The following is a 144179-nucleotide window of genomic DNA, read 5'->3' on the forward strand; positions in this document are numbered from 1 at the left end:
TTTTGGTATTAATATTTGTAATACTTAGCTGTAGAAAGTTGGTAATATTGGATCCGCTGACGACATTGCAGCTGAAAGTGCAGCGGCTACACACGTGTCGCATGTTTCGGTAAAATTACCGCGTTTTTGAGAAACAAATCCTGCCTTGTGGTTTGTCAGATTGGAATCACAGTTTTCCCTTTCCAATATAACTTCGGATTTAACAAAATTTAATCATGTCATTGCTGCTGTAGGCTCTGATATACCTAAATTTGTTGGTGATATCATTTTAAACTTTCCGCTACTGAAAAATATGATGCTTTAAAACAAAGACTGTTTTCAGTACCTTCTGAGAATTAAGCATGAAAAATTCTTACTCTCTTGCAAGGTTTAGAGCTTGACGACCAATGATTTTTTCAGTTATTGACTCGTACGAGCGCTTTGGTAGGTGATACCGTAGGTGAACCTTTGCTAAGGTCCTTGTGGCTTGCAAGCCTTCCCAATAGTACACAGTCTATTTTAGCTGCTCTTGGTGAAGACGATCTGAGTAAATTGGCTATGGTTACTGATAAGATTACTGAGCTTGCATCTCATTCTTATGTGAATACGGCTATTGTGACCTCCGAGTCAAGCGAATCTGCTACTGCTCGTTTGAAACGTCAGGTAGCAAAGCTGACTAAACACGTTAGTGAGGTAGCCTCTAGCTTGGGACGTAATTCTCGTAGTGCTAAACGTAATTTTCGGCATTCTACCGGCGCACCGGATCACGCGAACTAACTATTCGTTACGAAGAGAAAACAAAGGAGATTTGCTTTTATCATGTACATTTTGGGGAATAGGCAAGGAAATGTCAGTTTTCGCGTTCCTTTCGCCAAATTAGGGAATTTCAGGTGAATCCTACCCCCTCTTCAAAAATAAAGTATTTAATTGATACTGGTGCGGATGTATCGATATTACCAAAAAGGTATGGTATGTTTTCTAAGCCTTCTTTGAATTTTGTTTTATTTGCCGCCAATGAAACTGAAATTCCCCCATTTGGAACTAAACACCTTACTTTTAATTTAAATTTACGTCGCAATTTTACTTCGTTATTTGTCATTGCAGATGTAAATCAGCCGATTATAGGTGTAGATTTCTTGAAGAAATATGGATTGCTTGTTGATATTGCTAATAATTACCTTATCGATTCCAAAACTAATTTTTCATCACATGGTAAATTGTTTGGGAAATCTTTTGATTCGGGTATATCTATACTTCTTGGTGATTTTAAATTTGATGGATTACTTGTTGAGTATGACGAACTCATTAATCCTTTTTAGGTAACCAACAACAATCAGAATTCGACAATTTTCCATTTTATTGAGACTAAATACCCTCCCGTGTTTTCTAAACCTCGTTGTTTGTCACCAGATTTATTCCAAGAGGCAAAGCAAGAGTTTGAATTCCTTATGTGACAAGGAATCATTCGGCCTTCCAAAAGCCCCTGGGCCAGCCTTCTTAACATAGTACGTAAAGCTAATAGTGATTGGCGCCCTTGCGGTGATTATCGCCGCCTGAATGCTGGGAGTATTCCTGATCGGTATCCTGTTCCGCATATTCAAGATGATACACAGATAATTTTTGGAAAAAATATTTTTTCAAGACTAGATTTGGCTAGGCCGTACAGTCAAATTCCTGTTAATCCAGAGGCCGGGCCTAAAACAGCTGTGACTAACCCATTTGGATTATTTGAGTTTCTTAAAATGCCGTTTAGTTTACGAAATTCAGGTCAAACATTCCAAAGATTTATTCGTGAAGTACTTTCTAGTATATTCCCCTGAACTGAACAAATAACCTAATATCTCTACAGTGGCGCCCGAACTAAAAGGGTGCTTGGATGAGGATTCTCGACACACAGGATTTGGCGATTGGGTCCCCTAAAAACCCCAGTCGCCCTTTAAAAAGGGGAGTATATAAGGTATTTCTCCCTCCTTCCTAGCGTGCCTTCGTGGTGTAGTGGTTTTGCACTCTGGGTCGGTATTCCAGAGGTCCGTGGTTCGATTCCCGGCGAAGGCGTTTGCTAATTTTTCATCTCTCCGGCTTCCAAAAAATCCCAATGGCTCTACAGTGGCACCCGAACTAAAAGGGTGTTTGGATGAGGATTCTCCACACCCAGGATTTGGCGATTGGGTCCCCTAAAAACCCCAGTCGCCCTTTAAAAGGGGGAGTATAGCTTGCCTTCGTGGTGTAGTAGTTCTGCACGCTGGGCCGGTATTCCAGAGGTCCGTGGTTCGATTTCCGGCGAAAGCGGTTTGCTAATTTTTCATTTCTCTGTCTTCGAAAAAAATCCTAATGTCTCTGCAAAGTTATCGGAGTTCCATATGACAATCGCCACGAAACTTTCATGCATGATCAAGTATGTATACAACACAACATCAGCTAAGTGTAGCACTTCGTAATCGCCATCATCCCTCAAACAGGAAATATAAAATGGTGCGCTCGCCCACAATATTTGCAGTCACATATTTCATACGCAATATATCTGTGAATTACAGCGTCTCTGTCTGAAAAGGCACATTTCTGGAAGACGGCATGCATGTTATAACATTTATAACTATTGCTTGAGTAGAGTGACTCAGAAAGTACGGGTATGTTTTATCGTTAATAAGTATTGTTTTAGAGAGATAATTGTATATCTTGTACAGTTAGTCAAACGGCTTGTAATTTTCATGTTGTGGTACAAATATTAGTGGCAGCACTGACGCAGAACAGATGACATATTTCCATTATATGACAGGCACATTGTAAGGGAATTATTTACCTTATCAGAGCAATAAAATTCCTTAGCAGCGTTTGCCCGGTATTAAAAGACAACGCTGAATAAATATTCAGTTTACCAAAAAATGAGTCTCAAAATTTTACATTCCAAACTTACTTTCCTTTTCAATAATGTTTATATATTTTTTAAGATTTCCACCTTATTCTTCCTAAATTATTGAACAAAATCTTAGAAGTTAAAAAAATATTTATTTCAGCTGTTATGTTTCATTTTAAAGGAAACATTAACAGCATAACTCAATATTTACGATCACCAGCCTTCAACTAAATTTCCCCTTCAATACCTACTCCGATATAGTTAAGGCTGAAGCCTTACATCCGCGAAATTCTTTGGGAATGTATGGCCTGTTAAAATTAGTGGAGGTATCACAATAAATTTTCTTATTGCTATCCGGAATAGGAATTTGTACCATTTTGAAACTGGAATTTGATTTAAGAATCCTGATGTCTTCATCCTCCTAGCAATCTGCTATAATTGTATAATCTATTGGAGTTGGGATAGCGATGGTATCGATTCTCGATAGCGTGGTCAGCTACAATATTTTCTTCTCCAGGAAAATGTTGCGCATGTGTGTAGTGAATTCGGCAGTGTAGTTCAACTGCCGTACTTGTCTTTGATATTGCTAATAATTACCTTATCGATTCCAAAACTAATTTTTCATCACATGGTAAATTGTTTGGGAAATCTTTTGATTCGGGTATATCTATACTTCTTGGTGATTTTAAATTTGATGGATTACTTGTTGAGTATGACGAACTCATTAATCCTTTTTAGGTAACCAACAACAATCAGAATTCGACAATTTTCCATTTTATTGAGACTAAATACCCTCCCGTGTTTTCTAAACCTCGTTGTTTGTCACCAGATTTATTCCAAGAGGCAAAGCAAGAGTTTGAATTCCTTATGTGACAAGGAATCATTCGGCCTTCCAAAAGCCCCTGGGCCAGCCTTCTTAACATAGTACGTAAAGCTAATAGTGATTGGCGCCCTTGCGGTGATTATCGCCGCCTGAATGCTGGGAGTATTCCTGATCGGTATCCTGTTCCGCATATTCAAGATGATACACAGATAATTTTTGGAAAAAATATTTTTTCAAGACTAGATTTGGCTAGGCCGTACAGTCAAATTCCTGTTAATCCAGAGGCCGGGCCTAAAACAGCTGTGACTAACCCATTTGGATTATTTGAGTTTCTTAAAATGCCGTTTAGTTTACGAAATTCAGGTCAAACATTCCAAAGATTTATTCGTGAAGTACTTTCTAGTATATTCCCCTGAACTGAACAAATAACCTAATATCTCTACAGTGGCGCCCGAACTAAAAGGGTGCTTGGATGAGGATTCTCGACACACAGGATTTGGCGATTGGGTCCCCTAAAAACCCCAGTCGCCCTTTAAAAAGGGGAGTATATAAGGTATTTCTCCCTCCTTCCTAGCGTGCCTTCGTGGTGTAGTGGTTTTGCACTCTGGGTCGGTATTCCAGAGGTCCGTGGTTCGATTCCCGGCGAAGGCGTTTGCTAATTTTTCATCTCTCCGGCTTCCAAAAAATCCCAATGGCTCTACAGTGGCACCCGAACTAAAAGGGTGTTTGGATGAGGATTCTCCACACCCAGGATTTGGCGATTGGGTCCCCTAAAAACCCCAGTCGCCCTTTAAAAGGGGGAGTATAGCTTGCCTTCGTGGTGTAGTAGTTCTGCACGCTGGGCCGGTATTCCAGAGGTCCGTGGTTCGATTTCCGGCGAAAGCGGTTTGCTAATTTTTCATTTCTCTGTCTTCGAAAAAAATCCTAATGTCTCTGCAAAGTTATCGGAGTTCCATATGACAATCGCCACGAAACTTTCATGCATGATCAAGTATGTATACAACACAACATCAGCTAAGTGTAGCACTTCGTAATCGCCATCATCCCTCAAACAGGAAATATAAAATGGTGCGCTCGCCCACAATATTTGCAGTCACATATTTCATACGCAATATATCTGTGAATTACAGCGTCTCTGTCTGAAAAGGCACATTTCTGGAAGACGGCATGCATGTTATAACATTTATAACTATTGCTTGAGTAGAGTGACTCAGAAAGTACGGGTATGTTTTATCGTTAATAAGTATTGTTTTAGAGAGATAATTGTATATCTTGTACAGTTAGTCAAACGGCTTGTAATTCTCATGTTGTGGTACAAATATTAGTGGCAGCACTGACGCAGAACAGATGACATATTTCCATTATATGACAGGCACATTGTAAGGGAATTATTTACCTTATCAGAGCAATAAAATTCCTTAGCAGCGTTTGCCCGGTATTAAAAGACAACGCTGAATAAATATTCAGTTTACCAAAAAATGAGTCTCAAAATTTTACATTCCAAACTTACTTTCCTTTTCAATAATGTTTATATATTTTTTAAGATTTCCACCTTATTCTTCCTAAATTATTGAACAAAATCTTAGAAGTTAAAAAAATATTTATTTCAGCTGTTATGTTTCATTTTAAAGGAAACATTAACAGCATAACTCAATATTTACGATCACCAGCCTTCAACTAAATTTCCCCTTCAATACCTACTCCGATATAGTTAAGGCTGAAGCCTTACATCCGCGAAATTCTTTGGGAATGTATGGCCTGTTAAAATTAGTGGAGGTATCACAATAAATTTTCTTATTGCTATCCGGAATAGGAATTTGTACCATTTTGAAACTGGAATTTGATTTAAGAATCCTGATGTCTTCATCCTCCTAGCAATCTGCTATAATTGTATAATCTATTGGAGTTGGGATAGCGATGGTATCGATTCTCGATAGCGTGGTCAGCTACAATATTTTCTTCTCCAGGAAAATGTTGCGCATGTGTGTAGTGAATTCGGCAGTGTAGTTCAACTGCCGTACTTGTCTTGGAGAGGCTTTATCTAAATTCTGGTGGAAGGCGAAAGTGATAGGTTTATGATCAATGAAGATAGTAAATGATCGTACTTCCAGAATGTGTTTAAAATGCTTCACCGCTAGGTAGATTGCAAGTAGTTCTCGATCGTATGCATTGTAATTTCTCTGTGTTGGTGATAGGGATCGGGAGAAAAGGCTTAGCGGTTGTTTTTCATTATTGGATAGTTGATGAATCACGGCACCCACGGCAGAATCAGATGCATCTGAAGTTTGGGTCTGCGCCGTTTGATTGGGGGTGAACTAACATTACAGAACTGCACAGTGCGCTTTTGATATCAGCGAAAGCCTTCTGCGCATCTCCGGTCCAAATTAAAGGATTTTGCTGTGTTTCTTCACTCCTTTAAGCAAGATTGTCAGGGTCTGTTGTAGTTTGGAATGAAACTATGTTAAAAGTTCGCCATGCCCAAAAATCTGCGTAAGCTTGAGAAGGATTCTGGTTTAGGATATTCTTTAATTGTATTGACTTTCGATGGAAGAGGCTTGATTCCTTCCATTGATATTTCGTATCCTAAAAGTTAAACTTTGCTCAAACCAAATTTGCATTTTACAATGTTTATGCACAGTCCAAAGTTATTGAGTCTTTGGAAGATTAATTCAAGATGTTTTTTGTGTGTTTCAATGTTTGGAGAGGCGATGAGAATGTCGTCAAGATAGCAAAATACAAAGTCTATGCCGCTAAGCACTGTGTTCATAAACCTTTGGAAGTGTTGCGTAAGCCAAATGTCACATAAGGAAATTCAAAAAGTCCGAAAGGTGTTATGATAGCGGTTTTCGGAATGTCATCTTCATGAACAGCAATCTGTTGGTAGGCTCTTATCAAATCTATGGTTGAAAAATCGCTTTTCCATGCAGAATATGCGTATAGTCTGTTAGAAATGGTAGTGAGTAACGGTCTGGTACAGTATTTGCATTAAGGCCACGGTAATCGTCACATGGTCTCCAGTCACCGGATGTTTTTTAAAGTGAGGACTTGACCAGCTGCTTTTGGATGGTCTGCAGAGATCTTCTTGCAGCATATAATCGAATTAATTTTTCGCGGAAATCAACTTTTCTTTTGAGAAAGTCTTTTTACTTTAAAGGATACAGTGTTACCTTTGGTTTCGATGTAATGTTGCACATCATGTTTTTTAATTTAATTTTTTTTTTATGTGGGGTTTAAGTAAGTTAGGAAATTTGTTTAGGATGGCTCTATATGGGTTTTGATAAGTATTAGCAATGAATTTAGGAGTGACGCTATTGTTACACAAATTACCTTTAGCCGTTAATGAGGTGATACCATCGATTAATTTTCTGTTTTTACTATCGACTAACAAATTAAAATGTGAAAGAAAGTCTATTCACACGATATGTTTATTAACATCCGCAATGATAAAATGCCAGTTGAAAGATCTGCGTAGCCCTAAATCTAGTTCTAATAATTTTTGACCATATGTTTATGGTCAAAAATTACTATAAACAATTATTTGAGTCATTGTTATTTTTGAAACGATTTCTAGAATTCGACCTGTATCGTCGTCTTTGTGGACTGGAATTTCTACGCCTATTCATTTCTGCTATCTGCAGAGTCAAGTTTGATATCTGTTTCTGTAAATTTTCGGCTATACTGTTATCGGATGGGGAAGAAACAATGCGAGCTACCTGGGATGGATTGGGGGTTTAATTCCCATATTTTGTCAGCCATTGTAGGCAATTTGGACAAATCATTACTCCTTACAGATAAAATGCTTCGCATATTAAGTGGTAGTCATTGCATCCACGTTTTCAAAAATTCATCTGGCACTTTCTCAGCTGCCAAGTTACGCATTTCGCAGAGAAGTTGGGATGGTTTCTTATCACTCAGTTCTAATTCGGTCAGAAGTTTCTGAGTTTCAGAGTCTGCACAAATTTCAATCACCCTCTTTTTAATGGCCGAATATTTGCCGTTGTCTGGTGAGAATATCAGAGACTTGTGACAATGTCCCTGTTTCAATAGAACTGATTACATAACCGTATTTTGTTTGATCAGCCATAATTCCAGCATTGCGGAATTGGGCTTCAATCTGAAGAAACCATATTTTGGGGTCAGGTTTCCAAACAGGAGGAATTTTTATGCTGACCTTGACGGCAGTCACAATTGTTGCATTAGTTTCGGTTTGTTTACTTTCATCTCCTTCAGCCATAGTAGAATTAGGCTTAACGGAAGTACAGCTACTTTTATCCAATTTTTTAGTAGCTTAAGCTTTTACGGCTAAAGTTTGCTTAGTAAAAACTAGTTCATTTATTCTTAACACATTTGATGCATTCTGAAAATTCTAACTGCATACATTACCTCTGAAGACATATTGCATTATAGAACAAAATTTAAATTTTTAAAGTTGACTTACCATTTCAGAACTATTTCAGTCCCACGTACGCTCGGAATTTATATTTTACAGACGCATAAAAACAATCGAACCATCAATTCTTGATGCAATCCATGCGCAAAAGAAGCACTTCGAAATCAAAACTATCAATCCACTGTCGAAACTCGGGGGGGGGGGAACTGCCGAACTTTAAAAATGGGTAAGTAGCTGCTTACGACGCTGTCCGTAACATATATTCGATAACAGGTGACTATTTATAAAGTTAGTATAATGTCGATGACATCTCGTTATATTACAGAAACATCGTACGTTCTTTTTCTATCTTACACTTCATAAGTTGAATTGGATCGCATCCGGGTAAACCACTATGGAAGTCTGGGATATGTGAAATGTTAAATACTGTTCTGACTCCACGAAGATTTATATTTATTTCATTTTTTGGATATAGAATAATACAGACAGAAAATCAGTCATTATACTTTTTCTTGTCGAAGGCTTACTGTTGCCACTCTGGCGAAAAGAAAATTGCATGCGAGAAGTTTCACAGATGGCGCTTCATTAACGCGAATTATGTCGCCACAGACACTAGTAGTCAGTTGTTGATTCAATATTCCTTCCATTTTTAACCTACAAAATGGACTACTTACATGCTGTTTCCTGCGAAAACGGAAGAATTATCGCCATGTAAATTTTAAAATAAATTGATTCATAAATCAAGATTTCTGCGGTTAACGAAAGTGTATTATAAGAACAAATGCCGGTATTCTTACAAGAAAAAATAAGTGTATTTCTTATACTTTGATTTCCAGTTAGTAAAATACAATAATGAAAGAGAAAAGTGCGTGAGAAATATGGCAGTTCATTTTCGTCGACTGTGTCACGATTATGGACAAGCCAGAAATCACTCTGAAGTCAAGTTAGTCACGCATCTATACATAAATATTCCTAAAATGCATGCAAGCCTAAAAAACCCGGCATAATTAAGAGGAGACAAAGGGGGTTGAACCTGAATAGTAATGAGTCCATATGTTCAGCAAATATATGATCATAGACCATTATATATCGTTATGATATATAGGTTTCTCTGGAGCACGATATTAAGTCTGACATGGATTTACTCAAACATCGAAAGTGGTCTTATAGAATTTGCTGTCAGATACTTCGTAACTACTCTGCAAATTCAACATGTTGTGAGATGACTGTAACCGGCTTCCTAACATGTACCAATTGGAGAAGAGTCTGATGATCTCGCAGACCAAGCGAAGTCATCACACAATGCAGAAATTCATTTTGTGAGCATGGCAGGCGCAACAACAATGGACAATACAGCAGGTCGCAGAATGTCGTCAAGCCATTAAAATGATGCGAAGGATCATTAATGGTGAGCGCAGTATCTGCTCCAAACAGCAATACTATGCGTGACAATGACTTAGCAGCACCAAGATAATGTATACTGGGCAGCGCTGACCAAGCTTCCTCCAAACACCAATTTTCCAGTTGTCCTCACCAAGCGAAAGACATAGTTTTAACACATCACGACTTCAGTCCGATACATTCCAAGCTCCGCTGCCACGACACTAAAATATGCATTGTTAAGGAATTCTGCATTTTTTTGTTCCTTAAAAAGAAATCTCACCTTAAAAGCCACTATTCCGAGGTAACTTAAAAAATGTAGGGAGAGAATTTTTACTATTTTAGCAGCTAACTTTGGCGAAGGCATCCAAAAGCTCTATAAATACACCATGAGAGATTAATAATATTAAAAGGATGCACATATTAGGCTGAAAATTATAGATTCCTTGCCTTCAAATGTAGTTTTTTTTTTTTTTTTTTTTTTTTATGAATTCAATCGTATTACTTTCTAAGCCCACTCTCTTCACTACTGCACAGCATGAAATTATAATTTCTGGAAAAGTTGTTATTTTTCAAGGTATGTATATGTAAACAATATAACAGCACAAATACTACAGTTTGTTCAATGTTTTATTAAACCAGCATCGATAAATAACTGGGGAGGGGGAAACTACTATTTTTTTTCAATTTTACCATACTTATTTTTTTTTAAGAACTGCCTTTTAAGAATTAAGGTTTTTCAATACATTTTGAGTTAATATCATGCATTTTACAGCATTAATTAATTTAGCTTAAAGAGTACCAATGACTAATGAATTTACACTGCATTTAATATTTTATAACATTTTATATTTTACTTTATGATATTTGGTACGAATATAATTAACCATAAGCACGATTTGATTACCCGTCTAGCCTTTCAAATTAAACAACTTATCTTTACCATTGAACATCATACATTCTTTGCTTCCAAACAAAGACATTACGAATTACTAATCAAACACTTGGAATCTTCAATTAAGAGCCCACACATATAGACACTATACTTCATTTTAATTTTTCATTCCCGAGTCAAGATTAATCAAGATACAAACTTAACAGAGTTAAAAACAGATAAACACACAGTCAATATAAACCTTAATACTGAGCACAGCAATTTAATTACACTACATTCTCGTTTATAAATTTATAAATACAAAATGATCAATTTGGTACTATTTTGAATAAATACCCATTTTATTTTCTAGCATGCTTTCAGAGGAAGAACGAGTACTTACCAAAGCTTAGAAAGAGTATAAAAAGGCATTAGAATAAGTATTTAAAAAAGACGTGCTGCATTTTAAAATATAAATTTCAATTTTTGTAATAAAGTAAAATACAAAATTTATTAATATCATTGTAGCAAGATTATAGTCAATCTTTACATATTTACAGATTCAAAAAAAATAAGACGGGACTATTTTATGTAAAATTCAGTCAGAAATGGTTTGCATCGCATATCATTAATCTGACTGTACCGTAACACACATATACGCAGATACAAATACATGCATATAAGAATATATATATATATATATATATAACTCAACAGTCGGAGATCTAAAAGAAAACATCAAGTAAAATTTCATATTTTGTAACGCGTACTTTACAATCAATAATACAAAGATATTTATGACAAAACAGAATATGACTTCGGTATCGGCCAAATCTTCAAACGATGTGAAACTTCTTTGAACAAGTGTATAATTCTTTTTTTTTTTTTTTTAATGTTTTCCTCCTGCTACAGAAAACAAAAAACAAACAAAAAAAAAAAAAAAAAACCTCATTTGCCAATAAGTTATAATGCAAAGAAAAATAAATCTGCCGCAACAATCCTACGGACGGTTTGCTGTTCTCTTTAGATCAAATACGCTAATAATTAATTTTTCTGCCTTTAATTCTTTTGCATATTTCATTAAAATTGTTTCTGAAAATATCATTAATTTATTGCAAACTACAAATATTAATTCGGCAATGTAATAGATCAGCTGCATAAAATTTTCGTGGATTTTTAATCGAAATCGAAAATGTAATAGACTAGTTGCATAAAACTTTCGTGGATTATTATTATTATTTTTGTCTTTAACATAAAAATAAGAGCCACATTCCCTTAGAAAAGAGGTATTGAATGGTTTATCATAATTAATGAATCATCTCCTCTTCAGAAATAAACAATGTAAAATCCTATAATATTTCCTACCTAATTAAGTAATAAAAGAATAAAATTTTTTAGAAACCGATTTCATAATATCAACAAAATTAATTTTCAAACAAAGAAAACATCTAGAATAACAACTAAGGAAAACTGAGTAAATAAATGCTTGCGAAATTCCCTTTTTCTCTAATTACTACAAGAGAAACGCATTTAAAAAACATTTGCCCCCCCCCTCTCCCTGTTTTGATTCTCTCTACGTAAACTGCAAAAATGATCTTTTTGTCTAGTTTTTGCCAGTTTATGATAAAATAGGAGAAGCATCATACACTACAAATTTCTTTAGTGACAGCAATGAAACGCACAGTTTGAAAGGAAGAGCCGTAAAGGGCACTAAATGTCTCAGAGTTATGAGAAAAAGATAAGTTAGAAAGTTAAAAAAAAAAAATAAATAAATAAAAAATGGCAGGGGGTTGAAGTAATTAAAAAATTATCAAAACTGCAAAGCATATAGGCAAATATTTTTCATATATAATTTCAATCAATAAATGAATATAGCAAAAATCTCTAATATTATTTCCTCGGAATTTTACGCTTAATTTATTAGAATTCAAAGTTTGCATCCGCTCAAAATGATTGTGGACGGCTATACTAAAGTGGTTGATTGGTTGTTTTCATACACAAAGCACACTATGGCTCTGCCTAAGAGATGAAACGTCTTCATGGAGATATTTGTAAGGAGAATGGCTCGTATTTATGTTACACATGCAGAAAACCTCGAAAACACACATGCAGGCAGCTTGTTCACCGGAATTCAAACACGGATTGAACTAACACTGTTCAGCGGTTTTAAATAAGCGACCACTGGTGGGTTAAAAGTGTTAACATGCATTCAAAAAGACCCACAAGTGACCGAGTGTTATGATCTCTGAACACTTTGTATTCGATTGTTCAGACCCAGGACCGGTTCTAGACTTTTGCCGAATAAGCGGTAAAATCCAACTTTTGTTTCCTATCAATAGCTAAATTTTAATGCATTTAGAAAGGCAAAATTAGTAATCTCCCAGCTTCAGAAGCAAATAATTCTATATATATGCCTTGGTTTAAATTATCCGAATATGCAGAAGCAGGCAAGAACCATCTACCTACGGGCAGAAATGCCTTCGAAGAGGCATTTTTGTTATATTTATGTTGTATTTGAGGTAAATCATAAAATCATCACGCAGCTTGCCCGTTCAGCTGGAAAGCGGCTTGGGAAATAACTAACGACAAATCCCTTGGGGATCCCACTTTAAATGCCACTGGCCCGCCACAGCATTTATTGAGCAATGCAAAAGCGAAAGGTAGAGAAAAATATGTTTAGGAAGCAAGATGTGTAAATATACGGATACTAATTAAAAACATAAACTAAAATTAGCAGATTCTGTTAAATGCGGAAGATTTTAAATACATTTAATTCCTTCTCTCTTTTCCTATTTTGCTCAATAATTCGTACTACACATCAGTGTAGCTAAATCGACAGAACCAAGGACCGAATTGCATGAGATTAATTAATTAAAGAAAAAGCATGCAAGGACCTTCTTTTAAGAAAATTGCTTCATATTTACATCCCATACAAGCAATGTAATGAAAGTTCATGTATGCAGTGGCCTAGGCCACTGTTGGCAAGACGGGATAGTGGTTAGCTATGCTAACTGCTGTACCGAAGGGTTGCCTTTCGAATTCCGGGAAAAGCATGGATATTTCTAAGCATACAGCGTCTATGCGGCAAGACAGCATTCAAAATAATTCGAAAGCCTCTCGAGAGGTTGGCGATAAGGAAAGAGGGACGTTCTCCCTCGGAATTATATCCGGGGCAGAAACTTTGCAGTTAGCAAGGCCAGGCGGTACCTAATATGATTCGGTACCGCCGCTGCTTCAACCAGTATCTGTATGCACGCCATTCAACTATCAAAACCAAATTTAGAGGGAAATTATCAGAGTTTAACAGCAAACAACTAAAGGTTTTTATTTTTACGTTTAATAATCAAACTGGACATGAGATTTTGCTACAAAATTATTTTTTGTCTGCATTTCCTAGATTTAAAATCTATTGGCAGAAAATTTTTATTCTCCTCAAAAAGATTTTATAAGCAAATAAGAGTTTGAAAATTTGCAACATTTTACTGAAAAGAAATTCCACAATAATAATAAAAACATTCAAAATTTAAAATTCAAGCTTTAATAAAATATGCATCTATCAACATTATTCAGCATCTTCAACGTAATATGACTTCTGCAATCAAAGATATAGCCTAAAATGATTTTAATTCTAGAATAATGATTTTAATTCATTGTCTATTTCCCTACCTTACTCACTAAATATTTCTAAAATAATTCATTAATATTAAGTGATTCTATACTTCTTCTATCAGCATCACATACATAATCAGCTGACTACAGCTTTACAGGAAATGGAAGCACAATTCTTATTAACAGATTTCAAAGACATTTACCCTGACATGCATAACAAGAAAACTTTCTGAATTTAAGTTCCTTTAGATAATTAAAAAAGTTGAACAACAGAATTGAAGAGTTTTTATGATCACAATTACAAAAATATTAGCTTCCAAACACAGCTGTACAGTAACAACAAACTGGTGCTTAACAGGTACTACCAAATCGTCTAAGAATTTATTAAGGCACTTTTCGATGGCTATGTCATACATGCATCATTAGAAAAATATGAAAAGCTGAAATATACATACAAAAATAATCTCTATATTAAAAAATTTCGCTATATAAAAGTGCTATGAAATAGAGGATTTAAGTACATTTTATTTCAATATAAACTGCACTCAAAATAGAACTATTTTCTAAAATATACACAGTTCAACAATAAAAACAAAAATCTACTTACAAAAGTTTTAAACTTGTTATATAAAATTCTGCAAATGGTGCTACACTGTTAATTTCACATTATATTTCAATATATGCACCTGCAAACTACAGCTTTTTTAAAGTGAAAGGAAAAAGGGACTTTTCTAAAAACTCATAAACATTCTGACCTCCCTTAAAACTTTGCATTTTGTGATATATTTAACTGAGAATTCTACTGAGAATGTAATGTGAGAAAAATGAAGAACTTTGTTACAACTTACAAAATATGCTAAAAATTAACTTTACCCCATTCATTGCTGAAATAAGAGATTCCCGTGAGGAGATATTCTGCACTAAATGAATTTTGCAGTGATTAATATAGCTTAATTTAGTGTAATTTTTATCTTAGATGATTGGGAAAAATCAAAAAATACCAAGATTCAAGTAAAAATTCCAAGTTGAATTCAAAACTCACAGCCTGAATCATCAAGGCTACCATGAAGGAAAATAAGGTGGTACACAAAAAAATAGTTTTTTCAAATCAGTGGAATTCCCGTAGTCACATTTTTGGCAAGGTACAACAATAACTCACACTGCTAAAGCTACATTTTTAGATGACATTCAAAAACAGAAGCCAGAGTAATAAATTCCATTCAGTTCCTAAGAGATGGCTGTACATGCTTACAAAGTGAGAGTATTCAAATTAATACAATAAACCCTCAAGATGACTACACAGCACAATTCAAAATAATTCTAGTTTTCAGTGGAAGTGGTCATCTTGCAGAAGCAAAACTAACTCCTAAAGCAAAAATTCATAACCTCACAGCCACATGGAACAGTAGATCCCATATTTACATACATATTTCCCCCTCTTATTTTATCAATTTGTACAAAAATTGAGAGGGGAAAATTACGGGAATAATTTAATTTCTGAAAGAAACAGTTACAGTAAGAACAGAACAAATTATAAACTATCATATTATTATTTATTTAAAAGAAACCTATATTCCAATAAAAATAAGTAGAACTGTGAATACTATAATATCTAATAAGATATCTTCATTTTTACTTCACTATATCTCGAATCTTGCTAACTTTTACTGTTGACCACTGCTACTCCCTAGGCCTCAAATCATTCAATGCTGCTGGAACTGCTGTCTGTTCCATCTGCTACAACTTGGAAATTGTGATCGTTGTGTTTATCACCGTTTAGTCTATCTTCCGATGTGCAATGATATTCAGAACCATTAAATACAAGGGCATTAGACAGCCTTTTTTTTTAAAGCTCTTCATCATTATTGCTTCATCTGTCACAGCCTAAGCAACCAAAATTCAATGACAAGCCTCTGTATTTCTCCAGTTCTAGTAAAATTTTGAAACCCTGCTGATATCAACTTTCGTAGACAGTTTTTGATCAACTTATTCATTGATATGTTCAGTGGTTGCATAAGTGATTTAATTGCTCTTAGAATAGTGGCAGGAACGATGTTTGTTCTGCTCATTTTTTTTTTTTTTTTAATCTTCTATGAGATGCCCGTGGAAGTTGCCTAATACTAGGCTGTGACTTTTTATGTACAAGAGAATCTGGCCGACAGGTCTATACGATTTCGAAGCACTCTTTCATCAAATCCCACCACAACTAGCCTTTCTCTTGTAGCTTAACTATGATACTAATTGGGAGTTTTTGTGTTTTCAAACGTCTTCAGTTTATAAACTGCTTCTGTAGTTCTTAGCTTCTTTTTTAATTTTAAGGGAGATAGCTTTCTGAATGCTCTGAGGAAGATAAAAATTAGAACCTTGTGCTTAAAAACTGAAGATTTAAATATGCGAGTAACTAAGTAATCATAATTTACTAACAACACTAAAAGGAAATGAACTGTTTATAAATATACGAATCGTTTAAAGAATGATGTGTACAAATAACCATACATAGTAAAAACCCTGTTTACATAAGAATAAAATTAACATTATATAAAAGTATAAATAAATTATATAAAGTCCATTTTCCATAACAATAGTACTTCTGTTATCTTGATTTGCACAATATCTGAAATGCTTCAGGTTAACAAAATTAAACATATAGTGGTCATCTTAATAAACCTACTTCAAGGTCTTGGTTGGGTTTGGTTGCTTCAGAGAATATGGCAATTAACAAATACCAATCTTTATTTGTTTTCTGAAATACTGGTCATTATCATACATGACCATCAACAAAGGATGCTTGGCATGGCTGAATTTACTATATTTTTAATAAGAAAATAATTATTGAACATATACTCTGCAGAACCCATAAATTTGTAGGTTCAGCATGGTAGGCATGCATTTTACAGAGTACATTATTACAGTTTCAACAATGAAAGGGTTACGATAAAGAAATGAGAATCATCTCCATAAATCAAGAGGCAGTACCGTAATCAATTTACAAAAGTTCTTAAACAATAAAACTACTCTAAAACTGAGTTTTACATTAAATCAAAAATTCCGCTGAAGCAAGTACGAAGTCAAAATAAACTTCGGAATACTTTACAAAGTTTCATATGACAATTTGGAATAAACGTATAAAATTAAGCTTTCTCTATTGAATACTGCCTTAAGATGATAGAATGACTTAAGCTAAATACCTCCATGAATGGAATTTTATTGCCATTCATCTAACCATTTCAAACAAAAGATGAGAAATCGGGGGAAAAAAAAAAAAAAAAACGACACATTTTGTTAAAATATGACTGCACAGTTTTCTTTCCTAAAGCTTAAATTTGAATATGATTCAGTAGAAACATCGAAAGTATTTTCATGACACAGTTATAACAAAATTTTATTGAATTGTAACAGTCATTATGTTGTCAAAATTATTTACAACTGTATGGATTATACAGCAAATGACAAATGTACAGCCCACTATTCAATGCTGACTTTACCTCATTTTAATGATGAATGAGAGACCAAATTGAAGGTTTCAAGGTAAGTTCCACCTTCCCCAAACACAATTGTCTCTAAAGTATTCTAAAATACTTTGAAACAGGGTAAAAACCTTCTTCCGTCAGGGGACAAAAAGGGGCCGCTTGTCTAATGGAATGTTTTAAAATCTTCTTTAATCTATATGTGCCAAATACTTTAGCTTTTGAAAAATTCTAAATTCAACTTTTCAACATTCCAAGGAACTTTGCTCCATTCTGAAGCCATGCTGTAAGACATTCTTTAAGTCTTGCACTTTTTTTTTAACACTGTTTAACAGACAAGTATGATATTTTATTTTATGCTGAACAGCATTTTCACAGCCTTTAAAAATACAATGCACTGCACATTTGGAGACTTTTTATTCCTGAAGATGTTCCTTGGTGATACTTCTAACCTCATTCAGCCTAAAATAATTCTCCTTTAGTTAAAGTCAGTGTTAAGTAGTGACAAGTACAATTTTGTTCGCAAACAATCTCATAAATTTTAAATAACTAGAAAGAATATATTTGGTAGCAAATAATGAACACTGAAATACTTCAAATTAATAATTTATCCTGATGTAGCTCAACAAAGTTCCATTGTTCTTGCATCCTAAGTATCTTCTACTTCCCATACTGAAATAAATTCAAACTTAAAAAAGAACAACGCACAACCAGATATCACAGAAATTACATCTCTTTCAGCTCTCATTTACCAGCAAAAACTGTCTAATGAAAAAGTCTGCAAAAATTGCATAAGTATTTTACTCAAAAGATTCTACTATTTTATGGCAATATTGTAGTAAATATATGAAACAATGACTTTTTGATACTCGGCATTTTTATAAGAAACACTGTGAATATTTCCTAGAATTTATTCTGACTACATACTTGCTTCATTAAAATGTTTAATTCAACATAAAACTTAATTTCAGGTTGGCTGTATCACTGTGATATACACAGTAGTTAAACAGAAATCAATAATTAAAATCATAAAAATTAAATCAAACAATCACATTTAAAATTTTTGAAAAGATTTAAAGAACTAAACATAATAGTTGAAACTCTTGTTATTCTTCAAAACCATGCATAAAGTCTCAATGTATGAGTTTTTATGTATAGTTTGATTTTTTAAAGTTTAAAAAAAAAAAAAAAGTTTATCAAGCTCTTTTTCTAACTGTAATAATAAAATTTATTTACACTTGGCAAAACTTCCCAAAATAAATTTAAACTTGTTTAACTTCTCAAACAACTTAAGAATTTTTGTCTATTAAAAATGTATGCAACGTGAATTAATGCATGCAAGGTCAAGAGGCAATTTCAATACTATCAGCATTTAGTATAGGGTATTTTTTAACCTTTAAGCATATACTTTTCCTCACACAAGAAGCATTTAGCAATAGTGAATCATCTACAAATTTTTCTTAGATGATCAACTGTCTGAATTGAATGATATATATAATAAATACAATTAAAAAAATTTTTTTGACAATAATCCCCTGTTGAAAATTCAAACACAGCTTTTTAAAACTTAAATTTTAGTCCTCAAAATGTTTATAAAAAGTAAAATATAAAACACAAACCTGATAAAGTCTGTGTAAACTAAGATATATTAAAAGTATTAATTTTTGTTGGAAATTAAACATATGATAATCTCTCTCTTACAGAATCATATTACATAATGCACACACACAAAGGAAAAAAAAAAAAGAAAACATTTTGTTATTACACTGTATCCATTTAACATCATAAAGCAAAGTGAATGCAGAATTATACAACTTAGCAAATTTGTTTATAAAGATCATTTAAATTTTAAAATACTAATTAGCTTTTGGGAACAGAAAATGTGCAAAATTTATAGAGCTAAATAAAAATTAATACAATTTCTAAAATAAATAATATGTAATAGTAACAAATTACGATTTCTAAAGCTAAATAAAAATTAATATGATTATTGTAGACCTTTAAAAATTTTCAGTAGTACAGGTTAAGTTACTTGAATATGGTAAACCATACAATGGCTATCTGCCTAAGTGCCTTTATAGAAGATTTTCTAGGAGGAACTGGCTTATGTTCATATAACACAGGGAGAAAAACTATAGAAAACAATCATGCAGCCAGTCTATTCGCCTATGTTAAAACCCAGGTCAAACTACCAGTACTCAGCAATCTTTACCCAAAGGCCACTTGTGGGGTCTTTCTATGGTACAGTAAATCTCATTAAGCACTACATTTCGAATTTGATGGTCATTAATTTAGCACCTGCCACCATAGTTGTGCAGTTAATTGCATCCAAGATTAAAAAATTTTTTTGGTTTACAGTCCTCTTAGTTTTCATATACAGCTGTATTAATGACTTAAAGAACGCCAATAAGAAGTACGTTAGATGACATTTACGAGTGCAAAACAATTGTACAATCATACTAAATTTTAAACTATATATGACTTAGATAGAAAAATAGAAAAGATTTTTAGGATTTTTAGCAAAAACTGAAAATCAGAAAAAGTTAATTTCAGTCCCTTATTTAGAAGTATTTGTTCTTATCTCAAATTGTTTCTCATTTTGATATCACAGCAATATGTAAATGAAATTAACTAGATAAACCTAGAAATTGAGTGTATGTTTACTAACACATATTCAGTTTTTTAAGCAATGATTTCTATTTTCTGTGGTTCAGCAGTGGTGAGGCTCTAACTTTGCCAGATTTAAGAGCTATAATCTGTATTTAGAAAAATTTGTAAGATAATGAAGTAGAACTGCTAATTACATGACAATATTAGTAATAACTGAGAAATTTACAAATAGTATGCAGAATAAAACAAAATATTGAAATAATTTTTAAATTTAGAAATTATTTTAGTGATTTATTACAATTCTATTTTCAATAAAATAACTCATTCCTACAAATTTTAGGAATTCTTTTGCATGGAACTACTATAAAGTCCCTACTATTTGATCCCTCTTATGTTTCCACAGCTACAGAATAGTGACAAAGTGAAATTATGACAAGAACAGATAATACTAAGCTTTACATAATTTACCCCTTTATACAGTATAAAGTCTGAAATCCGGACGTCCAATATCCGGAATGATCTAAAATCCGGACCTCAAAACCACAAATACTGTTTTTCTCATAGACATTACGCATGCACATTTTATTCCCCCCTCCGCATATAATAAAACATCTGGAGAGTCCTGATTCTTAATTTCACTTTGACATTAAATAAAATAACTTTGTTATTGAAGAAACAATCATTTTAGCATAAATTTGTACAATCAGTAATTTGGCTCCATTGCTGCATATCTGCTTGGTACGCATTATACTTTCCTTTCATCACCACATGTTTATTAAAATATGACAACTTAAGTAATTACTCATGTAGCGATGCCTAAACAATTTTTTTAATGTTAGTAATTGAATAATAAAGGAGTATAGTAACCTTTCGTGTTGACATTATGCTTGGCAATGATTACAGATTAAGTTAAATGTTGACGAGGAAAAATTAAAAAAAAATTTCTTTCCATATGTTAAAAATAGATTTTGTTGATGATACTTCTAGACCCCAAAGATTCCATTTACAGTTATTTGAATTAAGAATAACTGATTTGTTATTCACATAAACCCAGAACCAGCACCAGGGCTAGTAAGGCCACACCGAGTCACAGAATTTAGGACCTCATAGAGGTTAACCATCAGGCGTTAAAATATCTAGCACCAGCCCTCAATCAGGCTTAAGTATATGTGGGAATTTATTTATTCTCAGAACTCTGATAAGCCTTAAACATATGCAAGAAGTATAATAAATAACTAAACTAATAAAATTCAGGCTTAATTGTCTCAGTGCGTGATAAAAGCAAAATAAAATTTAACAGAACAACTTGTCGTTAGTCGCCAAACTCATGAAGCATAGCTAAATATGTATAGTGAAGAATAGCTACATTTGATGATGATAGCCGTTAATTTTAAAGGTTTCAGATATTGCAAAACAATGTTGAAATTTTCGAATTAACAGATTTTGTAAAGAAATGGGGAGAATCGGTAATAAATGAAGATGACATAAAAGAAGTTTTTCATTTCGATGACAATGCTTCTCAATCATCAATCAATTAATGAATGGCGAAATCTGTAGTATGGTTCTAAATCCAGAAAATACCACTACTGATAGTGAAGAAAGTGACAGAGAAGTTACTGAAAACGGAAAAAACTTTGATTGACAAGTTAGTCGGAATTCTCGACAGAGCAGTTACAGGACTTCAACAATGTAACTAAACAAGAGATTATGTCTATCTACAAAATTAAAGAGGAAGTATTAACACAAAAAACAAAGCAACTTAAACAACTTACATTGAAAGAAATGTTTAATAAGATAAAAAAATAAATATTAAGCTTTTTTTTTTTTGGTAAATGTTGATACTCTTTATATCATAAATACCATGGAGGTAGGAAGTAAGATGGAGTCGCCCTAAACAGGTTTCTCCCGTACCCTGCTCTGAAGCACCGGCGATCCCTACGTGATGACCAAAACATTGGGTCATTTACCATTGATTTCTATGGGATTTGACGCGTTCAGATGTAAATATTTTGTAATTACGTCGTAAATATACATATAAATGTATATATTTATTTTTTCTACAACACTTCAGAGTCCTAAGTATGTGAAAACAACATATTTTTAAACAACATTTCATTCTGAACGGAATTAAATGCTATACTTTTCACAGGATAGTTTTCTCAGAATGGTTTAATTTGAATGAAATACTTTCACAAAATTTTTCGTTAATTACATTAGAAAAAAAAAATTAAGATAATTCGATTTTATTCGGTTAAGGTACAAAAATTAAGATCAAAGTTTATTGTATTATTAATATTAAAATTATGCATTATTTCTTTTCTATTTATATAGCTTCTTCCTAAAATACTTTCTTAAATATGATATGATTTTTTGGCTTCTGAAGCATCTTTTAAATCGAAAAATGTAAGTCAATTTATAATTAATGCTCTATTCGGTTCATTTTAAATTAGAGAATTATTAGGAATTAGCGAAATACTTTAAATAAGTATTTCGCTAATTCCTAATAATTAAATAGTACTTGACTTTCTCTGAAAATTTCTGAAAGGGAATAAAATAAGTTTTTTTTTTAAGTATTATTTAAAACTTATAACTGAGTTACTATAAAATGTAAGGGGAATAATTCTTTTAATTATACTTATCAGATTTTTTTTTACCTTTCATTTCAACAATACATATTCCAAAACTCTTTATTACGTTCTTAAGTGCGCATCTCATAGCATTTGCTTTACAATACCTTTTAACAGATTGCTTTCCTATACAAACAATTCTTGCTTAAATAGTTTTATAACGTATTTGTCAACAGGATTTCAATTTATGTTTACAATTCAATATTAAGGTTATTATACATTTAGATAACATTTATAACTAACTCTATCAAGATAACTCTATCAAGGGTATCAAAAGACGTACACAATTTTAAATGTACCGTAAGGTATTTTTCAGTCTTTAAGCATAACATTTTTCTTAAAATCTATATTTTTGTAGTTCAAAAGCTTAGAATTTTATAAAACAAATTCATAATCAAAATCGCTGTTGTTAGTTATCGAAAAATAACCAAGATGTGATTTTTGCGTAAATGTCATTAAACTATACAAATTGCTATTATCCATCACACTATGAATGTTTCTTTCATGCAAAAGTGTCTCTTTTTCGATTTCTATGGAACTGTCGTGTGTCGAAATACTATCAGAATCTTGTCAAGCGAGCTTCTGAATGTAAACAAAGAACACCCCCATCTGGTGACCCAAGCTTCAAAGCAGTGCTTCACTTTTAGCACGGGTTGGCCCCCCTCCTCCCTTTCCTACCTCCATGATAAATACTTCATTATTTCATAAATCATGATTTCGTATTTTTAATTTTATAATTTCTACATTCTATCTTACTAGATTTAAACTGATGATCTAATATAAAAATCCCAAATCCGGAATTGTGAAAGTCCCGACGAGTCTGGATTTCAGACTCTGATTTAATCAAACTCTCATTTAACAAATTTTGATTTGAAAAGATAGTGGCATTTCAATCAATGCGATATGATTTGCTATATGATTGTTATGATACTAAGACTATCATTACCCCCTTGACGACAAAACATGGTTATTCTTTTAAGAGTAGATGGAAAAAAACAAATGCAACATGAAATTTTCTCCAATTCATAATAATCTTAAAGCTAACCTTCACTATGCTGTAATTTTATCTGTAAAAATTTAGAAGCTTACTGAGTAAATACTACAGTTAAGATAGGCTAAAACATATTTAAAAAACAAAAATATTCTCTAATTTCAATCCAGATGATAGGTTACAGATGATAGGTTTTTCAGTAACTTACTAACTCAATCAGATTAAAGTTATCTTACAAATGAATATACAGCACATTGAATAATACAAATTTATCATATGTTCTGTTAGATTCATATGATTTCATTTTACTATTTCATGTGAAAATAATAACTGCAGAATTAATACAGAGCATAAAAATTTTTAAAATGAAAAGTAAAAACTCACAGTACTAATTAGCTGACAAATTTTTAATATTTAAAACAAATACTTCAATGAACATTTGCTTTTCACAGCATTTCTTCTCTATGCTAAATATTAAAGTTTATATAATACCTCAATAGGTTCATTTTTTCCACTATTACTAATTCCAATAGTTTGCAACAATATGAAATTTAAGTGCAAGATGAGGAGAAAAGTTTAAACAACAACAACAACAACAAAAGTATACAGTTTTGTAATATGGTATAGAAATTAAAAATACTGCACTGAAGCCAAGTTAAAAATGTGTAAGCTTAAATACTATCAACATATTAAGCTTTTAACTTTTCATTATTTACTACGAAAAGGTTTGAAAAGAAAAAAATGTAAAATAGACATATTTAAACATGTTTTGCCAAGTGTTTAAAATTTAATATCAGGAAGAGCATTTAACCCAAAAAAACAAAAGATCATTTGAAGAAAATGTTTGCTCAAGACATTTTGAATTAAAAAAAATTTAGAACAGTGAGAGTTATTTACATAAACACATAGTTTGTAACCCACTTAATTACATCAAAAGCATATGGACACCAATGGATGTCAATTTAAAACAATATCTAATTTAAAAAGCATATATATACATTGTATAATAATAAATAAAAGATATATCATTTATAAAAAACCAGTTAATAAAATTCTAGATATTCTCTGTTATCATACCTTAAAAATAATTTATGCCTGTATTTCACAGAAAAGCAATTTCATTGCATATAGCCTTTTCAAAGCATAACAATAAAATTCAAATAATTTGCATTTACAAGACTACATGGATTTACTTGCTTCTTTCATGACAAAACAGTTAAAAAAACAACAATGAGAGGCAAATAATCATTAAAAATAAAAAAGCATAAGGAATATAAAAATATTTATATTAAAAGTTAGCAGCATTACTTTTTTTTAACAATTACAAAGCTTATACTGCCAAAAATCTTACATATAGTAATGTAGCAAGAAGCCACAATATATTTTTTATTAAGATAAAAAAAATTTTCAGAATTATTGAAAATTAATACAGTAGAGTAACTAAGGTTTTGGATTTTCTGAAGCTGACTTCTAACGCACAATTTTTCTTATTAAAAATTAATAATAATAACAATATTTTGCCATTAATAACTATATTAGTACGATATTAACTGTATTAATATCTCAAGTAACTATATTGTGCATAAAGAAAGTCTATGCAAGATTTCTGATATAGGTGGTGTAAATGCTATCAAATGAATGATTTTTTTAGATAGACACACCAGCCAGTGCTCTTGATGCTAAGATCACTAAAAAACATCACAGCAAAGAGAAGAACCACTTAAAAATAAATCTAAGGAACATTTCTGAGAAAGTTCAAAACAATAATCATAAATTTCTCTCTCACCTTTCCTCACTTTCTCTCTTACGTTTCTTCAAGTTATTCTCTAATAACAAAAATTTGCAAAATATTTATATCTATAATTTTGGACTGAACAGGCTATAGGTTACATTGGTCCACACAGCCTCAGATAACCATGGTTCTGCTGTATGTACAATTAGACATGACATAAATAAAACAGTCTTGTGTCAAGTTTGATAAATAAAATATTGATACAAAAATAAAAATTGTTTCTCATATCACTATATACATCAAAAATATATATTAAAGGGAAATGTTTATTCTGCTAGTTTAAAATGTTCCCATAATGCAGAGTATTCCGGATCTGTACAAAACAAATTATACAATTGTTTAAAAGTTGGCCGCTTTCCAGGATTGTACAACCAGCATTGCTGTATTATCCTTCTAATTTTCTCAGGGCAATCTTCAGGAATAGTTAAACGTTGATTGGCTTCAATTAACTGAATAACCTAAGAATTTTACATAACAGGTAAAATACAGAAATGATTTATTAGTATTAATTAATAATAAAAAAATCTTCACAAAGTAAATAAATATATTTACTTCAGTTCCAGTCATTTCACCATATGGTGGTTCACCATATGTAAATATTTCCCACAGTGTGATACCATAGCTCCAGACATCACTAGCATGTGAAAAATTGCCATAATTTATGGACTCTGGAGCATACCTATATTTTAAATAATGATAAAAATGAGAACTATATAATTACACATCAACAGCCACAAAAGAATGAACAACTTTAAAAAGATGACTAATTTTTTCTGTCAGTACCTAAAACTTAACATCCCCCATATATATACACATTCTCATAGCAATTTAGCATGTGAATATTTAACACTTATATTTATGCATTTAAAAAACTAACTTAAAAATACATACCATTTCACAGGCCACCTTCCTCCAGTGCTTGCTTTATAATATTCACTTTCAGTTCCCAATGCTCTGGATAAACCAAAATCACTTATTTTTGCCTAACAATACAGAAAATTATAAATAAAACATAAAATGTTTAACCTTAACTAACTAAAAAAAAAAAAAAGTGTTTAAAAGCAGTTCTAGCAGTGTTCTCTACTATAAATCAAAGGGTTATGACTATATGTGAACATAATGAAATACCTGTGTTTTAGAAGACAAAAGAATATTTCTTGCTGCTAGATCTCTATGAACAAATCTCTTGCTCTCCAAATATGTCATACCCCAAGCAATCTGAGCAGACCATAAAAGTAAATCTTGAACATTTATTTGAGTTGGGTAATCTAATAGATAATCCAATAATGATCCCATTGGTACCAATTCTTGTACCTACATTAATGAATATATATATATACATTAATATATTTGAATTTATATTAATATACATATTAATATAATGTATATATATTAATATATTTGTATGTAATCTTAAATAAGTAGTTCATAAAGCTGAGCTACACTATTATACACTGGATGAGATGGAATTATAAATAAATAGACTATTATGTTTATATAAATAGCTGTAAAAGGTTTACAAATGATAATGTTCTCTACCAAAATATTCCCAATATGACAAATGGATAGTTTACAAAATTTTGAGCTTATTTATTCCAAAACTAGCCCTGAAAATGATGCATTTACTATTTAGAAATAAACAATTTCTTACTAAAAACAGCATTTTTTAAGCAGGAGAAGCTCTGTTATCAATGCAAATGTGTTTATCACAGAGTAATTACAAATCTATTATGATTAGCTAATCAAGCAAACAATAAAGATAAAAACACAAGCACAACATACAATACAAATAAAAACAAAATAAACTAAGTTTTAATAACGGTCTTGGAAACTACATCTTTACATTTCCCAATCTAATTTGTGAGTGAGAGTATAAATATAGTCATGCAGTTTTAATTATATTTCACTCACATTTTACTGGCAACAGGTCCAACTCTTTTTCTGTTCATTCAAAAAATATAAGAATTATGTTTTCCATTAGAGTTGTGTGATTAATGTTTATTGAACACATTTTTACAGTTATTTCTGAGAGGCACCATAGAGAAAGTATACTAGAAAAATATTAGAGACTTGTTTATTGAATAATATGATTTTATAAAAGTTTTGAAAAATGTTATATATTTATCTGAGGTGATGTAAACAATTTTTGTTTGTTTGTTTAGATGTCTTTACACCACCACCAGACACAATTACATCATCCCACTGTGAAGGAAGATATTACTACTGGAATAAGATCGTCTTTGATGCTTCTGCCAAACTGAAGGGTCATTGAGCCTCAATGACAGTTTAGAGATGGAAGAAAATCTTATCAAGTTAATTCCAAACACTTTAATTTGTTTCCATACAAACGAAACAGGTGTTACTTCAGATATACAAAAGGGTTTCCACCAGATAAGTATCTTGCCTATTGACAGAAATTTTCCATGTTTTTTTATGACTTGACAGCAATTGCAAGTTTAAAAAGCCCCAACACTTGCGCTAAAAAGACGTGCCATGCACGTCAAGATGCTTTTGTCTCAAACTGCGAGCGACGTGAACACCACGTCGATAGGCATTTATCACAAAAATTAAAATAACGTGGTGCACACGTCGCCTAACAACAAGATTGTTTATTTCTCGAGTTACAGCTATGGATTGCACTTGCAGATGCAGAGCGGCATAAATGAGACACTTTACCGCTTGTTATATTGTAGCGCACGGCACCACAACCGTGAAGATTAGTCATAGCGCAAGTGGTTAATTGTATTTGCAGTGTCCTCAAGCACCTTTTAGGGTTCTGTGATACAGCAACATTTGCAAGCTTTCATAGAAGACATACACTCTGGAAACCCACTAGAAGTGATACAAAAGTTGAGCAGGAGTTCCTATGTTGACAACTGTATTTCCAATGTCAAAAATGAAGCAGATATTCACATATTTATCAAGATATCTACTGAAGTGATGGCGGAAAGAAAATTTGATCTTAGAGGGTGAGAGTACACTAACCCCAACACTGTAGAGCCTACGGATATCAAAGTATACTAGATTTAATACAGAATTAAAATCCTGGCATTTTAAGAATAAATATGATGTGCATAAGACAGCTATGTTTTAACAAAATTACTTAGAAGAGAATCCTCTCTGCTGCTCACAGAATATTTGATCCCATTGGAGTGAACACACCTGTACTTTTGAGCTTGATTTGGATGGGCTAGAAATATTATTTGCCTTGAAAACATTTTTTTAATGAGATATTTTAGAGCAGAAGAGGTTAAACATTGTTCAGTGTATTTCTTTCATGATGCAAGCTAACGTGAATATGCCATTGCAGCTTTTATACAAATAGAAACAACTAACTTTGTAAGTGCCTCAAATTCCCTTCAAACTTAAGATTGGAATCGTATAGTCAATGACAGTGCTATTAATCTTATTGAGTGTAAATTTAATTCACTTACTGCCTCAATGATAGATGACTATGGTGCTCTGTGATTTATGACTAATCACAGACTACAATAATGACTGCGGTGGTCTGTGACTGTGAATCAATTATCAATTCTTGTCCTATAATATAGGTTGCAGAACTTACTCCTTTGAGCCTGCAAATGTTTTCCTCAAGACACTAGTTTCCAGTGTTTTTAACTGTGATGCACTTAATAAGAGTCTTAACAAACGAATCAAGTACAGGCAGGAATTACAAAGTAACTTGCGGAAAAGTTTTGTTCTGAAGGTGCTCTTCTTCAAAAGCCAGAAAGCAAAAAGTGTTTCAAGGTTGCTCTTGGTGATGTTTTTATCAGCAGTAACAACACCAAACATTTACACTGGCCACTTGACAAAGTCATTGAGATACTTCCTGGCAACGGAGTGACAAGACTAGTAAACTTCAGACTGCAAATGGACAATTGCTTAGACCCATTCAGTGTTATATCCTTTGGAAGTGTCAACTGTAAGTCCACTCTTTATGCCTAAAATGTATGCAGATAGAACAGTCAATAGACACTGAATATGGTGACTCTAAAACTGGAAAAAAGTCCTGACATACCGCAAAAAACCTGATTTGGATGTGTTATTAAAATACCAAAAAGGTTAGATTAGTAAGTTTGATGTATTTACTAGCGTTTATATTAAACTAAAGTTAGTTTATTATAATATTAGAGTTGAATTTTGTTTGTCTTGTATAATATAATATATATGTTACGCTAGAGCGAGAATAGTTTTGTGTTTTACTTTATCATGAGTATTTCATTTTGTTAGTTTAGTGCGAATATTTATCTTAATTATTTTATTTTGTTATTTCTACTATTCAGTGATTCCTTATAAGCAGACTTAAATGTTCTAAGAAAGTCTTCAGTTAACTTTGGTGGGGGAGGGATGATGGATGGGTTATTCAATAGGTTATTGAATTATGGCAAAGCACACGAGGACTATCTGCCTAAAGGGAGGGATGCCTTTGTGGAGGACTTTCTAAGGGAAACTGGCTCGTATACACGTTACACATGAGGAAAACCACAAAAACGTCCATGCAGCCAGCCCGTTCGCGGGATTTGAACCTCGGACCAAACTACCAGTGTTCAGCGTCTTTACCACTCGGATGCTGGTGGGGGGGGATGATGGAAACTACATCTTTATATTTCCCCATCTAATATGTGTGTGAGAGAGTATACATATAAACATATAGTTTTAATGATATTTCACTTATGCTTTAGTAGCAACAGTTCCAATTTTTTTTTTTCCATTTGTTAAAAAACACAAGAATAATAATTTTCGCTTTTGATTAGAGTTGTGTGATGAAAGTTTTTTGAGAGCAAGAGTTATTTTTATAGAAATTTCTGAGAGGCACTATAGAGAAGGTATACTAAAAAAATATTAGAGACTTGTTCATTGAATAATATGATTTCATAAAAGTCTTGAAAAATGTTATACATTTGTCTGAGGAGATGTAAATGATTTCTGTGCATGATCATTTCCAAATAAACGTTCGCAAATTAAATGTTTCTTCTGATTTGATGTCTTTAAGATTAAGGACCAAACCCTGATCCATGAATAAAAACAACTGAAGACTTTTCATCTACTCAGCCAAATTAAGTTTAAGGGCAGTTTTCAGTTTGAATGAATTTCCTTCAATTCTTATAGGAACTGTAAACCAAACGAAACTAATAATAATTTCAAATATTACTTCATAACATACATAATAAAGGCAATAAGGTTTAAAAAATACTGTTTCTCTAAGCAAATGATAAAATCGTGAAAAAATTGTCTTTATATGAAAATACACAAAATGTTGGAAAAAATATGTCTCATGGGGCATTAGTAGACAAAAAAGGTTTATTTAATTGAACTTCATATAAAACTGGGCTTAACTAAATATGTTGTCAAACTTAAATATAAAAATTGTGAATTTTAAAAGAAACTTCATGGCACAAATATTTATGTTTCCTTAGTTCTCTTGAAATTGGTAGGTGACAGTGAAAATTAAAATATCATGTTTGGATCCATCAGCTTGAAATATATAAGAAACATCCTAAAAGTTGTGCAAAAGACAGAAAAAGTATTTTTAAAACCACAGTAATGTGATTAATAACTTTTAAATAAAGTCACTTACTTCTTCCATATTTTTTAAGAATGGCTGTTTTCTAATATTCAGCTTTAATGGTATCTACATTAGAGGATTTTCATATTACACTTTTGTGTCCGTGTCTAAAATACAAGCTGACTGACAAACCATATCTTTAAATTGGTAAAAATGTTGGGATTTGAATGATTAATCATTTTCCTGTTTTGCCTTGGGCATTTATTGATTTGTCTCTCATTTTCCTGTTGTTTCTACTGTTTTGTCCATATATTTTCTACAATGATTCTATTCCCCCACAGTACTGTCTTTTGTGGTGAAAAAGAATCATTATTTCATTTTCTCTTCAATCTCATGTTCTAAAAGAATTACATTTAACCCATTCAGGAAGGGACACACAAATGCACTTGTTTGTTCTTATGTATGGTGGTCAGACATGAACTCTGATAATGCAAATACAGATAAAAGTAAAATCTGCTAAAAACTGTACATAATCTATTTAGAACTGAAATTCATCATTGGAGCAAGTTCTCCATGCTCTCATTTACATATTAATTTTCCTGGACCATTTTATCATCAAAATTTCTCAATAATAATTGTTTATTCCTTTTCAAAATGGCTAAAATTAATAAATGCCATTGACATCATCTACAGCTCCAACTGAGGTATTACATGTGATATTCACTATTGATAGAATTTCTGATGTTATCACCTTAGATAACACAGCACAATTTTCTATCAAAAAATTCAATTTCTTTCTGAAAAGTAGTACCATTAGACAAGTTTTTACAGTTATCACCCAATTATACATTTTACATACCATCATTACATATCAAAACATTTTACATACCATCATTACATACCAAAACATTTTACATACCATCATCAAAGGTGGGCCTAAGCAAACTCCAAGTAGTTTAACAACACATCGATGATTTAACCCTACCATTACTTCAACTTCGCGAATGAATTCCTCTCTACAGCTTTGCATTTGTTCATCTCGCAGAGTTTTTACTGCAACGTCAATCTATACAATAATGTAGTATATAAAATACAATATATTTAACAGCTCATTCACTGTCACAGTTATAATATATATTTTACAATGATTACTTATCACATTAACATTTTAAATTATTATTTTTAAAACCTTTTTTTTTAAATTTTAATGAAACTGGATAAAATGAAAATACAAAGAAAAATATTTATTCCTTTATAAATTACAGCATTCATCTTTTTATATACAGAAATGTGCATAAAGTTAATATTGTATAAAATAAATATGGCATAAATAATGCTTACAGAATAAAAAAACTCAAGAAGTAAGTATAAAATTGTGAAAAAGTGAGTATCAATTTTATACATCAAAATACTGCTACTTTAAATAACTTTTAAACATACAGATACCTAAAGACAAATAAGAAATATATATAGCCAAAAATGTTTCTGTCACTGAGTGAAGGCAGAATATTTTTTGAGTCTCTAAGGATATATATTAGCAGCATTTTGCATGTTTTTCTGCTAACCTGAACTCAAATTTTATTTCCAAAGGAAGCTTCTAAAATTGTGTCGCCTTTACACACTTTATTTTTCTTCTTCTGTTCTCCAAAATAAATGCTACAGACAAAAATTTTCAACTGCATCTCAAAACAATGAAGTATTTCCTCCAGTTTAGGATCAAATTTACAACGTTAAACATCAAACTAATTTCAGCCTAGAGACATAGCTCAGAGAGTTAAATGCATGTTTCCAACATCAAAAAGCATAGAAGCCAATTATATTACTTTAAAGTGCCTACCTGTGAATGTTGAAATTTGTAGTGATATTTTACTGTCATTAGGATAGCTACTATATTGCTGTCATTAGGATAGCTACTGTACTTCATTAATTTTTTTAAGTAACATGTCCAATCTTATTATGGCACATCAGTTGAGAAGCACTACATCAAACCATTAAAGTCCAGATAATATTTTAGTCCTCTCTTCCCCAATGGCTAAGTTTATGCAGTGATCACACACTGTATTTTGGATCAGGTCATACAGTTAATATGGTGGGACTAACTGTATGATCTGTATCACCAATACTGAAATTCTGGGCGCACTTAACACAGAAACAGAATAGTGGTTAGTGACACTGACAGCCATATCAAGGGGCCCGGGTTCAAATTGCAGATAAAGCATGAATATTTGAATACATAGAGTGCTTGTGCGGCAAGGCATGCTGAAATCCCCTTGAGGTTGTTGGGAGGGAAAAAAGGATGGGGGATCCTCAAACAGCCAGCCCGGGTGTCCCTCAGAATTCCATCCGGGACAGAAGCTTAGCATTTAGCGATACCTGATGATACTTAATATGCCTAGCTAAATGCAGAGATCGAGCCTTGCTTCAACCTGTACCTATCCTGCACACTTCTACTGTACTTATATAAAGAGTTTATGCTTTTTCTTCCCATCTACATACACTATTTGATCAAACTTTACCAAACACCTTTAGTTCCAAATGGATTTCCTTATATGGTATGCATTCATAAGATTAATATTGTGGAAGCAAATTACTCTCTCATTTAATAAGCATAAAACACTCTCATCCATTTTAACACAGCATGATAGATGGAGCTAAAAAAATATGATAATTCAGTCATTTGATCAAAGAGATTTCTCAAATTTTAATCTGCTATAGTGATAGGAGTTTCTGTCACAGAATCCAAACGGTAAAGATGTACTAAACACAAAGAAAAAATGCAAATTAATAAAATCAGAATATTAATAACCAAGTTAATTTTTAAAACAGAAGACCAGGCACATAAACATTATTGCCGCTATGCATTGATGCAAATGCAATACTGATAATATTAAAGCCAAAAAAATCTCAAAAGTTTGAAAATGTATAACTTAAAATTCAGAAATTTTATAAGCTAAGCTAAATGTTTCCCAGGGGATGAAATTTATTAAAAATTAACTTCTCTCAGACGTTTTGATGAAACTACTCTTTATGTTTCTTTCTCAATAAGCCAAAATCAGATACTATTCTCGAATCGTGAAAGTTATGTATCAAGCCTCCTTCATAGAATCTTTATGTGCAGTAATTTGTATGCCTGTCGCTTTTTAGGTCAGTCATCTGCACAAGCAAATGTACTTTTACCGCTTGAATATTTAAAAACATACTTTACGGAAACTTAATTGTTTATAACCACATTCTATATTTTTACCTGGAACAAAACAAAACTGAACTGTTTGACATTCTATAATTTTATTACACAGTACTGAAGAAACCAAAAAAACACCATTCTTGTTTTACATTAATTTTTCATGGACTAGTTCAGTTGCAGAAAGAAAAAGTATTACCAAATGTTAAAATAATTTCTTACTGGATATATGCTATTAGTTCTCTTTTAGGAGTTTATGATAATGTCATTTAACATACCATTTTTCTAATTTAATAATACAATTAAAAAACTGAATTTCTTGACTTTAATTAATTTCCAACTTTTATTATGTATCAAAACAATATTCATCATAAATATGGCCAATGATTTCATTCAAGTTTATCAATACATTTATCACTGCTGTAGTGTGCCTGATATAGTGTACCTACAGCAAGCAAATACATGGAAAACATGTTTATTTCACTCTTAATAATAAAATAAGCAAATGAATGCATCACACATGCATGCAAGGCTTATCTGGGTCAAAATGAGATGAAATATTGGAATTCTTCCAACCTGTGAAATTTTTTAAGCAAAGCACTATCCACAGGACTGTTTCTCGTGTGCACATTCTGCCCAAAATGCAGATTTTTTTATCAAATTCAGTGAGAATGACAGATGACATCCAACCATGACGATGAAGCTTTTGCTCATGTTGCCCAAATAATAGTGCTCATCCATTTGTGATATACCTGGCGATTATGATGTAAGAAACAGAGAGATTGGAACTGGTGCACTCTTACATTCACTAGAGTTTAGCAATGAATGAATAATTTAATTGTTAAACCAGATATTCAATTTTTCTCCCCTCACAAAATTTAGAATACAAAACATAGGTGTTGGATACTGCCATATCCAAAATGATGAACAACTTTTCTGTACACATTTGAATGACTTGTAAAATGGCAAATGGTAAGAAAGTAGTTGATAAAATTTGTCACCACCACACACGTATTTTTTGCATTCCAATATGCAGTCTGGTTTGCCACGCAGTCTGGAGACACCCTATATTGTTTTTTTAAACTCTTAATCCTTATTTTACCAGAATGCTCATCTCTAGCATAAGGGAATCTGAGTTGTCTTTCCATTTTTGCATAACATTGTGCTGCTTTTTGTACATTAACACTTAACCTTGCTTCAGCTTTACAGTAGCAACTTCTTTTGAAAGACATTTCTAGTTGGAACATATTTCACATAAAGTTATTTTATTTTCAAGCAGTTTATTTGCCACAGGAATATAAATGCAGTAACTTTCTGTGTATAATACAAGCTCTCCATTTAGTAATGTATCCATCAGACATCATTACATTTTCTGCATAGTCTAATCCAGACATTGCAACCATCCAACAACAGTACAGAAGTATGTATGTTCCATATACAATATCTAGGTTTGCAAAGCATATACACTTTTACATTTTACTTGTGTCATATTCTCAGTATATATAGCTCAACTACAAGACATCCTTGCTAAAAACTACTGACTCATCTACAAGAGCTTTGGAAATTTTTCAGAAAAGTATTTTAAATATCTTGTAACTTTTGTGCAACCTATTTCCTTCATTAGCTTCTCTATTACTGTTACATTGTTAAAACTCCTGTAAGAGTTCTAATGAGGATCTTGCCACCATATAACTAAAAAATCATAGCAGCTATTACTGAATCATTGAATCAGCAGGTCCTCAAGAAGGCCTTTCTTCATAAGCCTCATTGCAAAAATAAGGCCAAAAATATCTCTATTTTTACAGGACCAACTGCTCTTCAAACAATAATCACTACTATTTGGTTCAACTACCGATTCAGAAATACACTGCTCACCTAACCTGTTGGTTTCTGATAAAATGTTTTATATGGTAACACATTTGTGAAAAAATTCTACTTGTCATGAGCAGTCCAGGAATCCTGTACCTCCAGAGGGGCCACTGTAATCATAAACTGATGCCCTGAAAAACTATATGTTTAGGTATTGCATAGGTTTCATCATGTTGCAGGAAGGTATACAGCTAACCCTGTTAGATAATAACAAGCAAATGGGATCTAAAATGCAATGAGTAATCGCCTTTCAGTCTTTAGAAAATTTAATATCAGGTTTCTCAAAATGGCTAAATAATGTAAAATGTCAACATGGAATATTTTCCTCAACCTTCTAAAGTTGAGGATTTGAGTCCTAAAAGATTGTTAAGAAAACCGGGGGTTTTGTACCTTAAGCTTTTTTAAGAAGATCCTTGCTGTTGTCAACTATAGCACTTTTAAGTAGTTTGATTCATCCTGAAAGGCTTTCCTTTACAAAAGGAAGAGAAAAGTAGGGACTCTTGTCTAAACTGTTTAGATAGTTTTCCTTATGAAGGGATAATTTAAAGGTGCATTTGATTCCAAATTAAACTACTCAGTGATACACAGAAGGCAATGTATAATTATATATATACATATAGAGAGAAAATGTGATTTTGTTTCTCCATATTTGTAGTATCTGGCGACTGTTTGGTGATCAACAGAGCGTGCTTGGCACGTGTAGCTCTTCTCCAAGAAGGGTTAATGTATTTTAAGAGAGTTGCATGTTAGCCTCAAAAGAGGAAGGTTGTAGATTTCGCTATGCTGTAGGATCGACGTACTGCTCCGAGTTTACTATTATACTCTGAACCATATTTTTAATACTGTTTCATCTTGTTAACCCTTTGCGACACGCATATTTAAAATATATTTTAATCTTTTAAAAAATGCCTTAGAATAAGTCAGACGGACTTACTTAAGTGCCTTTAAGGCTTGAAAAAAATTCTGCACTTTTATTTTTTACGGTGGAAGGTGGGATACCGTTTGTCCCACCATGCAACTAGCACATGTCTTATAGCATATTGGTGTATAGCAGGAAAAAAAAATCATATGTGGAATGAATAAACAAAATAAAGGGTGCATTCTAAAATATTCATAATAAACACACTAAAATGCATTTTGTACTTATTGCATATATGCATGACTTGTAAAATTTTGCATATGCATATTTTGCATTTAATATTTTCAAATTTTAGAAACAAAAGAAAATATTTTCTTGAATATTATTTTAAGATTAAAATTTGATACTCGTACATATGATACTAAATAAAATATTAAAATTGGCACTTGATTCAAAAACATTTATATATGATTAAAATTGAAAAAAAGTCATTTTTCATGAAACTTTGAAAAACACGTTGTTTCATTCTTTTGTAAGCATAGAGGCACTTCACATGTTTCACACATCCAAAATGTTCGTCGTTCTTCTTTCGATATGCTGCAATATGCACATCTTCTCCTGCTCGTTCTCTTTGGCATTTTACTTACATTTTTTAGTCTCTTTTCTGGTTGTACGAACGGGTTTTTATTATTTGAACTGGGGATTTCAGTTTTCTATTCAGCTCTTTCTTGCCTGCAAGTGCCATTAGACCTTCTATAACTGAGAGAAGAAAATCTTTCATTGTTTTTACATCATGATCAGGTTCGTGAACAAACTTGAATAAACGTGTTTACTATACTCACATCTAAAAAGTAAAAAAAAAAAAATCATGTGCCACCATTTCTTGCTTTTGCGGTCTATTTCATATAGTCCTTTCTGTTGATCAATCAGTCGACATATCCCATATTCTTATTGTATGAAATAATGCTGTTTGGGCACAGTACTTTTTTTTGTCTTTCCATCTCGTTCTTTTCTATTAATTTCTTTCATTTCAGTTGCCTTTTCCAAGCAAGACGGGATAGAAACGGATCTTTTATCCTTTCATTTTATGCAATAAATTGAATCATCGTTAACTGAAAAGTCTATATATTCTCTTGACATAAATTTGTCTTTTAAATTTTTGGGTAGATACTTCCGATCCATATTTACAGTGCCACATGCATAGATGGGTCTGTGTCTTTAAAAAGCAAAACAAATTATAACTACTTCCCTTTCTTCTTCAGCAATAACTTCAACCTCAGTTATTCTCTCCTGGATTTCAATTTCATCTGAATCAGAACTGACATCTGAAGCATTTGAGTCGCAATCGGATGGCAATTCAGCAAAAAGATCCAAAGCTTCCTGAGTTGTTAATTTTTTTCTAGACATTTTAGCACATCAGAGCATACAACGGATGTAAAAGTGCGCGCAATCACGAAAAAAATAGATGCAAAAAAGAAAAGAAAAAATAATCGCGGGTGCTGCCATCTATTGAGCGGAAATTCAAGTGTGTGGTGCGACAAATTTTAACCCACTTATTTCAACTGCAAAATTAATGTTATAAAATATTGAATCCAATTAAGATTTTTGAAAATAAAATACTTTTGAATATTAAAAAGAATCATACATATCATAAATTGTATACCAAATCTTTTAAAATATTGAAAAATGCGAGATACATGGATATCACTATTGTGATCCTATTTTGAATATTTTTTGCTCATAAACTTAAGCCCTAGTATAGTAGTAACATCTACTGAGAAAAATAATAACTAAAATAGATTATTTTTAAAAGATTAGAAAATTTCTAACGGAAATTGCTAACTGAGAAAATAAATATTAATTAGGTGGGACATATATTGACCCACCATGCCGCAAAGGGTTAAATGGTGCCTTATTGAACCACGAAGCCATTACAAAGTGCTCTCTGAGCGATCACCAGAGGTTAGAAGCTTAGAGCATTGAAAACGGAAAAGGAGTAAAGTTAAGCCTAAGTCATGAAAGAAGTTCACATTTGCAAAAGGGAGTAAAAACACGAGAATTATTTAATTGCGAGTTCAAAAAGCTTGATTCTAAAGGAAAATAAAAGAAAATGTTTAAAAACGCAAAGAAAGAGGATTTAGTAACAGTAAATTGGCACAGAAGCATCTCCAGATTTGAAGCTGGTAGAACTGAAACACAAACTCCAGAATAGCAAGGAATACATCGAAGATGCTGATTTCGTGAAAGAAATTCTGATTACTACAGTGGAGAATAGAAAGAGAAAAAAAGAAATGGAAAAAATACAAATGGAAGAAGAAAGGTTGAGAACGCGAAATAGAATTAGTGAAGATTCAAGCAACTCAAAATGAAGGAAGTAGAAGTCCGACACTTTTAATCCAAAACATAGGACGAGAAACCGAACCAGACTAAACCAGACAGCTCTTGCATGTTTTAGAGCCTATCTTAAGTTTATAAATTAACCTTATACAACAGAAAAGTCCAACTAATGCAATTTTCAGAAATTTCAAGCCACAATGCTAAATATCTTACACAACCTTCACGCAAAAAAAAAATATTTTTACTTCTGATACTGCTTATAATGGTAATTAAGCCATTAATGAAAAATAATATTTAAAAGTAATTTGCTAAAAATAAAAACGTAAAGCAAAAGTCAATAATCATTCTACATAAGCTGAATATTAATCTCCAATTTATTTTCTGCTCTTTCTAACATTTGTTTCATAATAAAACATACTTGGATTTAACTCAGCATAAATTTCTTGCACAAATGAAAGCAATCGCATAAACAAATTTATATCAAATGCATTTTTAAAGAATCCATAAAAAATCTTCAAATCGTGCCATTTGAATTAGAGAGAATACTTTAAAATTTTTAATTTAAGTTAATTTGCTTAGAGATCTGAAGTTCTGAATTCTAAAATCTAATATACACTAAAAGATCTATATACAAGATGTATGAAAGATGTATACTAGATATTGTTATGCATCTAGTACACATTACAATATCTAGTATATGTAAGATTTTTTAAAACAAAAAACAAAACAAACAAAACAAAAAAAAAACAAGCATTTCGTATTTTCTCTTGATGCACTCTCCAAAATGCTGCAGAATATGCTATTAAGAGAATGCTGTATTATGGTTAACTGCAATTTCTATACTGTAAATTGTAATTTTAAATCCCACAGAAAAAAAGAACTCAAATTTTAGAACTGATGTCAAAGGCCATTCACAGTTAACTACAATATGCTCTTTATAAGGCATTTTTAAAAAGTTTTTTCTGTAACTTTCTTAAACAATTTCGACACCATTTAAGTGTAGAAAGACAAATAAGCAACCACAAAAACCACAAAAAAATATTTCTGTTTCAATGGGAAAAAAATGTTTTCAAATACTACAGCAGGATACACTATAATGCATATATAATTATTTTCTTCTAGCTTATGGAATCATTTCACTATATGCAATTACTGTCTTGGCATAGTATTATGCTCATAAACTGCAAATAACTTTAAAATGGAATTAAAAAAGTTCCTCAGTTGTTGTTGAAGACAGAAAAAAAGGTTTTGGATCCCAATCTATTTTCACAGTGCAACTTTTACACTGGTTAGTTAAAACTACTCAATAATTTTATGTGAATAAAAGTTATGGAACAAAAATTGCTTATTTTTGCTATAAAAATATCATTATAGGACAGAGAAACCACTAAACAATCAATAAATGAAATTCAAAACTTTCTTTATAAATGAAGTTTATCATCCTATGAAGCTGTACACACAATAGGAAAGTAAAGGCTTAACATTATAAAACCTGGCTTAAAATCTCAAAATATAACCTTTAGTATGGAGTGATACAAAACGCTTTTTAACCCTCCTTTACTGTTCCCTAATGAGAAAAGTCATTAGGATTGTCATCTATCCCCTCAATAGATGCAGTAATTTACATGTTTGTTGGACACTGGATATAATTTTAGAATAGGTTACTATATATGTGACTTTTTCAAGGTTTATTTTGATTTCATTTAAACTAAACTATTTATTTAGAGCAAAATGTATACAATGTTTATACAACATTTACTATTCCTGATCAATCTTGGTAATAGCTTGTGAATTTTATGTTTTTGTTTCTACTAGAAATTAGGAAACGAGAACAGAACGTGACAAAATATAAAAAATATGAACTAGCTTTATGTGCCTGCAGGTCGGAATGCAATATTTGATAATCTGTTTTCAGTAATAAAATAATAGTAATGAATAATTAAATAATAATAAGGGATTCATAATAATATTCATTACTAATAGATGATTAGAATATGATGCATTACTATTAGATTTTGAGATGAACTTATAGAAAATAATAAAGCTTTAAATCTTTTTTTCATAATTTTGTCATTGTAATATAAAAAAAAAAAAAAAAGAAAACCATAGCTATATTAGTTGTGTTTGATTATTTAACTTTAACAAATATTACCTTGGACTGTCGAGCAAAGGAGGAGAGAATTTTCTGTAGAGAGAATTTTCCTTATAAAATTAGATTTTTGTTTACGTTAGCAGAGAAAAAATTCTTCGAATACCCATATATGTAATCCATTTTATACCTGCAGTGTGAAGTCTGATGAGATTATTTCTTAAATCTTTGCATTTTCATGGTGTCCATAGAGAAAAAGCACTTTTAGACTTATTTTAATATTTGCTGATGAGAATTTTTATGTCTGATTTAAAATTTTAGAAAATAAAAATTTATCAAAAATATTTTTCGGAACAGTTTTAAATGCTTATAAAGAATTCTACATCAATTTTCTTTCATAGGCAGATTTCATTCAAAACCATCGTTATATACAAAGTTTGATTTTAATTGGATTACATATGTTCTACATAATAAATTTTCTAATTTATTTTAAAAAGATTAATCTTTCTTACTTTGAAAAGAATAAAGGCATACAGGGTGTTGACATTTACAGTGTAGGAAATATGTTTTTTATATTTCTTTCAGTGATCAAAACAATTACCCAGGAATATTTTCAAAGCAAAATTAAGAAAATTGTTTATGACAAATTTTTACTAAAGTATCCTTATATGTGAAAAATTGGTGCGTCAGTTAATTCATCCGTGGACCAATAATCTGTCTTTTTCAATATGTCCCATGAGTAAGACTAATCCAAAAAAATTCTGAAGCTCATCAGATTTAACTGGCGTACAGACCCTTTCATGCTTTCTTTTTCCAATTATATTTGGTTACATCTCTAAGACTTGAGAAGTATATTGATTAGATTCTCTGGTTAAAATTTTAAACAATTCATCTGAAAATTTTTAAAAATCAAGAGCAAGATAAGTTTCCGAAAATTCCATCTATATATCAGGATTACCAGTAAAGGTCAATATGTTAGCTTTGTCATACTCATTTGGCTGTCTTCATTCAATTAAATTATTAGCATTGCTTTTTCATCGGCAACTTTATCTTCATTAAAGGATTGATTAAAACACATTTCTTCTGTATCTGAACAGTCCGAATCTGTATCAGCAAATGTTTCCTCTTCTAAATCTCTTAACAACTTATTAATTTAGTCCTGATTGAAACCTTTGAAAAGAGGTGCCGCTATAAGAACTGAATAAGAAAGCGAGGAAAAATTACATTGAAATCATGAGAAAAAGCTCTAATGTTTGGAAAGAGAGCATCTGCTTTATTTTCAAGTACATTGGCATGAGACAATACCAACAGTTTTCACCAAAACGTAGCCAACCAGATAAGAAACAGGAAACAATGCATAACCAGGAGCTGCTCTGAAAAGGAAACTGGACCACCTAGAGAATCTATAGATAAACGATTACTCTAAAAAGGGGACAAAAACGTTGGTACGACACTTGTACCATAGCTGGATTAAAAGCAAGTAAATTTCATGGTACAACAATTATACAGCTGGCTTTAGAAAGTTAACTATTTTGAAAGGAAATGGGCATAGCTAGAGGGTAAAAAGGGGAACGTCTGTCCCCAGCCGCAGCATCCAGGGGCACCGAACTGCTGTAAAGAATTTTTCGAATGAAATGTTTTCATTCTTGGTAAACAAGAGGGGCATGAGATCTTCAGTTGTCCTTGGAGACTGAAAAACCTTAGTTCGCATTCTGAAAGGAAAACGCCTTCATGATATTATTTCCCACAGATATAATGCAGCACAGGACTAAACTGCTAAGCTAAAAATATTCTAAAAACAGAGAATGTGATATTAGTCTACATGAACAATGAATGTACACATACAGCTAGCTCTCATTTTTCTGTTGAGTAAATTTTGCAAAATAAAAAATATATTGAAAAACTTACTTCAATATTTTTGGGGCTTAACCACTTTCCTCTTAAAACTGAACCAAATTCACCTTCTCCAACAGGTAGCCCTAAATAAATCAGAAAATATTTTGCTTTAGAATGGAAGGAACAATTTACATTTCTCAGAATGTTTAGTTAAAATACACATTATAAATAAAATTATACTTTACAAAACACACTACCACAAAATCTATTCAAATTCTAGCAATTAATAGCATATATATTGTATATTCCGGCGCGTTACGAACACTGGTATATAACGCACACCTATCATTTCAAACTATACTTTTTAATTTTTAGGTATATTCACTGTATAATGTGCAGCCTTTTCTTTAAGAAGAAGCCAGAAATATACATATGCGATTCTATTACCTTTTGAAGTCATTCAAAGTTTTTTTCACAGACCTTTCAAACAATGGTATAACTGAATTGACAAGCGATAAGAACAATATGTGTGCGGAGGAAATGCTTGAGGAAGCAAATAATTCTGCAAAGAGGATGGGATGTATTCACTGCATATGTGAACAAGAATGTTATTCTAGGATTCGGGAAAAGGTAGGATGTAATTAGGGGTAAGAATGCACTTCCCGAATGAATTCACGGAATTAGGAGTCAGGCATTTTCTCTGCTTGAATGAAAGACGATTCATATAATTTATGTACAGGAAACGATTCAATAATGAAAAATTATACGATTTTGCAAATTTTTAAGTTCCTAAGATGTGTCATTTCTTTTAAATAAACAGCATTTAGGTACGTACAGAAATCTAATTTATGTATGTTCTTCTGTTCTTTATTTTTAACGTATCATTTTTATATAACGTGCACCCATAAATTTTGATCTTATTTTTTGCATCAAAAATGTGCATTATATGCTGGAATATATGGTACACAGGGATGCAAATGAGTTTGGATTTACCAAATTAGGTGGCCAAGGCAGAAGCTTTTTAACTTATTCCTAAAATCCATCACAGACTATAACAAAGCATATTGCTTTGCACATAAATACATAGCCACTGCTTGGCCATAAAGTTGGCCACTGAGAATACTTTCGGGTAGAATTGCATTTGATCTGTGGGGGCTGAAAGATAATCAATTATATTCAAAGCTTTCAACACCTCAAAGGAAAACAATGCCCCAACCATAATGCTACTCCCACTAACTTGTCCATATCCTAGAGTTTTATATGGATACCTGTTTCTAGTTGTTTCTGGCTTAAAATGGCACTATTCATTTACTCCTCAGAGCAGAAATGATTCCTTGTAGATCACCTGGCCAAAATTTAGTTTTGATAGTTCTGTGTAAACTGAGCAATTGCTTTTGATGTGTAGATGTCAGCATAAGTTTTGTCACCAGCCATTTTCTGCACTGTGCAAGAAATTTTACTGGATTATATTCAAGAACTTTTTCAGGGGGGGGGCTCTTGGTCTATTTGAAAAAATAGCTAATGCATAGTAGCTTGCCGGCCAGTCTTACAAAGCAAGTTCAGCTGATATTCACATCTGGTTTATTGGCATATAATGCAATCAAAATAATTGCATTGTTCTAGGTTTGGTAGACTTTTATCATGCTGAGATAAACTTTGCGAAAATACTACAATTTACCTTTTTTGGAACAATGCCATTTTAAGCAGTTTACTGCTTGTGAAAACACTAAGGCCCATATCAGACATGCATTTGTTTCATACGAACAACTGTTTCAGATAATCTTTCCACCTGGTTTACTTTTGAATGAAAGACCTGTGATTTTTTTCCCTTCCTTTTCAAAAAATTGCAAGTTGTTCGTTTTCAACCTATCAGCTTGTTTGTAATGGAGAACCAATTTCTCCTTTACATGTTAACCCAGACTGATCTGTGAAGATTGGCTGTTGTGACAAAGGAGAAAAATTGTTCCAAACAGTTGTCCTTCCAAAACAAACAGATGTGTGATAGCAGCTTAACACACCTAATCAAATAGCTGATGACATGCCTTTTCCAGAGTTTAACACAACATAACATTGCACATAACAGCAGCGATGTCTACATCCATGCACAGCAAATATCCCATCTTAAATGTCAGCAATATGTAATAAACATATACACTGTTATCTTCACCATATTATGCGACAGCTGCTTTCAATGGCGATTAGTTATGTGACTCAAACCTGTATATATAAACATGCAAATTAAGCTAAATTAATCTTAAGACATGCAAATTAAAGCTAAATTAAACATGCAAATTAAGCTAATTAATTTTACCATGCAAATCAAGCTAAATATCCTCTACACTCCAAAAAGCAATCAGAACTGGGTAGCATCATCTAGTACCAAAACCAACAACATTTAGAGAATTTAAATAACTTCACTTTTATACAATTTTTAGTGTGAACGAATAAATATACAGGAAAAACTTATTTAACACCAATCTAACACCTGCAATGCTGGGTTGGTATTAAAAGTAGCAAGTCACTAAATGACAAGAGTGTTTATCAGTTACTGCCCCCCCTTTTTTTCAGTTATGCAAACTTACTTGCCACCAATCAGAAGCAAGCCAATAAGAAAGAGCTAACAAAAGATAGCTATCATAATGAAGAAATACTGTGTACTGTAGAAAATCAAAGATATCTAACTGGACTTTTTTTTAAAGAAACCCTGTTCATTAGTTTAGGACTAATTGCAAGACAAATATATTTGTAAGACATTTTAACTGCCCATCAGATTTTAATGCATGATAAAACCCTGCTTTCTTCAAAATATTTCATAACTTCAACAGTCACAATATTACAAAACATGGAGATATTTATATGTATTATCTAAACAAAAATACCTTTTTTTTTTAGAAAATGGATTCCCACTTATGCTGAAACTAGATCAGAGACTAAGAAGTTAATTGGAAACAAACTTGATCAGTTATTGTTCCCAATGAGCATATTAAGAAAATTTTGTTGGAAGTCAGGTCATATATGGTTCATTTTGAGTTTTCCCAAAATTTGCACCCAGCAATCTGCAACTATTGCTAATTGCAGGATAAAACGAAAACTTCAAACACCATTATTTTTTTTAAATATGTAACTTAATCAAACATTCTGACATTAAAAAAATTAAGCAATTTAACTTTAACGGCTTTATTCATTAATACAATGTATAAACTTTTCTCAAGCTTATACTCACAGATGGCTGTTTTTTACTGGTTCTAACTGCTTGTTATAGTCATTATAAAGTGAGTATAACAAACAGTTAGAAATATAAAACTTATTATAAATATTATAAAGTGACTATTAACTGACTACAACAAACATTTTCATTTAAAGCACATACCATATTTGACGGCATATAAGACACACTTTTTTTCCTAAATTTGGTCTCAAAAAAGTTACCTGCATCTTATACGTGAAGCACTGAGTCTTATAAGTGAAGGTAATTGCATTCAATAATTGTTTACTTGGCTTTTACGAAACGTGAGAATTAAAAGAAACCACGCTATTGAAACTTTTTTCCTTGTGTGTGGCCGTCTAAATAAGGGTGCGTCTTATATGCCGTCAAATACGGTAAGTTTATGGATTAATTAACCACATTATGCGAGGTTTTTTTATGTTATGATTACATGAGAACATGCTTCATATTTGGAGCAAATTAAATGCCAAAAAGGAGCAAGTTATAAATAAAATTCAAGTCACAGTACCTAATTTTAATGATTCTTTGCATATTAAATTCGGACGTGAGGAACTTTCTGTTTTATGTGTGTCAGTTAATGCTGATTCTCCATTAATACTGTCTTCTAAATTACTATAAACAACATTTTCTGTTAAATTCTGCAACAGGAAAACAAAAAGAAAGAAATTAGGATAATTAATGTGAATACAGGTGAAAAATACTATTTATTGTATTGAGAAAAGTTGATTTTGATTAAAAAATAAGTCTGCGTAAATAAGGTAATGCACCTGTTGTAAATAAAAAAAAAAAGGATATACATCACAGAATTCTAAACTGACAATACATACCAAATAAAGAAAAGCGCAAAAATTTTTACAAACTACATGGCCAAGTCTGAAAATTTCAACAATATAAAAATAATTGAGTAGTCTGGTTCATCTTCCTCCTCTGAAAGCTTAGTTATTCAAAAATTTTAGTAATTATTGCTGATGTTGATGTATTTGCTCTAATAATAGATTTTCATTCATAATACTCACAATCCACATGTTCCCAAACAGAGCAGATGATTCTGTTTCTCTGGAAATGCAAGTTTCTAAACATGGAAATATCTATAAAGATCAAGCTGTTACCTTCAAGGCAATTCAGAAATACCTGAAAAACTAGGGAAACGACTTCTGCGACTCAAATGAGCACTGAATGCATATTCAAAAAAATACACTCAGATTAATACAGTTGTAGTGAGATATATTGAATAACTAAGCTTGAGGGGGAATACCCAAATAACCCTTTTTTTGTGTGTGTGAAATTAAGATTTTTAATCTCTCTGCATCTATTCAAAGACTGCATAAGGAAAATTTAATAACTCAAATGTTTTATAAACTGTTCTTTACTGGACTTGTAAAAAGAATCACAGCTTTCCACTTTTTCATTTCTGAATTAGTTCATTAATTTTAAAACAGGCAATATAAATATAAGTAAAGCTCTAAAATACTTAATACAGCTGTTTTTACTATAATTTTCCTGTTTACAGGTATGTTTTATTATGTTGTATGTTTTATTTACCTGTTTATAGCAAAGTACGTGAGGACTATATGCCTAATAAAAGACATGCATTTATGGAGGGTTTTCTAAGAAACACAGACTCACATTCCACACAGGGAAAACCATGAAAGTACCTTTAACCAAGATATGAACTGAGATCGAACTACCAGTGTTCAGCAATTTTAACTACTCAGAAACTAATGGACCATCACTCTTCAATTTGATAATTTTGAGACCATATAGTAACAAGTTTTCATCATGGTTTTAATTTACAGTCTGAGCTTGCTATCAGCTGGCTAATACACTCACCTCATATTATAATAACTCTTTAGAGACAGACAAGAAATGATGCTACATAAAATGTCAACATGGTAAGTTTCTTATTATATCTTGATTTTGGGGCTTTTGTGACATATCCTGAAGTAGAGAAACACTGCTATAAATAATGATTCTGTCTGTATGTTTTCGAATATAAGATAATTTGGAGCTTAAGATCTGATGGGGACAGGCATAATAACAGTGAAATTTGCTATTTTATTGCTTACACAAAAATGAAATCAGCAATAACGAAATATTAAGTTGAGTACTGGGGCTAAAAAATTTAACGAAAAATGGTGATAAATCATTCAGAAATTTAAAAAAAATTTAACAATATTTTATTTTTTGAGAAATTAACTACATTTTAGAATAAGATTGATAATTTTCTGTATTCATGTGCTGAAGCACATCGTTCTAATATAATTATTGCTAATCAAATGGTCAGTGCACTTCATGAAAAATTAGACTAATAAAAAACACGAACATTAAATTGATGATAATATTACATACTGACTGCATTATGAGACGAAAATTTAACAATTTGTTACCTATATAACAAGGGTTTATTTTCTGAAATTTTCTAACACATATCAATGATCTGAAAATTTATCTTCAGTGCTAGTGGCTTTTTTTTTTTTTTTTCAGACACACTAAAATCTGCACAATAAACTATCCAGTGACGGGAAAAATTGGCTACAAACCAATATTATTTACAACAGTTAAAAGTAACTATTATGATAAGTAAGAAAAGACTATGAGTAACTGTAACATGCAAATGGGAACAAATTGATTTAGATGTGAGGGGGAAAAAATCAAAAAATCCTTTAATTCAGATGTCCAAAACATCCTACAGTCTATCATAAAAATAACATAAAAATTGTGAAAAGGCATAAGCTTTATAAGCACGAGCTGCATTTATTTCAATCATAAAAAGTTAAAATTTTTAGTCATCTTAATTATTGCACAGAACTTGTCAAAGATTTCTGTTATCAATTCATGCTTTCAGTGCAAAACATCTTCGGCTTTGTGTTATGCTCTGCATCTTTTCTTAAATACCCAGATTAAAGTAAAGTTAAAATATTTTATTTATAGAGTTAAATCTGTAATTTTATTACAGATGCAGATAAAAATCTAAAACGCTTTTGTTAATGTTTTGTACGCTATTGAAGTAGTAAATATAACTTGGGAAATACAACCAAGAACTGCAGTGCCAATGTAGAATCTTCTTCTACTATAAGATTGCAAAAGACATGCCTTTTAATCATGTCTGATTACTTAACAAATAACATAACAAATAAAAGCTAACTGCTACGGAAAGAATGCCTTCAATGTCAAAAATCATTTATATGACATATGGGAAAAACTATAAAAATAGTCATGCACCCAATAAAAAAGGAATCAGACTTCAGACTAAAAACACCAATGATTTGTGGTTTAGAAATTATCACTGGTAGGCCTTCAATCAGAACTGAGTTAAGAAGAACCAGAAGGACTTTACCAGAAGGAAAAATAAAATTAATTCAGAACTGACTAAAGTTCATTATAATCTCTCAACATCTGGACATAATTATATCTGATTAAACCGTTTCAATAAAGTTAATACTAGAAACTAAAAAGTAGGGAATCAACAATAACACAGAATGATAAATAAGGAGCACAATATTGAATACAGATTTAAGCAAGATTTCTGTTTTGTATTAATACAGAACTAAAATTTACTTGAGCTTTTTCTAACATTACAAATGACATTATTTCAAAGAAATGTCAATAGATAGCAGTGTAGAATAGACATTGTAGACAAACAAACAATGCACTGAATAATGTAACAAAGATATGATAACAAAATTTAATTACAATGATAGTAATCACATTATGAGGCTTTTTCATATATCAATAAAAATTTTATGACACTTAACATACGTTTCCTTTAAAAAGGAACTAGGAGCATTCCACTGAACTTTGAACTATAGTTACACAGCAGAAAGCGAAAAAATACCACATTTCCTTGTATATTTTCACCCTCTTTTATTAATTTTGTTGTCTGAAAATCTAAAGGGGAAAATTAAGTGAATAATTTCCGAAGGATGCAGTTACAATATAACATAACAAATGAAAAGTAGTCAAGGATAAACTACAGGTAACTACCACATTATTATTCTTTAAAGAAAACCTACATTTCAATAAGAATACACAGTAATGTTAACATTACAATATCTGATACGATATTTTCCTGACTATTTCCCAGTAACTTGAATCCTGCTCAATCTTGCTGTTGTTTCTGCTCCTCAAGCCCCAACTTGTCCATACCTAATTCGAAAAGATGAACATGCAGTTGACTTCAAAAAATCATACACTAAATGTCAGTTTGTGTTTGCTTTGCTGTGAATGATCAATTCTTGCATTAGGCTGGGATAACGTTTAACAGTTTGAAGGAAAAGGTTCAGCGTGACCTTCACAGGTAGATTGTGAAGGCTTGTCTTAATTAGTAAGATGGAAACAATCACTATATAAATGAATCCATTTTAAAATGTAGGGTAGCTCATCCTCCGAATGCATGGAGGAAAGGGAAATTATGACAAAATTTTAAAAATTTTCAGAAACTGGTGCTAAAAAGCTAGGAAGGACGATATGTGAGGAAATAAGGTATAATGCTTTCAGGTCTTATAAAGCAGAAACAAAATAAATGCATGCCAAATAAAAAGATATACACAACACTAATTTTCCAATATATGTCTACATTTAAATAATATTTGACAATTTATTTATGTAAAAAGCAAGCATATCACAATCAAAAAAATTTCAGACCTTTAAATAGCACATGCTTTGAAACAAAACTTCAGAATTTTCTGACCTGATTTATGTTAGTAATCTAGAAGTGTTTTTCTACAGCATACTAGAATTGCAGAAACCTATCGTATTTCAGTACAAAGTAAGAGATCCAGAATCATTCACATACAGGAAATTCTGGACTTTAGATCATTAGTCAACCAGTAACATAATATACAGAAACTCTAAAATTAAATATATTCCTTATTATTTCTTAAAAAAAAAAAAAAAAAAAAAAAAAGAGAGAGAGAGACATTTTACATACAGTGTTTTTTTTTTTTCCTTAATCTCCAACAAACGAATTGAAAAGTGACTTGAAGGGAAAATGGCAGTATTTTCTGGATTTAAAACCATACTTCAAAAACTTGCCATTCTGTTCATTGATTGATGAATGAGGCACTGACATCGCAATATTAGGCTTCAGTTATATCATCTTCAGACTCTTTGTATCATCTTATTCAATTAACAGGAAAATTTCACTTTTTGCTTGTGATATCTGAAAACTTCAGAATATATTCACCGCCTTCATCATCATTGTGAAATTTGGTAGCTGGCTATATATATATATATCTGCAGACATGTCCTCTCATGATCTTGCGATGCTTCACACACAAGATTTTATATTAAAAGTATTTCTAGAATTCATCCGTTTTTAAAAAGCTATTTTATATCTGAGTCAAAGCACATAAAAATCTGATATCCATTGGATGGAAGTCTGGAGTAGCAGAGAAATTATCAGTTATTAAAACTGTAATTTTGATAAGATCAGTAATAGATGAAATAAAATAATAAGCTGCTTCAAATCAGAAAGTAAAGGGAGAGTGAATCTGCCATATTAACAGAACTTAAGTTCCTCAGAATCTTTCTCCCTTTCCCACTATTATGCCGACAAAAGAATAGCAGTATAAGCCCATGCATGTATGTATGTACCATGCATATCCCACTCCAAATAAGTATGCCTTTAGGCTTCACTTACTGTTTAGTTCAGCTAGAAAAATGGTCCCCCCCCCTCTGAAGGGCCATAACTGAAGAAAAAATGGTCCCTCCCCCTCTCTGAAGGGCACAAACTGAGTCCATTGCTAATGTCAATACAAAGTAAATTGATGTATTTTCATTGCCTATGTTATCACCTAACAAGCAGGTGGTTGAAAGTGATATACAGGAATCTTAGTTATTCAAGAGAAGAATCTCTTTTACATTACATCTTCCTTTATCTTGAGCATTATATTCTCTATTCTTACATATTATAAATCTAATCTAATCTTTATCCAATTTATATTGGCAACCTATGATTTATGTTTTTAGACTTTATACATCAAATTTATCTGATTTATGATTTTAGACTTAATCTGAGCTTGATAAGAGAAAAATTTTTTTGCTGGTGGTGCTGAGGTCCAAATATTGGATGATCTAATTTCAGACTTTGTACGGTATATGCTTCAAAAAAGCTATGTGATTTAACACATACTTCACAAAAAGCATCTGCTTTGCTGTCTATATAATGCAAAAGATAGCTTCAAAATGTTCTCAGGCTTCATTTTATAAAAAGTTTTTAGCAAAACGATTACAATAGTATCTTACCAAAAAATACCTTAGTCAAGACTGGATTATTTAATTAAGTCATAGTATAAACAGTTGTCTGCCTATATAGTAGAAATGCTTTCATGGAGAAATTTTAGAGAGAAATTGGATCTGTTAACAAAACATGTTAAAAAAATACGAAAAACCTTTTTTTGCCAGCCAACCATCTGGAACGGGTGGGAAAAAAAAAATAATAAATAAAAATAAAAAAGCATGTAAACTCTCATAAGAAGTAACCCTGAAAATAATTCTTTGATAGTTCTTTAATAAGATTTATTGCAATGGGAGAAAATTTTCTTCTGCTGCTTTTAACTTAAATTTCAAAAAAGAATAAAAATGATAGGTGTGAGTCAGACTACATAGAAAGCAGAGCCATGCATACAAATTTTGACAGCAAGGGCAAATCTTGAAATTGCAGCATGTAAACTTTTCCACCAACAACTTTCAACATTTATATTTCATTTAGTATAACTGCAGTCAAAACACTAATTTTTGCCATTCCTCTTATTTTCTAACAGACACATGCAGTTGTGCTCCTTTCTTTGTGGTTCTGGCAGGATGTTAAAGCAAAGTTAAACTCCAATTTTCAAAATACTGTTTAACCAATGGAGTAATATGTCAGAACATTGTCCTAAAGAAGAAAGCAGTGTGTTCTTAATTTTTGTGGGCATTTCCTCACTACATAATCTATTAAATGATGGAACATATTAATACAGATTTCCTTAACAGTAGCTTCAATTGTTCAGAATAAATTCTTGATGATTTGATACTTAGATATCCTGTATCAAATCATCAAGAATTTATTCATACTCACTACATCATCTATTAAATGATGGAGCATATTAATATAGATTTCCTTAACAGTAACAATTGTTCAGAATAAATTCTTGATGATTTGATACTTAGATATCCTGGGGGGGGATTTGCATATAACTCTTTTCCCCTGCTGCTGTTAAGCTGAAAAGCTGATTCCCATTAAGATGACTGATGCTGATTTCGTGACACATAAGAAATACATTTTTCCCCCATGAATATGTCTAGATAATGTCTATCTGTAGTCAGCTGTAGTGATTAATATGCTTTTCTTTTCGTGTTCTGTAGATTAGGTACCTGAAATATCAGCAAACTACTGTAACAGGGCTATTTATAATCCTCTGAAGTTACACATCATAGAAACAAACTACTATTCTAGCCACTGTAAAGGACCCTCAAATCACTTTTTGTATGACACCAGGAATGCTTTATCAACATCCAAATTACTTTCACTGTTGTCCATTTCCAAGACCTTTATGAAGCTACCTTGCATCATCCATTGATCACTGGTGTGAAATGACAGATTTTAGATGCTAAATTAATCGATGTTGTACATAATTCCAAAAAAATATTACCTCCAGTGTTAAATATGATTATACCTCAGAAACAATGTCAACAAATCTACAGAAATATAAATGTAAAAGAAAATGAAAAAAAAAAAAAAGGGGGGGGGAACAAGACCATGCACAAAGAAATTTATACGTATTTATTCTTACATCAATTGCAGTATTCCTAGAAGTGGGAGCACTACAGACTTCTGTAAAATAAATAATAATCAAACTGTTACATATTTTATAAATGCAATTTCTAATTTTTAAAAATTTATTACTTTCTTTAATAGTGCACAACATTTAGTTACTGTTCTATGTAAAAAAAAAAAAAAGCTAAATATATCATAATACCTGGGGCAACTGCATACATTAAATTTGTAGGAAGACCATCTGCCATTCTACTATAATGTTCTATAATATGTTCTAAAGAATCTAAGTAAGGCCCATCATCAATGAAATAAAATTTATCCTGAAATAAACATTAGGTATTTTCATTAAAATGCTAATCAACTGTTAAAAGCAAGATAAATGTTACATTGAGAATGATTTCATTTAATAAACAGGACATGCTTGACACCTTATAATAGTAAACATGTTTAATACAACTGGTTAAATGAAGGCTTATTTAATGCATAATTATGCAATTCACACAAATATTCAGCAATTTTAACATTATGTTTCCACAGTACTTTCAAAATTAAATTTATTTAATTGAATATGGCAAAGCTCATGACTGCTGTCTTAGGAAATGCATGCTTTTATGAAGAATTTTAATGGAACCAGGATGGCATTTATGTTACACATGAAGAAAGGCATGAAGAAAGGCATGAAAACAACCATGTAGCTGGCCTAATCACTGGAATTTGATCTTTTTTCAGTGCCATTATCGACTGATGCACTGGAGAATTTCAAAATTAAAAGTAATGTACTTAAGATTATCACTTGCATCTAACTGATAATTTTCAATGAATATATAAAGAATTTTATACAATACTGTTAATTAAAGTATAGCTAAACTACTAGAAACATTTTCACATCAGGTGATGATGAATGCTATGTGAGTATTCGAGATGCCAATGGAATTTTTGTCAGCACCTTGCTGGTTTATAGTTCAGTCAGTCTGACTGCTTTTCATACTGGTGTAGTATGTCTACACTTAATTTAATTGGAACTTTGATGCTCGTAATTGTTTTAAAGCAACTGATGGCTACAGTGCTATTTTTGTGTAACATTAATAAGATGTTTCAATTGTACAAGTTTTAATTTGAAATAAAATATTTTTATAGTTATTGACCGATTTGTTTTTTTAAGGTCTAACAGTATTTTTGGTCCATACAACTGAAAAGTGAAAATTCAGTGCCTCCTGGATTTAAGAGGAATTCAGTTTTATTGTTAAAAAGGTTATTGCAACTGAATTTAACTTTCTTGTATTTAGCTTAAGTGCTGAAGACTCAGTGGAAGACATGGGGGTTTTGAATTGGAGGTGAGGAGCTGTCAAGTCAAAAATTACCAGATTTGTAAATGACCTTAATGATGACAATATAAAAAAGGATGACATAATAATCAGAAATGCTAAGATTGATATGTTAGAGTCATTAAAAATCATATGGAGTATGTCAAGCTCAATATTATGAAATTTTGTCAGAAAAGGACCTGCTGGATACAGGTTAAATGTTAGATGAAATGGTATAGAATTTAAAAATTCAGAGGCAAAATAACGTGTTCAATAGGCAATAATATCTTAATTTTTTACCTTCTTGCTTTCTTTTTCTATATTTTTTAGAGAAGCCTACTGCACATTGACAAGTCCGTTTGTCTTCCTTTTGGTATGAGGAATAAGTTTCATGAAATGGTGATCTGTAAATTGCACTGGATTGCAAAGGGAATCTGTAAATTGCAAAGGATTACACTTGAGAGGTCCTAAATGACCTTTCAAGTGTAGGCTTTTTATACTCTGCTGCAGTAAGATCATCATGAAACAGTTATGAAGAATTGTATAATAGCCCTATTTTCTCTTCAACATCTGTGTAAATGGATGAAAAACCAAAGAATGGGAATTGCAGTGGGGCCAGTGGATAACACATCAATCTCACAAAATGTTTGAACACCTTTGAAGTCATTATACGAATTTTATCATCTAAATATCTGTAAAAAACCAAAGAGCTTCCAGATTCAGTAACTTTTCATAGCCATTAATGCTTGAGACTTTACAATCATTGCCTTTCAGTTTCTGAACCAACCACTTTAATTTTTTTTTTTTTTTTTTTTATTTAGCACCCAAAATTATAATATTCAAAGTGAAACAATAAAAAGAATACAATTAAAAGCTATTAAATGCTTTCAATGAGATTATAAAAGAATAAGTTTTCAGTAAAATTTTACTCAGCAGAATATTTAGCATATAAAACACAACATATTTCAAACAAGGCATTTTACCATGAGTTCAAAAGGAAAAAGGGAAAATAAATTACAAAAACCTATTCTTATGGTCAGGCAATGCCATCTATAAACAGAGGGGGAAACTGAATAAATAAAACATGAGAGTAAAAAACCATAAGTCTGGAAATGAGATGACCATATCATATGCAGATGAATAACATAGTGAAAAAAATTCCCCATATGTTAAACATCAAATATTCATCACTTTCTTCTATTTCTTTAATCAATTTGCATATAGGTGTGGAAAGTAATAAATAAAAACTAAATGGGCAAGAGGGAGAAAAGGCAGCAGTTTTTTCTTTTATTATTCAGGCAAAGTTTTTTTATTATGCATAATTTTACATATTCTCTAGGTTTCAATAAATTTAATGTTCCATACATAAAGACAGACATTCATACACAAATTATACGCTCAAAGAAATACATACAGTGAAAATCGTTTAGCACGAAACTGAGGGGACTAAGATATTTTTTTGTATTAAAAGAATTTCATGTTAAAGGATATTGCAAAAGAAAACATAGATTTAACAAAATTAAGTTTATTAGAGTGCATTTTATTTACATATATATATATATATATATCCATAAGCATGTATTTAATAAAAATCAATGAAACAAAAGCATCCACAAGAACTTAATTTAATACAAAATTTTCAAGTTTTTTGAAAAACCAAACTTTTATTGAGCTTTTGGAAAATAATCTGATATTTTTCTTTGCATTGTGTTTTTTAGTATCAGATTTTTGGATGTCATCCATTTTATTATTTATTTCACCATTGGAATGTGCATCTAAAAATAACTGTGCATACTTTTCACGATGTTCCTCATTTCGGGAACAGGAGCTGCATTATTCTTTTCATTTTTGTATAGACGGAATATGTATCAATGATACTTTTTGAGCTTTGAACAAACTCCAAACTTACTTTATCTGCCATAATTGGAGCAGTACACACATTATAATCATCTACTGCAACGAATTCTTCCGATGATACAGTAGCAAAGTCCAATAATACACAAACTTTCTCAAACATTTCATTAAGTGTCAGCTCAGTTTCAATATCCTTCTTTTTCATTTTGTTTGGCACGAACCAAACTCACTGATTTTTACACACATTGCAATATACTCGTCACCGAATTCCAAAGTCGACTGATGAGAGATGAGATATTTTTGTGAGGCGTTTGTAGGGGTGGAGGGTGAAAGTAGCTTAGATAAACAAAATTGGCTCATATTATAGGCTACTCCGAGGGTATTTCAAAGCCAAGCTAGCTCCCTTTCTACGAAACATGCAAAACTACCTCTCTTCCATTTCACACCCCTCTTAACTATTTGAAGGGCGGTGGTTACCTATAGTAATCACCTTTCCTACTGAACGTCTTACTCACTCGTGTGAGTGGTTTTCAAGACTGACTGTTTCTGAAGTTTCTGAAGTACCCCATTAGATGGCAATCAAGAAACATAAGCCAAAGCATCAGCCATCAAAGACAACAATACGATGATGTGCACTCTGCAGCACCAAGAAAAAGCTTGTAAAAACTGTAGAAATGCAGCACATGCAAAGTTGCACTCTGCTTGAGAAAGAAAAACTGTTTCCATGAGTACCATAGACTGATTTGTAGGGATGTGTTCTGTGGGCGGTGGTCACTGACACTAACCACCAGAAATGGTCATTTTTTTCATGTGTCTTGAACAAAATATGTGTAATGGTCGCAAATAATTTCATTGTAACACCTCATATAGTAAATAAAACAAGAGTTTTGCTGAAAAAGTTATCAATTGCCTTTTCCTGCCCCTCAAAGAGTTAAATCTCGTCTGCATGGCTAGTGTTTTCCGTATTTTGTTCATTCCCAGAAGGGAAATCTTCTCGTGTTAAGCAATTTTCGTTTAGTGTTAAAAGAAAAAAAATGCATGAAAATATATAGTAGTTTGTCAGGACCATTGTATTATTTCGTGTTAACCAATATTTCATCTTAAGCGTTTTTGCATTACATGTATTTCACTGTACATGATAATTGCTGCCTTCCCATTCAATCTAAGATATTAAGCTAACGAGTTTCATTCTCAGAAATTTGCAATTACTTCTCTTTTTATTTTAAACTTTTCAATTTATTCCCACAAATTTTATATGACGTATAACAAATAAATGCTTTATACCTTGCGCTGAATTTCATAATTGAATGTATGGGAATTATGCACCACAGAAAGAACATAAATATCCCTTCTCCTTGTACTTCGACGCACCAGAAACATTCCATCTTGTAATTCCTTGGATTCAAAAAGCTGTAATGTTCCCTAAAGCAGTGAAAAAAAAGTACAATGTCTAAAATAAACACTATAAAAATCAGTAAGCGATGAAAAATAAATATATACAGATTTTTTATCTGAATACAAATAGCTTCCCAGAAGATGTTAAGTGCTCAATCAGCTTTATAAAAATGAATAAACATAAGACTTTTACAATTAACAGTAAAAATTATTTCCCAATTAACTTACTTCACGGTCTAAGTTATCATGAAACCAATACTTTCTGGTGGAACTAGGCTGAGGAGGAACATAATTTTCTATAAGGGATAACAGACAGTTAAAGTAATATTACAAATTTTTAAATCTCTTTTAACTTCAAAAACTTATTTAAAATACCTCTGAATCAGAACAAAATATGATTAATTAATGCATACACATTTTCAGACACTTTAAAATAGTTTCATTTAAATAGCTTTTGAGCAATAAATGATACAGAATACAAACTGAAATTGCAGTATTATAATACACTATAATGGTAGAAGCTAATTGCATAAGGTTAAGCGGCAGTTTGAAACAAAGTAAGTTTAGTAAATATGCAGCACTAAAACTTAACATCAAAGAATTACAAATTGATGTCTAATATGATTTCAATGATATGTAAAATGGCATTAAATTTGGATAATATAACATACATCTATTAAGAATTTAATTAATGAAAAATGTTCAAATCAGAAACAATAACAAAATTTTTAAAGAAATTATTTTATAAATCACCTATAAATGTTATACATGGTTTCCAACAAACACCAAAAGTAGACTTAAGATAAATATGTATAGAAAATGATAATATTAATGCACAACAGTTTTCAGAAAGTTGATAAATAAATATTTGTTATTTAGTAGATGTAAACATACATAACTAAAAAATAACATCTATTGCTTAAGAAATTAAATAATTTTTAGTTCTTCTGAAACTCAAAGCAAAGCACATATGGCGGTATTTCTGAAACTGTAATGCATGAATAGTTAGCAGGAATACAAAATGTAATTTTTGCCTTATATTATACTTAAAATGTTCCAAGCTGTCAAAAAATGATTAAATAGTTTAAATTTAAGAACTTAAAAGTTTTAAACTTTTGGAAATACTTTTATCCTTGGTGTTTGTGAATAAGAAAGATCAAGGCATCCCCCCCCGAAAAAAAAACAAAAATAAGCAGACTATAGTAAATATAGACAAGGCTGGATTCAAAAGTACATCATACCTCATTCAAATTTGTGGCTCGGTCCAAATCAGGCCCCCGAGCTGTCTACTTTCGGCCCACCAAGACATGTTCAAAATTTTGTTGTTATTTCATATATCAGTTGTCTCTAGAAGGAGTTGGAAGCAGAAAAAATTTCACAGCTTCCACCTTCGTTACACCTTCTACTCTCTGCTCTTAAAGTGAGATTTGGCACAGAGCCAAGTTCCTCACATAAACCAAGAAAGGTTTCACCACCTGAGCACAAAAACTGCTCCTACCCTGTATGGCACACAGATTGAGGAAGGATCTATGGTATGACATAGCATGAGTGTGTTTACATGTATGTGCTAGTAAAAAGGAAGAGATAAATATTTGTTCATAGCCGCCCAGTCGGTATACTGGTCAGGGTAGCTGACTTCAATGCTGAAAGGCCTGTGTTGGAATCCTCGAGAAGGCACAGTTGTAACTGTCCGTCCCTTCATAGGAAAGATGATGGTGGCCCACCTATTAGGTGCCTCCATAATAAAGAGACCACCACATCCGGCCTTGTATAGATTAATGGACTGGGTTACATTTTGTAATTGTTCACAATCTGCCATTTAAAAAAAAATATTTGTTCATATCATAAGCGCAGCATTCATTTACTTTGTTGCACTTTTAGCTTCGTGACTATACATTGTTTTATCACTTGTGTGTTTTTCTTTTCGAGACCATTAAGAAATTTCTTGTTTTGAATATTTCATTTTTTTAAATATTATTTTGAAAGAGAAATCAATGTAGAATTTTTGCCATTTTTGATATAAGTGGTTTTGATAGTTACTTGTCATAATGAACAGTTCAAAAATGAAAAGATATGCAGAGGATAATAATAGGACATTTTCAGAGGCCTGGACTTTGAAATACTTTTTTGTGGAGCAAGAAATCAGAATTAAATACTTGATATGTAAACTGATGATTAGTGTTTGCAAGGAGTATTATATTAGGTGACACTAAAACACAAAACACTTTCAAAGTTTGAGGGAGAGGATCGAAATCATAAAATCGAATCTCTTTGCCATTCGTGGTTTATGTATTACAGCAAAGCCTCGAGGGTTATCTGCTTAAGGGGAGGGATGCCTTCATGGAAGACTTTCTAAGGGAAACTGGCTCATATACACGTTATACATGGGAAAAACTAAAAAAACACCCATGCAGCCAGACTGTTCATGAGAGTCGAACCTTGGGCCGAACTACCAGTGTTCAGCGACTTTAACGCTCAGCCTCTCGTGGGCCACTTTTTCATCGACGTTCTCTTGTTGCACAAATGAATGTATTCACAAATGCATCTTCATAATTAGATAACTGTGAAGTTAGTTTAGAAATCACAGCATTAACTGCTAAAAGTGGCCGCCATGGTGATTTTGCAAAGGAGTGTAGTTGGCGTCCGAGAAAGTATGCCCTGAAGCTATGAAGAAATTTTAAAATGAGAGTCTCAGCAAAATAATTCAAAGAAGAGAATTGAAAATTTATCTGATGATGTTAGTGAACAATCACAGATTACTGCTGCCAAATTTAAGCACTTTTCTCTAGCAGCTGATGCGTAAACAAACATTACTTCAGCAGCTCAGTTGCTTTTGTTCGTTAAGAGGAATATCTGAAAATTTTGAAGTAACCAAAGGGGTTTTGGGAATGAGTTAAAGGAAGGGATGAACAACTGGAGCTGATATTTTATCCTTCATTTTAAATTTGTGTTCTGCACATAATTTTGATAGTATCACTACTGATGGAGATCCAGCCATGACTGCAATTTAGAATGGTATGGTGAGTCTACCAGGTTTGCCCCTCACACAGGAGAATGAAATTCCTTAGCTTTCCCAGGTGTGTTTTAAGAAAATTCCAGTCTATCCATGTAATACACGCTGGCTGTGCTGAGAGGTAAATTAACTATGGTACCACTTCAAAAGGCAAAATTTTTTTAATTACCTATGACTTATATATATAATCACCAAAGCATTACTATTATAACCATAACAGGAGTTATTTCCTCCACTGAAAATTGAGATTAGAATCTGCCCAACTGGATTAAAAAATGTCTTTAATTTTGGCAGACATTTAGTAGCTAAACAAACACAAAAACAAAAAAAAAAAAAAACTATTTAATGATATTTTAAAATAAATTCAGATATTTTATATTTATTTAGCAGCATACATAAGCAAAAATTATGTACGTAAAATTTTGTGATGGCCATACTGCTAGAATTAGTTTCAGGAGTTATGCCAGAGAAAATTGCCTGAAATTTGAAAGTAATCTTAACTAATAATAAATAAATTTAGAAGGAAGAAGCCACATTAAATGATACAATTAACATTCAAGTTAATTACTTAAAGACTAAAAACTGAATTACAATAATCAACAATATTTTGGTGAATATAGTTATATTAAATAGTTAGCTTAGATGACTGATTACTATTATTTTATTTTACTGCAAAATGAATAATAGGGTAATTATTAAAAAGAAAAATAAACGTTTAAAAAGATTTTGTGGTAAAATCCTAGTATACGGTACAGCCTTGGTACGATTTTGAAAACTGTCATCAATAGCAAAATGATCCGTTTACTGCTCATCATCAATGTCTGGTTTACTGCCCATCATAATGTTGCCAAATCCCGTGTGCACCATATACTATGATCAAACCAATTTTGTTTTATACTAGAATGGGAAAGTGTTTTCTTTCATTCAACATGCACTGCACATGCCTATGCGAATCTCTCGATTCTCAAGATTACTGGAAACCAAAGTTGTTGGAACCTTGCTTTGCCTTTCTAAAAGGCAAATCTGATTGGAGCAGTGAAAACTGGCTCTACATCAGCTGCTTGAATGATGCTTATGCGATACATAATTTGCCAAGAAAGTGATCACTTCCCACATTGGTGTAAAAAACACTTTATTAGGGATCGCCATATGAAGTTCCCTGACTTTTCCATATTTTAACTAAAATATTTAAATTCCCTGACTTTTTTAGTCAATTTTAGACGTTTACCGGTTTTCCAGGTAGTGTGGCAACCCTGGTCTACTGAGAAACCATTTGGACGAGTGAGGCAAGGATTTGCTTAGGTATCACTTTATCATATACTAAGAACAGCTGTCTGCAAAAGAACTAAAATTTGACCGCCTAATGAAGGTTGTGAGTGATATAATCAATTTTATTTGCTCACATGGTTTAAACCACAGGTGATTTAAGGAAATCCACACAGATGCACCACATAGTGATCTCATATATTGCTCTGAAGTATGGTAGTTGAGCTATGTAGAGGCTTTAACGAGGCTTTCTAATTTGATTATGAAATAATACCATTCCCTGAAGAAAACTAGGATGTTATAGAAACTATCTTTCAAGTAAGTAAGACTTAGCATTTTTAGTTGATGTGACAGCCCATCTGAATGACCCATACAAAAAAAAAAAAAACAAAAAAAAAAAAAAAAAATTGATAGGAAAAAACAATTCATCAGTCAACTGGCGAATGCAGCACCTACTTTAACTCAAACACCAGCTGTTCTCCAAGCAGCCTGTCTGTCAAAATTTTGCCAATTTTCCTCACCTGAAGAAAAATTTTATTGATAAAAAAAAAAAAAAAAAAAGATGTTGTTTACTTCATTTGAAAAGTGAGTTACAAATTTTTAATTGCATAAGGTTAAATTTAAACTATTTGAGGAACCATTTTCTGTTATAGTCCAAGAAGCACCAGAAGGTGTTCAAATGGAACTTCTTGATTTACAAACTTCTGACTTATGCAAATCCAGATTCTGTGATTTAGACATTCTTGGCTTTTAAAAAACTCTACCTACCAAATTTTTGCCCTTAAAAAATAATGCAAGCAGATGTGCTACCATGTTTGGTAGTACATATATGTGAACAAACATTTTCTATTATGAATCTAAATAAGTCAAAATTAAGAAATAAAATGACAGATACACACTTGCAATCTCTCTTAAGAATATCAACAACTAGCTTTCAACCAAGTATATCAAAAATTGTTAATAAAATTCAGTCTCAACAATCACACCAATGTATTTAACTATGGCTAACTTATATACATTTTTATTAAAATATGTATACATTAAATAATCATGCACAAACATAAACTGTAATTTTTTTTAAAGCTGAACTGGGTGTGTTGGCCCTAGTACCACATGCAAGAGGAAAGGGAAATCCCCTCGTTGTTTACATACATATGTAATGATCCCCAAATCAGTTTAAATTTGATATGGTACATATCTGAATTGCAAATTAAGCAACTTATTGCATTGGCCTCCCCCCAGCCAAATTTTTTACAAACACTATTGGCCCTTGGCAACTAAGTCATTTCTCTGAGTGGCCCTTCTGCTAAAAAGGTTGTGCACCCTTACTGTTTGGCACTTATATTTTTCAATTTTCATTCTTCTACTTACACAGATAGAAAGAAGATATACTATTGGCTATTCTTGTAACAAACTTTAGTAGACTGTTAATTTAAAATAACTTGAAAAACAAGAAATAGATTAATACTTTTAACAACAAAAGAATCAGTATATTATCATTAAGTACCATACTCTTTAAATAACACTTTTTAAATATTTACTTAACCCTCTCCCAAAGAAAGGAAACACTACAGCATGAATAATAATAGACACGACAATATCTGGAGCAGGAGAAGTTTTATGTTCTCGGATGTGTCAAGCTGTCATTTATAAAGAGTGAGAAGAATAATGAAAGGAAAAGAACACTCCACTTCATGGGCTTTCTACATTACACATTATCGAAGTGATTGCCTCTTTTCTTAAATGTCAACAGCATCTTTTTATTGTTCTTTTCAGTCCTACAAAGAGAATCTTGAAGCACCGTCGAGCTCATACCACTTATGTTTCAACAAATACCATGCATATTTCAACCAGTGTATGTGTTGGGAGTTTTTTAGTAAATAATGGTGCAAAAATACTTCAATTCATGGGCAACAAATTAAAATTTTTAAAAGTCAAATAAATTTCAATAAAACAAATAAAATATCATTTAATTCTACTCTAATTCATATGTAAACATAGCAATTTGACAGTACCTTCCATATTATTTTATTCTTATCAAAATACAACATTATAAGAAAAACTGCAAATATGATCAATGGAGGAAAGAGAATGCAATATCTAGTGCAGAAAAAATGTCCAATTAATTTTTTAAATAAAGCACTGGAACTTTTGAATAAATGACCTCAAATGAGAATACTAAGTTGCCCTCATCTAAGAAAATATAACATTCAAGCTCAATAGAGAAACTACATAAATGTGTTAGTATCCAAATATTTATAGTACAAAATTAGAATAATTATATATTACTTAAAGAACAGTAACCACATATGCTAAAACATACTTAAATATTAACACTGGGGAGCAAAATTAAAGGAACTATAAAGGGGTCTTTATGTTAATTCTATTAAGAGAAGCCCAGATGAAAGGTGATTGGTATTTAAAGGTCAATGTTATCATATAATCCAATGGGATTCACCTTTGTTACAGAGAAATTTTGCAAACTTGTATGCCCATTCTCTTAGCAAGTGTGGAAAAGAGTACAAAAGGGTGCTTTAAATTCTAATTTCAAAGATTTTTTAAGTGGCTGGATAAAATTTTCACATGTAGAAGTTGGAACATGTCATTGAGATGGCATTTGATGGATTGTGAGAAATTATGTATAACTGGGAGCAAGGAAGACACTGACACACGTCTGTAAAGAACTAACAGTAGCAAAAGAGCATCATGTCAAGAATCTGAAATAGTTTAAAGATGATGATGTATACAACAATCAAACCAAGATCAAAAACATGCCACAATAGGCTCTCAGGAGTGTTATTTGGCAGCAACTGCTAAAAGAAATAGACAACTGACATCAGCCCAGATTACAAAGATATTCACTGTACTCTACAAGTACTCGATTATCTAGATATGATGATTGACATGCTGCATAAAAGTAAGCTATATGTAAGAAAACCCACAATTTGCTTACAGTCAAAAGTCGTTAATCCGGACTCGTCAGGACTTTGATTCCGGATTATCGATTTTTCCGTATTATAGATCATCAGTTTAAATCTGGTAAGATGGCATGCAGAAATTATAAAATTAAAAATATGAAACAATAATTTATGAAATAAAGAACACTTATGATCTAAAGAGTCTCAAAATTTACAAAAAAGAAAAAGCTTAATATTTGTTTACTTTATTAAACATTTCTTTCAATGTAAGTTGTTTAAGTTGCTTCGTTTTTTATGTGATAATACATTCTCTTTAATTCTATAAACAGACATAATTTCTTGTTCATTTACAAAGTTCCAATGTTCAAGTCCTATAATTGCTGTGTCGAGAATACCGACTAATTTGTCAATCGAAATTTTTTCGTTTTCAATAACCTCTGTCACTTTCTTTGCTATCGGAAGTGAATTATAATGACGAGGAATTTGATTTCAATTATATCAAAGACGGAGTACATCGAGATGAAATACTACATTTAGTAAGGAATTACAAGCCAAATAAAATAAAAACATCTGCCCTGAAGATAAGGATAGTGCTGACAGATCAACTTCCAATTCATTGAGCGCCGCGGCGTTAAAGATAAACAAAGGATATGCCTTTATCCATTTTTTGCAGCAATTCCACTTTTTGTTTAATGGACTTCGAAACATACTTTTGCTTTGTAGATCCTTTACATATTAGTAAATATATATCAGAAATTCTATTTGACATAATCGAAAGTTCAAGTTTACTTTTATAAAATTGCTCTAACAGTCTGCAAAAAATAATAAGCCAAATCCAATTCGAAGATTAAGGAACAACGCAATCTGCAACATTAACTGAATTAGATAATTTTAGCTTAGCTTATACCATCCGTTATACATTAAGCACGCACACACATATTCGCAGCTGTAAAGGTCTTACGCGCATGCGTCAACGCGACGCATGTGCAGGAAGTTTGTAGCTTTGAGGTCCGGATTATGGGTGTCCGAATAAACGACTTTTGACTCTATTAGCTTGGGCTACGAAATACACTTCATTCCAAAGGTGCAGAGATAATTGTGACTAATGTAATATGAACTATCTTTACTAATAAACAAACCTGGATTTCAATGACCTATGAATTTTTTTGCAGTTGACTATTTTCTTCAACTCCTAAAACTCATTTTTACTAGGCAGACATATCATATCCATAGAAAACTAAGTATGGAACCTATTAATCCTATCTATTATGACAGACTTTTTCCACAAGGTATGAGTGTCACTTCTAAGAGTTTTCCATACCAGCATGTCTCAGCTCTTTAAGAAGTTTTGTGCATATTCAGTTCTAAAGGATTATATGCAGAGGAAAAAAAATGTATTCCGCAGAAATATTCTTGGAATTACACACTCACAGCTGTGCACATTATGTTTTTCTACCTTGATAAAATCCCCTTTATTTTCTTGTTTTGCTTAATTAATATAGTTCTGTTTCAATTCAAGTTGCACAGAATGTTTTGTCCACAGACAAAATTGAAGAAAATATTGCATACATCATATCCACTTTAAAGATATTAATTTCAACTATTAAATTATAAAAAAAAGCAAAATATGCAACCAGCTGATGCAATAAATTAAATTGATAAAATAAGCAAAATTTAAAAAAAGATCAAAAGCAAAATTTAATACACTGCATTTGCTAAATTCACCACTGTTGACTAAAAATTGTGGCTTCCAAACTATATGGAAAATATCCTTCATCCTGACAGAAGTAGACTCTTTTGTAATTGAAGAAGAGTTAATGATAATTGATGGAGTTCTTTTTCAAGTATGCTCCAATAACTGCAGAAGATGTTGAGAGAAGTTTCTCATGATATAAAAGCTTACATACTAACAACAAATTTTTCATGTTTGAAAATATAAAGAAGCATTTAATGATTAAATGCAATTGTAATACATTTGCATAAGGCTGAAAATTCAGAAGAAAAAGTAAAATTCAAGTGATGTGCATGCAATTTTTTGAGTTTTAATCCATTTGTTAATGTTTATGAACTGTAGCATTTTTCATATTATTATTGTTTTTTATTTTGGGGTACCTTTGTTTTAAAATTCTTTCTAGGGCATTTTCAGTAAACTTTTTTGGGTTATCAAAATCTGGACCCTGATAATGAGTCTTATTCTTGCTTGAAGAGTGAGTTTAAATGTGTTACAATGCACAAGGAGCAAAACATATAACAAGCCTTAAAATGTCTTCTGTACAATGGTGTTTGAATGGGCATTATTTTGAATGGCTGTACTGACCTATACATTTTTAGCAGTGCAAATATGATTGTTAAAATACACAGAAATCCTTATGTCATGTTATTTAGGGGTCACTTGGTAAAAACATCCTTCTAATGGACAACAGTGATAGACAGTGTGGAGGCAGATCTTAAAACTTTAAAAATCAATTGTTGGCGGACGTATCGACTAACTGGATCCATTGCAGAAAGTTTATTGAGACAGCCTTGGCCTATGATAAAACAGTAGTGCAAATGAAGAAGAATGGGCAACAATACACATTCCCATTGCACTGCACTAGTGACTGATTGTCTTGAGAGTGAAGGAATATAGCAGATGGAGTGGCCCACATAGCCTATACATTTAAACCTGACAGAATATAGTATGTAAGACACACTAGGATGCTGACTTGCAACATCCCAGCCTTCATCTACCTCTTTCAAGGAGCTTCAAGGCACTATTCATCACAAATATGCTTTGTTCATGCAGATATGCCTGGAAATCTAATACAGAGCATGCAAAATTACTGTAAAGTTTGTATTTTGGCTAGGAGTGACCACATGCATTATTTCTCTTTTCTAGGTTCTAAAAAGTTGTAACACCAACTTTTCCCTGCCCCACTTTACATCACATTTCCTGTGTTCTTATTTAATTTGTTTTTTGCAGGACTAGCAAATGCTGTGTTTTGAAGACATCTTGGGCATAACAAAATAAAGATCTTGAGCAAATACTATATTCTTCGCTGCAACATCACTCAGGACAGGAGTTTTGAATAGTTGTTCTTTTAATTTTTCTCACCAGTGTAAAACATCTAATAGAAAATAAATGTTAAGGCACATTACTTAACAAGGATATGCATTCCTGATGATTATTCTTTGTAGCTAGATCCAAAGGTGTTTCATTATAATTTGACCGTGGATGGCATGGAGTATTCAGGGATAGTAAATCCTTAAATAATAAAATGGATTGCTTAAGTTACACTAAAAGAATTATTAAATAAATAATATTTACCAAATTGACAAAAAAAAAAAAAAAAAAAAAACATATTTTCAAGTCCTAGTTTTTACCAGATAAAATATAAAAAATTATCTATACATAAAGATTCTTCCATTAGACTTAAATTTTTATGTTGCAAGCTGAATCACAGTCAAATCAAACTCAAAGATTCCATTCAGATAACACTGCCATATCTGACTTTTCAGGTAATGGCAAAATTTGTTGTTGGATTTATTAGGGGATTTGACTGCTAAGAAACAATTTCCTAATCAGGAATTATGACCCAATAAGGCTGCACATGCAATCCTTGCTTGTGACTTAAGCTTTGCATATTCTCACTAGGATGCACTTGAACTGGAAGACAACACGCCAATGGAAAATTTAAATTATGCAAAAATGTAATTTTAGGTGACCTAAAATTTAAATAAAACTTCATGAAATTCAGCAGTGAATTTTAAGGGAGAAAATATTTTGCTTCAAAAAAGATCTATGTTTGAACATCCTTGAATAGGCATACATAATTTTTCTTTATCTTTTGGACAGCATATATGATGTACTGATCAGTTCCCCCCTTTTCCCCCCAAAAAAGTGAATTCTTTCTCCTCCTTTTTCAACCTACAGTTATAATAGCTCCAAGTATAACTACCCCCCCCCAAGAAAATAGACAGAACTAGCATCTAAAGGCAGCATTACTTTAATAGTTTCATATTTACAGTATTTTTTCTCCTACAGATTGTTTTTATTCTGAACCATTACAGAATACTGCAGAAATAAAAATAGTGGTGACAGTATAATAAATGTCTCTCTTCAAATTTGGCCAGCATACTTCAGTCACAAAAACCAAATATTATTTATACATAAATTATAGTATAAAATTATAGAAAAAAATTTAAATGAATTTTTAAATTCTTTTGTAATCATTTTCTCTTGCCCAAATGAGAAACTGAAGAATGTTCTTTTCATATTAATTTGTCCTCCAATATGCTTAAGTGCCTTCATAAAATTTTACATCATTATGCTTGAGAAATATACACACTAACAACAATGCAAAATAATTGCTAAACATGTTACTTAAAACAATAACAGCTTAAACAGACTGAAATTTTTCTTTTCCTATAAATATTATAAATCATAAACATAAAATGCTTATTAATTACAGTGCAATATATTTATTATTAGAACACACACTGATCAACTAAAACATTATGATCACAACTTTTATTATCAGAATGCACTTGTTGAAATAATGCAGATGGCACATAATAAAACGGAACGTTATTTAATGATTTCCTTGTAGAGTGAGGTATAAGTTTATTGACAATGTATGCATATACATGAAATGCTATTCAATTTTGAAAAAGGCCAGATTGTGATAGCCTGGCTTTGCTCATACCTAATCAGTGAACACAATAACAAAGGACTGTCCTTAATGACGGCATCCAGTTAGCTCCCTATGCTCATCTAACAGTTCAACACAATGTAGGTCTACATACTAATCATCGGATTTTACTCCACAGCAGATGTCTCTTTCATATGCTTTTATCAACCCAACAATCATCAGAGTTTACGACTACAGTGGGCCCATGAACATCATGATTGGATCATGCTACAATAGAAAAGAGTTATCCAGTCAGATGAATCATGATTTTATGTACTGCAGCATCTAAACAGGCCAATGGCAGAGGTATTGTGCTTTAGAAGACATCCTTATGAATGTACTTGGGGCCACAGTTACTCTGACACATATCAAGGACTTTAAGAATCAGTACCACAATAGATTGCAGCTGTTCTGCATGCCATATGTGGAGCAGTTCATTATTACAGGATAATGGTCATCATGATTTGGTTGATCACTGTATGTGGGCAAATGTCTGCATGCATATATATAATAGTATAAGCTAGAATATATTATCAATAAATGGTTTTAAAATTTCCCAGTTTTATCAGATTTCCTATATAAGAATCGAAATAGCATGCCAAGATTAAACTTTATCTTCTGAAGAACAGTTCAACCAATGACATACTTCACATATTTTTTAAAGCATAATACCAGGTTTAGAAAATAACAAATCTGTATAAATAATAGATACAGGTAGATTTGAGGCAGTTTGGATTTTAGGGAGACATGGAAAACTGGGCAATCAGGCTGTTTTTTATAACAGCCGGAAGGGGTTGAACTAATAACGGCGATCATTATCAGAAACAAATTTTATTTTCTTGCATCTGGCCATACTGCCTATAAAGGCACATGTAAAATCATAAACTGACCTCTAACAAGTTTATTTTATTGCAGCTGGCAGCACTACCTATGAAAGCACATGCCAAATCATGGATTCGCATGTACCTTTAAGAAGTTTCATAACATACTGTACCGTGTGTTCAAACAATTTGTATTGTGTTATCCATGTAAAGTGCGGGTCTAATCATGAAATCAAGAAAAAGAAGGAAACATGAAGCAAGCTTCAAGTTAAAAAGCCATGAAACAGGCTAAAGAATCGAACAACTGTCTTGCAGCAAAAGCTTTTGATGTAACACAGAAGATAGTAAGAGACTGCAGAAAGAATGAAGATGGTATTAAAAATGTACATATGAAGAAAATGTTTCATGAGAACAGAAACAGCTTGTTGCCCAGATTTAGAAAATGGCATTGCAGAATGAGTACAAGAACACAGGAAGAATTGTTATGTTGTTAGAAGATGTATGATTAGGGCCTATGCACTGAAAGGGTCACAGGCAAATCCAGAACAAGGCAGAGAATTTAAAGCAACATTAGGCTGTTATAATTGTGTAATGAACAGAAAAAAGTCAGTAATATGACAGAAAAAAAATTGCGCAGAAATTACCAAAAGTTTTTTTATTATCAACTTCCAACTTTCCATTATCTTATAAGGTATTTCTTCCACTTTCCTAGCGTCCTTTGTGGTGTAGTTGTTCTGCACACTGAGCCGGTATTTCGGAGGTCAGTGGTTCGATTCCCGGCGAAGGCATTTGCTAATTATTCATCACTCCTGCTTAAAAAAAATACCTAATGTCTCTACAATCTAAAATTGGAAATATGGATGGAACACCCACAAATTTTAACTTGATAAGCAAATGAACTCTGGAAATAAAAAGCGTAAAAAATGTTCATGTCAAAATGTACCGGACATGAAAAAGCCAGGTTTACAGAAGTATACAGATGCATGGCAGATGGACAAAGTTAAAACCCACGGTCATATTCAAGATGGAAACTACTCCTAAAATAAGCTTCCCACCAGGCATTTTCGTACATTTTCATGAAAAGGAATTTACGGACAAGAATGATGTAAAATTGTGGATGGATAATATACAACACAGGCAACCACATGCTCTATGAAATCAACATAGTTCAATTGGTGTGGGATATGTTCCATAGTCGCATAACTAAGGTAAAAAAAAAATCGCTTAGCCCAGCGCAATACTAAGATTTCAGCTGTACCAGGTGGTTTAAATTCAATGCTACAACCTTTAGACATCTCTCTGAATAAACCATTGAAAGATCCCATGCGTGAAGAACAGAATAATTGGATGATGAGTGGTGAAAAGTCGTATACAAAAGATGGAGCTATGCAGACAGTGTTACTTGATGTGCTTCGTGATTTCATGATCAAATCACAGAGGAAAACGAATGTGGAAACAGATCAAATTCTTCAGAAAATGTGGGATTTCTAATTATTTATGAGATGATGAAGCAAAAATAGACTCACCAGGTACAGAATGGGATCCATATGCTGATTTTCTCAACAATGAAAGTGAGAATGTACTTGAGAAACTATTTGGCTTAGATGATGAATGTGAGGATTTTGTAGGATTTTAAATACATTGATTAGTGATTTCTAATGGCTTTAATTTACATAAATTTCAAACTAATTTCTTTTTATCTGTCCTATAAGACTACCACGGATTTTCGGGGCTTCCTTTTATGATTCAATTATCTGCGGAAATATACGGTACTTCTCTTGATATACCAACTTCCTGACAACGATGCGCCAAGAGATGTTAATTCTTTTTACTTCCATTTTTCATTATTATTTGCACTACTTTATTTTGTTTACATTGCTTTTGCACTTTTTATGCATTTGTTCCCTATTGATCTCATTGCTTATCTAGTTTATTTTTTCACAGCGTTTATTGTTTATTTGAATATATAGATAGGTACATATGATGCCTCACAAACAACTAACCGCATATTTTTGTTTTCTAAAGCATTGAATATTTTCAAAATTTACTCTAACAGTTTGAAAACAAAAGGTTTTTTGTCTGTACACAGTTGCATGACAAATTTCTGTAAACAAAACAACTACCTATGAACAAATCATATGAATTATACAGAGTGTAATTTCTTTTTCAATGCAACATACTTTTACAGTATCAGAACATCCATGGTTTGCAGCATAATGCAAAGGTACCCATCCAGATTCAGTAGCACGAAGCTGAGGATTTGCTCCCCATTTCAAGAGAACAGTAACTGTTGAAGACTGATTTTTTTGACAAGCGTACTAAGGAAGAAAAAAAAAATACACGCAGTTAAATAGCTTAAAAATCTTCTATCAAATCTAATTGATCTTATCTTAAAAATTCTACTTGATCATCATCTATATAAAATAATTTTGAATAGACTAGAACAGAATTTTGAATATTCCAAACAGCATAGTTTGCACTTGAACAGAAAACAGAATGTATACAAAATACAACAGGAACTACTTATGAATAAATACATTCTTAAGAACACTTACTAGCCTGTTAGCTCTCATCAGTAAATATAATGCTTAAAGGAATGCCCTCTGAATAGTGCCCATCATAAATGTAACATTACCTATATGCATGTTCTCCATGATAGAAACCTTTACAAGGATGTAATGGCACAAAGGTACCCACACCTTATGAAGATAAGTTTTGAACTTAAAGAAAGCACTTTCGTATGGGTGAGGACACTTTTTATAGCAAAGTAATATTGCAAACTTTTTTTTGGTGCTTTATTAATAAAAATAGAAAAATAAAAACTTATTTCCATGAAAGTATCTTGGCAAAAAGATGCATACAAAGATTGCTTTTTTTTTTTTTTTTTTTTTTAGTTTAGTTACAAAGATGATCTACATAAGGATTGCCTTTTTTTTTCTTTTTTTAAAGTTACGAAGATGATCTTCATGAAAGTGTGAGCATTTTTATGCCAGGATACACTTTGAACATCTTGGCTAGCAGTCACCAATTTGCATAAAATTGCCAGCACCTTTATTGCACAGCATTGTTACTTATATACCTTGTCTTACATAAATATATATATATATATATAGACAAGGGAAAAGAGTAAGTACAGTGTATATGAAAAACAATGCAAAAATTTTATAAAATATTATACTACAGACATCTTCCAAGCTATAATACTCTTACAAAGATATGGGTAGTAACTGAAATGGACAAAGGAATATTTCAACTATGTGAAGTCTTTACAGCTCATTTCCTATGCCTTGTGCAATCAATCGATTAAATTGACAAAAAACTTAACAATCATTCAAAAATAAGTAAGCAGACAAATTGAAACAAATTTTAAATAACATGTATCTTATAAAGATAGAAAATCTTATGCTCTGCATTAAATATTGAGATTCCGTTTTTATTAAGTGTATGGTCACATTACAATACATCAATCTGAGATGTATTTCCTAATTCTGCATAATTTTAGTGATTCAAAGACAGCAATTAAAAAATTAAAAAAGATATTTTGGGCATTTCCTTTAAAAGAAAAAGTTAAAATAAATATTAAAATATTTTTAGGATTTGTATTTCAAAGATAATCCTTCAGAATACACTACCGCAAATTCTAACAACAGCACAGATTTTAGGTGCTTGGAATCTGTTCATAAATATTCTCTGCATTTTCTCATCACTACACTCCCCTACAAACAACCACAAGACAAACTATTTTATGAGTGTTTGCAAGATCTGGTGAAGCTATGTGGTAATCTAGAGAATGGTATAATTTCTTACATGCTGCAAAGTGGACTAAAATTTGTTTTCTTTTTGTATTTAACAAGAATTGATACGTAGATTTCAGATACTTACTCAATCACAAGACATGCTACATATACTTCTTTTTTAAAAATCCTATTAATTTTTACCATAGCAATACCCGAATAAAATTTGACCATATGCTGTTTGACTGCAATACATAATTTACTATAAAATCTCTTTACCCCTTGAGGACTAGCGTGCGGAGAACGAAGCGCAGTCACAGGACCGAATCCTCTGAAATGGAATGCCACCACTGGCACACGGATTTTCAGCAATTAAGCCTACTTTTACAAAAAAATGCATATAAAATCAGCATTTTAACATAATTACCCCAATTTTTGAAGTTAGGTACATAATATATTAGTTATTAATATGTATTAATACAAAGAATATCACATTAGTAGAAATAAATGAAATTCTAAAAACATATTAAAACAAAATTACAAATATGAAATGTAAATGAAAATTAAGCAATAATTATCTGTAGGTAATTAAATTCCAATTTAATAATTCAGCTGTGTATGAAATAATTCAAAACAAGAATTGACACACAGGACATTAGCGGCTTTTTTTGCCGAGCAAAGTAAGATGCATCATGCATCGGGAAAGCTGATATCTTTCCCCTTCTGTAATAATGCTGCAAAGTTACTTTTTAATTAACCAACAAAGTCTATGTTAAGTTTTAAAATAAATATAAAAAAGGACAACTGGTATGAGTTTTTCCATCACAGAAGTTCAGCCACGTTACACCTGCCATAATGAGATAGATGCGTTTTCCCGCATTCTCCTAACAAAAAGAAAAAGAGGTGGAAAAGAAAACACTGAGCTGGATGCATTTCCCCACATTCTAATAACTAAAATTGCAAAGAATAAAAATGAAAACAACAACTAAAAAAATCCCATCAAAATAAACAAACACGCCGGTATCCCTCTAACTTAAAGAGCTATAATTCCTAGTTTGTTTACACCAATAAATCTATCAAAACCATAAGCACTAAACAGAAACAGATATTCATACATGAAGGCTAAAAAACACATGACTTAACCAATGTGAAAACCATTACCATTTAGCACCATTTACTGGCATTTAAAAATTCAAATAAATTGCTCCGTTTTCAGGTTACATATACGCAACACTGAGCTGTAGAAATGGATTGGAGCTCTTCACGTATACATCACGCTGGACTGGTAAGAGTAGAATCGCTGCGTCGTATATATGTGACGCTGGTCCTGAACGGATTAACAGTGTTAACATGATTTAACAATGCAACAAATTTGAAATTTTTGACATTTCACTAAGGCCTTAGATATAAAACTACTGAGATTCTATTTTGCTTATAACCAAGTAACAGCATGCATAATTGCTGAAAATTCATTATTCCAGTATGTTTTGGATATGTAAAACCTATGCGAGGGATATAAATTTGGCTAAATATCAAAAACAGCTGCTGCTATGATGTAATATTATATATCAGTTTTCAAAATCATGAATTTTGTGCATATATTATATATATACAATATGAAAAATTATCATTATAGCATATTCTGCTACACTATATACCACACACATTCTCCGCCCCTTAAGGATGTGTAACATACATAACTTTCAAATGGAGTGCAGACTAGTGAAAATATCCAGGTAGGTTTTTCATTTTAATCATACAAGAGAATGTTTCTTGTGCTATATTTCATATGCCCCCCTGAAAAAATATTACAGCATAGTCTGTTATATTATTTGCTGCTACAGTTAGCTTTACAGCAGCCCATACATTTCAGTTACAATGAAACATAAAACTGTTCCTTTTACTACCAACATTTCACCTGCTTATTAAATTAAAATTTAACTACAAAAGTAATTAGTAAAACTTCAATTTTTCCCTTCACAAAGAAAACCTTGCAGGTCGCTGTTTTTATTTTTACTTGCTATCTCGACAATTGTGAGAAGCGCCTTAAGTGTCAAAATATTAAAATTACATGTATTAGGACATAAATAAAGGCACTTTTTTTCACAACTGGTATCATGACCAGTACCAGATATTACAGTCAAGAGAAATATACATTGTTTTTAAAATGCTTAAAAAGTTCTTTCACAGAGTGATAGAAAATTGTTCCTTACTTTTTCCTTTTAATCCTCTGCATGCAGGTATAATTGGGAAATGTTTATCAAAATTTAGGATATTTTCTAAACCTACATTTATTACAGGCAACTGCATTTACCATTTAATTTAACATTTAAGAATTCAAAAACAAATAAGATGAAATGTTACAAAATAATTTATGATGCATTTTTAAAACTAATATAAAATTAAATGTAGTTTCATTAGGTGATGTTAAACAAAAAAAAAAAAAAAAAAAAATGAACCAGAGGAAATTATGGGACTTACATGTATAGGATCAAAGCAACATTCATGGGGATTGCTCCTTTCAAAATGATAGACGTATTAGATTACCCCTCTTTTGTTAAAGTAAGATATATGTTACTATTAGTACTTTTTCTTAAACTTTTAAAAATAAGTTTCAGCATCACTGTAAAACAGTGGCACCTAAACTGCTTACTGCACCTCTTATAAAACAATGAACCCTTCAATTTTTAAAATTAATTAATTAAAATTACAAGCAGTGAGACATCGCACATAAGAAAAAGCAATCAATTCAATCTATTAACCCCTTCGAGCCGGGTAGCGAAAACGCGCGCTTATCACGGAGGCCAGCAGTGTCTTCCGCGAGCGTCTCTCCAGGGTCGGGGGCTTTTTTGCTACTAAGCCTAAATCCATGAAATTTCCGAAGTATCAACACATTGTTTAATAATGCTCTATAGAGTATTTAAACGACTTATGCTTTATAGATATTTATATATATATACTTTAATTACCTTATTTCTTGTTTAAATGCATATTTTACACATTTTATTTTAATTACTCACATTTTATGACTTTTAACATTATAATCTGAAAACTAAATATATTACTTAAAATTCTCCTTTCGTATGAAAAATTTTAAAACAGGGATCTACACACAGTTCTACGTTACATTCCTTGAACTCGTAATAACTCATTTGCCGTTTTGGAGGATTTTTCCGGGAATGTGAACAAACGAAGCATCGTCGTCTCATTTTCTTATCAATCTCTTCTGAGTTTTGGAAAATTTCTTTCAGTTAATCTTTCAGAATCAATATCAGAATATCAGAATTTCAGAATCAATATCTGAAATATTTTGCATCATTTCTGCTATTTCATGCTCTGTTAAACATTTTCGAAGCTTCGACATTGAAACAGTAAAAACAGAAAGAATTCACGTCTAACAAGATCTAATTATTTTCTAAAAACTGAACTGTAAACGGAAATACTCAATGTTTTAGCACATACAAAACTTCTACTTACAATAAACAACTACCATGTGCGAATAAAGTGTGATTTAAAGAGACATCATAAATCCCGCCATTCGGAAACATTTAGTTCCCCGTTTGTTTATATAATCAAAAACACGTGTATGTGAGTCATGCTTCTCTCATTTCAAGTAGAAGGTCTAATGCACATGTATCTGAAACCATGTGGACATACAGTGTCATCTTGTGGCAGAAATTATAGTTTGAAAAACGTTCCAAGGTACTGGCACAAATACGTGACAGTCGGTAGAGAATGCAACAATCCTCTGGCACGCCTGCGTGTCGGCCAGTAGATAAGTGTGTTCGTTGCTGGCACGTATACGTGACAGTCGGCGCGAAGGGGTTAAAATTGTTCTCTTTAGAAGCTGCCACATGAAATTAAATGAGCCAGTTCACAAGAAAATTGCATTTAACATATATTTATGCTACAGAATAATAAGCTTTCAGAAGTGCTATAATTATATACTGACATGCAAAGGCGAGAGTCCACTTCCATCTCTAATATTTGGATTTGCCCCAACTTCTAACAATAAATCAAGTATATCATCAAACCCCATAATGCTGGCCAAATGTACTGCTGTCCGGCCTTCTTGGTTCTTTGCATCTAAATTATGGTAACCAGATTTCAAAAGCTCTCTTACTACAGTTAAATCCCCTGCATTAAAAAAAAAAAAAAAAAAAAATGCACTTAAATTTTGAACAGCAAAACTCTTTCCTTATTACACTAATCTTAAAACATGAAATATTTTCAAGTTATACAGCTTATAAAGAAATTATAAGTACACTAATATTTCAAGTTCAATATTTTATATCAGCAAGAAATATTTATTAAAACATTATTTATTTTCTACTAAATAAAGGCATTTAATGATAAGTAATGAATGACTTATACTTAACTTCTTTAAAAATATAAATAGCATTGGATGACAAATAACACAGTCTATATAATGACCAGCAATGAATTAACTGCATTTAATTATTTTACTTCTCTCAGAATGCAAAGTGCAAGTCAATGCAACAGAAAAAGGAAGTTATAAATACACTTAAAAAACACTGCTAACTATTCTACATGCAAATTTTTCTTTATATCACTAATTCATTGAACAGAAGACAGGAATTATTAGAGCCATTCCTTACTGTTAAATGAGTTTTGTACAAAGATAGGTACAGAACACTAGGGAGGAAATGTTTTATCTTTCTGAAAAGAAATTAACATGAGCATTTCTAAATCAATAAATCTATTAGTAACATACCGCTGTCAAAAAAATGTATATTTTTTTGTATGACTGTCAAAAATTAAAAAAGGATCACAAGAAAATGAGCTGCTTGGAAGAAGTAAAAAAAAAAAAAAAATGCATTCCAACTAGTAACAATAAAACGTGCATCAGCATGCAAAAATTCTCAATCTTTAAGGCTAACTAAATGTGCTAAAATGGCAACACCATTCACTAAAAGAGAAACAAAAAGGTTAAAGAACAGAAATTGTAATGACATGGTTAGATTAATATGAAACTTGTTTTCTTATGCTAGGAAATGTTAAGTGTAGATATTCCTATAGTCTGTAACTTTAAAATAGGAACTTCAGAGTCATTTTCCACTGCTAGTTTGCCTTATAACAATGGGATCAAAAGCCGCAGCAGACAGTTCGAGTTGTCTAATTCTCACCTTATTTCACACATTTCATTTTAGCATGTTTGGCTTCATGAAAGGCAAGCAAATGAAGGCTGACTTGACCTACAGTGTCAAATGAGGTGGAGAAAATAATTGCTGTACGGTGATAACGGCATGTTACAATCGCAACATAGAGTGGTACTAACAGCCTTAAAATGCCTACTTTAAAGTACAACTAGAGTGATAATGAATGTTATTGGTATGATTTGTACAACAAATTCATGAACCTTTCAGTTAACGTGTGGAATGAGGCCACAAAACAATATGTGTGCATATTTATAACATGATGACAAATTTTATTTGTAATAACTGAATAATATACATCCTCATATATTATCAAGCTGCAGAGTAGCAACAGTTAGTTTCCCTTAAATATTTATTAAGTGACAATAAATGGGTTTAATAACATGATGATGGTTCATATTATGCATTTCACTAAAGTCTGTTATTCAGGATTTGATGTCTGTGTTTATTAAATTAAAACTAGTTTTACTCTGCTAAAGTACTATTTGGAAATATTTTTGAGATGGAGAATTGTCAGCCATTCGAAAGCTAGCACGTAATTTATGACAGTGGTAAGATGACTGCATGTTCAAGAAATAATCTCCGGCTCCCTGAAAACAATTTATGGGCTATTGCCATGATACCGGCACAAAGTTGTAAAGGAAAAATGACAGATTTTGAACATAGGTTTCTACTCGTAATTGCCTGTTGCATTTCAATAAATTACATACATGGTTGATAGTAAGTACTGCTATTTAAAATCAGGCAAATAAAAGCACAATTTTAGAATGGCACAGATTCTGAACAAAACTCTGTAAATTTTGGGGGTGATTAGACAAATGTATGTTAATTGATTCCTTTTAAGAATCTTACTTGCATTTTGCGTCATTAATGATGTTCCAATTTTTATGAATGTTTTCACCCGATTTTAAATCTTTTAATTATAAAAAAATGCATAAATAAACATTCAGGTTGGAATCTCACAGCAGATAAATTAACATTGATATTTCATGAAAGCACAAAACTATAAAGTAAAAAAAAAAAAAAAAAAAAATAAAATAACAGACAATACATTTCTGTTGCAAGTACAAGTTAATACAAAAGTTAAAATTAATTTACATGTTTTATTTTTACTGCAATGCTGCAAAATTACTTATTAAGAAATAAAAATATAAGAATAAATACAGGGTTACATGCTCAGAAACTATTAAAACTGATACTGCAAAATTCAAAAAGAAGAGCTACATAAATGAAATTTCCTACATGTTTTCAGCCATTAACTGTGGAATCATGCCAATGATCATTCAAAACACAAGTTTATAAAAATATTTCAAACTATATATTTTAAATAATGGCTATTATATTTTCCTTAACATGAGATGGTGAATAAAAAAATTAAGCAAGCATGTTTAAAAAAATGCATTTCTGTCAAAACAATATATATATATACTTTCTGATCACCTGCCCACCTCCACTAAAAAATTGTAAACTCAATGGCTATTTTGGAGAGAAACATTTATTTGGATATACTTACATCTATTTCAACAATGAATCTGGTGCCACCTATATTTTTACATTCTCCTTTTTCCACAGAAGACATGTGCACTTTTCAAAGGTAATTATAACAATCATTAGTCAAGTTTGGATATAATCCCAGTTCTTTTCCACAGAATTTCACTAACACATACTGCTCTGTTCACCTATGAATAATGTGAACAGCTGTTACAAATGAAATATGGCCGTCTTCAAATTAGCTTCTGGCTCACATTCTAATACATTGTTTGCAATTTTGACATTGTATTTCAATAAAATTTGGTCATTTAAAAAGTACAACTTCATAGAATATGAATTTTTTAGCTCTCTATTGTTGAGCAGAGCATCATATTTCTTAAGAAATGCAAAAATTTCTTTCATCAGCCAACAAACTCCAATCTCATTAAGATTTATTACTTCAAAAATGCAAAAAGAACTACTCAATGCAAAAAGAAAAGTAACTAATCAGAAAAATGACATTGCTATGCACCTGTCTGGGTTGCCGTATAAATACTTTTCAACGATATTGTAGGTTGCCACATAAATGTATTTTTCTTAACATAGTACACTGCCTCATTAATAGGTATTTGCGACTTTACGGTGGGGATTGAGATCAAAAAGTACCCTAAAAATTCAACATTTAAACTCTCTATAGTACTTAAATTTATAAACAGATTCATGAGATTAATACTTCACATTATATTGCAGAAAACATTTTTAATAAAATGCTTTATGGCATTTGAACCCTGTATTACAGAAGATACCTTATATTTTATCATAATGATCAAGAAATATAATTATGTTAACCTAAGAAACAAAAAGTTTTAGTGGATGAGCCAAAAATAAAATATCCTACTAACTTGCTTAATTATAGCAAAGCAATGAATGACTACCTGCCTAAAATACGACTTCATTGAAAGACCTGCCTCATTAGTGGCTAAGACCACTGCAGAATGGTAGTTTGACCTCGTTGGGCTTAGAACCTAAGCAAACAGGCTAGCTGCATGGCTGGTTTTCTCCATAAATGAAATGTGAATATTAGCCAGTTCCCACAGAAAGTCCTCCACAAAGGCAGTCCTCCTCTTAGATAGCTTCCCATGGCTCTACATATTCAAATAACCTAACCTAGCCACAGATGGGCCTTCATAGGATATTTTCATGGAGGAGTTTCAAAAAGAAACTGATTCGTATTTACAATACATATAGGAAGAGAAATCACTGTCAGGTAATCTTGAAACAAGCACCAATATTTTAACCCTGCAGTGCTCACGTGGCATATTGTTACGTTAAAGGTCGCGCAGCGTCTCACAGACTCCAGGTATATTTTTGCTGTACTAATATATAGTTAGGTCATTTAGTTCAAATTTATGAATGCAAAGGGATTACTGAAGTAACACATGTATATTTGTGGCATCATATTACAAACACAAATTAACAAAACTTCAGTTAACAGTGAAACTTAATTTTATTCAACTTACGCAAATACAAATGAAAAATACAAGTCAAATAATCTCATTTAATTAGTTGCTCAAATTAGCAATCAGTGCATATTTGCTGAGCGTGTTCTACACATAGACATTTTTTACAACTGCGGCATTTTTACTTAGTGTACCTGTACTTGGAACGGCCACATTCATGACGTCTCTACCTTTTAGTAGCTCGAGGCTCTTCTGTAAGCTGAACTGTACCTTCATCTGGGAAAAGGCTCTGAATATCCTGCTTGAGATTTCTAGGTAATGGTGAACACTGAGAATGTCTATGCAAGGAATCCTCAGCTAGATTACGATTGAAAAGTTTTAAAAACTCACTGCGTCTGGTGCTGATTGGTAAATTATTTGCATGATATATTATTTGAGCATTTATAGCTGCTACATTCATCATACTGTAAAATATGACCATAGGCCATCTGTTCGTTTTCCTAGCTGCATTGTAAGTGCTACACAACTGGTCAATAGTATCAACTCCTGATTTAGTTGCGTTATAAAAGGTTATCATATGGGGCTTGTTTGTTTCCGCTGATTCATCAATTGCATCATTATGATGCATAGTGGAGAGAATCAAAACCACCTAGTTTTTCTTAGTTACATAAGACATTAGGCTTGAATATATACATTTTAAAATACATTTAGAATCAAAACAGTCACGTGGCGTCTCTTAGACTCCAGTAGTGTGCATTGGATTATAACCTCTTCCCCTCAGCACTAAAATGAAAATGGCGGTGTTTTTTCGTGTATAGTTGACAGAAAGATAGATGGCAGCATAAGCTCGATCGCACATCCGTTTAAAAAAGTCATTTAAAGAAGAAACATCTCCGGCATCTGTGGGACGCAGCGCAAGCACTGCAGGGTTAAAGACTAAACTTCAAAGTAATGTAATTCTTGATTAAAACAACAGTATGATAAAAATAGCTAACCTTCTTTTGTAGCACGATGCAAAAGATTTGTACGGCCATGCCTTCGAGTATCAGATGGAGGAGGTTGCCCCTTGCATATCTGTTCCAGTTTGGTGGATAATCCTTGAGCATTATCTTGATAATATGCAATCAGCATTTCCAACCCTACATTAAATAATTAAATTCCGTAAGTATAGAAATAATTTCTGGAAATCACATAATTAGAATAATGATGAAATAAAGTTTTACCATGAACAATAGGCCCATCATCTATGCTAAAAAAAGCATCTTCTCCATGACGACGAATTTGATAATGAATTGGGGATTTATTATGGATAAGACTTAAAACATAATCACCGGGCGATGAAGCACTTTCACGAACAAGAAAAAGGCCTTCGGTATTTCCATCTAATAAAAAATAAGATATGTCAGATTCTGACTTCACTTAAGGCTACGTATAATTAAAATATTCATAAAACTAAACAGAACATAAATTAGAGCATGAAACAACTGAATTTAAAAGCTAAATATGCAGTTTCCTAATATTTAATTCAGTATAATACTTTATTGAGCTCAAGATTTCAATTTCAACATCAGAAGAAAAAATACATTTTACATTAAATATAAATAATTAAATCAAGTCATTAAAATGACCCCTCATTATACCAACATTCCATTACAACAAAGAGTGCAAAATGTCTCCAACTGATAAAAGTACATTAAATTCATATCTACTATAGAAACTACTAATAATTTTCTTTTTCTTTGTAACATGAGTTTGTATGATAAACATCAATGCATTTAGTGATGAAATTAAATGAACCTGGCTTTTGTTGCTGTACTGCAATAATTTGCTCCAATAAAAAATTTACATTACTCAGTCACTTTATTAAAAACTTCACATTACCTCATGAGAAAAATACAACACTCTAATGAAATAACACCATTAAAAATGTTTCTTAGGTGCTTTTTCAACTTGTTACCATGCAAGGTAACTCTTAGAACTAATTCTGAGAAATTTTTTGATGCATTATTTAGATTAATTTATTATAAGTTTTAGATTTAAGGTTTTTACCATGCAGAAAATTTAATTTCAGGTAAGAGTAATTTTCTGTCACTTTTTTCCTTACAATTCTAAGAGGAAAACTAATTTTGCACAGACTATGTAATCAGTATTAAAAAAAAAAAAAAAAAAATACAATTCCAGTGAAATACATAATTTAAGCGGAAAAACGTAGAATTGCGCATTAAAGCCAACAATAACGTAATACATAAAATATATACATACGACATGGAAGCATTAATAGCAATCAGTGGAAAAGTACAAAACTAATAGTAAAACAAGAATTATAACATTAAAAACTACAGCACATATAACTAAAGTTGACAAAATTAGTTTCAGCACAAATGATGTTAAGCTTATCAACATCACATTATTCTCTGCAATGAGCATGAATATCTAACACAAATGCTAATAGCTCCATACAAACTTAATCCTGCAATAAAAAAATTCCCATGAAAAGTGTTTAGAACATACAGTTGCTATTCCATATTTCATGATTTTTAACCGTAAGAAAGCATTCACAGATGAATATGCAGATACACATATGCAGAAAACCCACTTTAGACAACAGAAAGGCTTTGGCAGTACAGAGTAGAGCCACATTAGATCCAATTAACATTAAATACATGGATTATACCAAGTACCATGACAGTGGTCATTTTGACTGTTCAATGAAAATGTATTTTAATCTTTACAAAATCTGAAAACTCTTTCTAGTTATTATTAAAAAATTGGTTCAGCTGAAAAACGAAATATTCAATAATATAATTATTTTTAAAAAGCTTTTATATGATTTTAAAATAATTGTTTCCACTGATGCTCAAATGAACATGACATCAACAGTTCTGTACATATTATACACAAATTGAAACAGATTTATAAACATTTCAAAATATCATAAAATATTTTAAATATTATATTAAACATTTTAAATAAAATGAAAATAGGCAATGTTATTTAGAAAACGTACATAATAAATTTTAAATTTAAAAAAACATTCTCTTGAGTCATGTCTCCTACAAAAATGTATATTTCAATTAAAAGGAAAAAAAATTCTGCATCATTCTTACTATATTGTTAAGCAGTTTTTCATGTTGATAGAAATGCATTTTTAAATTTGAGTTAAAAAGTTCTTAAATAATGCTAAATAAATAATTGCATAATGACAGGGGAAAATGCACTCTTCCATTTTCATAAAGAGGAGTTGGGGGAGGGCAGTAACTGAGTTTGCCATCCGTCTAGTGTTGCCAGAAATTTTTCAACTAAAGTAGGAGGAGAAGATTTAAAAAGTAGCCCGTGATGTCATACTTGTGTATGTTCACATGACATCTAACATCACAGTCTCCATTGGTTACATACTGCAATTTAATTCTTAGTCATTTTAATTACGTACCTTAGTTTTGAAGAAAATTTTAAAACTGTACTGCTGATTATCCATTGCTTAAACAACCATTTTTTCTTTTAGTTAATTTTTCAATTAATTAATGTTTTATTTTTAAATTAATTTGTTCATTAGCATTGGTAAGTGCTTCCTTATGTTTGGATTGTTAGTGTGTTTGTACTAATTTATCTGAGTTAGAAGTTCATCTTTCTAATTCATTATTTTTTTGCTTTATTTTAACTATTAATGCTTTTCAGTTAATTTTCCTTTCTGTTTGGTTGACTTTTATCAGATTCTGATTAGTAATAAAATCCCCATTCTTTCATTGTTAAATTCTTTTGTGTTGTTATTTAGAAACCTGATTTTGCTTTGACTTTTAAGTCACCTCGACTGTTTAGTTCTGAGAAATATTATAACCAGGAGATTAAACTTCATTTCTTTTTCTGTTTGAGTACTTAATATTTTGCACTTAGGCTACAAATAGCTTCGTTATCACCACAGACTTGGGGGAAAACTAGCTTAAAAACAAGTTTCGTAAAATAATAAAATCCTCAGTATTAGTATTAAGGTGCATAGCTCTGTTTTACACATTTAAAAAATATTTTCCTTTTCATTACTAGCATTTTTACGGAATTCTCCTATCTATCAATAACACAATAATCTTTGCTGCATGAGTTAAAAGAAAAACTTTTAAATTGCCCTATACATAAAAGGCAAACAACTGAAGTCCACAACTGATTTTTTACACATACACATATATATATATATATATAACATCCCCTTCCTAAGCAGAATTTTTTGGAAAGGAAAAAGAGAAAAATTATTGACATATATGCTAACTAAATAAATAAATGTTCTCCTTTATGCTTAATATCGAATTGTTTTAGAAAACTGTAATAAGGAAAAATCCAATGTTCCATTGACATCTTCACTTGAAATGCTATTTCACAAATGACATCACTGAAGCATAGAATCTAGGATTTCAAAACACAATCTATTTCGGTGTTTGGTTTTGGTTGAAAATACCCTTTGTACAGCTGCATTGCTTATGGACAAACTTTAAAGATTAGACAAATTAATCAATTAAGCATGTGAACACACCAAACACTGGTGCTGAACACTGTTTGCACCTGCTCTATGATCTCAGGATTGCCTGATGCAAACTTCTACTTAAGCGTAAATAATTATTTTTACTTATTTATTAGCCTAAAGAAGGTTAACCCAGAAGATCTATTAATATCGATATGGCATTATGTGATGAATCACTATAAAAGGCTGCATCAATTTTCAAATCATTGCCACCAAATATTATCACTCTGTATCATATTTAAAAAAATTAAATAAAGAAGAATCTACATGAATGTACGCATGTTTCTCGCATTGTGAAAAATCAATGATACCTAGAGCCATCAAATTTTGTATAACGTAGTCCTCCACCTGAAGGGCACCTAAACACCAACACATATAAGGTTGCAACAATATATAAGTGCTCACACTTATGAAGACCAATTTTTAACATAAAAATTTCTTAAATGCAATGCAACAGTAGACAGATCTTTCAGTAACTTTTTTATTCATTTTTACTTGTGCCCACCCAGTGAAAATATTTCATACTGACTCACAGAAGAAAGAAAACATCACTAAATTTACATTTGCTTTCGTTTTACTCTCTTATGGCATTTTACAACATCACTACCTATTTATTATACATGAACTCGATGCAAAATTGATAAATCAGGATATGTCCTTATAACTACGACAAGGTAAAATTCAAGATTTATTTTACCAAAGGTTAATATGTTTAATTATTCCATTCCTCTATTTATATGCAGTTATTTTAGTTTACTTCATATGTAGTTTACATATAGATATTTCATTGTTTCAATATGTCTTTATTTATATTCTTATATACAAGAAAAACACTGAAACTATTTATTCATTACTTTTAGCTTATTTTTATAAATTAGTTAATGCTTAATAAATAGTAAAAAAATGTCACTGATGAATGTTCAAATTTTTTTTTTTTTTTTTTTTTTTTTTTTTTTTTTGTCAAAAGAAGTCAATCTTCATATGGATTATTTCTCATTCTTAGTCATTGAAAATAGTCAACCAGTTACTGATAAAGAATGAGGAAAGCATAATACAGCTTTGACTACTGTATTTACTGACATATTCTCAATCATTTTTTACTAATTTTACCTCATTATTAGTCACTGTTTTTATCCTGCTGTAAAAGGTCAACCTGATATTAGTGTGCTTACATTTTGCAACATCAGTCAATTTGCTTATGCAGTATCATATCATCTTATCTTATATCATCTTATGTTCACATCAAGCATGTTAAGGTTATTCAAGTAAATTTTGTAGCTACCAAATCCAGAGTTGTCCCAGTAAAATCCACCACTATTCCTTGTCTTGAAATATCAGTTGCAACAGTGAAAGCATGATTGTGCAGATCTGCACTCAATACACTACAGTGGGAAGCTATCAAACATTTCTGGACTGATTCAACTACAGTAAACAGTTAAGATTTAATGTGAAAAAGTTTGGACAGTTTTTGTCAATAATGGGGTTCTGGAAAATTGAACTGAAATTGAAAATTGACTGATTCTGTCCTCTGAAATTGTCTTCCCAGATTTCAAAATCTTGCCGTCAAGAGGGTGCTCTGACTAACAACTTTCACGTAGTATAGGACGGGAAGGACCTACCTGGCTTCAAGTAACTAGAGACAAATGGCCTAATATGAAACCCATTTTTAATTAACAAGCTATCAAAAAAGAAGAAAAACAACCCAGCTTCTAACAGTTTTCCAACCATTTACTCTTTGAACCCAACTGAAAATGAGAAATACAGCAGCAAAAACAATACAGAAGGTTATGTAAGAAGACATAGTTCAGGATGGTAATATTATTACTTTTTGTGTCATGATAAAATGCTACGGATGGTTGCTTGGATAAAAAGATTCATTTTCTACTGTAGAAATTCTACTTCACGAGTGAGTTTATCATACAAAGAAATAAAACTAATAGAACTAAAGATAATCAAGATGAGTACATTACTTCTGACATAAACAGGAAAAAATTAAACTCTTTAAGAACCTAGAAAGACGAGGAAGGAATCATTATAGTAAGGACAAAATCATTATAGAAAGGATTTGGGAGATTTCAAAAACTCTGTCATTTTACAATCTCACCACAAGTCATCGAGAGACTAAATAATAACAGAACAGAAGAAGAATTTTCATGCAGGATTAGAGAAACACTTGAATATTCTGCATGGACATTATTGGATTTTGAATGCAAGGAAAACTGCTTGATCAGTAGCATTACCAATGTGTGTTATTTGCTTGAGACATGCTAAACAAAATGTTAACACCCTTACTGCATCTGTGCCAGAAAAAGAATTAAAATGATCATTAGTTTTGATTTGGCAAGGCCATTCTGTTTAAAAGGAAGAAGTAAAATGTGGATTTATCTAATTATACATGAGTGTGTGTGTGTGTGTGCTGTATTTAGAACAGTAGATTTTGAATGTCTTTCATCATAACCAGCCACAGCCTTCCTTCAAAGCTTCCACAGATTTATCGCAAGAAGAGGGAAACCATCAGTTGTCGATTGTGTCAACAGTAATTTTATTCATGCATCATATTATTTAAAATTAATTAATTACTATGATATTGCAATTATACATTTTGTAAGTTCAGGAACTTACAAAATACACAATGGTTTTTTTAATCCTCTTAACTGCTTCTTGGGGGAAGGAATTCGAGTAAAAGTAGGTCAGTATGGTGAAGCAGATATTAAGATAAGTTCTGGGAAATGCTCTTTGAAGAAATTATCACTATCTCGAGACATAAAACCAGTACCGGTTTATAAACTTCAGACCATTTTCTCATGGGTCAGAAAGGAATTCTGAACTTAGACCTTTGCCACCTAATTCATTTTTGCAAAATTTTTGGTAAGTGTTCCCTACTTTGAACAAGTAGATGAACACATTCTTAACAAAAAATTAAAAAACACCAACAACTAATCATGAATATCCAGAAAATATTCAGGTCCAAATACCCGAGTCTCTTGATTCAAAGAAGTGACTACGAAAAAAAAAAAAAAAACAGGAACCACAAATTCAACTAGTTGAAGTTGAGCTTACTGGTAGTCATAATGTTAAATGTAGAGAGAGACAGGCTTTTATGTGTCATTACTGAATTGATACCACTAAAAAAATTGGGTTACCAGGTTAGTTCATCTATGAACATCTAAGGGAAAATCCTCACGACCAGCACAGAGACTTTTTTGACTAGAAGCTTCCTCATCCTAGTTTAAAGATTGTAAAAAGCAGACAAAAAAAAAAAAAAAAAAAAAAAAAAAATTGCTAATAATATAGTTTCGAGTGAAACTCATGGCAATAAGATAGGTTCAAGATATGAACCTGCCACTTTAAAAACAAGATATAAGAGGGTCATTATGCTTCCTTTAAAACTGGACTTTTAAAACTTTGTTTTAAGTACTGAACTTTAAAAGGTGCACTTTCATTGTACAAATCTTAAGATTTCAAAAAGAAAATGCATATTGTTTCTTTTTCAAAAATTTCATATTGTTTTGCTATAGATTTAAGTATTCTTCCACCAGCTTAAGGCAAGAGGATGTTAGAAGATCCCAGAGTTTTAAATTACATTTACTTCGTAGTAAGTGGCAATAGGGAGTGTTTTTTTTTTTTTTTTTTTTTTTTTTTTTGAACTGTTCTTGTGCTTTACTAGCATGCTTCTAATAAATATACATATCATTTTGGTGAAATAAGGGTACAGTATTTTTTGCCCCCTTTTTTAGGAAAACTACAAATAAAAAAATTGAAGATATTGTTGAGGCTTTGTCCTACTTTGCAGACATTACTTAAATTATATGAATCTGAATGTACTGAAAAAAAAGCTAACATCATCATAGTACATTTCATTCATTACTTTTAGAAATACAGAGACTGTTTGCATATTTTTTAGACAATTTTGCTTTGCTGTAAAAAAATCTTCAGCTTGGAAAAAAAAAATTAAAAAATGCAACTATATTTTTGAACATATAAACTATCTTCCACAACTTGACAGTTTTGTTTTCATAAAAAATGTCCCTTTGAAAGAGAAATAGATGGAAGGCTATGTTTCTATTTTTCCTGAAGAAAATTATTCGTATCTAGTCATTACAAAATGTTGTGAAAGCCGTAGTTTATCGATATCTAAAGCTACAAGTTAAAGATGTCAACAATAAGGATGGGGATCAAAATTTAGCTTCAAGTGGAAAAATTGTTCCAAATATGTATCCAAGGAGAAAACAGGATGTTTGAAATGTTGCAAAAGTAAGATATTTAATGTTAAAAGAAAATGCGGTAAGTTAAAGGACAGTTGCAGAATCATTAAAATGGTCAATGTCAACTGTAAATAAAATGATTAATGCTGTTTTGAATCTTGAAAATGTGAAAAACATAATGTGCATCGTCTTTCTCCATAACATATCACCGAATACACAACATGCTGCAGAATTCTTTATGAGAAATATTTATCCAGACAAAAATGAAAAAATGTTGTCACAAGAGATTAATCTTAGGTGTACTTAAATGACTGCAATAAAAAGAGATCAATTCATTATCAAAGAGGAGAAAAAAATCCAATCTTAAAACATGATTCAAGGAATCTAAAGAAAGCTTTTCAAAGGGATTTATGATTGTTGCTGGGTTTTCATATAATGGAAAATATTGAACAAGAAATGGGTATCAAGGCCATACTCTTCACTCAGATCCCTACTAAATCTTCTGATCTGTCACCAATGTATTTTTGTGCATTTGGACTTTTAAAAAGCAGGTTGTCCAAATGTTGACCTACAGCCTCCTTAGACTTTGGAGCTGTTCGTGAGCAATGGGATAAAATGCCTCTTTTGATAATACAAAATACTTTATTTATTGTAAATTACGGTGTAGAAAGATCATAAAGAATAAGGGTTATCAAATAGAACATTTAAAACATAAAAAATTATAGGTAAAATATTTCTGTAAATAACAATGAAAACCGTTTAAAAATGTGCAAACAGCCTCTGTATTATACGAATTCTAAAAATTTTGAAAACAAAATTATGAATTCAGAATATATATTGAATTTTTTGGATTTTATGCCTGTTATTTGTTTTCCTTCGAACAAGAAAAGAGAAGAGCATGCCAAAAAAAAAAAATTTCCCCCCCCAACAGAATTTCAATGTCATATTTCATTTACTTCAAGAGAATGTTAATGTTTTAATAATAATAATTCTACATAACTGAAAATTTTATCTTGATATATTACATAAATGTAAATTACTTTAATCATTATTATAACAATTACATGATGCCAAGTTTTTCAGTGGATTTTAATATATACAGGAGAAATTTATATGATGATTTCAATAATTTTTATTATCAGAACAGTTTTCAATATGCATTTTAATATCCAGCATTCATTTTATTGCATTTTAATTTCTGATACACATAATACACAGGTGGTTCAATTATTAACGAAAAAATGATATCGTGACAAATGTCTTCAAAATATGTACAGTCAAAAGTCTTTAATCCGAACTTGTTGGGACTTCGGCGATTCCGGATTATCGATTTTTCTGGATTATAGATCATCAGTTTAAATCTGGTAAGATGGCATGCAGAAATTATACAATTAAAAATATAAAATCGTAATTTATGAAATAAAGAGCAATTGTGATCTAAAGGGTATCAAAATTTACAAAAAAAAAAAAAAAAAAAAAAAGCTTAATATTTATTTGTTTACTTTATTAAACATTTCTTTCAACACGTGCATGCGTGAAGCATACATTATGCATAGTCGAAATTGGAAAATTGCAACCAGAAAACTATTTTATGTGTATTCGTGATATTTATAATGACGAGGAAATTGATTAAAATCATATCGGAGTACATCGAGATGAAACACTACATTTAGTAAGGAATTATAAGCCGAATAAAATAAAAACATCTGCCCTGAAGATGAGGATAGTGCCGACAGATCAACTTCCAGTTCATTGCGCGCCACGACGTCCCCCACTCCCCCGCAGAGCAGCGTGAAATTGATAAACAGATTTCGGAATGGTTAGAGAAACAAATCACCTCTCTGTCACTTTTTCATACCTTTATCCATTTTTTGCAGCAATTCCACTTTTTGTTTAATGGACATCGAAACATGCTTTCGCTTTGTAGATCCTTTGGCAGCTCCAGAATCAGAAATTCTATTTGACATAATCGAAAGTTCAAGATTACTTTTATAAAATTGCTCTAACAGTCTGCAAAAAATAATAAGCCGGATCCAATTCGAAGATTAAGGAACAACGCAATCTGCAACATTAACTGAAATAAATAATTAGATAATTTTAGCTTAGCTTATACCGCCCGTTATACATTAAACGTGCATGAGTAAACATATTATGCGTTTGCGCATGCGCAGAAAGTTTGTAGCTTTGAGCTCCGGATTATAGATCATTCCGGATTAAAGACTTTTGACTGTATTATATTTTATTTTGTTTCATGCTTACTAATTAATGCGAATTAAGTAATTAAAAAACCTAAACTAATTAAAATATTCTCCTTGATACATTCCTAATTTAACAATTATCCAACTTTCCTTTACTGGAGGTAAAATTAATGTTTTTTACTAACTCTTACTTATCTGCTTTACGGTTATATCTGAGCATGTTCGTGGTAAAGCATTCCTATTACTTTCGTAAAAATTATTTATTAATTTATTACAAGGGTGCTCTGAATAAAAATTTATACAATACAAAAATTAATTTCAGATGCTAATTTACATGATTACGACTAATGATGACTACGACCAATGTTGACTATGACCAACTATTGTCAAAATAAAGGCTGGGTACAGACTTTTAAACCTAATGAGGGGATGGGTACATATACATAAAGGGAGATGTACAGCTAGATGTTACAGTAGTCCCATATACAAAATTTCAATGTTCTATGGCTAATCTCTTTAGAGTTAATGCAAGATACATTTGTACATACATATGTAAATATATAAAGACATCATGGAAAAAAAAAAGTCTCTTTTTTATCCATTTTACAGTCTATTTTGGAAGAAAGAGTCTTTTATTCTGTCCATATATACAGACATCACACAAAAATATCGTTCAAATGGATTCAGGAACAGTAAGAATGGATATTTTCTGTTGAAATGTGATAACTGATATTTTTCACAATTACAATACATTCTTTACTACGTACAAGGATGTAAAAATGCTTTGAGAACTCTTACTCATCTCTTCCTATTTTACACATTAACCTTGATTTAACATATGTTTCTGTACAATAAACAAATACTTTTTATTGAAACTATTACAGATTAAGTGTAATTTCTATATTAAAAATATACCTCAGAGATTATTATAAGAATTAAAAAATTTAATAACTAATGTAATAGAGAGCCAAGAAAAGCAAATGGCATCATATCAAAACCAACTGCTTTCTTGGAGAAATACTTTCACAGTGATGTCATCACTTCTATGTGAGCAAACCATTGTTCAAAAAAGACAGATTTTCATAATAGTGCTCTAACATAAAGATGTTTGCTTCCTTATGCAGATCAGTTTCTAGCATGAAAAAAAGAAAAAAAAAAAAAAAAAAAAAAGCAACCTTCATAAAGGTGTGGGAACCTTTATGTCAGGTGCTGTTATGTAAGTAAAATTTTCATTTGTTTTGCTAACCAAATAGCAAAGCAAATGAATTCAAATGTTCGCTACCTAAATAGCAAACTTATGAAGTATTGCTACGAAAAACTTAGAAACTGATCTCCATTAAGGTAAGATAACTTTTTTGTATGAGCATTCTAATGAAGGTTACTGTTTTTTTAACACAAAGTACTTTGTGTTTACTGTTTTTTTAACACAAAGTGCGATAGCCCAGAAGAGCTATTAATTTCATTTTGGCATTTCATGTCGATTCCTTATAAACAGCAAATTACTTTTTAAATTGTTGCCACCAAATATTAGAGCCCTGTATTACACTTAAAGAAATTTAATAATAAAGAATCTGCATAAATGTATGTATGTTTCTCGCATTGTGATAAAACAATGGTACCTAGAGCCATCAAATTTTGAATAATGTACATCTTCGCCTGAATATGGGCATCTGGAAGCCCAAATTTGGAATTTGGAACTTGTTTTATTATCTATTTCAGATTTTGTAAGGCATTTATGAGTTTTCGATTAAGAAACTCAATGATTTTAAAGCGAGCAATGGCAACACTGCACACACACACACACGCAAAAAAATAAAAATAAATAAATAAATAAATAACATTTTTATCTTTAGCGAGTGAGACTGTGTATCGGAAATTCTAAAGATATGTTCTTTTAAAATTATTTTGCGGTATTGCTGTTGAATTGAATTTTATGGTTTAAGTGCGAAGAACTTAAATATAACTGGTAACATTAAAAAGAGATGAATATTTTTACATGAAATGAGGTAGTATGTTTCATCTCATTATTTGATCTGACAGAGAGAAATGAACTTTTTGTTCTTAAATAATTGTTTACATTGTTATGAGACTAAAAAAATTACATCAGAGTATTATTTATTGGCCCACGCAGCATAAAAATTAAAAATTTAAATTCACTTTCTACATTAGTATTTACAGCTCTTGTGAAACTTGTTTATGACGATTTTGCTTTCAGCAACTGAATTTAATCTTTAACACTTAATTCTTTACTGCTAAAATTAAAAAATTAAAAATATTGTATTTTTCAAACCATTAACATTTTGAAAATGTTTACTTTATTTACGGTTTTTACTTTTTTGGGATGCTGGATTTGGAAAAATTAATAGGAGTACTCAATTTTCTATCGTTTACATATATACAGGGCGATTCAAAATCAATATAGATATTAAAAACAGCTATAGATATTTAACTGAAAAGAATTACACAGAATGTAAAAGGAAGTTTAAAATTTTGTTTACATACTTTATAAATGTTGTATGTAACTTCCCTTCTTAACAAAGACAACATCTAAGCAGTTCTTACCATATATTCTGAAGCACATATGGAGTCGCCAATGCAAGCGCATTAGAAATGCACATTCTTTCTGCCGGGGAATTCTGAAAATTCTTTTCTTCTTACCCTGTGATTTCTTTCTATGGGATTACGTGAAAGACCTTCAGAACTCAAAATGTGCGTTTCTAATGCGCTTGCACTGGTGACTAGAGATATGCTTCAGAAAATATGGTATGACATGGACTACCGCTTAGATGCCTTTGTTACCAAAGGGAGTCATATAGAACATTAATAAAATATGTAAACAAAATTTTGAGCTTCTTCCTACATTCTGTGTAATTCTTATTGATAAATTCCTTTCAATTAAATAGTTATAGCCATTTGTAATCTATTCATTTTGAATCACTCTGTATTTGGGAAGACCTGTAAAATTTTGAAATTTAATGGAAAACTAAATAGTTAAAATATTGAATATTATCATCATGGCTTCATTTTGACTTTTATAGGCATTTTTAGAAGTCAGTAAGAAAAACAAGAAATAAAAATATTTTCTCTTTATAAGCAATGGGAAAATGCTACAAAGTTGAAACATTTTTTACATATGAATAATCAATCATTAATGTCATGTTTGACTATATTAAACCTTAAGAGTAACAATGAAATCATCAAATAATTTTTACTAAATGGTATTCTGTATCATTAAAATTAGTTTTTATATAATTAAAGATGTGTTTCATAAATGAAATGCCAATTTATACAGGATTAAGAACATAAAAATACTACTATTTAGTATTTCTTTCAAGTTTTTCCTTTAGTACTTATTTATGTTTTAAATCCTAACCTATCCATGTATTAGATATCAGAACAATTGTTTATAATGCTTTAAGTTTGCTAAAGCAATTAAAATTTAATTGAACAGAAATGTAAATGGCATAGTAAATACACAATGCATTACAGGGCTTTTTTTTAAATTATTGATAATTAGCTGTAAAAAGAACTCCTCCCTTCTAAGTTAAGAATGATAAGATGCACTTTAGTTTCTGTTTAATGACATTTAAATTCCAATGACTTCTCTGTGAAAAGTAAAATTAAGGGGTTTTCTTTTAGTAGTAACTAGTTCTAATTTATGTATCCTTTGTTATTACTGATTTAATTTTGCTGCTCAATTTACATGGTCCAAAATATTACAGACTGCCAGATATACTATATCAAATCGTGCACATTATTTTTCCAATGTGCAAAATATTTATAATATTAAATTATTAGCTCAACAAATGTACTTTTAAAATGACTGGAAAAAAATAAAATTTCTTTCATACACTTTTGGTAAATTTCACTATATCTTAAACACACCACTAGCTATGAAACAATATATTAATCAAAAAATAAATTCATGGAAATAAAATGGCCATTAATAAAGAGAAGTTTCAGAGATTGATATACAGGTAGAGTATCTATGAAGAAAACTACAGGTATATTTCTATAAACTTTATTACATAGAAATCATAAATTTGAAACAAAAAGGTAGGTGTCACTTATTACTTTTGCTATTTCTTAAGGTATATATCAGCAATTTAATTTTGAAATTTGTTCAGTTATTTGATCATTCAATAATAATTTTCAATGATTCAATTTGATCATTCAATAACATTTTCAGCGATTTTAAAATTATTTATATTTTTGATTGCAGCAATTGCTTTAAATAAAAATTCTGCAATATTAAATTCATACATTTTTAGAAAATTTATTTACTTAATGAACAACTTTTTGGTTTCTTATTTTAACTTATCACATGGAAAAAATGTGTGGATGTTCTTTAAATACCGTAAAAAAGTATGACTGTTTCATCTGCATATATTTTCTATTTTACCAGTATGTAAGTAAAAGCACAGGTATATGAATATCATATGCATTTAAAATGGTGCTTTTGCATCCGTAATGTGTATATGTTATCTGCATATAATTATAGAAATATGGCACTGAATAAAAGTATATATCTGAAAATATACTGCAGATTTCATGAAAAATGCACATATAAATGCAGTTGTACAGATTCAGTAAGATAGTTGATTCACACAATTTTTTTTTCAGCAAAAATGCACATTAATACACAGTAAAAACTACAGAAGGTTTACTTATATCTATATGCAAAGAAAAAAAAAAAAAAAAAAAACAGGGAAAATTAACATAAATTTTTACAAAAGATATATGTGTATGCTAAGTAAAAAAATTGTGCAGATTTATGCAATTTTTCACAAAAAATATATGAAGCAAGAAATTGGGAAGATTTAGGTACATGCAATAAATATACATAAATTTTGACCAAATATATATATATATAAAATCCTTGAAATTTACGTTCATTCTACGTAACTAGTCATTCATATCAACATACGTAAATTTGACCTATAACTTTAGTATACTCTAATGTAAAAATATACATAAATATTTACTATTTTTTCGAACACATTTTATGATATTTTTATGTTCAAGTCGTAAATTTTTTATATGAAGAGCCATTCATAAATTGCATGTATTTTCTGTGTGCAATTTATGAATACATGCTGCCTGGGACATGTTTGATAATAAATGCTTGTATCCAGAATCTACTCAATTAGTACTCCTGTTGACTTTGTTATGAAACGATTCACACTAACGTGAATTTCCGTTCTTGATACATTGGTGGTGTAATGTGTTGAATGAAATTTCTTTTGACAAAGGAATAACTGAAATGGATTGAACAAATAAATTACACAGCCAAATACCTGACATGAGACCTGTAAAGAAACCCTGGAAGAGCAATTGCTTGGTGAAATCAGAGATTTCAATGCCTTGTTTGGAACACATTTCCCCACAACTCACACTGACTCCCTTATTGAGAAGACAAGCATCAATCACATGCCTTACTTCAAACATTATTTGATTCTTTATATCAGAAATCGGTATTGGTTTTCAATGCATTTGCTTTTTTGAAATTGTGCTTCCACATAATGTTTCATAATATTGTTTTGTGTCATATGTATTCAAGTTCAATTTTCAGCTTATATTTATGTATTACAATGCTAAATAACATTCTAAATAAATTTATTTTATTCAACAGTTATGGGGAAATCAGTGTTTTTGTGCATGTAAAGATAATTTTGCACACCAAAATAAATAGCACAGCTTAAATATTTGATAACAACAATAATGGAATTATATAGCCTTTTGAATAAGTACAACACAGAATTAATACTTATAATATTTCTTTAAACATGGGTATAAATTTCTAAACCAACAAGAATTTTAAAAATTTGTATTTTTGGTTTTTCAAGAAACATTATTATTTTGTAATAATCTACATGCATAAAATCAAACATATAGAAGTAAAACTTCTCTCTGATGGTTGCTTTATACAGTTTACACTTTTTTTTTTTTTTTTCCATCAGCTTGCTTTTTATTCTAAAATTAAAATTAATCACATATTTCATTTAGGAACTTCATTTTTGTTCACTTTATTTATTTAGGAAAAAAAAAAAAAAAAAACTAAGTTTTCATGAAATGATCCTTGCAGGATCACTTACATTACTTCTGCTTCAAAACAAAAACCTATTAACCCTAGTTTAGTTTTAAGTATACGTAAAATGTTTATTCAGCATCTATAGCTGAAACTACAGCTTTAATTAACTACAGCTTAGCTGAAACTACTTTGTTATGAACAATGAACATTTTAATGTGCATTTTTCAATTTTAAAGGCATTCAAAGAAATAGAATTAAATGCTTAAAGTTCCACAAGAAACAATGTTAAATTTTAAATAAAAATTTTAAAAGCCAATCTATAAAATTATAAGCAAGAAACTTACTTGAATCTAAAATATGCTCAGCTGCATCTCTTGTAATTTTCCCATGGAACCATGAAATACTTTCATCGATGGAAGTACGAGAAGCCGATTTATTCAATGGAGGCAAGGGCTGATTCAAGGTATCTTCAACATCCATTTCTGCAGTAAAGGCATTACATACCTCTTCAGCTTTCTCCAAGCAACACTGGGAATATAGATGCTTTATTATTAATATAACCTAAATAAATCTTAAGTATAACAAATGCCAGAATAACATATTTTTGAAAAAGCAGAGGATGCCCAGTCAAAAGACGAAATAGTGCCATGGCTACAGGACACGGAAAATTTGGACTAAGTGGCTTTGAACTAGGTGAGACACTCCCAGGCCTTTCCCTTAACTTCATTTGACAGGTAGGAGGCAAACCTTCTCTTAAATTCTAATTTAATTAGAAGTTTTGAAGAATTAAAAGTCATACGTGGTTTGTTGAAGTCATACATGGTTTGTTGAATAGTCATTCCTTTCTTTGCCAGAAAATTGGCTCTTTCATTTCCTGTATATACATGTAATAATTTAGATGCTGGTGACAAAGATGTATGACGACAAATCCTGGATGTTATATGAAGAAGGTAGTCATTCAAGTGAGTGTAACACTTTTTATTTCTTGATAAAACAATGCTTGACATTAACATGCACAGCTAAATAGTTACAAGACATGCATCTATTCTTGAATGGCTAATTACATTGGTACTTTTTACATTCTTGCAATATATTTGAAGAACGGAAGTCCGTCAACAGATAGCAAGTCAGCAGGACAAAAAAAAATGAAGGCAAAATTTGAAAATTAGAAGCTAACGTTAAAAATGATTTTTTTTTTTTTCTTCATCCCAGTCGACTAATTAAGGCTTTAGCTCACAAACTTCAGTATTACTTTTTCTGGAAGCATTACATAAGTACCTGTATCATTAACATTATATAAGAATCATGTGACAATTTTGAAATTATTCTATTTAAAGAGGGGTAGTCTATTTTTAGGGGTAACTCTTGGATTATCGCTAGTTTCATTTATTGGCAAGTTGTTGTTTCAGTTATGGTAACCTGAGTATTTTACCGTGTATAATTTGGAAATCCTATCATGACATAATTGATTGTAATGTATGATCACAGTGAATTTGATTGCTGAGAAAATATTTCTCAGGGCTTATTTACGAGATAGTTGTCAGTTAGGAAGTATGTTGCTTATTTTGCACTTTACATTGTAAAATGGTTGCCATTGATAAGAATAATCTGGAGTTTCTGTACAATTTGTAATGAATTGAAAGGAAAGCATTAATTGACTGCTGTGTAAATGAAGGTTTAAACATAATTCAACAGAATATCTTAAATGAAATAACGATCATATCCAATTGCTGGAAGTCATACGATTGTCTTTCTGATAATGGCTTTGTTCATCTCTTAGTATATTACACAGTGACATTTAGGGATTCAGAAAGTTTTTGAGCAACCTGAATGGATTCTGTGACTGCACTGCAGTGTTACGTCAGTAAGAGCGGTTTTCAAGAACATTTGGCTGAAGGTTTTCATCAATGTGTGCTGGTGCTGATACTTGATTACCCTTTTAAATTATCAGGTTTTTTTTTTTTTTTTTTTTTTGAATGTAGGTAGGATTAAATTATTTTTTCGTATGACTGTTTTTGGAATTTAAGAGTAAGAGTTTTTCAAATTTTACTGGATTTTTTTAAATGATTTTTAGAATATCTTTATAATGTATTAATTCAAAGAAAATAATTTTTATCACAGGTTCTTGACATTTGCTGGAGCTGATTTTTCCTCACTTAGTTTTGTTACTTAGTTTAGTCACTTAGTCACTTAGTTCTTTCTTGTGTTTGCAATTAGAATCACAGATCTTTTCTAAATTTAATAATTATGTCCTCTAATGAAACTCCTACTGATAAATTTCCAACTGAAAATATAGCAGCTATGCAGGTAACACATGTTTTGATAAAATTACCACCTTTTTGGCAAACAAGCCCTGCATTATGGTTCATTAGACTGGAATCACAGCTTCTTTTCCATTATGACTTTGGATTTAACAAAATTTAACCATGTTGTGGATTCTGATATACCTATTCTATGAGTGACATCATTTTAAAACCTCCCGCAAGTGCAAAATATGATATTCTAAAACAAAAACTGACATTCTGAAAGTGAAACTTAAAAATTCATACTCTGTTGTAAGTTTTTAAGTTTAAATTTACAATTGCACCTTTATTTGGTTATTACTCGTTATGGATGTAAATCAGCCAATTTCGGGTGTTGATTTCCTTAAAAAATATGAATTACTCGTTGATGCTGCAAGTAATGTCATGTAGAAGTGTTACTGAAGAAGTTATTGCTCTTGCAATGTCAGAGCATCTGATCTTGCACCTCGTAACAGCTCAAAGAGTATGACTTGTGAGGGATCACATACTTAAAATTTCTTATCATTGTGTGGTATGCCATAATGTTTTCTCCTCAATTTTATACTTCTCTACCTATGCCGTTTATGTCTTACAAGCATTTTTGAAAATATCTGCAGTATTTTCCTCTCATGACCTAGTAATGCTCCAGACAGTAGATTTTATATTACAATATTTTGAGAATTTTAGGATGGTCTTACTGCTGCATCAGTTTTCAAAAGGCTTCTTCAAAACTGCATTTCAGTGCACGTGAAATTCCAATATTCGTTGGTTAATTGATGGATATAGAGTTTGAAGGAAAGACAAAAATGCAGATATTTTCTTTTATTATTACTTTGGTAAGATAACAATAATAATAATAGACTACGCAAAATAAGATAAATTAAATCAGAAAGTTATGAAAAGTGAAATTCATAGTGCTAACTGAGCTTAAGTTTATCAGAAGTTTATTCTTTCTCTTTTTTCACTGCTACATAAGAGAAGGGGGGAGGAAACCAGTATGTGCAACATTCCATTCCAAACAAAAATTGGTTCTTGAAATTCACTTATTGTGTACAGTGTTAGATAAGACAGAAAAATGCTGTCTCCCCTTCCACACACAATCTTTCAACAGCTGAAAATGTGACTCGCTACCCAACAGGTGTTTAGAGCCAAAACAACATGAGGGATGAAGGTGAATATTATAAAAAGTAATATTCTTCAGGAGTGGCAAAGACCTCAGCATATTGGAACAAAAATCAATTAATGGCACACTTGATTTTGCTTGAGTATCATATTATCTGCTCCTACATTGTGTGAGAATAAAAGTACAATTTAATATATATATATATATATATATAAATATATATATATATATATATAATAGATAAATAAATATAAAGGAGGTCTGGATACAAGATCATTCTGGTTATTAGACAGTTTGTAATGCAAGTTTCTTGTAATAAACAATTTTGTGTCATAAACAAAAAAGAAAACCTAAAAGCCTAAACCTAATCTTTAATCTGTTAAAAGACCTTTAACAGATTAAAGATCACATGCATAATATTTCTGAAGTTACAAAACAAAACAAAACAAAAAAATAAATCTATGTTGTATAATCTTATAGATAAAACTCTTAAAAAACAGCAATCATATAAACAAACTAACAGAAATGCATCAAAGCTAATAAAATACATTTTCTCATGTTATTAAATCATCTGCACATGCTGAAACTATATTGGTTGATCTTTACATTATGGTAACTTGGCGATTTTTTGGCGAAAATTTGCCGACCAACTCTCCTACAGCAACCCTCCATTTTTTTTTTCCCCGACGCCATTTTGTCTTCACGAAGTAAAGACATGTTTCTTTTCTTTTTATCTCCTGAACACTTCTTCCAACAATCTACTAGCCGAATTACACTTATGCTAGAAATTTTATCAAACAAAACTGCTTAATCATGACAAATATTCACTGCAAAATCAGGAAAAACTGCACAATACCATTCTCCTTACGCATTTTTCAAAATAACACATACACATAAACCATGTACACGCCGACTTATTTTTACTTAAAAAAACATCCCAGAATTGCACAAAAATGGCCTTGCGCACACTCTTCACTATATCCATGTACACTGCTTTTTTTCTCATAAATTACAAACATTTCACGAAAATACATGACAATTTTCTCAATCTTTAAACCCGGTAAAAAGAACATATATGAAATTACATGATCGCGAAAAAGTATTTACCCTTTACAAATATCAACATTTCCACATATAAAATAAACAGAATATCCAAAAACTTTTACCTCTAAATCATCTATTACATTATACATGTCACCAACGAATTCATACCTCAAGCATTACAAATACTTAATATCAAATATTTAAATTATTTCCATGCACGTTTATTTCAACTTAAACGTATACCAAATTCCTACAAACATAAAATTCACAAAATAACTATCATTTCATTAAAATATAATTAAATTCAAAAACACTACTTAAAATATAAATGAGCACATACATTAAATTAATAAAAATTACCTTACAATCCTAATTACTTTAAACTAAATCATTGCTAATAACAATTTTCCCAATAATACCAAATTCGGTTGATCTTTACAATATGGTAACTGGTAGTTTGGCGACATTTTGGAGGCGATAAAGGTTACTACCTGGGACTTGGGTAATAATGTGAGCAGTACTCAGTTCCAATTACGCATTATTTTGTGTGAGGGAAATGAGAGATCATGGGATATGTCATGTGATATTAATGGACGAATTACGGTTCTTGAATCGGAAAAGGGGGGAAATCGGGAAAAAATCTGGAAATTTTGTATTTGGTTTATTCTGTGTTGTGTGAAACAGTGTTCGTGAATTTTTGGATCCCATGGCCGTAACTAAAGAAAAGTTTATTGGACACGTAATCAAGATTCTGAAGAAGATTAGGTAAGTTAGTATTTTTAATTACTTGAGGATATTATTTTATGCATTGTGTTCTAAATGTAAGGTGGAAGTAAAGGAATTTGGTATTATTGGGAAAATTGTTATTAGCAATGATTTAGTTTAAAGTAATTAGCATTGTAAGGTAATTTTTATTAATTTAATGTATGTGCTCATTTATATTTTAAGTAGTGTTTTTGAATTTAATTATATTTTAATTAAATGATAGTTATTTTGTGAATTTTATGTTTTTAGGAATTTGGTATACGTTATCAGGTAATTTCATATACGTTCTTTTTACCGGGTTTAAAGATTGAGAAAATTGTCATGTATTTTCGTGAAATTTTTCTAATTTATGAGAAAAAAGCAGTGTACATGGATGTAGTGAAGAGTGTGCGCAATGCCATTTTTGTGCAATTCTGGGATGTTTTTTTAAGTAAAAATAAGTCGACGTGTACATGGTTTAGTGATATTTTAATTAAATGATAGTTATTTTGTGAATTTTATGTTTGTAGGAATTTAGTATACGTTTAAGTTGAAGTAAACGTGCATGGAAATAATTTAAATATTTGATATTAAGTACTTGTAATGCTTGCGGTATGAATTCGTTGGTGACGTGTATAATGTAATAGATGATTTGGAGGTAAAAGTTTTTGGATATTTTATTTATTTTATATGTGGAAATGTTCATATTTGGAAAGGGTAAATACTTTTTCGCGATCAGGTAATTTCACATATGTTCTTTTTACCGGGTTTAAAGATGCAATGCCATTTTTATGCAATTCTGGGATTTTTTTTTAAGTAAAAATAAGTCGACGTGTACATGGTTTAGTGATATTTTAATTAAATGATAGTTATTTTGTGAATTTTATGTTTGTAGGAATTTGGTATACGTTGAAGTAAACGTGCATGGAAATAATTTAAATATTTGATATTAAGTATTTGTAATGCTTGCGGTATGAATTCGTTGGTGACGTGTATAATGTAATGGATGATTTAGAGGTAAAAGTTTTTGGATATTTTATTTATTTTATATGTGGAAATGTTCATATTTGGAAAGGGTAAATACTTTTTCGCGATCAGGTAATTTCATATATGTTCTTTTTACCGGGTTTAAAGATTGAGAAAATTGTCATGTATTTTCGTGAAATTTTTCTAATTTATGAGAAAAAAGCAGTGTACATGGATATAGTGAAGAGTGTGCGCAATGCCATTTTTGTGCAATTCTGGGATGTTTTTTTAAGTAAAAATAAGTCGGTGTGTACATGGTTTATGTGTATGTGTTATTTTGAAAAACGCGTAAGGAGTATGGTATTGTGCACTTTTTCCCAATTTTGCAGTGAATAGTCATGATTAAGTAGTTTTGTTAGATAAAATTTCTAGCATAAGTGTAATTCGGCTAGTAGATTGTTGGAAGAAGTGTTCAGTAGATAAAAAGAAAAGAAACATGTCTTTACTTCGTGAAGACAAAATGGCGGCGGGAAAAAAAAAAAATAGAGGGTTGCTGTAGGAGAGTTGGTCGCCAAATTTTCGCCAAAAAAACGCCAAGTTACCATAATGTAAAGATCAACCCCAAATTCCTTTTCACCTTACATTTACAACAATGCATAAAAATAATATCCTCAAATAATTAAAAATACTAACTTACCTAATCTTCTTCAGAATCTTGATTACGTGGCGGATACACTTTTCTTACTTCTGTTTCAGAATCTTTAAAATCATACTTATCTTTCAAAGCAAGATACCAGGTAAAATAAATAACATAATAAAACATCTTTATTTCTCTCTCGCACAACCTTAAAAAACATTTATTACTATCCTTTTCAATACCACTAAATACCCATTTCGAATTCACTTTAGTTACGGCCATGGGATCCAAAAATTCACAGACACTATTTCACACAACACAAAATAAAGCCAAATACAAAATTGCCAGATTTTTTCCCGATTAAAGAACAGTAATTCGACCATTAATATCACATAACATATCCCATGATCTCTCATTTCCCTCACACAAAATAATGCGTAATCAGAACTGAATACTACTCACATTCTTAACAAAGTCTAACTAACCTAATCTTCTTCCGAATCTTCCTTACATGGTGGATACACTTTTATTATGGATTCAATAAAATTACTGAACGATTTTTTTTCCGAATTTGATAGAATTTGATAAAAAAAAATTCTCTTTATCACATCTACAATTCACTTTAGACAGCGCCATACAATCCCAAAATTATTCAACCCTACTTCACACAACACACAATGAAGCTTAATACAAAATAATATACATCCACAGATACTTGTCCAAATTCCCCCCTTTTCCGATTAAAGAACCGTAATTCGTCCATTAATATCACGTGACATATCCCACGATCTCTCATTTCCCCCACACAAAATAATGCGTAATCGGAACTGAGTACTGCTCACATTATTACCAAAGTCCCAGGTAGTAACCTTTATCGCCTCCAAAATGTCGCCAAACTACCAGTTACCATATTGTAAAGATCAACCCTATAATTAATGACACCAACACATATCCGTTTCAAATGTTGTGATCAAATAAACTAATAGGATGAAAAATAAAAAAAATGCAACACATGACAGAGATGTACAGTAAAATATCAGCAAGGTGAGAATAAAATACAGATGAAAATAATAATTTGTTATATCATAAAAAAATTTAATACTTATTATTAACTTTATTTTAATTGCTTATTTTCAAGATCCTATAATGTTTTTTACTTCATTTAATAAAATCAAAGATGTGCCTAGAAAACCAACTCTGTAATACATGACTAGGACACTCGTAAAAAAAATAACATTTATGTGAACAATGGTCACAAAATTAATTTCATGTCAGTTTTTACATGCTTACCAGGGACGTAATTTGGGAAAGAATGTTACACCATACAATTCAGATGAATATAACTTTTGCTCAGATTTGAAGGAGTCAGTGATGGTATTCCACAACTGAAACAAAGTAAGTTTAAAGATAAATATTACAGTGATATCAAGGGACATTATATGTTATTAAAAAACTACAAATAATAAGTCAAACTCTAAAGTAAGTTTAAAGATAAATATTACAGTGATATCAAGGGACATTATATGTTATTAAAAAACTACAAATAATAAGTCAAACTCTTGCTTTCGTAAAATCAATAGCCTTAATTTATTAAACTACTGTTCTGAATCAAATGCTTTATACAATAATTACAATCTAATAAATAATAATCAAAATTTCTTGCACTTAATAGTTTGATTATTACAGTGCCTCAGCATCATATGAAAATAATAGAGATTTCAGTAACTGCAGTACTTTTAGAAATTCTACAGGATATTGACTATAGAGAATTTTTATTTCAGATTCGATAAGCAAATTTCCTACTAAAAGATGAAATGCTCTTATATTTTCAGTGAAAATTAAGATTGACGAAAGTTTCGTTTAACATTACACTTACTTTCAAGCAACTTATATTGTTTCTAATTATTCAGTACTCCCTCGTAACATTATATCCAACGATAATGATTAAATACGCCCTCATTAATTTTACACAGAACTTTATGGTACGCTAAATTCACTGCATTTATTTGCAGTAAATGATACTTTCATCTTTACGAGTTATCCAGATTACATACATTTTACAAGTATTTTAACTAAAAATTCTTTAAAGTTTATAATGAATGAGTTAGAGCAAACTAAGAATATGCTTTCTGATGTTAGTAAGTCTACGATGTATATTTCGATTTATTATAAAAGCATCATAAAAACTTCCGTGCGAAACAGTTAAAAATAAGGTCTAAAATAAATAGCGAGTTATTTTAAAAGGATAGGTTTAAAAACTGAAACACTAACTTCATTTAATATAGTACTGTCAAACTTCAGTAACAAACGAAGGAAGACACTGAATAATTTTTTATGAGTCTTTATTTATTTACTTATTTTCGCGCTTATCGCGACAATCAAACTCGACATATGATGAAAATAATGTTACACGTTGCCAGTCCTAGTATAAGAAATGGTATCAACGAATCGTATAATAACTTAGAGTTTAAATAATAATAATAAACACCATTTTCAAAATCAGTAATTTATATGGCATAATCATTTATTCTTTTTAATCTATTGGTTCTTAAAATAAAGTACGCTCCGCCAACATCTGAGTGTCGCTGTATTCAAAAGACAGTGTAGTTTTGCATCGCAGTCGATATTGTTCTCGGTTGTCATGATGGAAATATTCGAACGCTCTGAATTATAACTTAAACTCGTAAGAATAAATGCTTGCTCTGTTTTTTACATATGGACACAAAATTCATCTAGAACTAACTTCGAATTCCAAAAATTGAGTTCTACTTTGCAGGTATAATTTTATTTATTAGAAATTGGGTTGTATGTTCAGGGCCGTCTTAAGGAATTCGGCGCCCATGGGCTACTAAAAATAATGCGCCCTTCTTCCTAAGAAAATACACAGAATGGCAAATGGGAGTCGGAAAAGTTATACAAAACAAAAGTGTCAGAACTAGAAAAAAACTATTTATTACTTTTATAATAAACTGTTATCTTTATTGTAACTTTTCTTTAAAGTCACTTATTTGAAAGATGGGTATAAATGTTTACCCAGATTTGAGGGGATTATCTCAATAATGACAGTTCCGATCAGTTTTTAGTCTAATCCTTAGAACTTGATCGGAACTATTATATGATTCTCCATCAGTGCATAACATAAACAAAAATAAAATTTAATTAAATAAAAAACCATTTAAGAACAAAAACACACCTTAATCTAAACAAATGTAACTTATATATTTACTTTCCTAGCTTTTTCTTTGGCAAACTGATCAATAATATCACTAGTATTTAAATTTTCAAATAAATCTCTTTCAATAGACAAAATACTTAAATCATTGAGTTTACTCTGTCCCAAAGAAGATAGTAAGTAATTTTTTATTCTTTTGATTGCTGAAAATGATCTTTCGCCACTGCAGTTTGTTGTGGCGATACTTAAAAATATGCGCAGTGCTGTGGTTACGTTTGGAAATGTAGATTCAATTTTTAAATCAATTATTGTCTTTAAACTTAGTTCTGCGATAGATATATTTTCGGTATTTTCCAATAAATTCACATGTTTAAAATGTAGGCATTCTTCAATAAAGTTGTTTTCTAAATCATTCTGATATATTTCGCACAACTTTGCAGCATTATTTCTAATTATGTCTTCATTTATATTTTTTAAATTAACTAGAAACCCAAATGTTGAATAAATGTCAACATATGCACATTTTCTCTTTTGTACTTCTGCTAGAATTTTATCAATAATAGCATAATATGTTTTTATGCGGAATTCGTCATTTGCATCAAGTTGCACTTCTTCCGACGTATTTTCGTCGAACTGTCTTCGTTTCGATTGTACAAATTTTTCTAAAGAAGCATATAATGAAACAATGCATTCAATTGTAATATCAACTTTTTGAAGCGATATATTAGTTTTATCGATGGTTTCCAATATTTCACTCCAAAATGCTATCAAAATAGCAGTTACCAATGAGTTGAACTCATTTAACAATCCCTGGGCTTCAACTTTTGTTGCAGGCTTTTGAAAATTATCTTCGTAAAGTTTAGTTAAAGCATTTTTAAAATTTTCATAGCCCGAAACCACTACTTTCACTGAATCAGCTCTTGCTGACCAACGAGTGTCGCTTAATTTTTTGGGAACTTTATTTTTTTGCTGTTAGCGTATTTTTTAAAATATCCCATCTTGATGTTGATGCGGCAAAGAAATTGTATAAGTTTTGTAGAAACAAAAACAATTTAGTTGCTTGTATGCAGCATTCAGCTGCCGATTGTCCAATTAAATTTAAAGAATGTGCCGCACAGGGCACGTAAATGGCAAGATTATTTCTAGATTTAATGCGTGCTTGGAGGCCGTTATATATACCCGACATATTAGAGGCATTATCATAAGATTGTCCTCTACAATCTTCCAAACTAATATCTAAATCAGATAATAGCTGTAAAATACAGTCTTGCATTTCTGAGCTCTTATGGCCAGCATTCTCCAAAAATTTTAAAAACCTTTCAACGGGTGTTCCATTTTTATTGACATATCTTACGACAATGGTTAATTGATCCATATGGGAAATATCGGGCGTCGAATCTACTATAATAGAGTAATATTTTGCCTCTTTTAGTTCCGTGATAATAAAACATCTAACATTTCTGCCCAATATTTTTAGAAACTCATCACAAATATTTGCAGATAAATAAGAAATATTCCCAGTACCTTTATTTGTAAAATTAAATATATGTTGTTGAAAAATAGGGTCAAATTTTGCTAAAAGTTCTAAGCACCCTAAATAATTCCCATTGTGTTTATCACCAATAGTTTGATTTTCTCCCCTAAAAGCCAAACCCCTTGAACTTAAAAATTTTATGACTTCGATGATACGTTCTAAAATATTTTTCCAGTAATTCGTATTTTTTCCATTGATATAATAGAATAATTTTTGAAATATTCCCATTTTTCTGTAGATCTGTTCACAATTATACGGCTGTTTTCTTTATGAAGGGCTGAATTTTCATGGTCCGAAATTTTTTCACTGTGTTTCCAATCGTTAAAACCTGCACTAAATGGATTATTGGCACTACCAAACAGTTTGCAAGGAATGCAATATACTTTTCCTGAAGTAAAGTATAAAAGCCAGTTTCTTTCTTGTTGTTTTCCGTTTTGTAAACGTCTATAAAATATCATTTTTGTAGCATACCTGCTCTGTGATTTGTAGACCACTTTAGATGCAGAAAAGTCTAGTTCTTGAATATCTACCTCTACGTTAGATATGTTCTTCATTATATCTATAATTTTATCTTCGCTTAATCTTCCCCATAATGCTGGATCAGTATAATTAACACTCAACATATTACTAAGTTCATCTTCATCTAAATATTCTCTTTCTTGATCTTCTGGCTGCGGCTGTTCCATGTTTTGTTGTTTCTGGTCCTCTTCTTTTTCTTTCACATTTGATTGCTGGGCATTATTGTCATACTGTTGTTGATTTTTTTCTTTTCCCTCTTTGTGTTGCTCATCCTCTGTAATATCCATAGAAAGTGTTTCGCCTTTTTTAAAGAAATTTGTTAATGTAGGCATTTTTTCCAAGAGAGCTTTTTGCCTCGCCTCTTTCTCTTCTTTTAATTTACGGTTGGCGGAACCAGATAATTTTTTTCGTTTATGTTCCATGTTTAGTCTTCCTACATAATGGAATAAAAAATTGTTATAAAACTGTTAAATATGTATATATCATTATTAATTAATTTTTAGCTAACATATACACCAGTGGACAAAAAAAATGCATAATCAAAAAAATGGCATTTAGCAAGATAATATTTATTAATTTTAAAAGGTTAAAAAATAAATTGGTTTTTTTTCTCATTTTATATTTAAAAATATATTTACTTTAAGGTATAAAGAAATTAGGTAGTATATTGAACGGTTTATAAAAATCAAAGTGGACAAAAAAATGCATATTGTTTAATTAATACCTTGTATGCCCGCCCTTTGCTTTATAAAGTGCTTCAGCTCGATCTGGCATACTTTCGACCAACTTTTTGCAGAAATCCGGATCAATCCTGTCCCATTCTTCATGCGTTATCCTTTTTAACTCATCAATGTTTTTTGGCTGTCTTTCCCTTATTCTTGTTTTCAGGTGAGTCCAGAGATGTTCTATTGGATTCATATCTGGTGATTGGGATGGCCAGCTTAGCACAATAATCTTCTTATCTCTGAAATATTCTCTTGAATGCATTGAACGATGCTTTGGATCGTTATCTTGTTGGAATTCATATCCATTAAGACCCATTTTTGAAGCTGACAATGCAAGACAAGAGTCGATTATCCTAGTATATTTAAGGGAATCCATATTTCCCTCAATGATCGTTAACATTCCATTGCCATTAGAGCTAAAACAACCCCAAACCATAATATGCCCTCCGCTATGTTTAACAGTAGGCTTTAAATTTTTCAAATTATATCTTTCCCCTACCTTACGACGCACATATCTTCGTCCATCTGATCCAAACAAGTTTATCTTGGTCTCATCTGACCAGATTATGCTATTCCAATGCTCTTGAGTGTAATAAACCCATTTCTTAGCATGCTCATATCTGCTTAAAACATTTTCAGGACTTAAATATGGTTTAGAACAGGCAACTCTGCCAAGCAAACCTATAGAACACAATCCACGACGAATTGTTCTAGATGAAATACATTTTCTTTTTCTGTCATTTAATATATTTTTCAATTTATTTGATCCTAATTTAGGATCTTTTGAGATATTTTGCTTCAAAAAAGTTAAATCACCTGATGAGAGTGACAACTTTCGGCCAGATCCCGGTTTTCGAGATGAAGACCCTGTTATAATATATTTTTTAACAATTCTGGAAATTGTTGATTGATTTACGGAGTATTTTTTTGCTAACTCCATTTGGCTCATTCCAGACTCGTGGAAAGCTACAATTTGAGCCTTGTCTTTAATTGATAATTGCTTTGACATGGATGCACTGAATCATAGAATTTTTTTATGTTTTTTGGCGGGAAAAGGCAATTTTTTTCAATATGCATTTTTTTTTGTCCACTTTGATTTTTATAAACCGTTCAATATACTACCTAATTTCTTTATACCTTAAAGTAAATATATTTTTCAATATAAAATGAGAAAAAAAACCAATTTATTTTTTAACCTTTTAAAATTAATAAATATTATCTTGCCAAATGCCATTTTTTTATTATGCGTTTTTTTGTCCACTAGTGTATGTAAAAGGAAAAGCACTTACCTTAGGAAGATAATAATATAATTTAATAATTTCCACTTAATTTTCAATTTTTAATTCACCTTATTCAGTCGACAAATACTAAAATTACGTATATCAATTTTACTTTTGTCGTGCAATCTATATTAAGGTACGCATCAGTGACCCCTTTATGTTCCTATCTTTTATCAGGATTGTTAAAATAATACAATTTACGTTTAGATAAATGAATATGCCCTGGCGACGCGGTGAGTATACGTAGGTGGTCTTATATTAACTCCAGTACAGCTCCGACAGTTGAAATGCGACTGAAACAAAAGTACGATCGGTAGGGTGTTACTCCTATTTCGCGTTGCCCTTCTCTATCTATCGTTTTCCAGCACATTTGGAAGAAATAAAAATCAGTTTAATATTTTAAGAAGTGTTTTAATTTAAAAATAAGTAAAAACTAATAAAATGAAAAATAAATTTTTACTATATTGCAAATAAAAAATTGCCGCCTCAAAAGGCTTGCGCCCTGGGGCTATAGCCCATTTAGCCCTGTGGTTAGGGCGGCACTGTGTTTGTTGTATTTTCTCAGACACTTGGCACCACCAAAGTGACCATAACAGAGCTGCACTGGCTATGCAACAAAGTAGTTTTGTATATGTAACAACAATAACTTTGTTCCTCTACTAGCTTTATTACATTACCTGAAATTTTCAATTTTATTTAGAATTTTGCCGTTATTATAATTTTCAGAACAGCTGGGATTAATTTCGTTTGATTAAAAAAGGCGTTTAATTAATTAAGGCTTACTTCAAGGTTACATCAGATGGCAAAAAGGAATTACCACAGCTTAATGTCCTAAAGTGTAAGTGCCGGAGCCATATGAAAGGCAGCTGGAAAAGATGAACAAAAATTATAAATAAAATTATCGACAAAAGAGGGTTTTTTTAAAAAAATCGTTTTTATTTCCAATTGCAGATTATGAACAGTTACAGGAAAAAACAAGAACATAGAATACAGCAACACAATGAAAAAAAAGAAAAAAACAGCTGTAACAGAGTCCATTCATCTAACATATCCCTTGCCTCCCAGTAACGCTCGGCGAGAAAAGTCTTGCGCAGAGCAGGACAGTGGGGTAGATTTGTTGCATCCATCACCTCTCCAGAGCTGCAAAGAGTGCATATCAGAGAAGGAACAATTTTGAATCTATAAAGATGATATTGTATGCAGTCATGTCCGGTGGCAAAGCGGAATTCAGCGACCGCTCTACGCCTTGGGCCATTACACAAATTCGGGATAGCATTCTTTCAAGACGTATGAGAAACATGATGATAGAGATCTTCCTGAGCACGTACTTTGAAAGATCTTTTAATAAGATCCCTAACAGTATGGAAAGGCAGAGGACGAGAAATATTCTGCATGATTAAAGCACCTTTCTTGCCAAGAAGTCGGCTTTCTCGTTACCTGGAATCCCTCAGTGGGCAGGAACCCACTGGAGGACTATAGTTTTCTCAAGTGAAGCCAGGTTTTGTAGATAATGTCGACAATCCAGTATGTCCTGTGATATGGGATTTTTATCTGAAACGATAGCCAACAGAGCAGCTCGGGAATAAATGAGTATAATAGCTCTTGTGAATTTTTCCAAGTGGCATGGTAGCTGGTACAGAGCTGTGTGAATTGCACAATTTCACAGTATAACGCAGAACCTCGGCCCACAGGGATGTAGAAAGAGAAGATTTCGGAGAAAACTCAGGCACCTGCATTAGGGCCATCAGACAAGAGAGATCCTCCAGTAAAAATCCGAAGCCACTCTGGCTCAGAATAAAAAATATTTAATACTTCGAAAGCGAGGGCTTTCAAAATAGAGGGATCCATATTACTTTTGGTTACTTTTTTACCCAGGTCAAGATTAATCCAGAAAGATCTCAAATTAATTGGATTTTGTAGTGGAACAAGTAATTCTGGTTCATTCATTAAACTGAGTGAAATTTTTAACGGAAAAACTCTCTGTGGAAAGCCTATCTGGGTCTTTAGATTTCTAGTCAGATCTTGATTTCCGGAAGGAAAGACATCCAGGAACTCTAATGATCTTTTTCCAGAGAATTAAGGCCTTCTCTTGAATTACTGTTCTTAAGGGTTTATCACCAGTTAACATAAACATGGCGTCAATCGGGGTGACCTTCACGGCTCCAGAAACAATACGTAAGCACTGATTTTGGATTTTTTTCTAGAGTACGTTTTCCACGACCACAACAAGTGGTTCACAGTAATAAGTCAGAAGGGGCAGGATAAATGAATGGTAAGTTTGGAGCAGAGTTTGTATAGTGCAACCCCACCTTGCCTCAGAAAGGCGTTTAAGTACACTAAGTTTCTTCGTAGCACGGTTGGACAGGTCCTCTACATGTGGCTTCCATGTTAATTTGCGCTCAAACGTCCCACCCAAATATTTAAATTTGTCGCACAAGGGGCTTTGGGTACCCTTATACGTCAGCTGAAGATTCAAAGATTAGTGCGTAAGTGAGAAAGTCGGGCAGTATGATTTATTTAAGCTCACCTCCCTATTATTAGTATCACACCAAACTTCCAAAGTATTCAAGGCAGCAGCGAGTTTAGTTTCTATGTTTCTCACTGTACTTTCTTTTTTAGAAACATTCCAGAAAACCATATCATCAGCGTATAAGAGGCACTTGACGCCAGAAATCTCTCGTATTTTATAAATCAAATTATTAATGTAGATGTTGAAAAGGGAGCAGCTACTAACACCTCTCTGTGGGAGACTTGTTTTTAAGATCTTAGATTTCTATAGAGCGTTGCCGTACCTGACTCTAAAAGAGCGCTGGCGCAGGAAGCTTCTAATCCAATTAGAAAGATTTGCTCTAATGCCTAGCCCCGACAGTTTCAGTAGGAGGCACTCCCACCATACCATCCCAAGTCATAGGATCCATTATGAATCCATTTACTGTTCGAATTAAAATCTTAATGCAAACTATGTGGGAAAAGGGTATTCAATGGGACGAGAATGTTCCCCTTGATACAGAATTCATATTTCAGGAATGGTTAAAAGAAGTTGAAAAAATAAAGTTTTTCGAAATTCCCAGACAGTACTTTAGTGATATGTGTTGGAAGTTTATAGAAGTTAACATATTTATATAGAAGTTAACATATTTTGTAATGCCAGTCCCAAGTGTTATGGTGCTATAGGATATTTTAGATTTGAGAAGAAAAATAAATGTAAAACAAGTTTCATAATATCGAAATCCCGTTTAGCTTCATTAAAAAAGGTAACACTCCCTAGGCTTGAACTTTTGGAAACATTAATTTCTGCAAGATTAGGTTCGTATTTGCAATCGATATTTCGGATAAGGGAAATATATTTTACTGAACTTATTCACAAATTTTCATTCACTGGATCAAGGGATCTGCCAACGAGTGGAAACCGTTTGTTAGAAATCAGGTGGTAGAAATCAAGGAGAAAGCAAATTCAAACAACTGGTAATTTTGCAGTGGGAAGACCAACCCTGTTGCTAAACTTACGAGGGGGATGAATGCTGAAGCTCTAATTAATGATAGTGATTGGTTTTCTGGGCCACCTTGGCTCTCAGAAGTAGATATTCCACATCACATAAACTAAATGAATACCGAAGCTGACTTGCAAAACGTTAGTGAAAAACGAAAGTGTATTACTTTGAAAATACTTGTGGGATCTACAGAACCGTTACTAAATCTTGAACTGTACGGAAATTTAAACAATGTTCTGAAAATAATGGCTTATGTTCTGCGCTTCGTGAACAACTGTAAATCCGTTTGTGAAAATCTGGTATGCTTACCGCTCATGAGTTTGTAAGGATCTTAAGTTTTACTAACGTTTATTTTATTTTAAATCTTTACTATCACTTCTTATTTTCTACTTCCGGCCAGAATTATAAGCGTTAACGTATTTATGCAAAGTTTGTCTGGCGAACGCCAAGTACTTAAGTTGTGGCTTTTTGCCAAGCGAGAGAGAGGAAGCAGTTAGTCGAAGCAGGCCGCTTACCTTAGAAGTTTTACTCAGTTGCTAGTTGCCTTCCAGGCCAGAGGTTTAATCCTCTTGATAACTTTAAACGTATTGTAGTGTTCACAGTTCTCTGTACTACATACGGCTTCCTGTTAATATAAGGCCAATCTTCCACGTTTATTATTTCAAAGTCAAATTAGAGTTTAGTTTTATTTTTATATTTTTACGTTTAGACCACAAGTAGTGGGTCTTTGTATTCCGAAGTACGGAAGTTATTGTAAATAGAGAAAAATAAAGGGTTTTGTGTACCCTTCCTGTGTATCCTGTCTACTTCCAGCAGTTATTGAACATAGCTTTAGTAAGCTCTCTGTTCCGAGTCAGGTCCTTGCATGTTCCCGAAGAAAGTAAGACGGAACATTGAACCTGATAGTGGCGCCCAACGAAGAAGAATAACCATGGCCGAGTTTCAAGAAGAACCTGTGCTGCCTGCAGAAGCGGCTCAGAATCCAGAAATGCCAGCTGCCGCCCTGGAAGGATTTGGTTACATCGTCCAGACCATGCGCGCTTCGATGAAACCAGAAGCAACATTTAATGGAAACTCACCGGTAACCAGTTTTTTGGGAAAATTGGATGACCACTTCATGCTCTATCCCGTGCACGAATTTCAAAAAGTTACCTTAGCTACCAGAGCTTTGAGGGGCCAAGCGCTTAATTGGTTCAAATGTATAGGCAGAAGTCTCTTGGGTCAAGCAGGAAGTCCCACCTATACTTACGAGAATTTCAAGACTGCCCTAGTAAAAGCCTTCCCTGTTGTAAGGGATCGTGCGAAATTAGAAACGGAACTTTTTAGTATATATCAGCAAAGAATCCAAAATCTCTCAAGCTTTATTTTAAGAAAAATTCACGTCTTCAAACTCTTGTATGGAAACCGTCCGGATCCTGAGATAATTCAAGTGATTTTGCCGAGGTTACTGCCCCAAGTGCAAGACTTTATTGAATTAAGAAATCCGACTACACTGGAAAAGTTATTTGAGCTAGGAATCCAGTTTAAAGTAGAAGAACGGCGGACATTGAAAGAAGACGCCAATATTAACAGCGAAACCAATTTGGTGCGCCAAGACTACAGCAAACTCAAGCACACGGCTACGGAAGCAAAGCGAATCAGTGGGCAAGGAAACCCGAGCATTCAAAAACAGCCGGCGAACGTCGACAGTTCAATAGCAATCCAGGAAAAAAGTCTCAAAGCCAGTGGAAAAAGAAGGAAAGCACGGAAATGAAAAATAATTTAAACTAAAACGGATTTCTGCTGACGGGAGGGTGCGGAAATCCGAAGGCCAAGAAAACCCCTCTTCCTTCAAGTTAAATACAGTAATGGTGAAAAATTTGACTCTTCCGAAGATTGAAGTGTTGGTGAATAATATCCCAGCCACCGCACTCCTGGATACAGGCGCGCAGTGTTCCTGTGTGGCAGAAGATTTTTTTAGGAAGTATTTTCGGAAATACCACATATATAATTCGGATAATACGACAGTGTTAGCGGCGCAAGGAGAAAAATGTAAGTGTATAGGTAAATTACCGCTGTGTGTCCGTATCAAGGACGAAAAAGTAAAGGTGATGTTTTTCATAGTAAAGAATCTGCAAGCACATATTATTTTAGGAATAGATTTTCTTTCAGACGCTGGATTTTAATGAAGCGTCCCTTAAGCTGACGATGAAACCAGTTCGTGGAGAAAAGGCTGAACCGCCGATGTTAAATCTTGACCACCTGCCTAATGAAGAACAGCGAAGAATCCGACAAGTGGTAAGTGAATTTGCTTCGTTATTTAGTGATATTCCAGGATTTACTCAGGTTACTAACCATAGTATTGACACCGGAGATTCAATGCCAGTTCGACACAAAGCATACCGGTATGATAAGAATAAGGAAAAAAATTATAGAATGGCATATCACCGATATGCTACGTAAAAAGATCATAACGCCCATCTCAAGTAGTTATGCTAGCCCGGTGGTTTTATGTAAGAAAAATAATGACTATCCTTTGACACATCCAAAAAGGTGGAGATTCGCAATTGACTACCGTAAATTAAACTCCATAACTAAATACCCGGTATATCCGTTACTTATTATTGAAGAAATTCTAAGGAACATAACATCCACGAAATATATGACGACTTTAGACTGAACGACTGGTTATTTTCAAATAGGGAATAGGCCTGAGGACGTGCCTAAGACTGCTCTTATAACCAAGCCTGGCACTTATGCATTTTTGCGTATGCCGTTTGTCCTTTCAGGGGCACCGGTAACATTTCAGCGATGTATGGACATTGTGTTAAGGCCTGTTCTTGGAAAATCCACATTTATCTATTTAGACGATATCATTATTACTAGTGATAATCTCGACCAACATGTACAGGATTTAAGACAGGTGTTTGCTTTATTAAATGAGGCCGGTCTAAAAGTTAATGTCGAAAAGTGCAAATTTGCAGCCCCAGAATTAAAATATTTAGGTTACAAAATATCTCAGAAAGGAATCGAGACAGACGAATCAACAATAATCGCTGTACAAAAGTATCCGACTCCGAACACGGCAAAGAAGCTCTCTTCTTTTCTAGGACTTTGTTCATATTATAGAACCTTTATAAAGAATTTTGCAGCTATTGCTGAACCGTTGTTAAAATTAAAAAGGAAAAAGGCAAGATTCTCGTGGACGGCCGAAGCCAATAGTGCTTTCGAAAAATTAAAACAAGCATTAACGCAAGCCCCTGTGTTGAAATTTCCTGAAAAGGATGAGAATTTAGAAATTTCAGCGGATGCTTCGGATTATGCGGTAGGAGCGGTACTTTCGCAAAATCAGCAGCCCGTGGCATTTTTTAGCCGAACTTTAAATCAAACACAAAGAAACTATTCCGCGACCGAGAGAGAGGCACTTGCAGTTCTGTTAGCAGTGCAAAAGTTCCGAGTCTAGTTTGGAAAGGCGCCAATAACAGTGTGTACTCTGATCATGCGGCGGTAACTAGATTGTACTCAGGGAAAAACTTATCCCCAAGGTTAATAAGATGGGCACTCACGCTACAAGAATATAATCTGGTAATCAAGCATACCCCCGGAAAGGAAAATATCGTAGCAGATGCCCTATCCAGAATCAAAATAGACGAAGAAGGTAATACCGTAAAGGTGGCAATGCTCACAGCATGTACAATAAATTCCCGAGAAACTGTAATAACCGAACTGGGTAAGGATCCTGAGTTTGGAAGCATTTATGAGTATTTAAAGGATCCTGAAAATTTTAGCCACCAAGATATTGTGGCGATAAGAAATAGGGCGGCCCATTACGAACTAATAGATGGTCTATTATTCTATACAAAAGCTACGAATTCCAACAACGAATTTCGACCTGTTATCCCAGCTAGTCTTAGATTAAATATCCTGCAGGAGCTCCATGACAGCCCTTTAGCTTCTCATGCTGGTATTCGAAAAACTATCCAACGGGTACGCGAGGCAGTCTATTTTCCTGAACTGCAAAAGTTAACAAGGGCGTATGTCCAGTCCTGCCCAACATGTCAAGCAGTTAATTATATTAATTTCCGCCCGGCCGGGTTTCTAAATAGTATTAAATCCGAATTTCCAAATGAAATAATTGGCATCGATTTATTGGGCCCTTTCCCAAAAAGTCAGTTAAATAAAAGTCGGTATCTCCTTGTTATGGTTGATCATTTTAGTAAGTGGACCGAAATTGTTCCCTTAAAACGAGCCTCCGCGAAATTAGTTACTGATTCTATTTTAAATAAATATATTTTAAAATACGGGGCGCCCCTAAAAGTTATATCGGATAATGGTCCTCAATTTGTAAGTAATGTATTTGAAGACATGTGCCAAAAACTGGGCATACGTCATTTAAAAATGGTCCCGTATCGGTCGCAATCAAATATAGCGGAACGGGTCAATAGAAATATAGTGAAAATTATCCGTAGTTATGTTAAAAATTTTCATAAAAGCTGGGATAACTATGTCAATGAATTTGCTTTCGCCCTTAGGACCGCAAAACATGATACAACGGGCAAAACTCCTGCTGAGTTATTTTTAGGCAGAAAGATTATAACGCCGTTAGATAAATTATTTTATGTGCAACAAAGAGCCCCAGAATTTAAAATGGGTGATATAGAAAAACTAATTAAAGAAGCAAAAAAGAATACGGAAATAGCACAGAGAAAACAAAAGCTGTATTACGACTTGAAACGACGGGGAGTAACTTATAAAGTAAGGGATGAAGTATTAAAAATTAAGCATTCACTTTCTTCAGCACCAGAAGATAAAACTGCCAAATTTTTTCCACGATTTGAAGGACAATATGTTATAGAAAAAATAACTCACGCTGTAGTAGTGTTAAAAGCCAGAAATGGTGAAACCTGCTCCGCAAACATTGATCAAATCAAACCCTACTACGATCGTAATAAAATGCAAATTTTCAAAGATCTTTTGCAGGATCCGGCACGGCAGACACCGCAGGCACAAGCTCCAGAGGTGGAACAACGACAAGTACAAGGGCAAGCCATTAAGAGTCAGGAGCAAGTGAAAAGAAAGTTTCCCCGCGGGAAAATTGAAAGTAACAAGAAAAAAAAGCCGTTCCACCGTCCAGAAAAGAGAGCTCACGAACACCCCCAGAATGAAGAAGGGAGAAGGACGACGTATGCAAACAGAGCCAGGAGAAATGACGGCAACTATAACCCGGCTCTAAAACGGAAGATCTACTCATCCGACAGGACTCTCCGCAGCAAATGTCGCCGAACTGCGGAAGGGCCACCAGCGGCGGAGGAAAAGTTACAAGGAAAATTTGAACGGCCAGCAACGAGGTCCAAGCAGGAACACGAAAGAAGTTTCCCGGTTCCGCCAAGACCAGCTGCCATCAAACGGCCAAGACCACAGGCAGAGGCGAAAAAGAAGGTATTCAAGGGTGACCGAACTGGAAAAAAAAGAAAGCTTCTAGAGGAAGGCCCTGAAGGTCGAGCCCGCACAAGAAGGAGGATAAATCAAACGACAATCTGCGCTACCTTCCAAGACTGGGCTCAGAAAAGAATGTCCGAATATCACAAAGATAAATAAAATTTTATGTTACTTTGCAAACTTAAGTTAATCTTTCATTCTTACTGCAAGTGGCAGATTTCAAGAAGTTTTACTTCATGCGGGGTCTACCTTTATGGCCAAAAGGGCGAGAAATGAGTTGTTACCGATTTTGGTATTATGTTTTTCAATTACTCGCGCGTAAAAATAAAGTTGATGTATAATAGCAATGTGTAAATACTTAAATATTGTAAAAGTTATTGTATAAATTTTATTTAAAACATTCTGGCAAGAAAGAAGTTTTAGTCTGAAAGACTTTTTGAAATGTATTATTTCAATGTAGAAGAATTGGCACTTGCTTAGAAAAGAATAGAAGTTAACAATGTACTACTAATGTATGTTTTCAAATGCATAAAATTAACGGCATGTTAATATGTTCTTATATACAATGTGAACTGTTATTTCAAATGTTAAGAAATACCGTGATATGGTAAAAGTGAAAGTAATGTTAAAAAAAATTTTTTTTTATTCGTGTGACTGTAAAAAGACTAAATTAAATGAATATGTGTTAAAGGTTGTATGAATGTAGTTAGGCTCTCTGACGCTACACTTCAGAGTTAGCCACTTTCAGAATAGTACCTCAGGGTTTAGAGTTGAAGTTAGGGTGTGTTACGAGGTCTTGGTATGTTGAATTTTTAACACGTTAGTGCTTTGATTGTAGGAGGAAGTGTTGAACACGTAGACATAAACACATTCGTGTTTGGTGTTCTTTTACAACACATGTCAGAGAGCACGGGGAGAGATAATTAAAATAGTCATGAATGAAATAAGAATGTTAAGAGAAATATAATTATACATGTTACTTGCCATTTCATTGTGTAACATTTCATTAAACTAGTTTTCCTTCCAGATCTCTGGAAGGAACCAGATTTGAATAAAAGCTCCTGTTTAGATGCAGTACAGATGAAAAAATTGCGTGTCCTGGGAGCTGCTATTGTAAAAACAAATTTCTTTCTTTTAAATTTCTAGTTTCTAGCGAAAATTGTTTGTAAAATATTGGCCTCGCATTAGATTCTAGAGCTAAAAGTTTTCAACAAGGTCGTTTTAGACCTCAGTTTCAAACTAATTAACTCTGGCGGGAAGTATGTAAGGATCTTAAGTTTTACTAACGTTTATTTTATTTTAAATCTTTACTATCACTTCTTGTTTTCTACTTCCGGCCAGAATTATAAGCGTTAACGTATTTATGCAAAGTTTGTCTGGCGAACGCCAAGTACTTAAGTTGTGGCTTTTTGTCAAGCGAGAGAGAGGAAGCAGTTAGTCGAAGCAGGCCGCTTACCTTAGAAGTTTTACTCAGTTGCTGGTTGCCTTCCAGGCCAGAGGTTTAATCCTCTTGATAACTTTAAACGTATTGTAGTGTTCACAGTTCTCTGTACTACATACGGCTTTCTGTTAATATAAGGCCAATCTTCCACATTTATTATTTCAAAGTCAAATTAGAGTTTAGTTTTATTTTTATATTTTTACGTTTAGACCACAAGTCGTGGGTCTTTGTATTCCGAAGTACGGAAGTTATTGTAAATAGAGAAAAATAAAGGGTTTTGTATACCCTTCTTGTGTATCCTGTCTACTTCCCACAGTTATTGAACATAGCTTTAGTAAGCTCTCTGTTCCGAGTCAGGTCCTTGCATGTTCCCGAAGAAAGTAAGACGGAACATTGAACCTGATAAGTTAAGGAAGGCTTCAGAATTTATTATAAGAAATGTTCAACTTCATGAATTTTCAGAAGAAAGAAAGGCTTTAAAGACAGGACGAACTATTAAAACTAAAAGCAAAATCATTTCACTTAATCCATTTCTAGATGAAAACGAAATTTTAAGAGTAGGGGGTAGATTAAGAAACACAGAAATTACCAGAGAAAGTAAACATCCCCTTATATTGCCAAATAATAATCACTTCACAAACTTATTAATACAATATTATCACGAAAAACATTTACACGGAGGGCTGCACTTAATGTTATCCGCAATAAGACAGAAACACTGGATAATAAGTGCAAATAATGAAATTAAAAAAATGTATTTGGAAATGCATAAAATGTTGCGAGTACGAGCGGCAACATCCACTCAGTTAATGGGAGAATTACTTGCAAGTAGAGTGATTCCAATTAGAACCTTTTCAAAGGTTGGCGTTGATTAAGCCGGTCCATTTGCTGTGAAAATGAAAAGGGAAAGAGGTATAAGACCAATTGAATGTTATGTCTGTATTTTCGTTTGTTTAGCTACAAAGGCTATACATTTAGAGATTGTTAGCAATTTATCAAGTGAAGCATTCCTAGCTACTCTAAAACGATTTGCTTCTAGGAGAGGAAAACCTTAAGAAATAAGAAGTGATAGTGGAACTAATTTTATAGGATCAAATAAAGTCCTCAAGGAAGCAGTTTCATCTATCCAGTCAAACTCAGAAGTTCAAAGGTGGTTATCAAATGAAAACATAAGGTGGATATTCAACCCGAGAGCTGCTCCACATCATGGTGGTATATGGGAGGCAGCTGTTAGATCCATGAAGCTGCATCTAAAGAAATGTGCTGGAACTCAAATTATCTTACCACTGTGCAGGGGGACATTAAACGTCCTATTAACCAAACTGTGTCTTTTTTCCAGTTGAGAGCATTAACTTTTAAGTGTTTGGTTTATATTGAATATGTTTTATTATTATTTTTTTATATTTCTTATTGTACTAATAATTTTATTTGTTTGTTTTAGTTTAACCCTTATAGTTAACTTTTCAATACAATAAGCTAGAAAACTGGTAAGTGTATTATGTAATTTTGCACTTTTGAAGATTTTGTATGTTTTCAGTTTCTATATTTTTGATTTACTTATTTGCATATCTGATTGTATTAAGATGAATGTAATTCATCGGGGGGGATGTTTTGGGCTCCTTCGTGATTGCGGTGATTTTTACCCAGAGGGCGCACCGCACAAAGAGTTAGTTGCGTTATAGAACGTAAAGGGAGTGGGCACACCAAAATGTCGGGTGTATTACCGCTAAATTGAGATAATTGCATCGTATCAGTCAGGTGGCAGTAAACTAGTATGATGTATCAATTTGCATGCCAGGTAGCAGAATATGTGTATCATGTACATACCAGGAGGCATAATGCTTTTAAACATGCCAGGTGGCATACGGCTTGTAAATAAATTGTAAATAAATGTACAGTAAAATATCTTAATAGATCAAGGAACACGCATCAACAACCTTCTGATCATTTGGATACGTACAATGTCCTTTTCACACAGAATCTGCAAAAGCTCCGAGACAACAAGAGGTAAATAGGTATTTTATAAATAAAATAAAATAAATTAATATTAGTTAAATAATAAAATAAAATCCCGGACCTTGTATTATTTGGGGCTTCGGCTGAAATTAAAGTTTTGCTCCCAAACCTGGAATAGCGGAGCCAGACTTGGGCTGAATAAAATTTCAAGGAGTGACATATATAGAAACAATTATTCTTCAGGAACAAACACCAAATGGAAAAAGATAAAACGGTTAATGCGTAATTAATAAGGGGGAACAAAAAATATTAGAAATTGTATGTGCCATGTAGCTGTCAAATAGAAGTTGTGACGGAGTAAAAATATGCTCTTAAATCCGAGGTTAATCTATAAGTGTTAGGTCTTTATTGTCTATTCATTGCACAAGATACTGTATTTAATTTACAATACACTTTATTTAAATACAAAACACATCCTTACTTGCACACATGCGGGCAACTCCCACAACCGGCAGTTCAAGTCTCATTTCTGTTTCATATTCGCTTTACGCGCTTGGCGATGCTTGGTATGCGCCATTTCTAAGTTCGATTACGATTACTTGATACATAACATCCCTTCCCCTTTATCACAAGTTCAGTCTATTTGGCGATCGTCGAATTCTGGTGGACCGACGCAAAGGTTGTGACTCAGCTAGTTTCTTTGGTGACCTAGCTGTATAGGTGTGTGTGTGATTATGGCAAAGCCTCGAGGGCTATCTACCTAAGGGGAGGGATGCCTTCGTGGAGGACTTTCTAAGGGAAACTGGCTCGTATACACGTTACACATAGGGAAAACCACGAAAACGCCCATGCAGCCAGCCCGTTCGCGGGATTCGAACCTCGGACCGAACTACCAGTGTTCAGCGACTTTACCGCTCGGCCGCTGGTGGGCCCTAGCTGTATTAGTAGCAGGTCCGTTGGATGGAACTTCCGGTAAAATCTTGGGCTCGTAAGACGACACAGACTCATCTATCTTGTGGCTGTTATCTTTGAATGTTTCTGTTTTAATCATATTAATATTTATTGATCTATAATTAAGTTCATTACAACACTTTCACATAGCACATTGTTTATTCCAGACCAACATCAACTGCCAATTACTTCACTTCAGTTTAACCAGCAACTAGTGTGTTGCCACATATATGTAACATCTCCCCTCTTTTGGGAAACTCATAGGAATCAATGCATTACATAATTATCATATTTGGATGGTCGATATACATTATGACCACTTCTTGTTTTATATACACAATCACGATTAATATTATTGCTATTATTTTGATGGTGAGGATCATTAAGTATTTTTGGATGTTCACTACTTATATTTTCCTCATTCTCATTACATAGATCATAATAGTCTAATGTCACTAAATTCTGATTTTTAGTTTTTCTTAAATGGAATTTATTCCGTCTAATTACCCTATTGTCTTTTGTTCTAATCCAATATAATCTAGGAGTTGAATGCTTTTTAAAACTATAGCAGGTTCCCATTTATTTTCCCATCTCAACATTACCTTTTCCCCAGGAATAAATTCAGGTCTTTCCCTTGCATGCTTATCATAATAGATTTCAGCCTGTTTCTGCTTACTCCTCACCTTTTCTCTATATTGATCTTTTACAGTTCAATTCTGTTTGTGTAATTGGTAATCGTGTTCTTAAATTCCTACTTAATAGCATTTGACTCGGTGATAAATTTATACCTGAAATTGGAGTAGTTCTATATTCCAGTAAAGCCTCATTTAATTTCTCTAATCCTGCTTTTCTAAATAAACTCTTAGCTATACCTACCAACTTTTCTGCAAATCCATTAGATTTAGGATATCGAGGACTGCTAGTGATTATTTCAAGTCCCCAATCCCTTGCGAAACTCTTCATTTTCCAACTAATAGTTGGAAATACGTTATCACAAATTAAATAAATTAATAAAATTAATAAATTAATACGTTATCACAAATTAAAGTTTTGGGTATTCCATGTGTTGCAAATATCGATTTCAATTTACTAGTAACTTCCACTGCACTTTTATTTTTTAGAGGAATTATGTCTACCCATTTAGTTAAGTAAGAGCCTATTACTAGATAACTTTTCCCCGCATACTCACAGATATCAGCACCAACCTTTTCATAAGGTAAACTGGGAATTTCAGGAGAAACAAGAGGTTCTTTTACTGTTTGAGGCCTGAACCTATCACAAATTAGGAATTTAGAAATCATATTCTCAATGTCACTGTTGATTCCTGGCCAAAATAGTACTTGTCGAGCCCTAGCTTTTGATTTTTCAATCCCACAGTGAACTTCATGCAATAATGTTAACATACACTTTCTTAATACAACAGGTACTACAATTCGATTATTAAAAAAAACTAAATCTTGTTCAACACTCAACTCATTTTAAAATTTAAAATAAGATCTTGCTTCTTTTGAACTTTATCAACACTCAAAGGCCATCCATTTTGCCAATATTCTTTCACTAACATTAACCCTTCATCTTCTAATGTGGCTTTCTGAAATTCCCTTTTCTTACTCTCAGACATCTGCAGTTGTTTTTTAGTGTATGAACAATCTCTGTCATATCCATGTTTTCATTTGTGTGTGTATCAATAAAGGAACGTGACAGTAAATCTGCAATATACACATATTTCCCAGGCAAATATTTAAGTTTTAAGTTATATTTTAAGAGCTTAATTTTTATCCTCTGCAATCTATTTGACAACACATTAGCAATATTTTTGTTCATAATTGAAACTAAAGGTTTATGATCAGTAAAGCACTTCTACCTCTCTACCATAAATGTATTAGTGAAATTTATTAGCAGCAAATAAAATACTAAGAAATTCTTTCTCAAACTGAGCATAGTTTTTTTCTGCATTATTTAAACTCCGAGACGAAAAAGCAATTGGTTGCCCATTCTGCAATAAGCAGCAGCCTAACCCATCTTTAAAACTATCTGGCTGTATAGTTATAGGTTTAATACTATCAAATATTCCTAACACCGGTGCATTGGAAATTAATTTTTTTAATTCCCTGAATGCTTTAGAATGTAGCTGTAACCACTGCCATTCTACTTTGTTTTTCAAAAGTTCCCTTAATATGGCTGTTTTCTCTGAAAATTGTGGTACAAATTTCCTCAAATAATTACACATTCCCAAAACACGTTGTAATTCATGCTTATTCTGAGGTTCCTGTAACTCAGTAATGGCTTTAATTCGATCAGGATCAGGTCGCATGCCTGATGCATTAAATAAATGACCTAAATATTTAACCTCACTAACCCTATATTGAAGTTTTTGCTTGTTGAATTTAATATTAAGTTTTTTAGCTCTGTTGATGACCTCTGTTAAAATTTTATCATGTTCTTATATAGTGCTGGCAGCAATGAGGATGTCATCAAAATAGACCAACACTCCTGGTATATCACCAAAGTTTTCAAGATTGCGTTTCGGAAAAATTTCAGGTGCACAGGAAATACCCATTGGAAGCCTTAAGAATTTATAGCATCCAAATGGTGTGCTAAAAGTACAAAGATCACTACTATTTCCATCTAACGCTATTTGAAAAAACCCATCCTTTAAGTTCAAAACAGAGTAAATTGATTTATTACATAGCTTTGGTAAAATCTCCTCAATTGTTGGAATCAACACATGTTCTCTTTTTATAGCTTTGTTAAGATCTTGAGGATCAAGGCATATTCTTAAGGATCCAATAGCTTTTTCAATTATTACTAGTGTTAAAACTCACACCAACAACCACGTGATTTGCGCATGCGCGCAGCAGCAAAAACTAAATCAGAACTTTTTAGTTGAACTTTGAGAACTCGTGATGGATGTTTGAGTGAAACATGTAGTAATTCTCTTTTGTGTTATACATATATATTTTAGTTTAGTGCTGTGATGTAAATTAAATATCTTATTATCTTAGAAGCCTCTCTCTTTCTGTGAGTAGTAGTATCGATAAATGAAGAAAAATACTCCCGGATATACCTTTGGATTAGAAAGAAAGAAGATCGATTAAAAGGTAAGTCTTTTTACCTTTTATTTTCTAATTATTATACAACTAGATTGCTAACCCAGTTCAAAGGTTAATCAGCTTTTGCAATAATGCCCTGTCTCTCTAATTCGCTTAATTTTAATTCAAGTTTAGGTTTTAAACTAAGTGGTACTCTACGTGGTGGTCTCACTACAGGAGCTATCTGATCATCAACCATGATTTTACACAATCCACTAAATTTCCCCACATCTTCAAACACTTCTGAATTATTAATAACTTGATCTTTAGATGGAGGTAAAACAATTGTATACTGATCCAACTTACCTTTAATTGATATTCCAACCTTATTTATAAACTGAATTAAATTAAGTTTAACACATGCATCAATTCCTAATAATGGACGTATATGCTTGCTAGAAACAATTAAAAACTCTAGAGTAATACACCACACCATCTGAGAAACATTGTAACATTAATGACCCATCAGGTTTAACCTTGGACCCCCAAAATGCTTCTAATACAACATTACACTTGTTTAAAATAAGATTAGAGTTCTTAGCACTCAGTGTTTCGTAAGTTTTCACAGGCAAAACATTCACTTCAGACCCTGTGTCCAACTTAAAAGTCACAGTTGTCACTTCAACAATTATAGTTTTAGTCCACTCTTTTGCAGACGATGTTGAGCACACACTTTTAGTTCTTTGAATATTTATGGAATTCACGAAGAATTCATTATCAGATTCCCTATATGCATCTGCGTTATCATGCTGAGAAACATTTTGGACATGCTTCAGTCTGCACATAGTCGAAAAGTGATTTAGTTTGCCACAATTAAAGCATTTTTTTTCCATATGCCGGACACTGTCCATTAACGTGACGTCTGTTGCAATTTTTACATAAAGATGTCTCAGTATTTGAAGTGTCATCACTCCATCCTCTGTGCTTCCTCACTGCTAAGGCTGCATTGGCTCCTCCTGTCCGATGTTGCTTCATTTTCCCTCTAGTTACGCTGTCAACATTGTGTTCTCTTAACGTTCGAGCACGAGCTTTGCTCAATTCAGCTGCTTTCCCTAATTCAATTGCTTTTCCAAACTCAGATTATTTTCTCGCAGCATCCTCTCGTGTAAACTGGCATCTGATACTCCAAGGACAATGCGATCACGTATGGCAGAGTCACTCTGCTCACCAAATGCACAAGATTTTACAAGTTTTTTCAGGTCAGTCACGAAACAATCAAAAAGTTCCCCTTCTTCTTGTTTTCTCTTATTGAATAAAAATCTCTCCACCACAACATTTGTTCTAGGCGTCGTGAAAGCTTCAAACCTCTCAAGCACTTTTTCATAGTTACCCTGATCTCCTGTTGAAAGATTGAACGTGTTGAACACTTCAACTGCTTCCTCACCAGCGGCATTTAAAAATAAAGCAACTTTCACATCTGAATCATTTGAAGCATTTCCTGAAGCTTTCATATAAATCTGGAACAGCTGCTTGAATCTGCGCCAGTTTTCAGCCACATTGGCGTCGAAACTTAGGCCTTGCGGAGGGCGACACAATTCCATCTTGCGTCTGCTGAGAGGAAAAACAACCAAGGCGATTGCTTGGCAATTAGTTGTAATACAATTCCACACGACTACGCCATGTTTTAATCATATTAATATTTATTGATTTATAATTAAGTTCATTACAACACTCTCACATAACACATTGTTTATTCCAGACCAACATCAACTGCCAATTACTTCACTTCAGTTTAACCAGCAACTAGTGTGTTGCCACATATATGTAACAGTTTCTGGGATTCCACTTTTATCCGCTTCTTTGGAAATCGCGAGAGCTGAAGGAGGACGTATGCAGCCATCTTCATTAATGTTTTCTCTATCTTATTTCTATCTCTTCCTTAATGTTCTGGTCGATATGTCGCCGCCATAGCTGACCGTCTACATTTATAGTGTAATAAATCTGTCCATCCTTGGATTGGACTGTCCCAAATCTCCATTGTCAGTCACCCTGGCGATAATTTTTTACTGCCACTTCACCGCCATCATAAATCCACTGTCTGCAAACTCGTAGGTTTCTTTCCGAACACTGTCTTCCACTCTCCTTTTGAGATTTTATCACAATAAGTCAATTCTTGTTCGAAGTTCCCTCTTCAGCATTAGCACTGCAGGGCTCTGTAGAGTAGTGAAGTTCGCAGCCATTCTGTATTGCATTAAAATGTACCTAGTTTTTGTCTCGAAGTTCCTGTATAATTTTGAATGGGTCTTAAGGATTGTTTTTCTGTAAACACATACCATTCAGCCTGCCCATTACTAGATGGTTTAAATAGTGTCTGTAGTTTTGTATTTGATTCCGGTACTCTGTAGGAATATCTTAAACTCATGTGAAGTAAACTGTGGCCCGCTGTCACTCACTAACAATATTTGAAATCCGAATAGTGCAAAAAGGTCCCGTAATCATTCTATTGTTTTGAAAGTCGAGCTTGATTTCATTGGGTAAGCTTATACCCATTTTGAGTGAGCATCGACGACTAAAATACATACGCTCAAAAATAAGTCTTGCATAATCGAAGTGAATACGCTCCATTGGAGCATTAGGGTACTGCAAATGATGAACCTTTAACTTCGGAGGATCTATTTTATGTTTTGCACATTCAAAAAAGTTTTTGGAAGTATTTTAGATATCCTTATCTATACCATTCCAAAACACCTAAGAGGTAGCAATTTCTTTCATCTTCGCAGTCTCTAAGCTTCCGTGGTGCAGCTCTTTCAACACACTCTCACGGTATCGTTTTTGTATACAAAAGCGTTGACCATACATGATACAGTCATCTTGGAGATTGCATTCCATCGCCCTTCCTTTCAATTCACCGCCGTCTTCAAGTACACATAGCAGAGGACTGAATTCTGCATCAGTTTCAGTATTTTTAAGTCAAATTTCTGGCAGTGACAGAGAGAGTTTTAATTTGCTGTAATTAAAAAATATTTACATCATCCTGAATAGAGAGTTACTCTGAGTTTGTCGGTAATCGTGACAGAAATTCAGCGTTGCCATGCTCGCTTGTTTTACTGTAATGACTGTAATGACCATAAAGCCAAGGCTTAGCGCAGAAGTCTTGCTGTTGCCAAAACTGGCGTACCTTTCTTTGAGCCGAAAATTGCAACAAGAGGTTTATGATCTATTAATGTATATTTACTGCTTTTTAAGCAGAGAAAAATATTTTGTTTCCCAGGTGATTGAGAAAGCTTTTTTATCAGTTTGAGAATACTTTTTTTTAAAAAAAAATTAAAGTGAGTGTTCTAGAAGCATATGCAATTGGCCTTGCAGTTCCACCAGGAAGTTTGTGAGAATGCATCGTACCTAACCTTACTGATGATGTAACAATTGCCAAAGTTAAGGGCAATTTTGGATCATAATGCATCAAAACATTTTGTGAACACAGTTCTTTCTTAATGTTCATAAAAGCCTCCTGACAATCCCTCGTCCAAACACATCTTGATTTTTTCGTAGTTAATTGGTATAAGAGATTTGCGATTGTCGCTAAATTTGGACAAAATTTCTCATAAAAATTAACTAATCCCTAAAAAACTTTGAATTTCCTGGACATTTTTGAGTTTCAGGTCTTTAGAAAACGCTGATATTTTTTCATCAGTTTTAACCATTAGCATCAATTTTATGACCTAAAAATAGTATCTGATCCTGAAAAAATTTGCTTTCCTCCAAATTTAATTTTAGTCCATGGGTTTTACATTTTTCGAAGAAATGTTTTGAAGTATTTAGATGTGCATCATCATCAGACCCTGTTATTCGCGCATCAACCATGATGACTTTACACCCTTCCATTCCTTTGAAAGTCCGTCAATGTAACGTTGCCAGATTGCTGGCACTGCATTTAGCCCGAACATTTATTTCCTACACTTATATAATCCCTTCTGTGTGTTTATTGTTAGCAATTGAGCAAGAAATGTTTTGAAGTATTTAGATGTGCATCATCATCAGACCCTGTTATTCGCGCATCAACCATGATGACTTTACACTCTTCCATTCCTTTGAAAGTCCGTCAATGTAACGTTGCCAGATTGCTGGCATTTAGACCGAACATGTATTTCCTACACTTATATAATCCCTTCTGTGTGTTTATTGTTAGCAATTGAGTCTGTGGATGTACTTTCATTTGTAAGTATAAATGTTTAAGACGAATTTTTGAAAAATACTTTCCCGCAGTCAAACATGAAAATATTTCCTCAATGATCGGCAGAGGGTGTTGATGCGGGACAATATTTCGGTTTATCGTCACAGAGTAGTCGGCACACAATCGTATAGAGCTGTGCGGCTTTATTGGTACCACTGGGGGTGGGAGGGAGTTGCCCATTCTGATGTTTCAAACTTTTCGATAATACCTTCCTTTTCCAAGAGATCAATTTCTTCAGTTATCCGGCCTTTTAACACAAATGGTACTTACCTAGCTCTACAAAATTTCGGTGCAACATTTGATTTTAATTCAAGTTGGACCTCATAATTTTTTATCTTCCTTAATTTTCCGTCAAAAATCTCTTTATATTGTTCCAATAATTATTCAAACTACTTTTTTAAGATACAGAAATTGACTTTATTGAGGTTCAAACTAAATTTATCTCTGAAAGCCATTCGCGACCAAATATTGTATTAATTTTCTCTTTAATAATATAAAGATTTAAGCTTTTATTTTGATCTTTATATTCTACGTTAACTGTAGTAAATCCTAAAGCTATCAGTTTTTCTCCATTATATGTTTCAAATACTAGACTCATATTTTGAATGTTATTTTTCGAAACTTGTCGTAAATTTTTAAAACTCATTACCGATACTTGCACCCCCTGTATTCAGTTCCATAGTTATCGGCTTTCCTTCTATGTTCACTTGAACCATTATGGGCAGTTTCCTTTTTCACCTCGCTGGAATTTATGCTGTTTATAGGAACTGTGTTTTCACTTTCGAGATGAAGCTGCTTCTGTTTTACCTTCTCGTTTTTAACATTAAAGCATGCTCTGTCAATGTGCCCGATTTTCTTACAAAATCGGCAGATACCTATCTTAAATTTACAAGAATTTCTATCATGGTCAGCCCCCGAGCATTGCGTATATATTTTACCTCTAGCACTCATAGAGGAGAAGTTTTGTTTTGGAGCGACCGACTTTTTAGACGTACCTTTATTCCTGGCATTAAACTCCTTAACTTATATACTGGTTTCCGAATTATTTCGTTTGCACCTTCAAACGCTTTTTCCATTGTCAGAGCTATTTTTAAAGTGTCATTTAAACTAATATTATGCTGCTCAAAAATTTTATCTAGAATAGTCCTATCTCTCAGTCCACTAACAAACACATCCCCCAACATCGTATTTAGCATGTTCTAATCGTAAGCACACAGTATAGAGAATGATCCTAACACTGCCGTATACATATTAATTGCTTCCCCCTCGTGCTGTTTTCAATTTAAAAATACATGCCGACTTGGAATTATAAGTCGATCAGGATTTTAAAAATTTCTCAATGTTGTTTTTAACACATTATAATCTGTATGGGAAGGATTATCAGTAACCAGCAGGTTTTTTAAAAGACTATACACCTTTCCGACAAACTAGAAATCAGTATTTTCCCACGTCTATCGCCTGAAACATTTTGTATATCTAAACAACTTTCGAATCTTTCTAAAAATTTATCAAACTGCTCTTCATGTTCATTATATTTTTCGAACTGAACAGAAAGTTTCGAACTATCCGTTTGTGGAGTAATAACTGAAGTAGGTTTCTCCATCAGAGCTTTATTTTGCTCTATAAGCTCAGCTACAAGTTGCTCCATGTTTAATTCCTCCAAAAAATGACTGTAAAAGCTTTACTTTCAGCTGTCTTTGGGAATTTCCATAGTCCGAAAATGAAACTTCATCAGCGATACCTGAAAAGCTCCTCGCGGAAGTTTTTTTTTTTTTATTACTTTACTTTCCACTGCCATTGTCTCCAGCTTGTTATGTCCTTATTGTATATTCATTGCACAAGGCACTGTATTTAATTTACAACACACTTTATTCATATACAAAACACATCCTCACTCGTATACATTCTTACAGCTCTCACGACTGCCATTTTAAGTTTCATTTCTGGTTTACAATTGCTTCACACGCTTGGGGCGCGCCAGTTCTAAGTTCGAATACGATACTCGATACACTACAATAATCTGTGTACAAATGGAAAATTCTATTTTAGTTGATCGCTTTCGTCTCCCATATTTGGTTACAGACTTCCAAAGAGTTCGCAGGTGCCCTTTTTCGTAAGCAGCTTCTAGTGTAGGGTGAGATTCAGTAGTTTATCTCAATATTTCGTTGTGTTATGACTGTTGTAATTTGGTGTCCATTTGGGAATGTAAACAAAGTTTCTTTTTTCTCATCCTGCTGCAAATCGTGGATAACTGAAACTGTCATCAAGGCCCATTTACACTAGCAAATTAGAGCCTAAGAAACTCTCGCGAACTTGATGGCATTGCTTGACAGCTTTTTAATGGCATTAGTTTCATGTGTTGAGGAAATATTTCATTCGTTGAAAGTTAGATTAACCTTATCGCCATCGCTCTTTGTTTGTTTTATACAACTAATGCATAAATACTCCGTTTTATCTCAAAACGTGTGAGAGTTTTTTTCCCCTTTAGCGGAGCTAGCAATTTAGCACTCGTTTCTTGAGCTTAGTTCTACTAGTGTAAACTTGCAGTAATCGAATTAGCGAACGTTGAGAAGGATGATCATCACCGCTAGTGTTTTCGGGAATAAAAATTCCCAAGTAATGCTTTCGCAAATTTATTGCTTCCCCTTGAGGTTTCGACTTGTGGGTGGGAGTGCGCCTGTTGATCTGCCGATATATACGTTAACCCTAAGAACTTTTTAGCAGAAGCGCAGAGAAAGCACAGACCGGCTGTTGAGGAGTAGTATGCAAATTTGAAGTTCGAAAATAAAGAACAATTTTTAATGTGTATTATGTCTAACTGAACTTTTTGGGGAATATAGTGAGAATATTAAATTTGATAAGAACAACGAAGATCGGTACCGTCCCTAAATGGTTACTACACGTTCCCTGCCTTAAATCTTTCAGCTTCCATCCAGGGAAAGACAGGTATTATTAGGGAGTATCGATTTCAAAGTTCTACTTATTAATAAAGTAAAATATTGCGAAATGAAAAAAAGTTTTTGCTGAATCTATGGTTCAGTTCCTAAGTGCAGGAGCCATCTTATTCAGGGTTTGATAGCACACTAGCTAGAATTTATCTCAAAAACTGAGATGTACCAAATCCGGGCTCCGCAATTAAAGCACTGGGATTTATGTACAGAATTGCACGAAGTTGAATACTATAAGCATTATTTAAATAGTTGAATGCTTGAGTACAAGTTTTGAATTCAACTTATACTTATTTAAGATAGTAAATTAAATTCCAAACTATATTACAATGAAACTTTCTACTAGCAAAATTTTTGTACCACTACTTAAATAAGTTAGCTTTAAAACTCCCTAACGTACCCGCTTTGGAAATAGCATCCTTTTTATTTAATTCCTTAATATTACTTTAGCCGATGCTGCGGATACACTGAAATATTATTAACACAAAAATGACATATTATTTTAAAGTTAAAAAAATGTATATAACTGAATATTCGATAATTGTTTTACCTATATACGTAATTGTAGTAAGCAGCAGTATTAAAACTACAAACTTTGTGATCGCTAGGTCTTTCAGAAATTCATATTACATAATAATCTCGATAAACAGCGAAGGCTGTTTAATTTAATTCTGCTTGTTTCAAAATGTTTTCTGATTTATTTTATGGTGTAGGAAGAACACGTTTCATGTTCTGTCTTTTAACATACTCTATATCGGCTTAATAATAGAGTTGAAATCAGCGGCTGTGCAGAATTACGATTTTCAAGCTCATTTTCATGTTCAAATCACTCTACAAATCGTTTTGCAAGTGAACAGGTGCATCGTCATCCTAATTCGCGATATGTGCTTTGGGATATTAAGTTAGAACAAACAGATGGATATGGTCCACTGATAGCCTTTGATAATAATGTTACCTTCAAGAACAGTCACTGCTCCCAATGAGTTCCACGATACTGCAGTACAAACAATCACTAGTTCTCCTTTATGGTTTTCTCTCGGCACCAGACATTCCAGATTACATACCTGTGGAGGAGTTCTTCACATACAATTTCTTCCAGAAGAGGAAAAGTCGCTAAGATGAACTACCGACTGAACAATACACATTTTGCACTGTGTATTATGCATGTTAAGTGAACAGGTGCATCGTCATCCTAATTCGCGATATGTACTTTGGGATATTAAGTTAGAACAAACAGATGGATATGGTCCACTGATAGCCTTTGATAATAATGTTACCTTCAAGAACAGTCACTGCTCCCAATGAGTTCCACGATACTGCAGTACAAACAATCACTAGTTCTCCTTTATGGTTTTCTCTCGGCACCAGACATTCCAGATTACATACTGTGGAGGAGTTCTTCACATAAAATTTCTTCCAGAAGAGGAAAAGTCGCTAAGATGAACTACCGACTGAACATTTTGCACTGTGTATTATGCATGTTACTTTAGCGAGAAATTAACTCTTCTTTTTTCGCAGGAAAGGCTGGGAAATATTTCGATGCAGGATTACGCCGTATTTATATGAAGTATACCGGTTGTATACTTTTTCTTTTTATAAAATAAGATTTTATGTATCTTTTCGTGGAAGATCTTCTGAGAAAATAATTAACCTAACTGATTTATTTTTTTTTTTTTTTTTTGACTTATCAAGCTAAATACTCCAACAAAACAAAATCATTTCAGTGCAATTATTAGAACTTACGGTTTTTCAAATTTTGAAGAATGCATGCAAACTAGTAAGATTAAAAAAATTAACATGCAGTAGAATTTCCTTAAGGAAGCTATAAGGCTTTAAATCTTTTACTGTTGTAAACTGTGACCAAAACCTTTAGTAGACGTATAAGACTTAATTGCTACGTCGTAAATTGCAACAGAACCAGAAGAAAGGTGTAAAAGACCCTTTTATTAATACAAATAAAGTTTAACATACGGCACCAACTCGTGCTTACAGAAGCCAACACTTTTGGCTTAAATCAAGGATAATAGATAAACTTAAATTTGATGCAGTTTAAGTACAGCCCAACGGCTTCACAGTTTAACAGGAGCGCAAGCTAGCTCTGGCGAAGTCGTCGTAAACGAGCCTAATGACAAGAATAATTCAACGCCGCAGATTTGTAATAGCTAGAGAATCAGTTAGCGACGTGGGCTTCAAGCAGGCAGAACACACTCTGTTTCCACCTTCCAAAACCTTTCTTCAAGTACTTCCTTCTTTCTACCTAATTTGAGTATCGCTCGCGCTGGAAATCTGCATTCTGGTGAAATGAAACGAGGCTTGATAGGAAAGGGAATTAACATAAAATAACCCGTTATAAAATTAAACTGATCCTTATAAAGCTAAACAAGTAAACTTTGTATTCATCTGCTCTAAAATACACTTTTCTGTTTGACTCTTTTTGCATACCTGTCTTTGTATTATGCTTGAGACACGTTCCGTAGACGAAACGCTAAAAGAGATGTTGTATGCCACAGAATTGTAACAAACAGCCAAGTAATTGGGCTCTTTCTGTATAAGAGTGTTCCTCTAATGTATCTTTTAAAGAAGATGCTTTCTTTGCTGTCTGAAAATAGGTGTACTACGTGGTTATACGCTTTGTTATAAGCATATAAACTGATAATTTATAGTTTTTTAAAACATTCATAATTTCAATTTAAAACAGTAAGAGAAATGTTGACATATAACGCATCAGTGGGAACAAATTTTTTCTTTCATTTTAATATAATTTTAATACGGTCCGCTTTGTTAAAAATTGTGTTTGATTTTTTTTAATTCACGGGTATTTCGAAGGGTATCCTTTTCCAACAGGCAGATTTTTTTAAAATTTGAATTTATTAATTAATATTTTGTTTCTTACTTGACGTGTATATGTAAAGTATGCTTTCCTCTGCTATTTAAATGTATGTTTTGAACATGGATCGTGTATGAATCAATATACTATTATCATGAACAACTTTAACAACTGTTAAAATTCTGAAAGTCAGGAATACGCACTAGTATGAATAAATAACCTCGGTAACTTGAGCATTCGTCATGAGAGCGCTTTGGAGAATAACAATTTTACCGTTGCATCAGTTTTATTAAACGAACTGCGTCAAAGCTCAAAGTATGAGGAAAGTTTCGTTAACTGATATATTTATTATTAGAAGATATATTATTGTACATTTTAAACAGCTGAATGATGCATCAATATCATTTAAATACCTGTAAATATATGAATGCATTTGATGCCATTGTTATTTTTTTTGTAATATTATAAAGTTTTGTATTATTTTATTTATTCATCTGCGTATTTTTTGTATTTTAGGTAATAATTTTAAGGTGTATTTTAGTGTAATTTGTAGAGACATTAGGATTTTTTTTTTTTTTTTTTTTTTTTTTTTTTTTTTTTTGGAAAGCCAGAGAGATGAAAAATTAGCAACCGAGAATCGAACCACGGACCTCTGAAATACCGACTCAGTGTGCTGACCACTAGACCTCGAAGGCACTCTAGGAAGGCGAAAGAAATATCTTATATATTCCCTCTTTTAAAGAGCGACTGGGATTTTTGGGGGACCCATTCGCCAAATCCTGGGTGAGAAGAATCATTATCCAACACCCTTTTAGTTCGGGCGCCACTGTAGAGACATTAGGTATTTTTTGAAGCAGACAAGATGAAAAATGAGCAATCGCCTTCTCCGGGAATCGAACCATGGACCTCTGGAATACCGGCCCAGTGTGCAGAGCCACTACACCTCGAAAGCACGCCTAGAAGGCGGGAGAAATACCTTATAAATTGATTATGGGGCCACAAGTTTCGTGTATAAGTGCTTATTTATTGCACAGAATTGTAAGTATGTGTTTTTGAATCCAGTTATGCTTAAATTACAACACTAGGTCAACTAGAGATATAAACAGAAACTCTCTTGACAGGCCAGGGTGACAATGTCATTTTCTTTTTTGAGCTGACGACATTTTGGAAGTGTTGGGAATCTGCACTTTTGAAGCTATCGGAACTTTTTCTCCCGAAGCTTCTGTAACTCCTGACAAATCCTTATGAGCGACGTGTTCGAGCCTCATTTTCTGAATTATTTCAAAGTACCACTCAAAGAGTTTGCTGAGATTGCTTTATGAGTGATATAGGTAATACGCGATATTTATCGTGGGTTAAGGAGGATTTACCTTATCTTCTACGCTGTCCTTGAGTTATATATAGCTGTAATTTTTTTCTGTGTACTATTATAAATTACAATAAATTTTCAATTTCTTCTTATTTATCTAAAGAAATTATTTAAAGACATGACGACATGTAGTGATTAGAATTTTTGAAACCAGAAACGTGGTAAATCAGCTATGTCCGCACCGGGATTCGAACCGCAAGTTTTCCATTTATTAGATGGAAATACTACCACTTACACCGCAAGCTCATGCACTAAGGAAGGTGATAATTTCTTATATTCTTCCCAACTTAAAGGGCGACTGGGAAGAGAAACGAGATCCTAGTCGGCTGAACTCAGATAGTGAAGGATTGTCATCTATTATCTTTAGTTCGTACGACATTGTACAGACATTTGGGGTCTCTTTTTACCGATATTAGGAAAGGGCCTGCCCGGGATTCGAATCACAAACCTTTTAACTGTTTTCTGGACGTCCTGTCACGCAAAGAGAGCACACATCGGGGAAGGTGATAATTCCTTATAAAACTTATTAATCAGGAAATTATTGACCTTTGCTTTTATATTTTAAAATCATACTTTTTTCTAGCCTTCTTTCAGATTATCAGATTATCTGATCAGTAGCCTTCTTTCAGATTATCAGAAGACTTCTGAGCAGCTTGCACTGCAGAAACAGTGTCATAAAACTGTAAACCGCTTCCTCAAATAATACCAGTGCCGAATTGCTTGTTGCAGTTAGTTAAGCTTGGCAAAATACGGAAACAGTTTGTTTCATAATTCCTACTTTCTAAATTATTTCGGAAGGACTTTTAAATCTTACCCACTCAGTTCTGGATTTACGTAAATGCGACACAAGCCGTAGCTTAGGCCTCCCACTTCGGGAGCCCCCTAAAGATTGTCCCATATTCCACATAAAATATTTGTCCCGTATCCCCTATAAAGGGTACTAAATCTCAAATAGATTAGGGCCTCATCAAAACTAAATCCGGCTCTGTATGCATATTTTGAGAAAAATTACTTCCAGAGCCTGCTTTTTAGTCGCAATAAAAACTTCACTAAAAGCTATCTAGTGCTCAGCGATTTTGTTTCAAGGACTCATGATAGTACACCTTTGCGATTTCTGCATTCTCATACAAAATAATCAGTCTCGCTAAGAAGCCAAATAAAACACACGGGGTAAAGCTATTTATAACGATATTCAGTTACTGCAGTAATTAATGAATAGCATGTATTTTATTACACTAGTCAAATCGCTTGGTCAAATCGCTAGCTACTTGGTCTACTAGGCGATCGCATGCTGAAGCTACATTTTCCGTCCTGATTTTGACCCCCGATAGTGGAACAGACTGAATATAAGTTCTTATCGTTTCCCATATGGATAAAACAGTTCTCTACAAAAAGTATTATTTTTAAACAGTTCTCTACAAAAAATATTATTTTTAAACAGTCCTCTACAAAAGTATTATTTCCTAGCCCTCGACTGCATTACCGAAAAGAAAAATCAGTCACTAAACTTAATTAACGTGACATTCTAAAGTTATTTAAATTCACCACTTGTTAAATCATATCTAAACATGCCTTTTGTGTATTTAGCTCAGCAGAATGCTAAAATGACTGAATTATTGATATAAATGAAGACTGATACACACACACACATATATATATATGAAAATTCCCTGGATGTTTCATAATTTTCATAGTACAGTATGAAAATTTCTCATCTTATTTATCATTTTTTAATTAGTGGCTCACAAAACCTTAAAACTTTGACTTTTTATATTTATAAAAATCCCATTAATTTACAATAATTTAATCGCATGGAGATGCTTGAAAAAAATTAACATGCGATGCATTTCATATTCAGGCTGGTTCATATCTTTCTTGCAAATACATATTGTTTATAATTTCAGTATAAATATATATATATATATAAATTTCACTAAGCATTTAAATTATCTAAATTAATTTAATTCGAAATTAAATTAAAATCTACCAAGAATGTAAATCAAACCATAAAAATAGCATGAACCAGAGTCCGAAATCTTTTCGCGTTTCGTTTCTTACCTGATCTCAAGAGGAAAGGAATCCAAGAATGTCCTTTTCATGAGCTTCTTCCCTCGGCAAATTTTCCGATTAATTGCACATGCAAATGCAAAAAAGAGAAAAAAAAATAAAAGCTTTGATTTCTTATCTTGTTTCTTTTTGATTTCTAAACAGTATGAATGAAAACAGTGGAGCTCATTTGACTGTTCTGTTCTAGGAAAAGTTTATCGTGGTTGTCCTTATTTTATGTTACTTCATTCTTTAATACTTATTTTTATCATAAATATTGCATAAATAAATCTTCTTAAAGCAATTCCATCTTAATATTTAAAAATGGAAAATGAATGCAAGGAAAACCACCTAATAAAAGT

General features: G+C 32.3%; 1 protein-coding gene across 2 annotated transcripts; it reads right to left on the reverse strand.

Moving 5' to 3' along the window:
* Window positions 1-10462: 10462 nt before the first annotated feature.
* On the reverse strand, window positions 10463-109300 carry LOC118202164 (tyrosine-protein kinase HTK16-like). 2 transcript variants are annotated; one of them, XM_085807774.1, is made up of 19 exons: window positions 109149-109300; window positions 108168-108262; window positions 100426-100609; window positions 84364-84522; window positions 84136-84279; window positions 78986-79170; window positions 73480-73617; window positions 68947-69052; window positions 58840-58907; window positions 58501-58638; window positions 54261-54378; window positions 54075-54115; window positions 46808-46937; window positions 43146-43216; window positions 31822-31968; window positions 26525-26710; window positions 26288-26379; window positions 25949-26075; window positions 10463-25854 (listed from the first exon to the last, which is right to left on the reverse strand). In XM_085807774.1, exons 3-19 carry the CDS (start codon window positions 100559-100561, stop codon window positions 25663-25665), a joined length of 2178 nt encoding a protein of 725 aa, XP_085663900.1. In that variant the 5' UTR covers window positions 100562-100609; window positions 108168-108262; window positions 109149-109300; the 3' UTR covers window positions 10463-25662. The 2 variants fall into 2 exon arrangements, with proteins under 2 accessions (XP_085663900.1, XP_085663901.1); XM_085807775.1 differs by lacking the exons at window positions 58840-58907; window positions 68947-69052.
* Between the last annotated feature and the right edge of the window lie 34879 nt (window positions 109301-144179).

This window comes from Stegodyphus dumicola, chromosome X1 (genome assembly GCF_044657685.1).
Source record: "Stegodyphus dumicola isolate Sdum_Otavi_A_Nest chromosome X1, ASM4465768v1".
Classification (NCBI taxonomy): domain Eukaryota; kingdom Metazoa; phylum Arthropoda; class Arachnida; order Araneae; family Eresidae; genus Stegodyphus; species Stegodyphus dumicola.

What these genes read in the sequence shown, in the direction of transcription:
- LOC118202164 (XM_085807774.1), bottom strand. Translation starts at nt 100,561, where the DNA reads ATGGATGTTGAAGATACCTTGAATCAGCCCTTGCCTCCATTGAATAAA. An exon ending in GGAATGCATATCCTTGTTAA is followed by an intron (nt 58,908 to 68,946) that starts GTAATGTGCCTT and finishes TATCCCTTATAG; the next exon opens with AAAATTATGTTCCTCCTCAG. An exon ending in GTGAAATGACTGGAACTGAA is followed by an intron (nt 25,855 to 25,948) that starts GTAAATATATTT and finishes TAAAATTCTTAG; the next exon opens with GTTATTCAGTTAATTGAAGC.